The sequence below is a fragment of the Columba livia genome, chromosome 1 (genome assembly GCF_036013475.1).
Source record: "Columba livia isolate bColLiv1 breed racing homer chromosome 1, bColLiv1.pat.W.v2, whole genome shotgun sequence".
Classification (NCBI taxonomy): Eukaryota; Metazoa; Chordata; class Aves; order Columbiformes; family Columbidae; genus Columba; species Columba livia.
The window spans coordinates 67,933,327-68,055,659 of record NC_088602.1 but is presented as its reverse complement, the minus strand read 5'-3'; the positions used below and the strand labels follow the sequence as shown (position 1 = coordinate 68,055,659).

Genomic DNA, 122,333 nt, shown 5'->3' with positions numbered 1-122,333 from the left:
CGGGATTTTTCACTTCATTTTTGCACCATAATGTTTTCCAGATTTAATTAACTCCAGGCACAGTCATGTGAAATTATATATAACTGATGGGTTACTTAGCTATTAAGCATCAATTTTAGGGCATTTAAATAACACATTCTACTCTTACTGGGTATTCGCTTTACATTTGAAAATCACTTCTGCACTGGTTTATTGTCTCTGATTTGCACAAATGAAGAGATTTCTCCATGCCACCTAAAACTAATCCAGGATGTAAGTTAATCTTATCTAAACCCTGCTCAGATGCTGATTTACATGGAAATAATTTACAGTGTTTTAATTATACCTCTTCCAGTGCAACGGTGACTCTAACTTCAGAATAAATATTTCCTAATGTCAAATACTTAATACGTTATTTCCTGTTTTAGTTTTGTTTGGCCTGGTTTACTTTACTATTTTCCATTTGGAATAAAATCCAAGATAAGACTCTGCATGCCAGACTTACACAAAATAATATATACTGAAATTTAACGATGTTATTTCCATGTACAATTGTGTGTAAACTAGAGTTACTTTCCTCAATAGTTGATTACATGGGTTAAGCATCACAAATAAAGTCTACATTGCCGTCATCATAACAAAAACAAACAATTCCTTTTGTAATCCTTGGTGTTGTATTAGATCATTTGTTAAAAATCTCATGGTACTATTTATTTTCAAGTGTCTTCTATGCATCATTTTGTCAGCAATAGTTCAGATAAATATGTCAAAACTGTCAGGCAAAACTCACAGGTGGTATGAAGGTTTGTAGAAAAAGATGTTATCAGGAAAATTAAATTATACTTGTTTTTCATCAATGAATGTCTGCATCTATCTGTATCTTGATTAGGTGCTGCTTTGTCTCTGAAATGTCAGGCCCGCCTTGGGATTAAGAAACAGCCGATAGCTGTTGTCACATGGGATGTGGATAATGTCCCAGTGAGATACTTAGATTTTTCAAGATTTAATGAAAAAACTAATTTGTAAGTACATGTAACATAGAATAATCTTTCTTCTATGCAAACTGTACATAGCCCCTAAAGCAAATGGTACCAGCTCTTTCTCTCTCTATTAGTTTTGAAGGACGTGCACAAGAATACTATAGAGAAACCACTTTGCATATTAATGAAATAAAAAAGGAGGATCTGCAGGCAAATTTCACATGTGTCGCAGTGAACGAAATGCACAACACAAAAGCCACGGTGACGTTGCAGCTCAAAGCGCCACGTGAGGGTAGGATTTTTTTAGTTTTGTTTTGTTACGCTTTGCACTCAGTTTGAAATATGTTGGTAATTTTATTTTATTATTTCTTTCTGTTAGTAAGGAAGTTTCTGCTGGTAAAAAACAACAACAACAAAAAAATAGCAGCCTGCTTTCTCCCTATACATTCAAACCAGTGACAAAATTCCCATAGCTTCATTAGGTCATGAAAGTCCTTGGGGTAAATTCTACTGGGAGGTGGGGGCATTACTCAAATGGTATCAGCGAGAGATTAAATATGCAGAGCACAACTGTATCAGCCCTGTGATAAGAATATCCTGTTTCTAGGATATTTCTGCTTGGTGATAAATGCCCCTTGCCCCTAAGACAGGCAGTGCACTTGAATTTGAAGCACACTAGTGTAGCGCAGTCTGCTCTACAAAATACTCAAGCTGTAGAGGAACCTCTACAGGCGAGAGCTGGGCAAGAACTGACCTCTCCTTTGGTCGTCAGCATTACAATGCATTATGAGGAGCAGAGATTCATCTTCTTTTGGGCACCAAACTATTGTTTCTGGTGTGTAACTATGGAAGAAAACAGGCCAACTTTAAGAACAGGAGTTTCAGCTGCCGGTTGACTTGCCTCCCCTCCCATACCACATCTACTGTGACTAACTTCTGTGAGATCTGGCTTTATACTCTCCCACTCTGAGCAGCACTGTGTTCACTGTGTGCCACACAGGGGTGTAACTAACTCTTGGAAGGCTTTCCCTTGGCCTTACTTTTAAATTCATGATTCTAGTAATTTCTGCCAAAGAAGGAAAATTGAGGTCAGTAAATGGTGGGAACCAGGACAAGCTTTAGCTCCTATAGGATTATTTTTTTTTTAATAGGGATAGCCAGTTCCCTGTGAAAGCACTGTCACCAGCACCATTGAATTTTATTCTTATGGCAGAATATGTTATTGTGTCCGTGAGGCACAAGAAACTGTGCTCAATGGTTTCCTTTCTTATCCCTTCACATATGCTGAACCACCAAGGACATGGAGAAGAAATCCTAAGGTCTTTAATAGGGATTAGTTTTCTATGAGAAGAAAAAAAAGGGGAAAAAAAAAGTAAAATCAAGTGTATTGTGATCACAGGGTGTGCAGAGCTCCATGTCCTGCAGTATTCTTGACTGTTCATAACTTCCTACAAGATTATGGCTTCAAAGCATAGACCTATTTCCTTCCCACAACCCTAAGAAGGGATGTAGGTGAATTATAAGAGAGGATGGGTCGTTGCCCAGCAGGACAGCACCAACTCCCACCAGAGGAAGGTGGCAGGAGATGTTTTGGTTGGATATTACTGAATGAGTGTCAGTGTAGCGTCACTCAGGAAGCTGGAAACATTTCCGTTCTGCACTGAATTATCTGAGTGTGGGAGAGTATTTGCAATGAAAGGCAAGGAAAACTAATAACAGTTCCTGCTTGCTGTAGTTCAGGTAATATTATACAAGTCCTTTATGAGCCCCATATTACAAACTACATGAAATAAATAATGTATTTTAAATTCTGTATTCATCAAAAGATTAATTAATCTGATTTTTGTGGTAGACAACTCTTATTTTGTTTTTTCATCCATAGGTCTTCAGTAAATGTTAATGAAAGCTCTTGACTGTGACCCCCCTTTGCTGCTGCCTCTTCTGTGTGGGTGTCTGTCCCCTTCTCCTTGTTGCTGTTGTTGTCAAGATGCCTGCTTCTGCCACTCAGCGCTGTTGGTGTAAGCAATGCTACGTCCAGAAATGGTTGTGCTCTGCTTTAGTTTTCTGCACTCACTCCTTACACAGCTGAGCAATATTTATGCTAAAACAATGACAGCTTACCTTTGAGCATAATGAAAATGCTATAGGGTTTTCTTGTGTCTCACATTTTGTAAATGTGTAATAAAAATGTGTACTCTAGTTATTATTTGTGTTTTGTTTGCTTGTGTTTACAGGATTATTTTAAAAATATGTGGTTGTTCCTTAGTGTTTCCCATAGCACAAATTGTGTCTGCTAACTACTGTCCTGTTAATGTGCTTTTTACACAAGTTTCTGCTCTTTTGTCTCTTGGGGTTTTTTGAGGATGTTCAGTATTGCTCACATTATCATTATTTGTAGTACAGACCTATGATAAAAAGTAAGAAATGAATAGGTGTTGTGCCACTTGGTACTCAAATTGATCATTTTGGGAGGTGTTTAATGAACTAGATAAATAGTGTTTAGCTGCATAGGTGACAGATTAAGGGAGGAAGCAAAGATGCTTTAAGCAATTGCATTGAAGATGCTCTTCAGTCTTACAGCAATAGTCTCTGTCTTCAAAAACCTGCTGAATGAATGATTTGGCTCACCACATGGAAATTTTCAATGGGAACCAGGAATTAAATGTGTTTTTCTTAGTCATAGTCAAATACTTTAAGCCTTGTTTTGTTGTTGGCAACATCATGGCAATTAACCCTGCTTTGGTAACAATTGTAATCCACGTAAGAATTAAAAAATTGCCAGACAGGAGTTATGAGAAAAGGAAGATTTTCTTTCACAGTCAACAATGGTGAGAGCTGGTTGATTTTGTATCCATGGAAAACAAAAATACTTCCTTAATACTGCCAGGAACAGATGTCATTGGAAAGCTTGTTGACATTTCACAGGGAAAAAACTGTATTTTCCAGTTTAGGATATATGCTGTGCACCCATGTGTATCTATGTACATCTGTGAAGAAAAGCACTGTATTGTTAAAAAGTGTCTCTCTCAAGTGTCTTTTCGCTTGTATTTTTCAATGGGAAATAAATGCTGCTAAGAGAAGTTGATCAGCTCTTTAGAAATGAACTATTAATATGTGACCTGAGTACCTCAGTTATCAGGTGTGATGCAATGTAGTCAGCTCCTTTTGGTGTGATTTGATGGTTTTCAGACAGGACACACTATGTCTTTTAGACTCAGAGAAATCAGGCACTTTCTCTCTTCGTTCTAATGGGAGTGTTTAAGGAGGACTTGGCTATGAATTTTGACAGTCTCTGCAGCTGTGCTCTTGCTCCCACTAGGAGGTGCTAATGTCCCTGCAACTTATAGCTGCTGCTGCTTCATTCAGAGGTTCCTCCTGCTGCGAAAGATCTTTCTCCATTTTTTTCTCATCCACCCCTGCCTAGTCTTTGATCACTCCCAGTCAATATGGAACCCATTCTTCAACACTATTTCCCATCCTTTCTCTCTGCTTTTTGCTTGAAGTTATTTGGTATCTTCTGACTCCATCACCAACACTTGCTCATAAACACATTTTTCATGTCTCATAATACCTTTTCACAGAAAATACAGGCTGTCTTATTTCTTCCAGATCTTTCAGTCCTGTATCTCCCTTCTTAATTCCAGATGTGGTAATCACTCCACATTTTACACTCCCTCTCTACCACAAGACATGTTCTTTCATGTGCTCTGAGATCTTCTGCATAGCTTGTTCTGTGGTGTGTCTCTGGTCACTGTAAGGCTGAGGAATTTGAGGCAACTTTTAATTCCCTTTTCTTCCACCTTCCCTGATCAAGATGTAGCTCACCTTGCTGGACACCTGACAAGAAACAGTGACTCTGCCTGCCAGACTACTCCCAGTTGCCCTCCACAGCTTCTTGATATCTCTCACACTGGAAGATGCCAGCTCTCAAGAACAAGAAAACTAATTGGCTACACTGTCCATGCCAGTTCAGCTCATTGATAACTGCAGTGGATCAATGTTCACAAAAGCAGCTCTGCCAGGAGAGAAGCTGTTATTGTAGCTCCTGAGACAATGACAAGTAATCAGAGAAATGCTGGAAGTATTAACTTCTACCAGCAGAGCTGGGTCAGGACAGGAACACCCTTTCAGCATCTCCTTTAATCTGCCTGCTAGGGAACACATAGGCTGTCTGAATACCTTCCAAGTCCTTCCCTTTTTACAATATATAAATTGTCACTGGCTTTCAGTTCCTCATCTTGATTCAGGACTGGTTAAATAACTGGAGGTGGTTTTTCTTGTGTCTGACCCACAAGCATCATTTTATTTGTCCCTGAGCATTCTTCACTTCTCATTCACAAATAAGTGTAAAATGCCCAGAGGACCACAAATCTTTCTGGCATGAACCCTCTTCTTTGGAGAATGCCAGAAATTCCAGTCTTTTACAGCAGAGATAAAGTTCAGCCCATAACATCAGTTCTGTTCTTCCTCAAAATATTGAACGTCAAACCTAACCTTTTGGCTCATCTCTGCTGGACGGATGTGGACAAGAATTCCAGACTCAGACCTCTGCCTTTGGTGTCTGAAAGTGTATCTACCTTAGAAGCCAGAGAAGTTACAAAAAACTGCTGTTCTTCCAGAGTTTGTCAGGAAACCCTTAAAATGTTGTTTTCTGACTTGTTTTCTCTGGCCTGTCCAGTATTGTTTCTTGTTAGCTCATAGTATTCCCGTTGCTCTTGAATATAAATAAATAGTATTAGAAGACGGTCATGAACTCTCTGCTGCTAAATGATGCAGGAAAGTCAAACAGAACAACAGGATCTGTTCAACCTTTTTCAGGGCCTCAAGGAGTGGCTTCTGGCCCTTGCTCCCATTATGTTGAAGATAGTTGATCTGTTTCAGAGAATGAGAGGCTGAGTCAGCCTTACTGGGAGCTCAACCTGCTCTTCCAGGAAAACTCCTGTGGAGTTCTTGTCTGATGCTTTACAAGCTATATAAGCACAGGAAGTTTATCAGCCTTGGTCTAATAGTGGAAAACCAAAAGTAAACAGTGGTTTTCAGGTTCATGATTGCAAAAGTTGTTCAAATCTGTTTCTTCTCTACATGTTTTATAGATACTTACTCATTGTGTAATAACAGTATTTGTAAAGTCATGGCATGCACACTCTCAACAAATGGAACAATAGGAAATAATGGCAGTCTCTGATCCTTGGGTGACCCTCACCAGGTAACAGAAAGGGTTTTCTGATTTTGTCTCTCTGTGTGAGTGTATTGACCAGGAAAATGGACCAAATAATAAAATCTGGAGGTGTCCACAAGGACAAAGTTCCTTCATGAGCATCACATTACACTTTTAAAACTACAAAATAGCCAAAGTTCACTGTAAAAGAAATTGGTTTGCTATAAAAGAAACTGGTTGTTTTCTTACCCACTTCAATCTTATTGGAAGGTAGTTTTCCCTGACGTCCTGGTTCTGGTGGGGTGGGCTTCATCACGTGCCTGATGTTTCTTTCTCCCTTTGAATGGCAAAGAAAGACACAGGAAAATATGAAAATCATGCCAGATTTACCTTGCATCCTACCAGAGGAGACGGAAAATGTACTTGTAAACTCTTTATTTATTTAGCTTTTCAGTGGAATTTCTCAGGCACTAATATTTTTAGGTTGCCTCCATAAGTATTAAATACACTGCCTTATTCAATATTTCCTGGAGATGGGTTTAGGTTTTAGAGAAAACATGTATGGAACTTCTCTGAGTCTACATGTTAACATCAAGTGGAATAGATTTAGGTATCTTCAATTTGCTTAGGAGCAGATTTCTACTATGAGAGAGTTGTCGTTAATCTTCCCTCCAAGGAAATAACAAGGCCTTTTTGTGTAATTGTGGTATAAATTCTTTGACATTTTAATTTCAAAGTTGGCTTTGGTTTTTGGAAAAGTGCTAATCATAATCTTGCCCTAGATTGGCTGTGTGCACACAATAGCACAGAGATGGTGACTGCCACCCTTATAGAATCACAAAACCACAGGATGGTTTGGGTTGGGAAGGACCTTCAAAGGTCATCTAGTTCAAACTCCTGCAATGAGCAGGGACATCTTCAACTAGATCAAGTTGCTCAGAGCCATGTCCAGCCTAGCCTTTAATTTTTCCAGGGATGGGGCATCTACCACCTCTCTGGGGAACTTGTTCCAGTGTTTCACCATCCTCATTGTGAATTTCTTCCTTATATTTAGTCTGAATCTATGCTCAATAACTCTTCAACTCTGAGATGGTCAGATTCAGGAGCTCTTCTATGAGGGAAGATGCAACTAATGTGGGTGGCTTCTTTCTTTCCTAATTTTCTCTGCTTGTCATTGCTATTTTACACTCCTTGGACTCCTTCAAAGGCAAAGATGGGGAGGACACCATCTGCCTCCAGCATAGTTTATTTTTGTGACCAGGACATGTTCTGTTTTCTAGTTTGTTTGTGTACTTTGCTCTTATCTTGCAGATTTCATTATTTGCACATGTTTCTCTGTGCCCTGTTTGTGCAACCATGCCAGAAACCTCCACTTGTCCTTTTGTGGACACTTAGGGTTGACATGTGTGGGCTTAGATGCCCTGAACATTATTGCCGGTTGTGTTATTAACAGATTTGCAATGTCACAAAATATGTAAACATCGTTGTCAGCTGTGGTATTTAGTGTAGGTAGGACTAAATTCAACAGAAGTAAATATTAATTGTATACTGGCTAGTATGCTTCTAGCTTAGGGGTCTCTGTGTTGCCTATGCCAGCTGGGGAAAGAAAAATCTTTGTTGTGTCTGCTGTGAGCTCCTTAAATCTTCAACTGAAGCAAAGATATGAGAGGCTGAGGCTTCAGCTCATGGGTTAACTTCTCTATGGCTAACAATATATTCCTCTCCTTTGCAGTGGGTCTTCCTAACATCCTCTTGATCACAGGATCTCTAGTTCTGCTAGTTGCAATAGCAGTCTCTGTTATACTTTATCAGTCCTTCCGAGTTGATATCGTCTTATTGTATCGGGAGGTATTTCAGCCCTACTCAGTCAAGGATGGTGAGTAAAAATGGAACAAGAAAGTTTAAAAAAGGGAAAAAGGCGAATCATCTGGAAACTGATTTATTTGATAGTTTCTTACTAATTCATATGACACCTGAGCCTGATCCTTTGCTTTCTCATAGTTTCTGAAATCATTTAGATAAGGGGGGACAGACATAGCTCTGGTGGTGCTTTACATACCCTTGTTTCATGGGTTCTTTAGTAATAAAACAAGGATTCAGTCCTGGTTTCATGTATTTCTAACAAAATATTTGCCAAAATTTTGAATGACAGTGAAAGTCTGATCTATAGTGCTATTAACTGTGCTTGTTAGGTGCTCTCTAAAGCAAAGGATCCAGCCTGCTGGCTAATCTATTAACAGTCATGTGTTAGAGCAATACAGTTTTTACAAGCCAAAGAAAAAGGTACTAGTGTTGTGGAAGACAATTTTGGGTAGAGTACATCCCATCCAACTTTAGGGGTGGACTTCAGCTCAAGATTCAGACATCCAAATTAATTTGCAAACAATGAAGGTGCACATGTGCAAATTCCAGTAATTGACATGAAACCTGGAGACCTGGGGCTGGGTTCGACTGTCTATCTGCAAGCAACTAGTGCCGCTGGAGCTCCCTTGGGACTTAAGAGACAAATTAACCCCTCTGCAGTGGCAGCTGATACTGTATGGTACGTGGTTTTAGGTGTTCAAATCCAGCTTCTTCTCATCAGTGAAATCAACTGAGCTAACCAGACACTGGGACCTTGCATCAGTGGTCTAAACGTGGTCATACAGAGTCATTTGGGATGGTTGAAAAACTGGTCACGTAACACAGATCTGCCATATGTTGCAGACTTTTGAAGCAGGATCTGGAGATTAGACAGGGTGCCATAGGAAGTCTCAAATGGCACTAGATGCCTATGATTCGGCAAATCTCCTGGGCCCCTGGCATTTACATGAGAGTAGTCTGAATCACTCTAGGATTCACTAACTGCAGTGGCCAGTTCTCCACTGATTGTAGCAGGAGTTTAGACACCAAGCTTTCATGTAGACACATAAATTTACATTTTTTAAATCCAAAACTGACTTCTACCACAGACATCTGCGCAGTAGATACCTACAAGTGATCTAGTTACTTACATTCTCTTTAAAGAGGAAAAAAATATATTTTTTAGGGCAATTTCCATTTAAGTATATTTTATGATGAAATTAATCCGACTCTGGAAATGGCTCTTTCTTTTTTATTGTAAAGATGGTCTGCACAAGAACCTGAGATACCAACAAAAGAAGATATATGATCATCTCCAGTGGAAATCAACATTTGGAATTAGAAAACAAATGCCGTAAAGGAAAATATATTTGAGAGAAATGAAGAAAAGGGCAAAAGAAATATTTGACTTTGTACTTGGTTCTGACTGTAAGACTATTTCCTGAGTAACAGAGCTTTTCACTCAGAAATATGATATGTTGTGGGAGTGATGAGTAATTTCTTCAAGGAGGAAGAATTCAAGTGTCCTGAAGGATGAAGGCTGTTAACAGCCTATTGTATCACTGGAGAAAATAAATGCTGAGCTTCATCTCTATTTCATGCTAATATGCACTGATCAGTGCATATTTCTTACTCTATATGCTTTAGGATACAGCCTCCACAATACAAAGTTTGGGTTCGCCAAAGTTACAACACACAGGACACTACACTTGAGCATGGAAAACACCAAATCTGTGCAGTCTCTAATTTCCAGACATGCACCCAATGATATCCACTATTCAGACTAACAGGAACTTCTACTTAGATCTACTTCAAAGACTGATATTTTTACTTATCTTCTAGCTTTTGCACTAGACAGTTCTAATTCTTGTTACCACAATACGCATTCCTCTTTCTTTGCCTTACAGATGGGAAGATTTATGATGCATATGTAATCTACCCCAGAAACCATACCAATGAAGCTAATTTTGTGGAATATTTTGTTTATCAAATAATGCCAGATATTCTAGAAAATGAATGTGGCTATAAACTGTGTATTCATGGGAGAGACATATATCCTGGAGAAGGTAAGTTTCAGATCAGATAACGTACTGAATGACTTGTGAAGCTTGAGCAAATTGTGTTTCTAGACCCACTTAGGGGTACAGGGGTTCTCTTTATGTTCTTGAGCTTGCTGCTCATTTCCTCAGCAGCTGCTCTTTCGGTCAGGGTGACACAATGACACTCTGTGCTTGCTGGTGTGCTAAGAAGAGCAAGCTACAGGGCAGGAGTTCAGGTTGCTTATTGTCTTCTTGGGTCATACAAGAAATGTGAACCCAAGTGTGACTTTTAAATATATATCTGTTCCTTCAGTAGAGTAACTCTGCACAGGCATTATCTAGCCAAAGCCACAACCAATCTGTATGTGAGTAAGTCTACAAGACATGGAAGAGGAGAAAACCACAAAATAAGTTCATTAATTAACCTTGCTGTTATCACTTATGGTTTTTCAACCTGGTTTGGTGGTGCTAAGAGTCACAGGAATTTCAGTTTCTGTTCAGTGATGTGATGTACTTTCACTTCACATAATTTCCAGCACTAAATCGTGGGAGCTGGTATTCTTTATTACAACTTCCTTGTCTTCCAGAATGGAATCATGTTAATTTACCTGTGCTAATCTCCATATGGACACCTCTAAACTCTCTTAGAATTGCTGTCATCTAGATACTATCTGCTTTTCTCCAGAGATGACTCTTCTGTTTATCTTGTGTTCTGGTTGTTCGGTGGACCAGATCTTCTCTCCTTGTCCGTAAGCAGGCATGAAGCCAAAGCCGGCACATTTTCTGTTACACATTTCTGAAATCATCTGCATTGGGCCAGTTGTCATTCATCTGTCCAAAGCTGGGTTGAGATCTCTGATGTCCTTCTCTTCTGGAGAGTAGCATAAGTGCTGCCTGACCTTGGGAAAAGCCACTGCAACAAGCATGTAAAAGTAGCTGCAAGAGTCATTAAGCCAGACCGTTCCCAGATCCAGAACAAGCAACTTACAATAGCTTACGAAGCTGTCAATGGCCAAAACTTATGCCACTTCTTCAGGTAATTAGGGACAGTATGAGATTTTGTTATGAGACACTACTCTCAAACTGTGGTTTATGGATGGCAATCCTGGAGAAAACTGAGCATGGCATGCAACTGGAGTGATGACTGTGGGACTAACAGGGGCTGTAATGAGTTGGCTGAAAACAAAGACATTTTCACTGTACAAAGGCCCATAACACAGGAGTGACAGCCAGAAAACTCACAAAGCCAGCCTTGGACAGTGAGTAACATTGGTTTCACATGTTTAGTCTGATTTAATCAAAACTCTCAAAATGTCCCGAGCATTGACCATTATCCTTCTATTTCTCTTCCTGCCTACTTTCCCAGCCTTCTGCTTTTCTCTTCCTTGTTCACTTTCATGCCCCAAAATGTTTCCACTTGGCTGGAAAATGTATTCAGAATCTTCCTGCCACTGGGAACTCTTTAAAGTTCTTTGCTTCCAGGCAGATGGACTTTACCCATACAGTCCCCACTTTTGTTTATCTTCTGACCTTGAGCCTTTCATTAGCAGATTTCCGGATCCAAAACCTTACAATTAAAATATGCTAAGAAGAGTGAAACAGGAAATGCCACTTCAAGTTACTGTGATTCTTCCTGAACATCTATCATAACATTTAATGAATCATATTTTTCAGTGTAAAACTCCATGTATTTCCAGAAAAAAAATGCAGTGAGGATATAAAATGGAATTATTATTGCAAGGCATGCTTATGACTCTTAGTTCCAGAGCAAAGTTTTGTTACTTGAAACTTGTGTTGTTCCAGTAAAAAAGAAAGTTAAACAATGATTCAAGTGATAAACAGCACTGCATAGCTGTTGGACTCCCATTATGCTTTCTTGAACTAGCATTCTTTTTGTTTCCTGGTCTTACTGTTTAATGGCATTTTCTACAACCTAATGATTACCTGAAGAGGTGCAAATGCAAGTACTACCCAGCAAATCAAAAGCTTTCACCAACATCACCTTCTACTCCATCCTTCTCATGGTCTCATTGTCCTGCCAACTGCATTCTTTGCTGCAGAATCTAACAAAACATCTTTGGAGCTGCTGTATCTGTAATAGACAAAACCATGAAAAAACAACAAAGGAATGAACATACTTCAGTCGAGCAATGTTTTGTGTAGCCAAATGCCCTATCTTCAGTAGTGGTCATGGGTAAAGGACTTGAAAAGACTTTAAGAACAGGACAAGCTTACTCTATACTTCCACTAAGGTACTCTCCCAGCACTTTGTGGACTTCAGATGCTCTAATTTTTGTGTGTAGCATCTGTTGATGGATTTTTCTTTCGCAATGTTTTCTACCACTTTCAGAACTCACATAAACTTCTAATATTCATGAAACATGTTGCAATGAATCCCTCAGTTAAAGTATTTACAGCATGTAAACCCATCTTTCCTCAAAGTATGGCTTCAGAAACCCAAATGAAGAAGGGAATACCTCCCCAAGTCCATGGTCTTTCAGTTCTGAGCACAACCAACTGCACCTCAAAACTAATAAAGATGCTTTTTTTAAAAAAAATGGTGTTATTTTGGCAATTAAACATATGACACTAGCTGCTTACCTTATTTTTTTCACCCTCCAAAGGATTTATTCTCCTAACATAAGGAAAACTTCATTAAAAATAAGAAAATGTTTGAATTGGTGAACATCACAGAAAGGCAAACTGTTTTCATTGAATACTCTCAGAGACAAGAAACAGGGGAGAGAAGACATTGAAAAGGTTCTCTTCCTGATTCAGGAGCTGTAAAAGCTGGGCCTCTCAGAATGAGAAGACCCTCGCAAAGGGCTGGTAGTCCCCAGCAAAGGAATAGAAGATGCATATGCGGCTGGCTGATGACTTCTGCAAATCAATGTCTTTGTTAAATAGTTGATACATTGAATTTCCTTAGCTCGGCTCCTATCTCCTTTCCTTTGGCCCAGGATGACATGCTCCCACTGAAACAACTCCAGTTTTCATTCTATAAACCACAGGAAAATCTTCTAACATGGGCAAGCATTTCACCGGATGGGCATTCATCTGCAATCATCCTCCTGTAGACATCACACAGGACATTGAAAAAAAAGGAGCTCCTGGAGGCCTGATGTGGAGCTTTCCAAGCTGGCCCAGAAGTTTCTCACATAGCATGAGTTTGCGAGGTTCAACACCTCCAACATCACAGTCCCAGTTGCAGTTGATTAAGTCTCCCTAACATTGTAGTGGGAAAGAAAAACACCTTTAGTCATGCTGACACACAAATGCCCTGAAAGTATGGATCCACCCCCAAACCCATACACAGGTTAGTGTATAAATTAGCCTGCTATAGCTCAGGAGAATTAATACTCCCTCTACCAGTAAGTAAGTCTCTTAGAAGTAAGTCAACCAAAAGTTTCCAAATTTCATTGGGAAGTATTGCAGGATCAGTCTTTAAAGCACCAGACTTGATAGAACATCTTTCCTTACATGGAGACTATTGATTAAGCACAAATTTGACATGATCCAGATCTACTGAACTTGACCTTAAGGTGGTGGATTAGAAATTCCTAATAATTAAGAGCAGTGGAAATATTAATGTTTCAACCAAATAAAACATTGGAAAGGAAAGCTTTTTTGGTTGTTGTTGTTGTTGGTTTTATTTTATTTTATTTTATTTTATTTTATTTTATTTTATTTTATTTTATTTTATTTTATTTTTAAGCTCATTTTCTGCTGAATAAACAGTAACAAACTGAAGTGAGATGGAAGTTAGTTCTGGTTAAAAAACAAAGATGAAATGCCTGAACACAAAAGAGTTTATAAAAGAAATTTCAGGGTCTCATAATTTTATTGTAAATTCCTAGATACAGCCAGTGCAATTGAGAAGATGATGCAGAAGAGTAGACGGCTGATCATCCTTCTAACACAACAGCTCATTAATTGTAAAGAATCTGCTTATGATCAACACATTGCTTTATACAATGCCCTCATTCAAAATGACACAAAGGCGATTCTTCTGGAAATGGAGACAATTGGGAATTATGAGAAGCTTCAAGAATCTCTTAAATTTATTATTAAGCAGCAAGGTACCATCAAATGGAAAGAGGAACACACTGTGCATCCACAGTCATCCAATTCTAGGTTCTGGAAACAGGTGAGGTACCATATGCCACTGACACTGAAGTCCTCATACCCAGCTAATGCTGGGTGAAACATCTGTGGAAATACTGATGTACTAACAGGATGGACCACATGCCTGCAGCTCTTCTTCCTTTCCTCAGGTACACGATTTTACAGTCTGGAAGTCTGGCTGTGGTTTTGGACTTTTTTTCAGTCCTTCAATTGATAAACTGATGGAAGAGGTCTGCGGAACTGAGGGAAGCTTTTATAGGTGTGGTAGTTCTGTAAATAAAGCATTCTAGGCTGCGTGCAGGATTGTGCATGTCATGGGAAGCAAAATGTGCCCATACTCTTCCTATGTATAGTTGTACGTATAAACGAAAATTATTCTGGATAGCTAAATGTCCTGCAGGTTTGCTTTACCTTTCTAATACAGTTCATCAAACATAAATGCCTTCTGTATTATTTGACTAGAAAGCATGATGTGTATTATGTAAGTAGAAGATATGATGTTGTGCTTTTTAAATATTAATTCCACCACGTATTCTTTTTTAATTCTACAGCAACAATAATACCATGAGATTCTATATTTCCTTAGTATGGATGCTTCAGTAAAGGCTCTTCTGAGACTGATGTGAATACAGCATGTAAAAAAAAATAGCACTGTTCAGGGAAATAACACACTAATATATATGTATATGTGGGGGTTTTTTATATGTATTTTAATGAATATATTAAAATGAATCTCACACAAAGGGGAAATTTTAAATACTTAAATTACAGCAGACCCTGATATTATTAATGTTATTGTAATCTCTGGATTGAAATAACATTTTAAAATTTAGGGTGTTTTTTTGTACACTAATGACATTCTTTATGCTACTGAAAAAGAAGAGACCACATTTTTCTAACAGGTAGTATTAACTCCTTCCCCCCTACTTTGACCTTATGTACAGTTATACTTTCTTCTGATAGTGAATACCCTGAGATGCAAAGGTCAGAGCTGAATCTCCTCCTAGGTCAGGGGAGTATGAACAAAATATGTTCTAGTACAGATACCCTTGTAAACTTTAATGTTCTTAGCTTCTTACAAACAGGGATTTTTAATGTTGGAGTATGCTTGGTTTTGAGCTTCAGGCCTGCTACAGAGATGGACTTAAAAAGTGAAAATTAGATGAGAACACATAATGTTACCAAGTCCAGGCATACAGAACAGGCAAGTCCTTTCCTTGTACTGTAAGGTTTTATTGAATGTGGATCTTCAGACTTATGGCTGGCTATTTGGAATAGAAAAAATGTGTATTCAATATATGGATAGATTTTTTTCAATATGAAATTAAAAGATCAATGACAAACTAAAGAGCTTTTCATGGATGAGTTATATTTTCAAGTGTTCATCATTCAGTTCAGCACAACTACAATATATCTACTGTTGCATTTTGTTATTGCTTTGTTAGATTGTATGCATTGTTGGGCCTTGTTCCAAAAGATCCCTCTGGATAAACCTCGTTGTCTCTATGGAAGCTTCACAAAATGTATTAATGCCAATGTAAGAGAGTAACATTTCTTCTCACAGAAAAAATACTAATACTAGGGTATGTGTAGAAGTGGGAAAGACTGTTGTTTTTCACTATGAAGATTTTTCACAGCAGCTTCTGAGCAGGGCAGAATATTAACTTCCAAGATTATGACAAAATAATTTTTTAATTGAGTTTGAGTCCTGTGCACTTAACGAGGAAGAAAGGATGATAAAGGGGTGTCTTGGAAACAAAAAATCTGGGACAAATTTTGAAGCTAGAAAGGGATAAGAGGAGAAGGTATAATGATCAAGTTCATGGGGTCAGCAATGAATCAAATTAATCTGAAACATCGCGATATCTCATTGACTTCTGTCAGCCAGGCATGTAGTTATGATGGTGAAAAATAAACTCACTAAATGGGTCTTGTGGGGACAGGCCTTTTGTGTCAAGCCTCATGGTCAACCAAGAAAAAAGAAGAAAACCATTTCATGCAAAGTCAGACAACTCTTACTGTGGTTTACAAGCAGTGAACAGTATGGCTTTGGCAGAAAGAAAAGGGGCAAATTCTGAGAGTGGCAAAGAACTTTTGCAGAACCTGGGGTGAGTATGTGACTGTAATAATGACAAAAAAATGCCGTAGTTGTCACTTCTTTTTGTATTCCTTGGTGGTTAGTAAAGAAATCTGAAATATGCATTAAAATTAATGTATTTCTACAGATGTTATCACGTTCATAGTGTTGAAGAGAAAACACAAAAAGAGCTGTGGTCTACTTTTCCAACATCATTCCAACATCAGAACTGCTGAGACCACACCTGGAGTCCTGTGTCCAGTTCTGGGCTCCTCAGTAGAAGAGAGACATGGACAGAGCGGAGAGAGTCCAACGAATGGCCACAAAATTGTTGAAGAGATTGGAGCATCTCTTCTGTGAAGAAAAGCTGAAAGAGCTGGGACTCTTCATCCTGGAGAAGAGAAAGCTCCCACCTGAAGGGAGGGTGAAAAGAAGAGGGAGTGAGGCTCTTGGTGCCTGGTGACAGGAACAGAGGTGACAGGCACAACCTGAAACACAGAATGTGCCCTCTGAACACTAGGCAACATTTTTTTTTTACAGTGAGGGTGACCCAGCACTGGCACAGGTTGCCAAAGAAGTTGTGGAGTCTGCATGCTTGGAGACAGTCAAAAGCTGCCTGGACATGGTTCTGGGCAACAGGCTCTAGGTGGCCTGTCTTGAGCAGGGAGGTTGGACTAGATAACCTTCAGAGGTCACTTCCAACCTCAACCATTCTTTGATTCTGTGATATGGGACTTACAAAGGATCTAAATTTTCAAAAACATGTTTTTAAAGAAAATTGATGGTTTTTACAGTAGGCAGTCTGCCTTAGTTGGATAACAGAAGGACAATATGCCCTGTGCAAAACCTCTCTCACTATAGAAATCTCATACAAGAATCAGCTTGGATGCTTAAAATACACTGATCAAAGATAAATTTGTTGCTGAATAAGAACTTCCATGTAGAGATTTAATGCCCTTTAATTTCTGCCCTGTGTTTCCCTGGTCATGGTGTCTCGAGGGACTTAGGAAAGCAGATATACTCCCTCTTGTTAGTAGAGCAGAGTCTTTATGCCATCTAGTGGATGAACAGCCATTAAGAGATTCTGACCAGCTAGAAATCGGTCTAACAGTATTAGAATCAAACACCGTGAGATTTTCAGGGTGTGCGTACTGCTATAATCTCCCCAAACTCATACAGCGTTACTTGTAAGCAGCGTCTCAGAATCCGACATTGAGAATACAGCGCTGAGTTTCTTATAATCTGTTCTGAAGGAACAGAAGTGTCTCCTTGCTATGTAACTGCAGTCACTCAGAATTACGTCCCCAGTTGTAAAATCTTATCTCTGGATACCTCATATATGAAAAGCATATGCTGCATTGCTGACAAGAAAGAAATAACAATGAGATAGGAATAAGTGTTGACTTAACTGACACTGACATCACTGGTGAAGCTCCTGGTGACTTCCAAGGTATGAAAACCGGCTCCTACTAATATGAAGCAGGGTAACTGCAGACAGCATATAGAATATACTGTCTTCCCCACCTATGAATTTAATATACATTAGCCCTTTATGTGAACATACTTAATGGTTTGACCTTGAGGTCTCCTATATCACTGAGATTCGATGTTCCTACAGCTCAGTGAACCATGACCCCTGCTGGCTTCTACAATTAAATCACCGTCCTGAAAGGCCAGACGAGCTATAGCTCCCGCCACATGCAGGGAAAGAGTTTTACCTATATTTTCTCCACATGATTATGAAGCCCAAGAGACTGACTACCAGAAGGAAGTTAGAAATTTTTGCAGCAAGCTATTTTTTCTGGTGTATGTAACATTGATTTCTTACAGCATTGGACAAAGGTATGCTAGGAAAATATAATGTAAAATTGATAGTGTATTCTACTGAAAAATGGTATATGTACAGCTTTCAAGAGTTGAAAGGGTTGAAAAGCTACAGCCGTTGTGTTAGAAATGTGCTCATGTGTTCCATTTTCCCACATGAGCTACATGCCTGAATGAAAGATAGAATTTATTGTATAGCAATTTATTCTTTAAAACCGTTTCCAGTCTTTATAGATTTCCTGGGAAGATTACGAAGCAATCCTCCTTGAAGCCATTTCAAAGTGCACAAAGGAGAAGAAGGTGACTGGATTTACAAAAGTCACATCATGTGTATCCAGCTGTGCTGTGGACAATGGGAGAGCAATAGATGGCGCATACCTTGAGCAAGGCCCTTGACACAGTCTTTGTTGGCGAGATACAGATAAGTGGACAAAGATGAGTGGAAAAACAGTGGGACTGAAGTCCATGCAGGATCAATGTGTCGTGATCAGCATACAAACTTCAGTTCACAACAAATTACTAGTAGAATCCCTCAGGGACTGATATTGGTTGCACTACTGTTTAGCACTCTTATTAATGACCTTGATAATGGGACAGACTGCACAATCAATAGATTTTCAGACAGTAAACCAAATTGGGGAGTCATGGAGCACAGGGTGGTTGTTTTGGACAACAACAGGCTGAAGAAATTGACTGATGAGAAACTCACAGGGTTCAACCCAAGGCACACACAAAGTGCTGCATCTTGAATAGGATAAACCCATACAACAACACAACCTGGAGGTCAGCCTAACATGAAGTAGCCTTGCAGAAAGACAGGGGATATCCTGGTTGACACTAAGGTAAACATGAGTTAGCAGTGAATCCTTCCGACAAAGATGACCAGCTGCACCCTGTACCTTACTGATGAGAGTGTAGATGAGGAAAGTAATTGTTGGTCCCTCCAGTAGGAGCGAATCACTGACATACTAGATTTAGCCCAGGAGAAGACCACCAAGAGCACAGGAACAGAGAGAGAGGACAAGAGGTCCTGTTTCTGTCTACAAGAATCTAATGCAGGGGTGTCAACCTTTATACAGTCCTAAAATTACATTTGACCCTTTGAAGGCAACCGCAAGGCTGATGTGGCTCCTGGTGTAAATGAGTTTGACACCCCTGACCTAATGGAAAGATACAGAGAATGGATGGAGCCAGACTCTTCTCAAATGAGAACATGGGAAATTTATACTACTTGTTAGCAAAAAAAAATTCACCATATGCATAGTGAAACACTGCAATATGTACCCAGAGAGTCTGGGGGAATCTCCATCCTTGGCCTGAGCAGGAACCAGACCTGCTGACCTTCAGAGGTCTCTTCCAGCCTGAAGTTTTCTGTGTTTCTACAATGCAGAGGAAAAATTTAAATGTGCAACTTGCATATTTTAAAAATTCTGAGAAACATCTGAGGCTCTAATAGACATGTTACCATAGAACCCCTATTTTTGACGTCAGGGACAGATAATTTTGAAAAAAAACCTATGAAATATAACTTAGCCTCTGCTAAGAATTAATGTAACAGGCATACAGAGATGACACAAGTAGATTAAAAAGGACTATTACCAAACAGAAGCAAATAGGTTTAGACTGCGGTTACAAGAACTGAATGTGTTGTTATTTATGACGGAAAGAGTTTCACAGTTTAGCATTTCAGTTAGCATCTCTGTGTAGCGTATGTTGCATGGAAAGGAAGATGTGAAAAAACTGCGAGAAGTAACTGCTGTTCCCTAGCTGATCGATCAGGTGGTCAGAGTTTCATACAAAAATCTGTTTTTCCATATTAGTGCAGACTTTCATTTTCATCATGGCATTATCATAATGAAAATTTGAGCTGTAATTATTTTCGATTGAGTTACTTCTCTCTTATGAGGCTATTACTTCTCCGTTAAAATTGTATTAGTCTGAGGACTAAAAAGTGTAAACTTTTTTCTCCTTTCGTATGCATTCACGTATTTCAGAGCTAGCTGACACATTAATGGAAAGGACTAATTGAAACAGTACTTTCTACAACACAGATGAAAGTTCAGAAACTTGTGAGTATTTCAAAAGGGTATGGAAGTAAGTATGAATGTGAGAATAGATAATGGAAAAACTTGTTGTTTCCAAAATGTCACTGACAAGACTTAGTCTGTCAAATTCGAAAGCTAATGACATTTTACCATTTGTTGGCTGCTAAATTAGTTTTGGACTGTCATGTAAAATCATTATCCTCTTTATGAAACATTCTTTCTTTTAAGTTTTAAAATCAGTCACTGAAGCATAAAACCAAAAACCACTGCAAAGTATCTTGCACACATTTTTAATGCAGTTACACTTGGTCAGATTCCTGGTTGCACTCATTTATATTAGCGAATGGTCTGATTAATTTTATATACTTTTTTTTTTTTCAATCTGTGATGAGGAAAACGAATGAGGTGAAACAGTAAAACTCTCCAGGGTTTCTTTGTTTCATCTCAGCAGTAAATAAGCAAAGAAGCCTGCCCCGTGGAATCTCTTCCTTTTTAGTGTAACCTGCTTGTTTTACCTCCGGGAAAAAAACCCAAAAAAACCAAAAAACAAAACAAAACAAAACGCTTAATAATAAATAAATAAAAGAAAAGGGGTAGCTGTTATCAAGCAAGTTTTGAACATGAAGAGGATGAATGACATGAAAATAAAATAAATCCTGAGGAGATGGGAGGTGACTTTCCTGCCATCAAAATAACTTTGTTTAGAAGTATAGTGAATAATTGCACAGTACGTATCAAATAAACCATTCATGTGAAATAAACAGTAGCAAGCATTCATTTTGTTAGGAACAGTACTTAAATAGGAAATATGGCTGGCTGAAATCCCTAATGGAAATACAGCTCCAATATATGAAAATTTGGCTGAAATGCAGGCTCAGCTACTGGCATGAGGGTTTATTTAAAAGTGAATACATACACACCCTTTGCAGCAATGTTGCGATAAAAAGCTTCATGTCTTGAAAGCTTCCATTACTTTTTCCTCAAAGGGGATGCTATCACAGAGAAAATAGCACTGAAATCAGGATATTTCTGCTCAAAGTACCATCGGATCACTTGTTTTGCCTTTTTTTTCCCCTGTAGATCATATGTTGAGGGGTGTAGTGTGTGCTGTGTGCATTTCTTCTTCTTCTTTTTTTATTTTTTTCTTTTTTTTTGTTCCTCTTTTGAGGTCTTTGAAGGATATCAGCATTTCAGGATACAGTTTATGTCTTTGTACACATTCATTCTCAAAACGGCCAGAGATGGGGGAGGAAGCTGTAGCAGAGATAAAAGTTGCTACATTTAGCTTAATATATGAGCTCCTAAACCCCCATCCTACTTCCATCACACTTCTTGGAAAAAGTCCCGCGATGGGCATTCAGCAGAAAAGCAGAGGAAGAGGCGTTTCGGCTCTAAAGGTGACTGAAGACATCACCTACTTACGCCTCTTTTTCCTCCGCAAGGTTGTGAGAGGGAAGACCCACATCTCCTAGAAGAGTTGAGCTTCACTCCCTTTGCTCGTGGCGGGCTAATCTCTCGGTTTCACCCACGACCAGGTGACAGCACAGCACTCTTTGTCAGACCGGTAACATTTCGAGCCGCCTTCACCGCGCTGCTGCCCGGCCCCCGCTGCGGCACCGGGCAGCGCTTCTTTCCAGCGAAACTGGAAAGCGACCCCGCGGCCCCTGCGCGGGTCACCGCACCCGGGAACAGGAAGGGGCGGTGCGGCGCGGAGAGGAGCGGAGCTCCCGCCGAGCGCCCCTGCCAGGTAGGGTCCGGGCGCAGCGGGGCGGCCAGGGGAGGACAGAAGTAGGGCAGGTGGGCTGGGGAGGTGATGTCTAGGTGCAGGCAGCTCCTTCTTCCATCCCTCGGAGGACCCGAGCGCCTGTGATCAGGGTATCTCTGCGAGTGTGCGAGTGTGTGTAGGGAGTCCCTCCTTTGCCTCGCCAGCTCCATCTCTCCAGCCCCGCTCGGACAGCCTACTAGGGGGCGGCAGTCCCTGCCTGTCCCTCAGTCCTGCCTATCCCTCGGTCCTGCCTATCCCCAACCCTGCCTATCCTCAATCCTGCCTATCCCTCGCTCCTGCCTATCCCTCAGTCCTACCTGCCCCTCGGTTCTGCCTGTCCCCAACCCTGCCTGTCCCCCCAGCCTTGCCTTCCCCGCCGCGCTTCCTCTGCCCACTGCGCTGCGCCGCGCTCCCCCGAGATGCCTGTTTCGGCACCTCTCCCGATTCTCTCCCCGGCCCGTGACATACTTTTTCTTTATTAGAGAGTTACCATAAATAATTTAGCTCTGAAAAGGGCTGATTTCAACACACAGCCCCTCACTGGCACTGCAAAGTCGTCCTCCTCGGGCTGTCCCGGTACTTTCCCTCACACCTAGGTGGTTTGGGAGCACGACGGGCTCCTTAAAGCGCTATTGTACATAGTAGCAGCAAAAGAAGGTTCCTAAAACATTTGTGTGCTAGCTGTCAAATGCCTCATTTAGAAAAGTTAATACTTGCAATTTGTTATTACTTCTCCATTAACGCTTCTAAAAATTAATTTCTCACATCTACCTTTTCCATTTTCCTCCCTGCAGTCAACAGTTCATGAAATGAGAAATTCCACTCTTCTTTTTCCAGGAGGTTTTCCAGACTGAGTTTTCTATGTATTTACTCACTTATCAAGAGAGATTACTCAGTGATGAATTAGGTTCAGAAGATTTAAAAGTGCAAGGTGTAACTCTGGAGTTCAAAAGACTGCCTCTGAGTCAGCTTTCCACCTGGCAAGACTTGCATAGTGAGTAAACAACTTCAATTGTGTTGTTTGAAATGAAGATGGATTTTCATTTTAACTAATAAATAGCAGCCCCGACAGAATGGTGTTTAGACCTAGTATGGTTAAGGCAACTGTTTGCTAGACCTTATAATTTCCTTTGTGAATATTACATGAATTATTGCACTGTATGGTCATATTTGAAAAATATTTAAATTCCACTAAAAGCCATCCTTAAAGAGGCAAAATGAGTACTTTCCTCCCTTGACTCTAAAATATTTGTTCAAAAAGTCTGATGTTCAGAAGAGTCTGTTGGTTTTTAAAAAAGGAACTAACAACACTTTGGGACCAAATTCAGGTTTCCAAAAGTGTCAATCAAGCAAGTTACTTGACCAAAATTGAAGGTCACATCGATGTACCAGCCCACTTTAATTCCAAAATCTTCTGGTGATTCCAGGAAAGTGAGGAATAATTATAATGATGCAAAATAGACACAATTGTCTAGTTGGTGAGGTATCATTAATGCACTTAATAGAACTTTAACCTTTAGTTTGTTTAAAGATTTTGTTGGCCTCACAATGGCACAATGATTTTAAGAACCCCATTTTTCATTATTCAAATTCCATCTGTGGCTTTAAACAAGTAGGAAATTTGAAAAAAACATGCTTAAAGCTATTGTCACTTTGGGCCTTGTAGACAACTTTTTTTATACTTTTGTTGTTGTTGTTGTTGTTGTGGAAACTGTCATTCCTCACTATTGCCATAACATCTTGCCTATGGAGTATTTCTGTAGTCCTTTCTTAGGCAGAGAATCCTTGCCTTCATTTTACAATATCTCGCTCTTTCTGAAAATGAAAAATATTGTTTTGTTCCTTGAAGAACCTCTTTATATAATTTCCCAAAACTTTTTTTTTTTTCTTCCCCCACCCAGTACTCCTAATGTTTCATCAAAGACTATGCAAACAATTTGACTCAAATGTAAATACTGTTAGCCTGGAGTGGAACAATTTGATACAAATTGATCAGATTCAACAGCAGTGTGATAGTAAGATTAGGGACATGTGTTTTTCTTGATAATAGTAGCCACTAATCTCAAACCTGGTAATCACGAAGTATCTTGCATTATACTGTATTCTTTAATCTCTGTTAAAAAAATGAAGGGTTCTGCTCTGCATTCATTAAAACTTCCACTATATGCTGATGTGATGTGCCAACAAAGAATGTGATTTAGAATTAAAAATATGGTGATAAATGATTTTATCTTGATGTAGTGGATCATAGTTTCATAGTCTGCAACAACTGTATTTCTTCTGGATGTGGTAGGGTGAAAAATGAAAAGTAAAATCAAGAAATGAAAATAAAGAGAGAGGCCCTTCTTTCCTTATAAAGTGTAGCAGTTTGAATCTCGATATGTACAAGGGAACTGAAAGCAGGTCTGACAAGTTTACTATATGACCCTTTAAAGTTACTTGCTGCAGTACTCAGCATCCAGCTTCTTTTAGCTGCTTTCTAAATTGGGATCTGCCTACCAGTCAATCTGAAAAAGGGGATGTGAAACAGTTCTTTCATTTCTTTACAGTGATTCATGGGATGATGACATACTTGCAATGAACTAGGGAGGATGATAGGAGAGGGAGAGCAGCTACACATTTTGATGCCATTCTGGAATATTGCTGGAAATGCAGTAGCCTCCTGCTTCTGGCTGCTTTACATCATGGGAATTTTCTGACTGTAAATCTCAGAGTAGTCTCTTAAAACAGTAAGTATGTACTTTCTCAGATTGCAAGAAGTTTAGGTAATAAAACTAACCAAATAGAATGCTAAGGCAATTACTTTTGACACCTCTCTGTGAAATACGTCTCGTCTGTGTGTGTCCCATTTGTCAATGCATGTTTGGGTCAGTGACTAAGCCAGGTTGTCTGTCTTGGCTGCAGAGTTTGATCTGGGCTTACTATGCACCTAATCTGTTTATTTGTAAGCAAAACTGAGGCACAGTCTTAGGATTGGCTCTGCCTTTGGTTTCCAGTTAACCCACTGTTCTGAGGAACTCAGAGAAGATACTCCACGCTGGTATTATTTAGTGCTGTTCTCCCTTTACGTTTGAAAACACAGTGGACTGAAGATAAAGCAATTGAATATGAGCTTCTTCATCTTCTCCCCCTCAGTGGAAATGCTAGTACTCTCAGCTGCTGCTTATTGGTTCCATAGACAAAAGTGTATGACAAAATTGTAGACCTTGTTCTCCAACAGGCTCAAAATTAGCCATCGAGATATCAAATAGATCAACATTGTGCTGTTCTCATTGGAGGCAAGGGAGGTTTTTATTAGCTGTTTCTATAATGTTCAGTCTTGCAAAATTTATACTCTGTGGAGAAAAAAGCACTGTAATATCCCATGGTAGTCATTTACCGGCTTGGGATCTAAGTTGGAGAACTTCTATAAGATTGTTAGTTTAATTAGAAATGTGAAATACATCTAGTGAACAAGAAGATGAGGGAAGGAAACTCTGCAGTGCTTTCTGAATTTAAAATAAACATTTCAAGAAAAATCAAGATACATTATGTGATGTATGAAAATAGTTGTTATGATAATGTTGTCTAACTTTCCATTTGGAAAACCCTCTTCAGTGCCAGGCAATAGTTACACTGCTCACATGCTCAAAAGAATCTGTTTCACTGCACTTGTGATGAATTTTGAATCTGTTTTTCTTAAGCTTTCAGTACAAGCAAGAACTTGAAACTTCAGTTTCATTTTTTTTGGAAAAGAAGTGAGAAGTAACTCAAGAAAATGACTCTGATGATTTTTTTTTCCATCTTTATAATTCAATGTGCTACTGGTAAGTATAAATCCTCATTTCAACAGTAGAAGCTTCAAAATATTTGCTGAATATGTGACACCTTCTTGACAGTTGCTTACAGTGGGGAAATTTTGTGTTTTGCAGCTAAACAAAAACAATAATATTAAAAGTTTTGGCAATTTCAGCCCAGCTCCAGACTTGGGAAATTTGGTTCAAAATACCCAAATTATGAAGTAAAATAAGCAGAAATGCTACCTGGAAACACCTGATGATGTTGTATGGGAGCATGGCTGTATGAAGAGCCACAGCAGGGAACAGAATGAGTCTGCTGCTTTTTGTGCCATTCAGAAGTGTGGTCACAATTTTTGCTAAACAATAATAATCTCTGAGAACCTCAGGAGGAATAGAGACCAAAGGCTTATTTTATGCCTGACTATTAATGCTAGACCATGGCCACTTGTCTGTAGTTATTATGACTTCTGTAAGCAAAGGTACATTTGGGAAATTTGATTGGAAAAGCAGACTTTGAGACTAAATTTTACACAAATAATCTCATTCCAAGGCACTTTTTCTAAAGAGATCTGATTTTTTTTAAGAAATATAGCCATATAATCACTTAGTTTTAATTCAGAAGATAAGGAAATGCGGATTTTAATCCATAGTATCTCTACTTCTGTGGTAACTGGCCAGTTCTGAGGATTAGCCATATTTGACAAGTCAAACCATATGTAAAAATTTATCCTTTTCCCTTCCACTTGTGGCCACTTCTTTAATGTAAAGTGAGGCCAGATTCTGCCATTTGTGTCCATTTGATTTTGACACTCTTGGGCCCACATGAAAGAATCTTAGGGAAATGTGAGGTTTTTCACGCTCCTTTTCCTTCTGTTTTTCTTGGGTGAGGTAGAATAAAGACTTGGAAAACTGTATTCTTAGACTGAAATAAATATTACTGGAATAATACATACTGCCAAACTACTCTGCTAAAGGAAACACACTTTATAAAAGACCAGTGGCACGGCAAATCACTTTAATGCCAAGTTAATGTAATTTTCTGAAAGGAGCACTTGGTTCCCTAATGTATCTTTTTCTTGACTTTCTCTGAAGAGAAGCTGTGTCCACTTCGTACCTCCATTGATGTATTGGAAGGGGAATATTTTTTCCTTTGTTATCTTGAGTCAAGGCAAGAACATTTTCAGGAAGAAGCATACACAATAAACTGGTACAAAGAAAACACTGGAAAGCAGCAACTGATAAAGCAAACACACAGAAATGTTTCCCAAAAGAATTTTCTGGAGTTCTGGCCAGCTGAACTCACTGACTCTGGGAGTTACTCTGTCACTCACAGGTGGGTACCCAAGCGGTGGGTGAATATCTTGCCTTCACACTTGTCTCTGAAGAAGCTTATTGCTTTGTCTTGCTTTGTATTGCTAGTGGCATCCACAAAAAGAAGGTGCAGGGAACTGCATTAACTCTACTGTCATTTCCCGTATCATTTCACAATAACCATCCAGGCAGACCTACAATATTTACAAATAGCTATAGGCAGTTGCAGCTTTTAAAAAGTTCTGTAAACCTTTTGATAAGGCTGGTAGCATTTCTGCTGGCTTCTGATTAATTACCTAAGCAAAATGAATGCTGGGTAACCCTTCCGTCCACTGCCAAGTGAAAGGAAACATTTGCTTGTCTTCTCCACCAGACTTGCTCTTCCTACTGTGTTGAGTGGGTCTCATGCTAGGAGGCAGCCAAGTGGTCTAATTGTATATAAAGTAACAAACACAGAGTGGCATAGCTGAACTGGTTTCTGTGCAAACAGAATGTGTTAACATTAGATAATACCTGACATAGACTTGGTTGTTGTCATGAACCTTTACTTTTCATGTCAAGTCTGAATTAGGCTTTAAATTCTAGTCTTATTGATGGCCTTGATCAGTCGTCTACATGGTCACTTCATTAAATATAGAGCTAAAAAGCTATTACATCTAACAACTCGGTCTACTGCCAGCACCTAACCAGGGTATAAAATGCATGTGGTGAGCACACCTGAATTGCCAGGCTACTGAAGGAGGTTGTTGTAAGAAGTCTAAAATAAAGGACAAAAGAGAGGGAAGCTGTGATAACGCCACCTTAATTCACAATCCCTGCAGTTTTGTGATTATTTATTTTAAGGACTTGGAATAATGACAGTAAATCCACAGTAAATTACAACAACTCTGTAAGATGAGTATGAAAAAAATGTATACTTCAAAACTGAGGGATACAGCGTAATGTGTAGAAGAAGGAGATGACAGGAAAGGACGTTAAGTAAAACTACTAGGATGAAATTTGTTGAAATAAGTATCTGTTGGAAAACACAAAAATGTCTGAATCCTTTGTGAAATGTCTCGATTTGCTTAAGCAAGAAACTCAGATGAAAGGTTTTGTGTGCATCGAAGCATTCATTTGGAATTAAGAGTTTTGATTTTCTGCTTTTTTGTTTCATTTTCTAAGACTACATTACGCTACTACATTTTAAAACTCAGTTTTGAAAGAAAGCATTTTTATTTTGGAAAAAAAAAAGTTTTTTGACAAGTCTGAAATGACTTCTTTTTTTCCCCAAAGTATCTTTTAGGTCCATACAGATACTAATTTTTCTGTTAGGATCAGAATGAAGGCACGTAACGTAGATAGCTAAAGCATATGTATGTTTGTGTTGATGTGTTCATGTGTGTTTGTTAGTATAGTAGACTTAGGATATACATTCAGGAATAAACATCACCCTTAAGCCTGAGTGTCTCCATCTGCAGCAACATTTCTTGAAAACAAAGGCTTTCATATCCACTTGCAATGGGAGTGTTAAGCAGAAAAACCATGTCACACCTTTGGCAGGATTTCTAATTTGTGTGGTTTTTTTCTTTACTTGTATCCTGTGGTTATCAAATGAAAAACCAGATTACAAGAAAGCAGGTCATCTGGGCGCTCTGTGTTTGTTACCCTGAAACTGAGAGAACTCAAAGGTTCCTGAAGAAAATGAAAGTACAGAGATCCGTGATAAACACATGATATGTTTTAAGATGCTAATACTGCTCACTTTTCCAAAGTGTTTAGAGCAGCTGAAAGCAGTGGGAACACACACACGTTTAGAGCTCATACTGGAATTTGGAAAGCAGAGTGTCAGTTTCTTCCTGTAAATTGAAATATTGAGATACGACCGGCTTGTTGCAATGAAGTAGATAATGGATGGCTTTGAGTTGGTTATGTATCCAGTAAACTTGGTTTATATTCTTTAAGGGCTTTCACTTCCATGTAACCTCTCCACAGCCAAGCTATTTTTTTTTTCCTTCTTGGTGGGTTTGGAGCGGGGGAAGGGGGGAAATTGAAAGGCTATTAAGCCACGAGTGGTTTTGTTCCCCAAAAATTACCATTAAAAAGTCTCAGCAAATGAAAGGTAGGGTAGAAATATAACAGCTCAGACACTAGCAGTTTAAACAGTGTAATTTAATGTACCTTTTTTTTTTTCCCTGAAAATCATGTATATGGCAGGCAGCTAGAAATTATGTAAGCCAAATTCATCTTAGTTTTCACAGGTGTGGTTTTGTCACCTTCCAGGGACCTGCTCCTTTCTAGACTTTGGCTCATTAGATGGAATACCATTACCCACTTCAGGTGAAATTCTCATGTTTGTTGAAGTGATTTCACCAAATAAGATCACAAAAGAAAGCCTTTTTGGAGTGACAGTGCTGAGGAGAACATGTGGCTTTATTATTTATTATTTTCTTCCATTTGCTGAATCTAGAAAATAAAATAATATGTATTTTATGGCTAATTGTATAATTGCTTCTCCAGCAGTATTCAGACACTAGTGTGATGGTCTAAAGAAGCGCATAGAATCAGTGGAATTAATTGGATCTAATGTTTCTGTCTACATCTAAGCTACTTGTGTTAGGTACCTTTATTGCCAGGGGGAGAGAGGGCTTTCTGGGGCAGACATTACCTTGTCCTAAACTGAACACATAAAATAGGTCATGTAAACTGCATTTTAAAATGGTGACTATTGGTTGTGGTCCCACTGCTGACTGTGATTAGTAGATCTGATTCAAATGAGTAAGTATGATGTTGAAGAATAGGTGAGATGGACTCCACCCACCATGAATACCCATATGAGTACATCTCTGATGGGGAAGTTTTGATAACATTTTTCCTGTTTATGACACCACAGTTAACTGATTGTGGAACCAAACCAGTATGTTTTGATTTAGTTAGTCAATTGCAATTTATGAATAAAGAATATCTCAAGTGAGTAAGGAGAACAAGGAGCACCTGCGTGGGCTGAAAAATGGCTACAATGCAAAGAGGTTGAACAAAACACATAAATACATCTGCTTGGGGAACTTCAAATGGAAGGAAACCCCAACCTAAAACCTCGTCTAAATTCATCATATAAATGAAGTCCTAATAGTTCTTCTGAGTCTTGTAAACAGTAAAACGCATGTCAGTCATGAATAGCATTTAAGCTGATATGCTCATCAGGCTTGCTTCTCCTTTTCAACTGCTTTGTCCCCTTAGCCCTTCTCATCAAAATGAATTTTACCAGTTTCAGTTTTCCTGGGAGTGGTTTCTTTTCTGTTCTTGGAGACAGAAAGAAAGATTCAAACATATTTATGAAGATATGACTGACACAGAAGGGAAATACTCTGTGATTGCTACTTTTACTTTGTCAGACTCTACTTGCTCAGTAAAAAAAGAGGGCTTTATGCAATAACTGAGAATTTTTACCCATTAACTTATAGTAGCATATGACTTTCTCTTGAGCCCATAAAATCAGGCCACCTTTGCCAGTCTTGAGCCAGAAGTCCTCCAGCTTCTTTTCCCTTGGTAGCCATGTATTTGGATGTATCTAGCAATGAAATTACTCACACCTATAATGTGATTCTCTAGAGGAATATTATGATAGAGCATTATAGATATCTGAATAAGAATGGTCAGCTCCTAGGTATTCAAAAGAAGAATTTTTGGAGCATATTCACCTGATCTTTTATAAAGGCTGCATGGGACATGATGACTCTGCTTTAGAAGAGGTAGTACCTGGCTCTTCCAGTCAACCTGGTTTGGCCACCTACTGTGTATCTCTGATCAGAGCAGACCAAAAGACAAAGAAATGTATCCTTTCCAAAATGCCTTATTTTGCAGACATGCTTGAGTCCATAAGTGATTCTGTAGTTCATGAGACTTGCATGATTCAGAAATATTTCCAGAATATCAGTGACTGCACAGGATACAACAATGAATAATACTGTTTTGTGAACAACAGCAGAGTTGCCCATCTTTGACATATTTTACAGTTATATTTTTCACTTTCTGCTTTAAACATTAGCAATGTATAGGAGATTAAACCTGCAAAATCACTAGCTTATTGAAGGTCCTAAAACTCTTTTATACTAACTTGTATCTATACATGATGCCACAGATTGTTGCATTTTTGTTCTGGACATTATAGTATATCGTGTCATATTTTATAGATAGAACTATTGCCAACTGTTTTATGATAGATGATTCAGTTTAGATAATCTATTTTGTCATGAGAAATAACATATACTTTTGGGTGGAAAAGTAATAAAGGGGAATATAAATAATTAGGTCACTGTAGATGTACTTTTTACTTAACAGTTATGTTAGAGACTTTGTGTTTTGTTGCATGACTCACTGAGTTACATTCCTTTAAAAAGCTCCTACAACTGATTTTACTATTTTTTTTCATAGCAATGGAAAACAAAATTTCACAATTCAAAAGTGGACCTTGAATGTACTTGAAAGAAATAAAAGCAGCTGTTTCAACAGAAATCATTTAACCACAGAAACTAAAAATGCTGGAACTGGTTATTCACTGAAATGCAGTGATTTGTCTGTCAATGAAAATGACAGCATAACATGGTACAAGGTAATTAGTGAAACAGTGTCACTCAAATAATTTGCTATAGAAACTTCTTGAATCACCACTGTGCTGTATGTTCTTTAGCAGTTTCTGGGCCAAATGCGTTGTTGATGTTGTGAGTTTTCTCTGCTGCTTTATGACCCATTTTGAACTTGAACAAGAAAATTGCTTAAATTTGCTTTTTGTCTAACATAATTTTCACAGTCTAAAATAAATACAAAATAAACAGTAAGTAATAAGTTAGTAGCAAAAAAACATAAAGCGAGAAAAACGCATTAGAATGTGTGACATAACCACATTTATTTAAGAATGTATTCCAATATCAAACGGCAAATTTCAACAATGCAAAAACCGCAATTCATTTTGCACCAACCTAATAACTGTTAGGTGATGTACTCAGCCGTTGGATGAAGCACCCTGAATAGGTTTCTTCCACCCTGACCCTATACATCATCTTGACCAGTGCTCTGTATTCCTCTCAGGTGTCTTGGTTGAAGTAACAGATACTCTTGTGTTGAATCAGTTTCAGGAAAGGATTTTGACAGCTTAAGTATGGGCATCTGGATTCTGTCAGGCAGAATGAGCCCCAGTCCTGCTTCCTTGTGCTTCAGGACCTGGGAGGATGGAACTATTGATGGACAGGGCCATAGGTGGATGTGTTTCCCTTAGTAAAGGACCATACCCCAGACTGACCTCTCTCATGGCTAAGCTGAGTATACTGATGCTTAATATTTTAATGCCTAATATTGTGTGAGACAGATGAAGCAGCTGCCCCTGTGCCTAAATATCCTTCAGGGGTTGACTGGGTGAAAATTTTTGAAGTCTTCCTATCACACCTTAAGCTGAGATAAAACAGGGATAGTCACACATTCCTTTTTGTATAAGAGCCTGGTAGTAAGCATACACATCCAGTAAATGCCCATTCTCTGGATAATTTCCAGCAGTGATCACTTCTCTTCTTAATTTAAGGTAATTCAGACCAGAACCAAATATTGGTGGGTTTTCATAGGACATTTATCTTGGCATGTGCCACAAACTAAAAAAAAAAGTAACAACAAACCAGAGTTAGTTTTGGGGGATAGGGAGAGTAAGCCAATGTGAGTCCAACTCTTTTCACTCCCTGAGATGGTCACTTTCCCTGTTGTCGGGGCATCTTATTTTAACCTGAAAGTTGTCTAGACAACTTGTATCCACAAGCACTTCTAGTCTACAGACCCAACCCATTATTTTGAAAAAAAACACGATTGCCTTTAGATTCCTGATACAATATTTTTATAATCAGATACTTGGTTAGAATTGCAGTGTTCTCAACTTCTAATGCGTTAAATGTTCAAATGTTGTATTTAAGTGCCCACAACTGAAAATAGGGTCCCCACCTCTCTTGAGGCTGATAAATATCATTGAGGCGCTGAAAGAGTGATGGTGACACTTCATTTCAAAATTAATTTTTATCTTCCATAAAGTTTTAAATATATGTTTACTACAGAATAGTATTTTCTGTCTATATTGATGCAGGACTGTAAGAACTATGAAAATGAAACAGAGCGGGAACTGGATTTTAAAACCTTAACAGTACAACACTCCGGGATATATACCTGTAAGATTTTAATCCATCATGAAGGAAAGATATACCACAGCACAAGTACAATTAAGTTGGTAGTGGAAGAAGGTAAGAAAGCTTTTTATAATTTTTAAGCATGGTTTTTGGTTCTTCATACTATGGATATTTTTAATTACAGTTCTCATTTGATAAATACATACAAGGGCGATCAAATTGGGGAATCTGAAATATTTGGCAATAATTTCAAAAATTAAAAAAGCAACAGAAGAAGTTTATGTGACATATTACTAATTTTGGAAAATATATTTATTATGTTTTCCCTGCAGGTTTTTTTTGGTTTTTTTTTTTTTTTTTTTTTTTTTTAAATTAGCTGCTGTAAGTAAGTCGTACAAACTTACTAAGAGTTCGGGGAAAGAGCATTTCTAACCATTCTAAATTTTGCACAGTACATATGTACATGTGAAAAAAATTCAACAGGACATACGGTGTTTTAAACTACTCAGTAATGCCAGAGTTTCAGAAATAAAGCAAATGTGTCTTTTTTTTTTTTTTTTGTGGTAGAATGTAAGCAAACTGTTACTTCAACAGCAATACTTGTTTGTGTTTTAGATGCACCAGAGGCTGTGACTTTGGAGATAGTCGGACGCAATGAAGAAATTGAAACAGAAATAGGTATCAAATTAGTACAAGAATCTTTGTGGTAGCTACTGCATGTACATGCTTTTTGTTCTGATCACTTTATGGTTGACGGTCTGGTTAAGTGTAATCAAACTAAGAATTGTCTATGCACCCTCCTGCATCTGATGCATCTTCACACCTGGTTATGTTTCCCCTGGTGTATTCCATGATTGATATACAAGTACCCTAAATTTACCCCTTTACAGAGGCAGAAGCTGAGATTGCTGCTATGACCAACAAGAGAATGTGGTGATGATGACAAACCAGCAAACTCTGTAGACAGCAAATCCTACAGAGTGATGTGTGAAAGACATCTAGTTTGTCTGTGAACAGCAATAATGAATAATCCCCTTAATGCCTGATGCAGCTGAGGATGTTATTCTGCAGGGAAATGAGAAGTATGAGGCTGACACTCCTGGTAATGCAACAATGAAGATCAGTCACTGCTGCAAATAACTGATTATATTGTCAAAAGCCAAACGCTTGATTGCGCTTCTAGCTAGGAGTAGTAGTTAGATAACATGGCCTGCAAGCTTCATACAGTGTCAGGCGCAGGATGCAGGATTTTGTGACTAAGGCTCTGATTAATTTAAAAAACCCCAGAAATTTACCTGTTTCCCTTCCTGTACCTGAGGGTTTCTCCCATCTGGTTACCCAGTCCTTCCTTTCCAAGTCTGAAAACTCCTTTTTACCTCCTCCATTGCTCATATATGTACCTGATTTGCTCAGCCAGAACCTCCTTCCTTCCTACAAATACCGTTTGGTAGGTAGGTCCTTTTTCCAGTGGCATTACCTCAATCCAATGATGCCTCCCGTCTCCCAGCCTCCCAGTACACCTTTCTTGCACAGTTCTTCCTCCTTACTGCGCTTGCCTCAACCCTCAGAAAGTAATAGGGTTCAGCATTAAATTATTATGAATCATTTGTCTTCCATCTCTTATCTGCCTTGATGAGACAATTTCATAAGGTCATTGAACTACCTGGCGAAGTGATGAGACAGATACCATGGTGGGGACTCAAGGGAAATTTGGATGGCCTTTCAAACCTGTCATTGCTTAGATGGTGTTCTGTAGTATTTCCCTGAAAACAGCTGTCTATATTCCAGTCTGTACTACTGTGATTTGGATTTCTAAGGTCGGAATCTAAGATGAGCAGATTTTCAGCTGGATCCTGCTTTAAAGGTTCTTGAGCAGTTCCACTTGAATCATCAGTTCTAATAAACTTTGGGAAGGCAGCCTATAACATGTGCTTTTAGAGAATTCCTGGGCAGGCCTAGCTTGCTGGAAAGCATTTGTGTATGACGACCTGAACAAGAACTAACATGCAGCTTTTATGGCTTAATAAAGGGCAATATGGATGTGTTCCCTAGCGTAGCCTAGAGATGGTGTTGTAAAGTTGCAGCTAGCATCAGGTCAAGCTTCTCATGACAATGTTTAAAATAAAATGCCTTGCAAATCATAAGATCTCACACTGCAGAGCTGCAGCCTCCTGCCTTTATTCTCCCAAGCATACAGTTGTCATTTTACTTCTGCCCTTTCTTATAATTAACCAGATTCTAAGGGGTGGTTCCTGTCACTTCAAATTAGTGCTCTGAAAGGGTACAAAGTAGCTGACTGGCTAAGTGATTTATTCTCGCATTCAGGATTATGCTGATTTTCAGGGGTGAAGCTGGGATGAGAATTTATTCTGTGAGACTGCAGCAGGGGCTCTAACAGGTTTTGTTTTTCCTTTAAGGAATAGTGTACACTTCAGCTATTATAATCAATTGGTTGTAATTCCTCTTACCAGTGACTTACTTATACCTGGCCCTGGGGCACTGGTGGTACGTTGTCCTCTCCTGTTCTCTGCCTGCAGCACACAGTTTAGTTCATATAGTAGAATCATATAATGGAAACTTGGAAAGGAATCACAAAGCAGTCGAAAGGATCATCGAGTCGAACTCCTTCTAGCTCTCTAAAGCCTGAAATGCTCTGGCCTATTTAATCTCTCCTGGTTGTGACAGAGTTTATCTGAGGGAAAGCTGTGGATGATTGTCACTCTGCAACAGGGTGCATGTGAGGCCTGTGCATGGTTGCTGAAGCCACCACCAGTGCAGGTCAAACATGTATGAAACACTGTGCAGGGGCTATGAAATCCAGAAGGGAGCACAACCTGTGGGATATGTTGCCTGAAAAAATGATGTTTTACTGCACTGTGAACATGAATGCTACTTCTAACTAGATCTTCTCATGTTATGCTTTGTTTAGGTAAGGAAGAAATACTCAATTGCACAGGTTTCTTAGGTTATTATATGCAAGAAGATGCCAGCCTCTACTGGTTAATTAATCAAATGTTTCCAGAAAAATGCTTGGGTATCCCTGAGAATGAACCTTCAATATGTGAAGAAGAGTTCAAAAACTTACAGTAGGTTTCCTGAAAATATTGCACTTTTACCTGTATGTGATAATGTCCTGCACTTTGTGAACTGTGAATTCAGTAAAGAATCTGAGGTTATTTTAGAATTTTTTTATCAAAATCTGCCTCTTGGCTGGCTGTAGGTTTCTGTGCAGATAGTTCTCCTAACACCATTTCTTGTTGCAGGCTGGGAAACAAGTTCTATGTCACAAGGCTACTACGGATTAAAAAAGTAACAGATGAGGACATGCATCATAATTTCACCTGCATGTTGCAAGCTGATGATAGAACACAAATAAAAATAGTGAAACTGAAGAAAGGTACGGTATAATCTATGAATCATACTTCTCATATGTAGTTATTAATCATGCCAGCCTTCTCAATCCTGAGGGCAGGTTATTGATTTCAGAACATCTCTCCAAATCTGTGTGCTTATGAAGGCCTTGGTCCATCTAGTGATGGACCTAACAAGCCCCCTGGATGATTCCTCCTGTTCAGAGACAGGAGTACCAGGGGTTGCTGCTACATCTGCCAGAGTAGCTGTGTGAGGGCTCCAGAGTTCCACCACTGCTGCTCTGGACACAGCTGGGGAAGCCGAGCTCTGCTCTGGCTGACAGACCTCTTCATAGCACTTCTTTAGATCCCATGGCAGAGCATTCTCTGTGCTCTCCTACTCACCAGGTTGTTGGGATCAGGGGGATTACCTACCCAAAGCTTGCTGCAGCCCAGTGTCTGCTGCTTAGATCACTTTGTTTATTAGGCAACTCTTTCTAAAATTGAAAGATCAATCTTTTATATTCCTGATAATGCCTGAAATGTTCTGTTTGATGGTTTCTCTCTTGTCAGGGACTCTATCTTTCTGGCTATGGAAAGCTGACCTCTGCCCTATAGTAGTACTTAACATTTATACTCCAGTCAGCCTGGACAAATGGGTATTCCCTTCTTGTTTTGCGTCTCTCTCAGACCTTTCCTAGCTTTACTGGGAGAAAATATGTGAAAACAGACTAGTCAAAAGATGGTGCATGTAATAAATCAAATTAAATACAGACTACAATGAGCATGACTTGACAGTGCCTTCATAAAATCTTCACAAAGATTTAATGGATAAAAAACTATATTTGGCACTAAGAATACAAAAATAACAGAATAATAATGAAAAAAAAAAAAGAAAAAAGAAAAAAAAAAGCCTGAAAGAGACCAAAGACAGAAGGAAAAAAAAATCTTGGCCAAAGAAATTAAAGGAGACTTTGAGGACTTTTATGAATCAAATGAGAGAGGGGTGAAAGGTAGAGGATAACAGGAAATAATAAAGAATCTGAAAAAAACTTGTCATAAAAGTAGTTGATTACCAGTTGGGATGCTGTACCTCTCTGAGGGTCTGTAGTGTCAGTCTTGATCCCATATGCAGTTCATTTATGTGTGTGGAGGATGTATGAATGCATGCAAGATTGTTTCTCCAGTTTTTAGAGTAATCTATGTTCTGTAGTTCTTCTCCATCAGGACAAATGGCATGCATATGTGCTTGAAGTATTAGCAAGAAAGGATTCACATCAACATTGTGATTTTTTTGGAGTGATTTTAAGATGCCATCAGTATTGAATACAGTAATTTTGTCACATAATACTCTCGTTAAGGCTGTGATTTTCTGGGATTCTGTTTTACAGGGAACACCAGAGATCTGCCTGTGTACATGTTTACAACTGGAATGGTCCTTGCTGTGCTATTTCTGTGTGTTGCTGTAGCTGCAGTGTTTGTCTGTGTCATGTTTAGAGTCGACTTAGTTCTATTTTACAGGAACATATGCAAAAGAGACGACACTGCTGGAGGTATGACTTGGCTATGGCTAATGCTGACATTGAAATAAGTGTATAGATTAAAAATTAGTTTCTGGCAGGTTCTATAAAACAATCATCTCTGAGGAAGAGAGAATATAAATCCAGGAGTTTTGTGAGCAGAAACAGCAAAGAATGTGTGAAAGAACTTGATGGTCAGGTGTTAAAGTGAGTTTGTTTACACCTGGGGCAGTAAGAGCAGACAAACACAGGGGAAGAAGCTCAATGTGGTAGACCCGGCCTCTGAATTAGTCTTGGGTTTTGTCTTTGTAAATTACTGATCAAAGCATAACCAAATATGGTATAGTCTCATAATTAAAATAATAAATCGGTTTATCCTCTTTTCCCAGTACCCATTCTGCAGAACTACTTGATAGTTTTAGACAAAGAGTAAAATAAACTTGGAAATTTGCAGTATCACTTAAATAGCATTCTTATCAGGTTACAGACACATTTTTGCTTCCCTTCATTTTCTTGATCATCACAGATGTGGAACGGACTGGTTATATTAACCTGATTTTTTTTTTTAAAAAAAAGCACCTTAAGGTAGAAATAATATGTTACTTTCAAATATTTGCCAAATGCGATCAGAATCTTTTGTATCAAATTTAAACTGATTCAGGATTTCTTTTTTGTTTGAAGACTGTTCAGGGTATTAAAGGAAAGAACAAGAATTTCTAGATGTTTTGCTACTGAGACAGTAACTTTGAAACCCAGAATGGTGGATCAGATACTGTACTTCTAATGGTTTCTAACAAGAAAAAAATTGGTGATTTCTTTCCAGATGGAAAAGAATATGATGCATTTGTGTCTTACCTGAAGGACTGCATTTCTCCTAGTGAAGAAGAGAGGGAATTTGCTTTGAAGATTTTACCCACAATATTAGAAGAAAACTTTGGATACAAGTTGTGTGTATTTGAGAGGGATATATCCCCTGGAGGAGGTAAGTGTATTGAATATTCTTGTCATTAAATAGCCACATCATTTTCACACAAACGTAAAAGTCTGTTATCAGAAGGAATTCTGTCAAATGTCTTGTGCATTGAAATGCTACATTTTTCATCTGATCCAAACTACATGAATGCAAAATTCAACTGCACATTTTACATATTTTATAGATGTATTTATGAGTTTGTATACACCTACACACATATACTTATCTTTAATTACACAAAATCAAGATGAACAGATGAAAAAACTAGCATAGAGAAAGTTAAGATGACAACACAGAAGAGGTCAGATGTCTCACAAAGCTCTTATACTATTATTGCTGAGAGCAGGTGTCTGCTATGAATGAACTCACATTTACTGCACAGAGCAGCTGGTATCTTTGGTACTATTTATTCTCATGTTCTCATATTCTCTTATTCTCATATTATCTTCACTGTGGTGTTTGAAACCGTTTGGTGAGCATAATGGATGTCATAACAAAATAGAAATGAAAACATGGAATTTTGTTTCTCTAAATGACCTGTGGATAGGTAGCCTTTTGCAGATGCTTGGAAAAAAGATAATGGGGTATCCCATTTAGTTAAAAGACCTAGTTGAGTAATAGGATTTCATTGTTAAAGGCACAGAACAATAAAGTCACTCAGCCTCATTCACAACGCCAGATCTTCTCTCATTGTGTCCATTCCTGACATATTTTTCTAGTCTGAGAGATGCCGCAATTCTCCCAAGCCATGTTTTTTCCAGTTATTCTCTCTCCTTAAGGATTAAAGGAAAGGCTTTCCAATTTTTTTGGCCTGATTATTTCAAAAAATTTGGCTTATTTCCTGGCAATTGTTTTAACTTATTCCTTTTTATCTAGTCTGATTCATTGTGAATATGGAAAACAGACTATTTCCTTCTATTTACAGGAGCCTTTGGTGGGTTGCAATACCTCTGTCAAATTAATTCTTCTTTCAGTTTTCTCTTCTTTAGACTACTCTTGCAGTTTGCTCTGCCTTTCCCTGCAAGGCATGTTTTCTAGATCTCTGGTTTCTGTAGACCTTGTTGTCCCATGGTCCTAAAGCAAGCACAGGAAGTTGTATGTGAGAATTCAGTTTGGTGCATGGATGTTTGAAGTTTATCACCATTTGATTCAGGCATCATTTGTCGTGACAAAGTCATGGGTCTAAAACACTGTTGAAACTCATTCTGTCTTCACATGCTAGTCTTCTCAACCTGTTTCTGACAATAGATTTGGGTGTTTGGGTGACATAAAGATAGGACTAACCTGAGAGTTACTAAATATTTGGAAAGAGGTTGATTTTGGCGACTTTCTGGGGAATCATGCCAATGGTATCTGTTATGAAAAAGGAAAGATATGTCTCGTTGGAGGAAAAATACATTTTGCTTTTACCTTCTATCTGTGTGACTACAGACAGGGAGCTGTCTAGGATATCTGGAGATTGTATGTGGGCTTTGTCTGCTCCAGAGAACAAGCTTTGTCTATACCTGAGCTCATTTTTGCAGACTCTTTATCTGTAATGTGTATTAATTTCTTCTTAGGTACAAGATGCTAACATGCTGTCACTTTATAAGTGGAACATTTTTGGTACATTTGTGATTGTTAAAGGATAAGTCAATCCAGTGCCTATCCTTTCAATTTAGTTTAATAACACATTTATCTTTAATTTGCAGCGGTTGTTGATGATATCCATTCATTCATTGACAAAAGCAGAAGATTAATCATTATACTGAGCCAGAACTATGTTTCTGACAGAGCCATATATGAACTTGAGAGTGGACTGCATAAAGCCCTAGTTGAAAGGAAAACTAAGATCATATTAATTGAATATATGCCTATAAGTGACTACAATTTCTTGCCAGAATCACTGTCTCTTTTGCCATCAAAGACGGTTGTGAAGTGGAAAAAAGATAAATCTCTTCCTGTGAATTCCAGATTTTGGAAGAACCTTCGGTACCTGATGCCAGCGAAACCTACCAAGACAAACACCAAAGGGCACTATAATAATCTTGATCTAGGCTCAGAAGGGCCTCAAACACGGACTGAGGGCTGTGACTTTAATGCATTCGTATAACAGTTCTGGAGACAGAAGATGCAGCAAAAAACTGTGCTTTTTGCTAACTACTTGAAAACACAATCTGCACACTTATTTTGGGAAGATAGTGTTCATAAAAGGCCGAGTCTGAGATTTGAGAAGAATGTAGAAACCATTACAGTGGCTAAGACGATGTTAACCCTAATGCTAAATGCTGTCCCAGAGAGTTTCCTCAGCAATCTGCACAAGGAGCAGAAATTTGATTCTGCTTAGGACTTATAGCACAAAGCCCAATGCAAAACATTTTGATTTCACATTTTCTAATAATGTGGAATGATACTAGTTATACTTGCATACTTTTTGAGGCCCCTTCAATAAATATATCAGTACTTTCAAAGTATTATTATTGTGATGTTGTTGGTTTTGTATTTTGGTATTTCCTAAGGACCCTGCTTGGGAGTAAACCCAAACAGCCCCCGCCCCAGAGAGCCTGGTATGCAGGCTTTGGGCAGTGTCAAGTAGAAGAATCAAGTGAAAACAGAGAAAAGGGAGGTTAGAAAGAGTAAGGCAGATTTGATCAGGCTACCATTATTCACTACGGACTTGTACATGTTCTAGACAAGTCAAGTGTGAGTGATTCGGAGGAATGGTAAAAACTGTTTCCAACTTTCTGTTCCACTGAGAATACAGTAAATGATCATTTTGGCAGGGAAAAGAGGTGGACGGGATAGAGATAATAGTATTTTGCTCATGGACACCGATATCTACATTGTACCCTGAGCTACCTTCAGCTGAGGGATGTAAGGGATTTACATGAAAACAAGATCTCTGGTATGTACATATACTCTTAAGACTTTGGAACATTTGTACTTAGTATTATTTTCAAAAACAAAGTTAGAAATGCCATTCAAAGCCATGGTAAACCTTCCTTATTATTACCTGCTTGACAGAAGATACAAGTCTGACAAAAATTCCTGGATAAAATGGAATGGTATTTCCTACTAATATGAATGGGGAGAAATCAATGGAGAATCATTTTGGAAGATCTTCTGTCACTTTGCTAGGAGACCACCAAGGCTCAGCCCAGTTTCATCATCATCTTGCATTCAACTAATGCTAGTTCTGAGGAGACTTCTCTTTGACACGGATAATTAATCTGTACAGCTGTAGTGGAGGAGCTCCATTACTTCCTCAGTGCACTTGAGAACACATCTAGAATGCTGAGTATTATGGCAATGACATGTCTCAGGATTGATGAGAATGAAATACCTTGTTGTTTGTCAAATATCCCGTAATCAAGCATGGATTCTGACAGTAGTTCAGGTAAAAGTAAAGGCTAAATGTGGATTTACAAAACGGAGACAACACAGTTGCCAGGTTAACATGCAGAGGAAAAGGAACAAATAAATAAAGCACTCATCTATGGTGTCCTTCAGATCAGCTCCAAGAGGTCTCTCTCTTTCTGTCAGGCAACTAAAGAGCTATTAAAATGTGATTCTTAGGCAAAAGCCATTCTCTGGCTTAAGCTTTTACTGCAGAGATTTTCTGCTCTGTAGATATGTGTCTTTATATTTCCAAATCTTTCCCAAGGTTCTTTTCTTCTCTACCAGTGTTTCTTGTAACTTGTAATCACAGGTCACTTTTAACAGTTTTTTTGCAGGACTAATGATTGCCTCTACTTCAGAAATGCCATTGGACATACTGGGCACATCCATTTCTTGGCCAGACAGCTGACAGAAAAGTTAGTAATTTTCCTGGTTCTTAACTGAGGCTTTAAACTTCCTCCTCAGCCACATAGTCTTTCACATGCTGTCATCAATGTACTTTCTAACAATATGAGTGTCAAGTGTAGTCTGCATGTGAATACAGATGATAGTGCACATGGTTTGTTAAAAGCTCTGGACTGAGCCTATGCTCTAGGAGGATCAGCTACTATAAATTGAGGTTGAATTTGCCATGAATGCTCCCTCACTTTAGCTTGGAGAGATGATGTTACTGCATGTACCTGCTCTAACTCAGGAAGCTGTACCCTGAAGATTGAGAGACCATGGGGAATTTGACCACGACGAGATTTTACACAGTACCAGAGTACTATACATAAGGAAGGCTGAAAGCTAAACAGTATTAACTCCAAAGTTGTTTGAATACCAGAAAAATAGGCATTCAAATGTAGTATATTGAACTACTCAATATCTGTGAAAGGGCAAGTATTTTTGCACAGAGTGATATTGTGACACAGTCATTTAATCTCTATAGTGGATCATCACTGCCCATGCTGTGATAAAGGGAAACAAGGGAAATTAAGGATATGTATGCTTATATTAACACCAGATGTTGTTGTTATTGCTCTTACATACTGAATTACTGACTTCAGTAATTACTGACTTCAGTAATTCAGGCTTGGAAATGTCTGCTTTCTGTTTACCAGTGCCTATAGAAAAGGAGCTGCTAATGTGAATTTTGTAAATGGTAGTTGTGTCGATTTGCCTGATTATGCACGCGTCAACTTATAAGTGAATTCACATGATTGTTTGAGGTAATGGGACATTCCTGAGATTTATAATGCATTTTTGTTCCATTTTTGTACTTAATAAAACTTTATTTCCCCCTCTCCACATATGTGGCTTCTGTTTTTGCTGCAGTTAGAGAGCAGTAAGAGTAAAAAATCAAAATTTCAGCAAGAAGAAAAAAATGCAATAAAAAGCAAGAGTGTTGTTTGACCTGCTTTCCACAAACAATAGATGTCATATTTGTACAGTAGAAAAATTTAAACAAAGCCAAATCCAAACAGATGATTGGAATATGTAATTTCCCAGAGGAGGATGGAGATGTGATCAGTGAGAATACAGGTTTTGTAAGACAGTAGTCTCAAAGACTCATATTTTTCATGCATATGCTACAACGTGGTACTGACTGTGAGAGCACAGTGTGCCTGCATTTTTTTAGTGTTGCTGTTTAACCACTTTCTATCATACACAATTCAGTCTGGAAGAAAAAAATATCAAGAAAGTCTTCTTATCTATTGATAAGTTGAACATAAATTTTGGGAGGAGTTGGGACTATTGTATATAGTATCAGTACTACAGTTCAGTACTGTGTAAGGGCCTGGAAATGTATAAGGTTCATGAATTATAGTTGTGCCCTGTCCCGTGTGTCCACTTTCATTGTCTGCACCAAGTCTGGAGACACTTGAAGTGGTCCCTCCAAATTGTACACCATGTCTAATTCCATATCCATAATTTCTTCCTGCTATAAGTGCTTCTGTTCCTCCATTGCTATCTGCACTTTTTACAGATATATGAGTAGAGGTAGAACTTGCAAATGAGGGGTAAATGGTAAAAAATGATTAAAAATGGCAAGAAAATAAAGTAGATAAGAAACTAGACACGTGAGTCTGGCTTGTAAAGTTATTCTAGAAGTGTGGTTCCATACTAAAGCTGTCCTTTTCTACCTTTCTTTCATTGTAGAAGTCTGGCTTGCACAGAAGAGGCAACTTTTACATCATTAGATTCTATATATATTTAATAAAATGTTTGAAATATTGCCATTCCTAGTGAAATGCTTATGACGTAGCTGAAAAGTATTCAGTGTCTTGAAAAAGAAAATGTGATCACATTTTTGGAAAATAGTTTTCTGATTTAGTAGCTATAATTAGATAAATGCCTGAGTGAAACAGTAGTTACCAAGCTCTCCACAGTAGCCACAAGTTATGTAAAATACAAGGAAAAAAGGCTCCACAAGAATCTATTCCAGTTTTGACCAGCTCATGACAGCTTCCTGTGGTTCAACAATCCAAATTTCCTCAACTTCAGTGAAAGCAGCTGCAGATAGACCACACTTTTTTAGTTTCATTTTCAGCTAAAAGCATAAACAACTCATCACAGGGATTTGGCTCTTATATTGTATTGTTTTGGTCTTCCATTTGGCTTCTATTAGTGAGATATAGTATGTATATCAGCAAGATATACCATGGTTCAGTGTAATGTATTTGTTGCTTATTACATATCAAATACAAAAATAGTAGAGCTCACTATGTTGATGGCTTAAGGTATTTATGAAAGATAATCAAACAGGTTCACAGCTTATTGCTCTTGATTCTTTTGACCACTGCCATACTTAAGCCAATTTCAGTCACCTCATTTCAATGTGTGGTTACAAAGAGTTTACTATGCATTGCAGAAAAATTGCAGGTGTTTGAGGTTTTTTTTGACTATGCTGAAGGAATGTTATTCCACAAGAGGTTCCAAAACTATTTGTAATGTTGTATGAATCTGCCTTTTTAAAAACTCCTGGGCAATTTCACAAGTGACTGTATTCAGGAAGAGCTGTCAGTACATGCTAGAAATAGCCTGAACATCCCTAGAAAAGAGGGACTTCATCGTAGGGTACACCTCGTTTCTGAGTTCAGGTATCCAGACTTGAACCTAAATATTCATCTCAGCTGTGATAGCAATGTCTCCTGTGTGTATACAGTGGCTTAATAGGTAGTATATTAAGCACATTTATTTATGTAGTACTTAAGGAAGACACTGCCTCTAGGGACTAGCAGCAACAATTCTGCTACAAGGAAGGAAGTCATACTTTGGGAATGAAAACTCATGAAAACCTCAGGATTGTTGCCAGTTGACAGAATGATGAAGGAAAATCAAATGATACAGTGCAAATATCAGTGAAGTGAGACCTTGAGATCTGCAAGGCAGAGCCATGAGGATCACCAGGAGAATTGCGGGAAGGATTTCTGGAAGAGTTGAAATTGTTTAGGCTGGTAAAATGAACAGGGAAAGGAATAGGAGTGTCATCAACAAATGCATACAACAAAGGAAAAAGCACTAAAAAGAAGAGCTGTTTGGGCTAAGGAGCAGTATTCACACAGACATGTAGCCATGAATAAATTTACAAAAGACATTAATGCCATTAGAACAGTAAAGTCTCCTATGGGAGTACTGGGGGAACTATTCAGACCTATTTCTGTGTTGGAGCTCAGTAAGTTTCTGAAAGAAAACCCACGATAACGTAACGGTTGTCCTTGTCAGTTTTATGTTTCTTGGCTTGCAGTAAGCAGGCTAGACTATCAAGAAAGGTAAGAAGGGGTTGGCATGGAATTTGAGATATTAGACAGCCTTTTCTAATTTACCACTAAAGATTATGAGAGTGAAAAGATTTTAAAGGCCTGGTGGTGAGTATTTTCTTTGCTCTTTCTCTGTCCACAAGTGATCTGTTAAGCTATTAGTATCTCCAGAGTACTTCTGTGGCACTGGCCATATTACATCCTGATGCCCAGGGCAGAATGTACTGTGGTGCAGCAAATTTGTACTAAATAACACCATCTTCCCTTATTTCACAGAGGAGTAATGTGGGTGAGTTACCCTACTGGTCCATAAGCCTGTATGCCATTTCACTGACTGTGTAACTTACAAAATGTACAGAGCTCATGTTTAGATATTGTTCAGACACCTCCTGTGACAGCAGAACAAACACAAATGACTCAGTGTAGAACATAATTGGAGAGGAAAATTTCTTACCCACTCAGTGTTAACTATAGCTGGGCAGAGTAGGAGGTGATATGTAATGTGTCAAGCCAGAATAGCACCAGAAGACTAAAGAGAAGTAATCTTCTCAGTACTGTAAGACTATGCTACATACACACTGAGATGTGCATTTCCCCCCTGCTTCTAGGCTGTCAAAATGCTTGAGCAAATGTGAGATAGACAAGGTAAGATATGGACACCCACCTTGACTTTCCACAGGGGTGGGGAAACACTCCTGAGCAGGCAGGCTGGATTTTCCTGGAGCTATAGTATAAAATATGCTAAATGTGTGAGTGAGTGAGCGAGCGAGCGAGTGAGTGAGTGAGTGAGTGAGTGAGTGAGTGAGTGAACAGGGTTGGGGTGGGGGGGGAGAGAGAGGCTATTCTAGACCAGTCCTTTACCCTCTGTATCATAAACTAACTCTAGAAGCAAATGTTAGATATGAACCTGGGAAGTACAGGTGTGTGATGCTGCTTTTTTAGCATATACGTTACTTTTACAAAAGAGGAGTGGGTGAATTGGAGCAGAGGCTCAGCCAAATATTTGGTACTATTCGACAAGATTTTCATCCAGTAGTAACCAGCATGACAGTCTTCTGGAAGCATGGCTTTGCTCTGTGACTGATGCTTCTGTTGCATGGCTAAGATCTGCTCTAGCAGTTGGACTGCTTTATTTTTTTAATGTGATGGAGATTACAAAGATTAGCACTTAAAATGAATGAAGTATATTTTGGTTCTGTAAGATACATCTTTGGGAAAGAACCATCTTCTCTTTCTCATAGTCTGAACATGGGTTTGACTTTATCTGCATTGCACTCTATAATGCCTTTAAGAGAAGAGGAGAGTAAATTTTTAATGTGTGTGTTGTTGGCGTTTTTTTTTGGTTTGGTGTTATTTTATTTTATTTTATTTTATTTTATTTTATTTTATTTTATTTTATTTATTTGTTTGTTTATTTGTTTTTATTTATTTCCTGGTCAGTAAGGACAATTTCAAAAAAGCTTGTCTCTTTATACTGAAACCTACAGAGATACATTGGAACCTTTTCTAACTTACAAACCAAACATACGTTTTGTATCAAGGCAAAACAGTGAAGATATTCTAGGAGTCAAACAACAAGCTTGCTTATCAGTGGGCTCTATTCTGAAGAGAGAAGAGAGATAAATGCAAGGTAGAAGCTGAGAATCTACATCTTGCTTCTCCAAATGCTCATGACCCAGTATAACCAAGCATTAATAGTGGCCATTACCTAAAGGTATGTGTATAAACACAGGCGACATTGAAATATCCTCTTATATAGCAAAAAGCTTCTTGTAGAAATAATCAACCCAATTTTCAGTAAAGAGAGTGAACTTCACACAAGAAAAGAAGAAACAAGTCCTACTGTTCTTGAAATAAGAACAAACTGATTGACCTATATATTTACATGACCTCTACTTAAACAGGGAGAAGTGGGGTCTGAAATGATGACTAGGTGCCCTCAGATGCTTTTAGGTATTTTGAGGCACTGTGCAGCCTGTCTTTGATGGTTTTTACATACATCTAGGAACCCTAGAAGAGGAGCCGGACTGTGTGGGTCTCTGTGTTAAAGTGCTCTGCCTGCCTAGCAGGGGAAAGTCACAGAGGGCTTGTATTCATTAGTGCTTTTCTTTTCTCTTTCTGCCAATGCTGTGTTGTGGCAACCAACAAGGCTCAACTGCGAGGACACCAATAGAAAGTAATGTTGTGTCACAGCCCTCTCCCAGTGCCCAACTGTGGTGAGCATGGAAAGTAGAAAGGAGACTAAGGGCAGGAGAATTTGGCTCTTATAGTGATATAGTGAATATTGTTCAGTATTGGGCAGAAATGTGGCTCTCTTCTGGATTTCATAGCAGCATTTGGGTAAAAAAGAAATAAACTTTCACACTTCCTGCTCTTAAATGAAGTAAACTACAAAGTTCAATGTATTTTTGCACACAAAGAATTTAGAACCCAAAAGGCTTTGATCTTTTACTAGGGACAAAGTTTTTTCCACTGTTCTTTTTACAAGAAGATGACCCGGAAATTTTGAACCTAACACAACAAAACTGAGAAAGGAAGGGATGATGACAATGAGGTAGAGGAAATTCCTGTAAAGGAAACAGTCTCAATGCAGTGCACAGCTAGATCTAACCACGATTCTTATCATGTAGCGTAGGATGTGCAGGTAAGATTTTCAGATAACTTTTTAAAAATTATATCTTTTACCTTGAGAGTTTAGCCCTTCCTGCCCTATCTGCTTTTCAGGTGAGTTGGTTTCATTGTCTTTGAATGTGAATTTTAAAGTAGTTTGATTTTAGTTTCTTGGTCAGACAAAACAGTAGTGTCTTAGTAAGTAGCTTCATTAGATATTTTTTCCTTGATAGGTATGGTGAAGTTTTTTTATTCTCCTATGTAACTATTGCTAATCTTACTCTTAGAATCAGACTAAGTTTGCCTGATAGACCTGATGCTGAAGTGATTTTCATCAGAATAGTTGATTGGAAGACTGTGGCATGTCACTCTTTACTAGACTTCAGCAATATTATGAAACTTGGTGCAGCTCTCAAGATACTGATTTCATTTTCTTTTGCTTATATTTTACGTAAAGACACACAAAATGCTATTTACTGTTTCACTCAATGACCTTCAGGGTCTCTTCCAACTACAATGATTCTATGATTCTACAATTGTATGAAATACAATTTATTTTTTTTTTTGCGAGGGTGCCTTTAGAGTTGAAACAAAAGCAAAACAATACAGTTCTTCTCTCACTTCTTTATTTTTATTTTTTTTTTTTTAACCACAGGAACTTATGTTAAGACCACTTTAGTTTCCTTTGTATGTAAGTCACTTTCCGATTAAATGGCATCTTAAATCCCTAGACTAAGGATAAGATAGCATGGCTCTGTACATGGCAGAGAAAGCGGAGAGACTCTTGATAATATGTTGCCCAGAGTAGAGTGCTTTCGTTTTCCGGCAGAAAATGACTAAGATAGAATGAGTCACTGAATATATTGAGTCACTGAATCACCTTGAGTCTACCTGCAGTGCAAAAACACTGAATGGTCAGTTTAAGATTATCCTATTTTGGGTACTCCGCTCCTTTTGTCCTTGCTGCCCGCTTCTGCTGTGGATGGCTCTCTTCCTGTCAAGTACGCTTGCAAGACGACACTTCTTAATTTCACATGCTACCATACTTTTAAAGCACTATAAAAATACAAAGTTTCTGAGGATTTCTAGTAAAAGTGTTACCAGTTAGCAAAAAAATCAGCAGTGATGCATTTTCCCATGGCTAGCCAAAGACAGCAGAAAATTATACAGTTTGCTAACCAAAGCTATAACATTCATTACTTAACCCTCCCTTTCAGACTTCTTCCCCATTTGTAGCGACCTTTTTGAGCTTGCAGAGTGCATTACTATCTTGCTAATAAACTGGAGAGGAGAGAGTTAACTGGCATTATTAAATGGTCACTTAATGAGATTTTACAACATGTAGTCTGCATGTCCTCAGTTACAGACAAACTGTCAGCTGGGAAGTAAATGCATACACTGTTGATCTTGTGCCAGTTTAGACACTCCTCAGGTAGCTTCTGGTGGCTTAAGAGATTGAATTAGCCACCAGAAAGGATCAGAGCTGCGACAGGAGGGAAGCTGGACCACTTGCCTGTGATCAAGGGAGTGGAGAGTGGGCAGGATGGAGAAGTAGGTGAAACATTTCCCTTTATGAGAACAGTGACCCACTACATCAGCTCACCTGCTCAAGAGACCGCAGCACTGAATCACACACAAGACCCTTAAATCCTGCTTGCTGCTGGCGCCACTTCGCTTTGTCATGTGGGCTGATGAGTGACATAACTCAAAACATCATCCTTTGTTTTATACACTATTAATAGGGCTAGGGATGCAGCCCTAATGAATGCCTTGAGAGAGGTCTTTATGATTGTCATAAATGCAGATTGAAGAGTCAGGATCCATTGAACTTTTTGCAGTGAATAAGACAGCCTTCTTGAAGTTTAGGAGAGTTTTGCCCAGTGCTGGTAGGAAACTGTCTCTTTATTCAAACATACTTATTGGCTTGGAGTTTCAGCATGATTTTAAAAGATGTATGGGGCAATGGCAGTTGGCAGCAGCCAGTCTGTAATAAAGCACCAGGATGGGTTAAGGCAAATGAGTTGACCTACTCCACGCGACCTCTGAGTGTAAAAATAGAACTTTCCATTCACTTGCAAGGAATAGAGACATGCTGAAGAGAATGGTGACTAAAGTGCTCCTCTCTGCACAGAATAGCTGCCTGAAAAAGTGCAGAGCAGGAGTTCCTGTCACCTCTCTTGCTAGGTCATTGTGATCTGTATGCTCTCTTGCTGCCTGCCTGTGTGAGTTGTGTCTGATTTGCATGAGGTGCCAACAGACAGGGGACTAGCCTTTGCCTGACCTTTTTTCCCCTTGGACTGACTCAGTGCCTCTCTGGCAATTGTGCAAATGCAGTCACTCTGTAGCCAAATGAGCAAAGTGAAAATCTCCTTGATGTCTTAGTTGCACTGTGTGAACATCAGCAAAGTATATGGCCTTTATTCACTGAGATCCTGAATCAGGCACTCCAGATATGTCAGCCACAGGCATTGTATAGGTTCTTACTAAATACCCAAATTAAGCCATAGCTGTTTAATATGCATGCTTGATAGCCTGCCTTCCCTCTAGCCCTGTGGCCGACAGGCTGTGTGACACAGATCAAACCTCTTAATAGGAGAGGCAAAACACTTCATACAATACATGTAATGCAAGGGTTTGGGTGCAGCTAACTGCTTTTTTGACCACCTCACAAGTCCCCTGGGTGTTCCCAGTCTCAGTTGACAGATGGCACACCACAGAGTTGATACCTTATGATAGTGTGAGTGCCACCCTGTTCAACATGTCTCTGCTACGGGTCATTCAAGCAGTGCAGCACAGTACTGTGGTGCAGAAGTGAGGTCCAATGCTGCACACAGAGGTAAATCACATAGGAGAAGAAAGGTTTTTTGGGTTTCTCTGATGACCCTGATGGATGTCTTAGGGTATGTCTTTTTTAGCTGGTAATGAAGCCCGATAGGAGCATGTCTCTTGGGTGAGAGAGTTAGAACCGAAGACCTGGTGTCCACACAGTGCATGCTTTGAGGGTTTTACTTCTGCACAGTTCTACTTCAACCCCATGGACCCAATGTCATTTATAGCTGCAGGACATCTTCAGATTTGGTTTAATCCCAAAGGAATCCAGATTACACACTCTGGTCCTGTTCGCCTTCAAGATACATCAGAGCTCCGTGGACTTTGGTGCCAATTAAGCCTTTCTCAGTTTGTTGCTGATAGTCATTATTAAATAAAGGCTGATTTTGTAATTGCCTATTTATCTTATCAGAGTATTATTTACAAAAAACCCCATGAACTCTGTTTTGCTCTTTTGCAGAAAGCAAGATGGTTCATAAACAAAATGTCTCAGAATATCAATCAAAACTGATAAAGAAAATCATGCTCACTTTATGCTGGATCCTAGCAGTATTTATCAGCGGGGCAGAAGTTAGAGAGATTAACTTGCCAGGTAAGAGTTTGCTTTGGTGACTTTTAGTGTTTGTGGTGCTTTCTGACAGCTGAGAAAAGTGAATCTGCATTTTGCCGTGCCTTCATGAGTTTTTCTTGCACCTGTTCCTGCTTATGTCAGACAACCATCTGTTTCTAACCTTTCTGCAAGCTTTTTAAGTATTGGCAATGCAGTTTACCCTAAACATGATTCAAAATTCAGTTCCCCAGTTAAAAGGGCAATTGTAAAAGACAACTTCTGAGAACCAAATGGAGAAAATGAATTGCTTCTGTGACTCCTTCAAGTCTCCAACAGGTGGCCCAGGCCTGCTGGGGAGCAGAAGGAAGAGAAATGCAGGATGAGACCAATATATCAGTCTCCCTCCCACACAATTTATCTGGAGGAGCTTGATACAATTCAGTTCACAGAGAGAAACTGAAACTGCCAAGTCTCCCACATGGGCAGGAACTGAAGGATTCGTGTTCTCCCTGGCAGGAGGGGTTACGCAGCAAGTTCAGTCAGAGATCAGAGTTAGGATGGGTGACCACAACTTTCAGAATCCAAAAATTTGTCTAATTTTAGTGACGGTAACAGGAAAATGAGAGCAGGAAGATACGAAAGCAGTGAGATGATACTGCTTGTCAATCTTACCCTAAATAGTGAGTGCAGCAGGCAGGCTCTACTTCTTCAGGTTTATATCAATCTATCTCCATTAATATGAGGAGAGCTGGAAGACCTACATCTGCTCTTCTACAAGGCTCAAGTTTAACAGGTTAGCACCTATGTGAAAATCTTCAGTTCGCTAAAAATCGTAAGTTATTTTCTCATAAGACTTTTGAAAAAGCCCTAATAAGCCTTTGGAAACCTTTGAATAAATATTTGAGAACATTGGCAAATTCCATGTTTAAGGAAATAAATTATTAGCTTAGCATCTGAGCACATTAAAAAATATTTTTCGCAGTATTTCTAATTTTTTTTTTTATTAAACATGTTGGCTGTGTGTTCTTTCAGGTGGTACTGATACATTTTTGTTCCACTTGTCAGGATGTTCACATGTTGAACCTCAAATACGGTACCGTGCAATAGATGATGAGGAGTTTGTTTTACAATGCGCTATACCCGATAGAGCTGCTACCCACATTTATGACAATGCACTTCTAAATCAACATAAGGTGAAATGGTTCTGGCATCAGAAAGATAAAGAGACACTGGAGGCTATCAAGGAAAACTCTAACATTATTCTCCAAGGGGATGCACTTTGGTTTAAACCAGTAAGGGACAGTGCTTCTGGAGTATACATCTGTATGATATGGTATGTAACAGAGTAAAAGGCTTATATTTCTATACAAGAACTAATTGTTTTGGCTTTTTTTTGTTTTATGCATTCAATGTTAAACTTTTTTTCTGCATCACTCAGGGAAAAAATCCCATGTCTCAAAATGGTCTTGGAGGTTCAAACAAAGAAGGCGGCAAAATGTTCAGGTTATGAAACAAATACGCTGAGTCTTCTTGCTGGCAATGGGAATTCAATAACTTGTCCTGGGACAAAATGCTACAGCCACATGAAAAGGAGAGATGTAAAATGGTACAAGGTAAGAGTCACTGTCTTGAGCATTTGAAAAAGCTCAGTGGTAGTATAGCTTTAGGTCTAGTTAATGATCACGTGCCATATGTTCTTGCACTCTTCTTTGGAAGATAATGCAGCCTGAGAAATTCAACTCCAAAGTAGAATGTTGAATTGCTATATATCAAGTCTGTAAGTAAGAGTTTTGAAGAAATTTGCCACACTCAGTATGTTGTTGCATGAAATAGAAACCTAGAAATGCTTTCTCTTCAGCTAAGAAATTAAGTATTTCAGAATCAAAACAGATTCTTCACAAAATTGACATATTTGAAATTTAAAATTTTAATATTTGGTTTGACATTTTAAATTCTGAAAATACCAAGTATACCAAAGAAAAAGTGGTTTGGTTAGAAAAACAAAATTATTTTAAGATTAATGTTTCAAATTATTCTTTCCAAGATTGTTGTTTTTGATGAAACTCTATTACATAATTGACTTGTTCTTTTTCAAACAACCACTAAAATACTTGCAAGCTAAGACTTTTTACTATTGCGTTAATAAGCATTGTAATATGCCATTTAAAACTGAAAAAAAGAAAGTGATGTAAATTTCAATTCTGTGTTTTACTACCTGGTATTATTTACATTATTTATTCTATCAAGTAGACTTATGATCTAGCCAAAGTTACTCGTAATTTACTTTCAAACTTTAAATAAGGTATACCTTTAGTTACATCTTGGTCTGAAGCCCACTGAACTTAAGGAAAATATTTCCATTTTATGTTAGTGGATTATTTTCAGGTATTTTATTTAAGCAAAATTCTTGGTGATCTTTACGCTGAAAAATACAGGTGCTTTTAAAAAACTAGTCAGTTTTCATACTTTAAAAGTAGTGTCAGTATTGTCAATCTCAGACAATTTAAAACAATGATTTATTTGTCATAAAATAACATTAAAATGTTTTCAAAATAATTTATTTACAAAATAAAAAATACACAGTCCATCAAAAAAAGTGATCACTTTTCTTTCTCTTTAGTAATAGGTATTTAATTTACATTAGGTTCATGATTTCACAATTCTCACAGCAGCAACCACGCATTTTAAGTGATTTTTTAATAAGACAATGATTTTCACATATTATAGACTATAACTTTTTAATATAACTGACAAATGTCTTCAGACTCCTAATAAATCTTTTTTTGGGCTTCAGTGGAAAGAGTTTAGCTTAGCCCTACTGCCATGGTAATCTTATCCAAATATCTTAAAATATAATTTAATAACAGCAACAACAACTCTGAAAAGGACTTCCAATTGCTTTCCTAATTCCTCTCCTCCCCTCTCCTCTTCTTTTTTCTCTTTTCATTAGGGTGGTCATCAGATAAAAAGTCGGAAAAACAGACAAAGCCTAAAACTTAAGCATAATGAAATCTATTTGAATCCAACCTATGAAGAAGATGCTGGAACATACGTGTGTGATTACACCCTAAATGACAATACTACCAACTGGACAATGAGAACAACAGTAACAGTAGAAGTAATTGGTGAGTAATATAATAACTCAGAATAAAATATTTCTAGTAAAGTAAATTTTCTCTATACTTTCCTACCCTATTTATGTCTTTTCTTGAGGCTCTTGTTTTAGGAAAAAAACCCCCAAGCAATAGGACCATAAATTGGATTAGCTACATGTCCATTAAAGTCCCATCCCAAGTATTTTGCAGACATCTTGGGGCTTTGACTAGAACCTTCAGTGTCCAGTAAATTAATTTGAAAGGTGCCATGTACATATTTTTTCTTTCTGAATCTTGCATACATTTCTCTTCTGCAGCTTAGTTCTGTTTTTTTTTTTTCTAAAAAAAAAAAAAGAAGTGCTGTGTGGTGCCATTTCCTGCAGTATGGGACTTTCCTAGAATATCAGAGGTGTGGGTTTTAGCCTCTTCAGGCTGTTTTTCCAGAGCCTGAGTAATTGCTTAGTAGATTATATGAACTGTGGGTGTCATTATCTGTGCCCTTTGGCAGCCATTGCTTTGAAAAAAACCCACACAGTCATTTTAAACCAAGTACCTGTGCTGGTGAATGAGGTGCATGCTTTATGTGTGATTACTGGGCATGGAATGGCGTTTGGCAAGGAACTGGTATGAGGATTGCATCCTTCAGGGGGGCCTGCAAGGGGGGTGGCCCCAATTTCTGAATCCTAAATAACTTTAAGTGCAGGATAGACACTGAGCTCCTTAGCTCATGTAAGACAGTAATGCCTCAGAGTAACAGAGATAGCAGGTCTTTAAGTAGCTATAATACATAAGTTTTGTAGTCAAAACTCCTCTATCTGTGCAATTTCGGACACCTCCACATCTATAAATCATCCTTAGGTGTCTAAATTCCACCTGTCACTTGAAAAAGCAAATTCTATGAGATATTTTCTCTGGTCTTCTGCACTGATGATAGCATTATAGTTATTAACAATATTCCTGTTAATTGCAGCAAAAAACACTATCCATCCACCAAACCTCTTGTATCCCAATGGTGTGATGATACTTGAAGTGGAGCTTGGTAAGTTTTGATTTCTCATCTGAAAGGGAAAGAAAATGTTTAAATGAGGTATTGACAGATAACGATGGGTCTTGATAAAGCAAAACAGCTTTACTCTCAAGGAGTATCAGAATTAACTATAAAATGTAGCTTTTTCTTGATATATATCTTTGTGGATATTAATGGAAGCATCATGTGTTATACAGATAGCAGGCTATTTAAGAGAAAAATATTCTGGTGACCTCATGCATGGTTTTCCTGTGCTAATTTGTTCCAGGAAAGCCACTTGAATTGGAATGCCGTGTACAGTTTGGGTTTGAAAAAGATTCTACGATGAGGGTAACATGGAAAAGAAACAACAAAGAAAACATACAGGAGAAACTGATCCAGGAAACAAGGTAGAGAAAAACACCGTTCGTCTGATTACTAATACAGTCAGCAAGTGTAAAAATCCTTCTGCAACAGCTTTACTGCATACATTTTACTGAAACTCCGAAGGCTTTGTTCTTCAACATATTAACATGTATGTCCATGAGAATGTGACAAGCACATGCACTTCACATACAGAAGCACACATTGATGGCCATAAAGCCAAGAACTCCAACTTTCTGTGCAATTTTAACTCTTCCTCAATAAAGCTTATCTCACAGACAGCTTCAGCATGAATGGTGCTTGCTTGCCTGTGCCTGGATCAACTGTTTTCAAGTGTTCCCTCTGTTGCGCAACTAACACAATCTGTCTTTGGAAGCTGTCTCTGAGTGGGGGATAGACCAGATTGGTAAAACAGTACTGACATTGGCCAGGACATTGAAAGGAGTTTCGGTGCCTCAGAGGTTGGGGTGTGTTTATCGAGTCAGTCTGTGGACTTGCAGCACTGAATTTCACGACACTGAGTTTCTGGAGTCTTCCCTGGCAAGGGTAAACTGGGCCTTGCAGAGGAGCAACGTGTGTGAGAAAGGTTTCTTGTGATTTGGGGACAACCCAAAGAGTTGCCGCACTTCTCTTTTCTTCCTGTACTTCCCTGTCTGATTTGCTTATGCAGTGTCCAACTTGGGCAAGCAACATAGTGGAGGCAACGCAGGCAAGTATGTCTTTCACTACACAGCACTGAGTCATCTTTATGGGAAAACTTTTCTGTGCACTGGGGGAAGCAAAAGCTCTACTGCCGTTGCAAAAATAAAATTCTTAATAGGAGTCATATGGGAAAAAACAACAAATGATGATATTGCAAGCACACACACTCTCACTCTTTCACTCACTGACGAGGCAGATTGGAAATGGCATTTTCCTACCTTTTGAATGTTTAGCTTTGTAATGTTCTTATTAGGTTTTTAGTCTTGTTTGTTTGTTTGTTTACACACAATTTATGTTTGTTTATTTTTTGAAAACCCAAATGAATTAAAAATTCCCCAGAGACTTTTAGTACAGGTTGAATCCTTGCCCATGCTCATGCCTGTGTATCTTGAGTTACCAGAGGTAGGGCCATAGTAGATGATCATTTTGCAGTGGCATGATGTGAGGCACCTTCAGGACCACCCAGAGATGCCTCTACTTGTGGCTTTAAAAGAGAAATGCTGAGATTCAAAAACTCTGGGTGTTCTTGAGTGGTTGCAGACACAGATATGTTCCCTACAACTCACTCTCAGCCCCAAGGGGATTCCTGTTACCTCTTCATTTCTGTCTTATTCTGTTTGCCTATACTGCCCTTGGGCTTTTTACCCCAGTGCAACAGACTGTGCTGCTCAGTCTTCTTGCCCAGTTAGTCCTCTCTTAGGGCTCCTCTTGGAAGTTTCATTTCCCTGCGTTTCCCCTTAGAGATTTTTACTTCTTACAAAAATACAAATAATCTTATAGAAGTCAAAGTGGACTATATATTTAAAACCAATCAAGCGCTTAAGTATTTTGGTGATCAATGAATTAACAACAAACCTGTCAGTCTGTAGACCTTTGATGTTAGTATTTTCTTACAAAGTTAAAACCAAATGGAAGTTTCAAACCAAAATGTTACATTGCTGTTGAAAGTTTAAGCTGAATGTTGCAAGCTCCTCTTTCTTTGTATTTAAGACATTTGGGGATTGTATAATTCAGAGCAAAGGTATCATGTAAATATATATTTTTTTCTCTTTAGCTTTTATTCAAAAGGTTTAAAGGGGCACACACTTCTTCATGTTGCAAAACTGAAAGAAGTTACTGAAAGGGACTTCAGAAGCAACTTCACCTGCTTTGCTGAGAATTCAGTGGGGAATGCCACAGCTGTTATCCAGCTGAAAAGAAAGCAGAGAGGTAAAGCTGACAATGGAGGGCTATTTGCCCTTGGAGACACATTTTGATTTACTCACTGCTACAAACTCATTCCCCATTGACCTGGGATTTTTAGCCTGCTACAGAAGTTTCTTGAAACTGTCTGGGAAAAGTTTGGTATCTGGAAAAGCACATTATTCTGAGAAGTACTCAGATGAACAGGGGTATCTGGGGACTTACTGCAGGAAGGTGGATGCTGGAGGGTAACTGGGAGGAAGAGAAGGAGAGTAGCATCTCTGAACATTAATAGACAATCTAATAAACTGAAGCACAGCGGCTGCTGAAAACAATAGTACTCCTTGATTTTCATGGGACATTTCTGTTTGTTTCCCCAGTCCTTAGCATGCATGCGTCTATGAAGTCTACCATAACTGATATGAATGTGGCAGTCTTCCACGCAAAGGTCAAAACCAGAATCAGTGTAAAAATGAAACCATTGAACCAAGTTCACTGAGGAGACCCATCACTGGAGTGGCACAGGAAGTCTCCAGCAGGGCACTGGGTGCAGCTGAATGTGTTCTGATGTAATTTTTCCATCTCAAGTGATGACTGTTTTCAGCCTTGCTGAGTGTACCACAGACCATTTTCTCTGTGCCTTCCTCCTCAGATTGGTTTTTCATACCGTCAATAAGATGCCATTCAAAAAAGGTCCTTAATGGTAGATTGAAACTTTGTGTTAAGGTTTGTAGCTAAATGAATTCCTAACTTCCCTAAAGTCTGCTGGCAGGGCAAGAATGAAGATTGTGAGATGGTTTGCCCCCATTTCTGGACTGAGTTTTTCATCTAAGTGTCAACATTATTTTGGAATGCCTGAGTTATGTAGACTCTTTTCTTTTTACAGTGTTTCTCCTATATGTACTATGCAGTGCCATTTCTACTCTATTCGCACTCCTTTTGTGCACTACCTTGATTTACCAGCACTGGATTGAAATAATACTGATCTACCGAAGTTATCTGGTCCTCGGTGAAACTACAGGAGGTAAGGAATATTGTAGAATCTTAATTTTCTTCAGTTTTTCTACTGCCTTTTGTCATATGGGTTAATCTGACGTGAATTAACCATTTAATTAAACTCTCTTAATGTCCCTCTTCTCTTTGAGCTGATACAAAGGCGGTTAAATCTAGGAAGATGCTAGGGCGATTCAGATGGAAAATAGCCAGCAGTGTGGAGGAAATATCTTACACCAATAGAAATGTCACAGTTAGCCTTCTAAAAGATCCCTGATTTACCCATGGAAGATTAGAGTAAGAAGTTGAATTTTGACAGTACCTTTGCAGGGAGTAATAGAGCACCTCCAACATTTTAATCTCGTTCTTCCAAAGTGTTCAATAGAATCTGTGGACAGGAACCAAATGTCCTTGCAGAACTAAGTGAAAGACTTCAGAGTCTAATGTATTTTTCACACAAATCCAAATAATTTCTCAGATTAATTAACTAAGGAGAGAAATAAGATGATATTGGGCACCAGCTGAAAAGTTTACCTTCAGGAAATATTCCTTCCCTTTCTAAAAGTTATGCTGACCATCTTGACATTTACACCAGAGTGATGAGCTTCCAGTATTTCAAATCTCTGTAGTAGCATCACTCCATCATGTCAGCTGAAATGGGCCTCAACACTGTAGGCAATGTAAAAATGTATCTGAAAAGACAGTGCCTACTTCAAAGAATTTAACAGGTAGTTTTCTTACGTGGGTTGAAAGACAACTGGTCATATGTGCCCAAGGAAATTTTTCTAAAAATTTTTGAATCTTGATGCAGCTTGAGATACAGGTGTTTGAATCTGCTTTTGTGTTTGCATGTGTATGTGTAGATTGCGTGTGAGTGTAAAATAACTGTATCTAGATATCTATAAATACATATGCAATGAGACAATTAAGTGCCCTTTGGAAAGTATTTTTGTGAGCCCTAAGGCAACTGGCAAAGGTGATTTAGGAAATCACTCAGAATTTCCCCTCTATTTGGTAACAAATTCATTTAAGGATCTCTGGAATGTCCCCTTAGATCTCAACCCATATATCAGTAGAACAGAGACAGGCCTGCCAAGATTTGTACATTGAAGTTGAAGACACCATTAGGTTCCACTGTGGAAATCTATCCTGCTCCTTGACTCTCATGTACTGTGTATGCACAACATCATTTGCAGTGTGGGGGCATGGAGTGTGCAGATCAACTGTGACTACCCAAACAATTTTCTACTAAAATGACTGGCCATAAAATGTGTTCTCACCTGCAGGATTATGTCCTTCTCACTTCATGTGGATGCACATCAAGTCACCTGGTGTCTGAAAGGGCTTGCTTATAGAACAGCAAAGCAGCAGTTATGACTTCATTTTGTTGTTTATTCCTTTCCACCATTTCTTCTATTCCATCCCTCTTAGTGCAGAATCAGAGAATTATAGAATCCTGCAAGCTTGGAAGGGACCCCTGGGAGCCATCTGATCCCACATCTTGCTCAAAGCAGAGTCAACCTAGGCTGGGTTGCTCAGGGCCTTGTGGACAGAGAATCCACAACCTCTCTGGACAGTGGGCTCCAGTGTTTGACCACTTTTATGGTGCAAAGTTTTTTCACTGTCATGTAATAAGAATTTTCCTTGTTGCATCTTGTGTCTGTTGCTTCTTCTACTATCACTGTGCACCTCGGAGCAGAGTCTGTCTCCATCATCTCTATACTCTCCCATTTGGTAACTGAAAACGACTGTAATGTCACCTTTTTTTCTCATGCTTCTCTAACCCTCCTTAGATATATATCTTAAAAATCTTGCCTTCATCCACAAGGAGAAAGAAACAATGCAGAAGCTGTCATACTGGAATTTATAGACCACGTGTGTAGTCATTTTGCTTAACTCAGGTATTCTTCATTGCCTACCCTTTGGTGATCTTAAATGATTGTGCCAAAAGTTCCTCAGGTTGTAGCTGTCCTTCTGTACAATTCTAGGTGAAAAAAAGAAAAAGTCCTAAAGGTTCTGTGTATGTGTTTTAAACTTGCTATTGTAATAGTAATATTATAAAGGAAAATGGTGATGTATTTTTTAAGTCATTGTCTAATAAGATTAGATTGATCTCTATAGGGTGAAATGAGGAACATCTGGCAGTTTATTGTCATTTAAGAACTGTTTTCAAAGGAGCTTCAATTTAGAATGTAGTTGAACCGAAGTTCAGCTAAACCAAACCAGTGACCTACTGGACTTCAAGTCCCACACTGGTCCTGCATGCCTGCTGTTGTTGATTCACTCTTATGGGCCTAAATTGGCTGGCAGAAAAATAACTTTGTAAAAGACAGTAGACAGCAAAGTGAGTCACCTTCCTCTGTTACCACAAGAGCTTCAGCACCAGAAGAAGGAAGTGGTGGAAGTGTGTGGCCAGGAGCAGAGGGGAGGGGCAGAGATGTCATGTGTGCTGTCTCATCATATCCTTGGCCTTTAAACCTAATCTACACAACTATGTTTTGCTTTCATTGCACACTTTCTGCTATATCCTGGTTGTAGGTGTTCAACCCCAGCTCATGTATGTCATTAGTTTTCCCTTTGTATTTCCTTTGCTCTCTGGAATCCATATGGGCTCTTCTAGATCCTGTGGGAACCTGATGGATCTAGCCCAGGTTTGCGATCCTAATCTTATCTCTAGGGATAGAAATCAGGAGGTTAACACTGAGGTACGGGGTGATACTCAGCACCATTACTTAGGTGTCTGTGCCAGAGGCAAGTATCTCCGTTTCCATGCAGTGAAGATGTAGTCAGTATGGTGAAATCTAGAGAGCTTCTCAGCCCTCCCTGCAGCAGCATCCTGCAGTAGGACTCTACAGTAAATAGCTGAATTTCTTTCTGGTTTATATTAACCGTATTGACACAATACAACTCAGCTGATTGAACATAGGTGTCAGATGTCATATGTACTACCCCAGGATGCCGTGTCATTCCAAAAGGTTTGAGTCTCCAATAGTTCCCATGTCAAATTTGACAGTCCTATCCACCTTAGAACACCTTAAATGACAACAGGCAATGACAGATGGTTAACCAGACTGAGTCCACTGTGTCTTTTGCTTCCACCAGCAATTCCTTTTATTTTCCTCTCTTCTCACTCAAGTGTAGTTCAAATTATATTTAGCAAACAGATAAGATTTATTTGTAGTTTAGAATGGGCCTAACTCATATCATTGGTAGCAGGGTGTTTCAAAGCAGAGAAAAGTTCTTAATACATTTTTCATCTGTGCTTCACAAACATTCTTTTAATGAGACTGAAACACCATTCAGGAACTGGTCAGTACTCGGCATCTGAGCCAATAATTGGATCAGACTTGATCTTTGCTACTTGCACCAGTTTCTCTGAACACAAACATAACAGCGCATGAAAGTAGCACATCTTTTGCAAGCGATGGATATCTAAGAACATTTTATCCTTTAAAGTTTGCTATATTTTCAAAGCAGATTGTGCATTTATGAGTATTTTTGGAATCAGCATTGGGGCAAATGAGGAAAAAGATTGGGCATTGTTCCCTACAACATGGATTTTGCCTGGAGAGGGTCAGACCTTCCACTGGCAAAAGCTGGACCATGTTTGTGGAAATGCAGAAAAAAACCTGATTTACATTTCCTTGCACTAGTCATCTATAGCTTCCCTGTTTGCTTTGGTAGTGTTGGTCTATAAAATTTGCAATACAGTGAGAAACAAGGGTTGGCTTTGGGTAACTGGATGGCTGTACTTCATGAACAGTTGGTAATTTTATGTTTGTGTTGTGCCTACTTAAATAGACATAAATGGAAACTGAGCACTATGAAAGAAGCTGAATGCTTCAGACAGACTTGTTAACGTATACTGTGTTGTTTATCTTTTCATCTGTTTATTTATTTATTTTAGATGGCAAAGAATTTGATGCGTTTGTGTCCTATGCAAAGCTAGACTCTTGTGAAAGTGACTCTACTTTAATTAGCGAGGAAAAATTTGCCCTGGAACTTCTTCCAGACATGCTGGAAAATAAATATGGGTACAAGTTATGCATTCTTGAAAGAGATATTATTCCAGGAGGAGGTAAGGTTCCTGTGGATGGTAGAAAATCTTCAGTTCTTTATAATTTTTTTTTTTTCACTCTCCAAAAAACCTTATGCACCAGATCAGCAAATGGTATATTTTGGTATTGGAGCTTCTGCTCACATTTCATACTGTTTTGATCTGAGTGTGGTTGCTGGGTAGCTATTAGGCTGAGACAAACCTTCCTATCTAAGTATTTATTTGCAAACAAGCTTCATTCCCTGAAAAGAAGACCCCAGATATTTCATTAGCTACTTTGTGAGCAACTTTATTCAGTGCTACCTGCAATAATTAAAAAGTCCTCAGTACTTGTCCCTGGGAGAGACAAAGGCAAGTCTAAGTGTCTCTTGAGACCATCTTTAAGTAGCAACAAAGTGTGTTGAGGTCTCAGCTGTGCCCGCTGCCTCCTGAGCAGCAAGTTGTGTTCTCCAGGCTGCAAAAGAACATTTCTAGGGGTTATGTGATTGCTCAGCTTCCCTGTTTCTGGTTTTCCCTATTTCTGATTTTCCCTGTTTCTGGGGTTTAGCTGTTGATAAAGGAACTGATATGATATAAAGTCCATTACAGAATGCAGTAACAGTGGCTATTTCTTCTTCAGCATACACAGATGAAGTTGTTACAGCTATTAAACACAGCAGACGAGTCATAATTATTTTGAGCCCGGCCTACATCAGTGGACCAAGCATCTTTGAACTGCAGGCAGCAGTGAACTGTGCTTTAGAAGACAAAAATATCAAACTGGTATTAATAAGGTTCCAGGCTTTCCAAGAGCCAGAGGTTTTGCCTCCAGTAGTAAAGAAAGCTCTCCGGGTTTTACCAGTCATTACCTGGAAGTCTTCTATTTCTGCTGCTGCAAACAAGAATTTCTGGAAATATATGCATTACCACATGCCAGTGAAAACTACTAAGATGTCAGGAAATTGCAGCCTAAAGGGATTTTTCCAACGGTTATTCAGTCTGGTATATTGTAGTAGAAATTTTACAGAGGGATGACAGCAGGCCCAGGAATGGTGATGTGATTGTAAAAGACCTCTTCTACACTGACTGACCACTGTGGACTGTCACTGCGGTCAGCAATATCTCACTCCAAAACAGTGAGAAGGAAGAAGTGCAGTGTGACTGTGCTGCAGCCCATGGTAAAACTAAGTGGCACTGCACACAACTGTAAATGTGAGCTGTCTTTCATAAATTATTATTTAATTGTTATTTTTATTATATTTATTATATTATTTTTCTATTATGTTGAGACATACACGTGAATGTTTTTGTGTTCGCACTGTATTTCTTCTGGAATATTTTTATACTTGTTTTCTAGAAAAAGATTAAAAAAGGGAACTCCGGGGGAAGTCTGCAGTTTAATTTTCCTTATGCAGTCCTATGGGACAAATGCAAATTCTTTATAGCAGTTATCTCCTCCTGTGGGAGTACCAAGGAAGAAGAGCTCTGGGTGTGCCAAAGGGGTTGAGAAAAGAAAGAGCACAGTGTCAGGGCTGATTCCAGTACCTTCATCCTTCCTGCGATGGGAGAAAACATTCCTACCAGTTGTGAAACATCTCGTTCTCAGAGATACCTGCACTGCTGACCCTGCCTGGTGCCAGTCACTCACTGGTCCCACTGAACCTGTTGGTATTATGGGGTGTGTCACAGTTGTAAATCAAAGTCCTGGTTGTCACATCTAATGGACTTCCAGGGACTCTGAAGTCTTTCCCTTGCAGCCTTCTGTCTGCTGACTCTCCAGGTTCATATTGCTTACCCTTAAGGCAGCTTGCAGTCTGTGTAAGTGTGGCTGTAGCTAAGAGAAATGCAATGTTAAGAAGCTCTGAGTAGGAGAGCCACTGATCTGGTGTTCTCTGGACTTCATTTGGCCTTCAAATTAAAGAATCATTGTTTTAGAATGCTAATTGAATAGTTTGTCTACCAGATTCCTTGTTGGAAATAGACTTAAAGAAATATTGCTGTTAACAGGACAAGTATACTGAAAAAAGAACAACTTTTTGCAAGCAGGCTAGGCATTATCTACCTAATTTTATATTGGGTTCAAAGCCTTCAGTAGGACAATCTGTGGTGGTGTGGTGAGGCAGAAGAAGATATTGTCTTATGTAAAAACAGAACATCAAATGGCATCACTGGCTATACCAGAGAAAATTTTATCACTACAGTTCCACATGCGTTGGGGTTTAAGTTAAGATCATGATAAGCTTTTGAAGTAAATTTCCCTAGTGGCACCACTTGTTGCCTTTTTCTTTGCACTGCATAGCGTCTCAGAGTATACACCTCAGATCCCTAACATGGAGATAACTCAACAGTCTGTGAGACATAGCATTGCTTTTCAACACAACCAGATTTGTGGGTAATTTGAATAATCTGTCAGTAAATTAAATTTACTCACTTCTAATGTATGTAATACAGGCTTTAGCAGCTTCTAAACAACATTACTATGTCTGCACAATTTGTTGTCTTAACACAGTTTTTGTGGAGGAGAGAAGAGTCTGATCTTTTTAAAGAAAGTTTCATAATGGTGAATGTTTTCTTGGTTGTCCAATAAATTAAACATCCAGTTTTAGCCAGATCATGTGACTCAGACATTACTTCTTCTCTTTTTTATAGTGTGGTAAGCTACATACATGCCTTTTTCAGAGAGAACACATTTCTAAAAGAGAACGCAATTTGCGTGGTCTTCCACCAGATGTCCCTACTGTAAGCCTTGCAGAGTCCGTTTATTTACACATCGAGCAGTTTTGTTCCCAGGTGAGACAGGACTAGTGAGCAGTGCAAAGTGTGGTACCTGAGGTGCCAGTTGCGCTGGGGAGGTACACAGGGAGTGAGGACAGGAGAGGAAGGCATGGGGCAAGCTCTTCTGCCCGCTCAGGGTGCATCCAGCTCTCCCACCTGATGCTATTTACTCGTGCTACCCTTGTTGCCTGAATGGTATGTGCTGTGACTTTTTTTTTTTTTTTTTTTTTTTTTTTTGGGCAGTGGGAAATAAAAATAAGACTGCCTGGATAAATAATGTGGTTGGAAAGAGCTTTATTCCCTAACAGGATGATGCTGTGGCCAGGGCTTATCTGGGTCAGAGCAACCTGCAGAACCGGTATCTTCATACAAACTCCAAGTCCATCTGTAACACAAGGAACAAGACAGGCACCTTAGGGCTTTTGAAAGAAACTCTACTAGGCAAATGAAGCAGCTCTGAGGAAGAAGCGGCCGTGAGCATGAGCAATGCGAATCGACAGGAGTGAGTGTTGCGTACCTTCGTGCACCCGCTATATCTGTAATAAAACAATCACAGCCCCAGACATGGGCTCTCCCACACTTGGACGTGCAAAGCTTTTGAACTGGTTGCTGTTACTGTTGAGTCTGGTACGCTGTTCTGCTGCTGCTTATTTGGATGAGTCTGACCTTAGCAAGAGTTTCTTGCCTCACTATGAACCTGACCACGGGGATGCCGTTGGCTCCTCACAAGATATGAGACTGCATGTTTTCACACTGGACTATGACTATGTACAAATTCCCTATGAAGTTACTCTTTGGATACTTCTTGCTTCTCTTGCAAAAATAGGTAAGTAGAAAATGGGATCTTGCATCCTCCTACTTCGACAAGAAGTTAAAAATGTACCATGTAACCAAGTATCTTCTATGCATTTTAGTATCTGGGATTGATTTTACAGGTCCTATCTTCAAAAGAACAGACGTGTTAGTTATAACGACAATGATGAAATTCTACCTCTGAATGCTTCCAGCATACTTAAGTAAATCTAACCCTCATGTCTCTTTGGCTGTTCATGCTAATGAGTAGCAAATGAGCTCCCCTCCACAGTGCTGTCCATTCCTTTTCTTAGTCTTTAAACATCACAAGATATTAGCATTTACAACCTGTCACAGCTGTAGAAATCAGTAGAACCAGACTGAGACTTCAATCATATTGAATTTGGGGGAGGAAAGTGGGAAGAATTCTTCCATTGCATGAATAATAGGGAAAATTTCTCTGTTTCACATGTTTGCTGTTTAAAGTTGCTCAGAAAGTGATACCAGAGAAGAGGGACTGAGAGTCTTTAGAGGGTTTAGGTCATCAGATCTGTAGGGTAAGTGCCTTTCGAATACATATCAGCACATCGAGTTTCTATTAGAGCTCCAGGTAGGTATCTGAATGAAGACAGACAACTCATGGAGAAGCAGAGACTTAACATAGCAAAACCAGCTCACTATGTGTCTTATGCGTTTGCATGGCTGGGCTCAGATTATTTAGACCATTCAGAATAAGTGCAGTGACATCAAATAAACAAAAAGATGGTAATAATGCAAAGAGGAGCACACATACGATGTCCCAGCTTTATTGATCTTCCATGGGATTTTCAAACATTCCCATAGAATGGGCTGGTGGGTGGGACTGATGATTTTCTGGAGGTGACATGAAGATAAACATTTTTCATTTCATATTCACACAATTGTCAAAGATTGTTACTGCTGAGCATGATTTGCCAGTTTCATAATAGCTTATGTTCTCAGTCCAACTCCTATAAACAAATGTCTTCACTGCTAAATTATAATAAAAATTTTCACAAAACAAGTTTATTGTTATCATATCAGCAGAGTGTGTTAGCAGTAAGCATATTGACCAATTTCTTAATTCGTCATCCATAAGCCCACAGGACTTGCAATATGGCTTTTTCACTCTATGTTATTGTTTTGAGCAAGAAATGGATAATTCAGAAGAACTGTGTGATGCCTCCTAAGCAGACCTATGCCTTAGTTCAGAATTTTTCAATAATACTATTTTTGATTAAAAGTGTGGAGCTGCTGACTTCAAATCTGTTTGGAAGAAAGAGTAAGTCTGAATAATCTGGTTACTCAGGGAAGGAAATGGCCCAATTGTTAAAATTTTCAGTGTTTTATTCAAGTATTATCTTTTTTCTGGATTTCACAATTTCAGGATAGGAAGCATTTATGAAATCTTGAAAGGAGAAGCAGTCCTCTTATTCTGTAAAACTGACAAAAAACTTGAACATAATTGTTTTTTAATTAAAAAAATCAGTGTAGTTACAATCTTAACATGCGTGGGTTTTTTAAGAAAAAATGTATTAAATAAATTATTTTGAAACTAGTGTTTTTATTTTCCTGTATTTTTGAACATTGACAATTCAAGGGTCACAGAAATGCAGTTGTATCATTAGCTGCTAGTTATGGGATGAAGGTTGACCTAGCTTCAGGCATGGACATACAGGAATTGATTTTATAGGTTTCTTAGTCTGTCTCATTTTCATTCTTGTAAATTCTAGACATTTCCTTACATTTCTAGTTGAGGCACCTACCATTTACCGTATGATTACACAGTTCCTGGTATAGTGACTAGATAAGCCATTACTAGACATTACCTTAGTACTGGTATTCCCATCTAATGGGAAGAATTATGTAGAATCATTGTATCATTTTTGTTGGACAAGGCCCTCAAGATTGAGTCCAGTCGTTAACCTAACTCTGGCATTAAACCATGTCCCTTAGAACCTCATCTACAGATCTTTTAAACATCTCCATGGATGGTGACTCAACCACTTCCCTGGGCAGCCTGTTCCCATGCGTGACAACACTTCCTGTGAAAATTTTTTTCCTAATATCCAATCTGAACCTTCTGTGGCACAACTTGAGGTCATTTCCTCTCATCCTATCACTTCCTATTTGGGAGAAGAGACAAACCCCCTCCATGCTACAGCCTCCTTTCAGGTAGTTGCAGAGCATGATAAGGTCTCCCTCAGCCTCCTTTTCTCCAGGCTAAACAGCCCCAGTTCTCTCAGCTGCTCCTCATCAGACTTGTGCTCCAGACCCTTCACCAGCTTTGTTGCCCTTCTCTGAACTCGTCCCAGCACCTCAGTGTCTTTCTTGACATAAGAAGGTACTTGCAGTAGTAGCACATCAAGGTAGGCAGGAGAAGATTCACACCCACAACATTCATATGGTAACTGTAGACTTTTCTTGGTAAAACAGCTTGGCTACATCTGTACTTGTAAACTAAGGAGCACCCTGTCAGAAATCTGTGTGACTGTCCATACCATGTCTGTGTTGATGTGCTCCTTCTCAGCTCTGGCCCATGTCAAAAAACCTTCCCGCAGGCATTGCCTGGGCAGACTGTAGGCTAGGATCTGCTTCAACAGGCAGTTGGAGTGTGACCACTTCTTGTTGAGGTAGGGAAGAGAATTTGGCTGTATGGATGCAAGCTGAACTTTTCTGCTTGGAAAAGTCTTCAGCCTGCTTAATTTGCTACTGTAGACTCAGCCTTTAGTGAGGAAAAAAAAATCCCTTAGGACAATTACTTCCCCAGATATTTGATGGCTGCTGGTAGTTCTTTCACCTCTGCTGAAATCACTGTCTTTGTTTCAGTAAGCTAACTTGTAAGGTTATTTACAAAATGCTGTTTACCTTATGTAGGAACAACAATTTTCCCAAAAATGCAAGGTTTATCAGCTTGGGCAAAGCCTTATGTTGCTGTGGCTTAATTCCTGCTGGTATCTCAGCAGTTTTGGATATTTTGGTGTTCATGAGACTCTCAGCCTGTGGATCACCTGGAGTCAGTGCAGTGCTTCAGGGGAGGGCTGGAAATGGACAGAGATGAACAAGAGTGTGGCATAGGAACCACTCCCTGCTCCCTCGGGCTTCTCCAGGTACCTGGTTGGCCCAAATCCATTGGGATCTCTGCAGCCAGGGAGCCTCCTCAGCACTGGGTGGAGCTGCTTTCAACCTGAAGCCAGGGATGAGGGATCTCTTTGAGATGGAGGGACATACTGTGCCTTAGAAGTTTGACAGCTGTGCAGCAAGAATTCTTGAAAAGTATTTTCTTTCCAAATTATGGAGTACCTTTTCAAAGAGGTTTCTGCATTTCTAGAAGTGGAGCTCAGTCTCAGGCACACTTGCTCAGAAATTGCAAGCTGGGAAGGGGGAATAGAAGAGATTCATGACCAAACTCTCTGTTGTAGTGATACAAGTCTGTGAATGTTTTATTTTGAAGAGAACGGCACTGCTTGTATATTTACTTTCACAATCCTCAAAGCAAAACCTGGCTGAAGAGAAAGCATTCAAAGGCAGGGAAAATATCTGTCTGATGTCAGGTTAATTTAAAGTATAACAATGCCTGAATGTTTTATTCAAGGTTTCCATCTCTATCATCGATTACCAAGACTCATGCCTGAAAGCTGCATCCTGATTGCCATTGGAGCACTAGTAGGAACAATCATCTTTGCTTCTGATCACAAATCTCCACCGGTGATGAACACAAGTATTTACTTCTTGTATCTCCTTCCACCCATTGTCCTGGAGGAGGGTTATTTCATGCCAACTCGCCCATTTTTTGAAAACATTGGGTCCATCCTCTGGTGGTCTGTGCTAGGATCTCTGCTAAACTCATTTGGGATTGGCCTCTCCCTCTATGGAATCTGCCAGATTGAAGCCTTCGGCTTGACCGACATCAGCCTGCTGCAGAACCTGCTCTTTGGCAGCATGATTTCAGCTGTAGATCCTGTGGCAGCTCTGGTAGTTTTTGAAGAAGCCTCTGTTAATGAGCAGCTTTACATGATGATCTTTGGAGAGTCATTGCTAAATGATGGCATAACTGTGGTGAGTTTTTTTTCCATGCCTTGTCTTTTCCTCTTTGAGCTCTTGTGGCTTGTAGGGTTATTTGGCACAGGGCAAGAGCAGCTCTGAGGAGATCCTAGTTAAGTTATTTATTTTATGGATACTGCATTGGGAATACAAAATTTTAAGGTATGTAAAAGTTGCACCTTCTATTAACTCTTTAAAAAACATATTGGTTTAGAGCTGCTGGAAGAGGGAAGCATGCACATACAAATTAGACATCACATCTTGCTTTTGCATCCACTGAAGTGAATGGATGCTTTTGTTGGTAGGATCAGTGTAAGACCTAGGAAGCTTCTTGACATTGTGCAAGCAAATAAATAGAAAATTGTAATGCTGAAAGACCAAAAGCGGCAGGAGTAGCACATGCCTTATAAAGCCCCCTGCAAAATAAAAGAAAAAGCCAGATGTGGACAACTTCCAGCACCTCCTAGGAAGTTCCCCAGAGACCTTAGACAGGAATTCCCAAAGCCACTAATAACTTAGCGTAACTCTGTTTCTATGAGTAAAAAAATTGACATCTGCCAAATGTTCACCTTTCTTGGTTGTCTTAAGTGTTCAGAAACAATGCTCTGGAACAAGAGAGGGCTTGTTTGTTTGATTGGTTTGTGTGTTTTTTGAGTAGGAAAAGAGAGTTTTTACAGAGCTTCTTTTGCTAATATCTTGACCCTTTTCTTATTAGTTCTACTAAAACTTGGGGTAACCTGAAATTCTAGATATAAACCATAATTGGCAAAGATACTCAGAACACACATGCTTTTCAAGGAAGAAATTTCAAGCAGGAAATTCATTGCTCAGAAACCCACAGGACTGCCCATGTGCTGCAAGTTAACTGCAAGTTAAGGAGTTTTGCTAGATAAGATCTTTACAGAATTTAAATCACAGGAATCTAAAACACATAAAAACTATTCAGATACTGTCATACATGACGCTCATGCACAACTTGGACTTGTAAAATCTGTACAGAGTTCATTGCTGAAAGGCTTCACGGTAGAAGTGCAGTTTATGAGTAATGCAAAAAGATAAAGGAATGGAGTAATTTCTTGCAGCCACAGCCTATTGATCATCAATCCTTTATCTTGGTGAATCAGAGATGTAGTAGGGCTGATGTAGAACTAAGTTCTACTTAGTTACTGAATTGTTACTGAATGTTACTGAATTTTACATGCAAACTGCTTACATGTTATGGTTGCAACAAAAAAGTCCTCAATTCATCTGTCACTTCCACTTGTCTTTTTGGTTCCTTCAAGTGCAGACCTCAGAAAAGAATACCTCTCTGCCTCGCTCTAGAAGAGCTTATTTAATCCTTTTTTGACTGTCTCTCTACCACGTGTTCCCATTGCTTCCAGCTGTTATTTATGATGTGGAACAAGCTTACAATGGTATTTACATGAGCTTTCAGTCAGGATCCTGTTACAGCATAAATTTGTAGTGACAGAGAGCCTGTAAAAACAGTGGTATTTAGGCATTACTTAGCAGCACTAGATGTGTTAGCAAAAGAAATGATACGCCTGTGTGTGGGGAGTGTTGGCTACAGTGCTGTGAATTCCTTTTGCCCCATGCACCCTCATCACGTTGCAATCTGTTTGTCAACTCCTGCTGATGCATCTCTGCATCACCCACCTCTCACCATTTTCTGGGGGGTTCAAGTTTCCAAAATCTCTGTGTGGCTTCATGCTTGAGAAGATTGAACTATTTGTCAAATGGATAGAGCCTAATAAGTGGCTTTCTCCTGTCTGCTTTTAAAGTCTTTAAAACTCTTTACCTCATGGGTCCGGTCTTACCATTTCCTCCCTATTTCTCTCTTGTTTCCTTTGAGTTAACTCTCTGTGTTTAAAAAGATAATATCATCAAGATATATTAAGTATATATATTTTTCTACTGTTTAAATACAAATATCCCCCAGTTCTCTCCAGCCTGCTTATCAGCCTGAACTTTTTTTTCCCCAGCAGGAAATACTGGTATGAATTTTGCTGAAGTTATATATTATGTTTGAGACAACAATAGCCCCCTCTTCTATATCTAGTTCAATATCATGGTATAAAATATGTGCAAAATAACGGTCTGTGAAATTAGAAGGATGATTTAGTAGCTATGCCTTTGACTTAATGGACTGGAACAAAAATGGGTAACTTACACATTTTACCCTTTGTACCTTTTCCTATTCTCCTCAGTAGGGCCATGTCTATGGATCGAACAAGAAGGTTTCTTTTCCCAGTTGTTTCTGAGAGACCTGTTAGCATCAGAACAGTACACACAGCAACAGGACTGGTCCTAGCATGTATCATACATTAGTAGAGTTTCAAAGCCCTGTTCCAGAAAGGGATGTTTCTAAATCCATTATAGATTTCATTCAAACCTGAATACAGGGGGAGGACCCTGATTTTGCTGCAAACTGTTTCAGGCATGTGAAACCACATATACACAGGCCATTTTTGTTTCAGCAGGAGCTGAGCACCTGTGCGAATCAGGAAACTGAGAATTTCCCCTCATCTCTGAGGCTTGATTTTAGAAACACTGAGGACATCTATACATCATGCTGTACTCAAAATGAAGTGGCAGTGACTCTTTTCTCTAATGGTGCCCACTATTCTTGGTTTATCAGTAGCAGAGTAGTTAAAGAAATCTACAGTGTAATGGAGACCAAAGTAAAATTAATTTCTTTGAGTTTACCTCTCTGATGTCACAGAGGAAGGCTTTGACTGCTGGGATGCATGAATCCTGGGAAGGAGAATAGAGATATTCTCTGCTCCCGCTGCTGAAGCTCACCCACTGTGTTTAGAATAAAATTAAATGCATGTGGTCAGAAAGAGTTATCAGGGTGGAAAGGAAGTGCTATCAAAGCTGCCTGTGTTGGTGGTTAAAGCAGTCACTTGAAGATCTTTTTTCCAATGCTTTGATGTGGATGGTATATGCAGTTTTTCTATCATGTAGGCAGCTGGAGCAGGACCAGTCCCTGGGGAGGTCCCCTGTGGGCAGCAGTGTCACGCACTCCCTTCCTCTTCCCAGCTGTAACAGCCACCCAGTGGTACACCGCTACACGGTAATATCCCCTCCAAAAAACCCAGAGCATGACATTCTCAGCATTGTTAAATGAAGCCAACTGGCAATCTATCCCTTCTTTTTGAGTGAACAAAGGCATCCTGAGCTGATTCAGGCTTTCCTACAAGATAAAGAACTAAAATACTCTATTTACTGGCATAACCACTGCAATGTAATTTAGCCAAGCAGCAGTTACATGGAGCCTTACTTGTGCAACACAGTGCAGTATGTTGTACAGAATAGTTTACTCCCACAAAGAATTTTACAAAAAAAGTGGAAATTATGTCACAGTTCCATAATTTTCATTTTAATGCCAATTCAGTTATATCATATAGACAGTTGAACCAGAAAAAGAGAGTAAAATACTAAGTCATTTGCTGAGGATGATTTGCTTTATTCATAAGTCAGCATAGATTCATGTCTTGGTATCATTTATAAAGAATGAGAAGTCTTAGTAGGAGTTTGAGGTCTGGCAAGAAAGGGGGAACAGAGAGAAAACCACCTTTGTAATTAAAAGCTATATGGTAAGTATAGTAAGGTTTACCTGCTGTGGAGACATGAATCTTCCTTAACTGCTATTGGAGAGCCTAATTTCATACATGGTCATTAGAGAAAAGCAGCTCTGGGTATTTTGTTACATGAAACATTTTGTTGTACTTTGTCTGTCCCCCGGAAATATTAGCAATGAGCCTCCTGGGGAACTGGCTGTGTGACAGCTCAAGGTCATACGTGCCCAGCAGAAATTTAAGATTAGATACTAGCTGGGGAATAATTATTATCCTAATGAGCTTGACTCTTTTACCTGCACAGATCTACTTTAATCTTCTTAATGGCCTTCTGGAATTAGCTATATGAAGAAGAAAGACCAAAGAAAACCGGATAGGGTAAATTATTTTGGTCCCTTTAGCATTTTTGCACTAATGCTTTGGCGCAACAGCTTTGGAGAGCTGGTATCTTTAGATGTTCCCCAAATCCTCTTGAAAACTAAAAGGTGAATTTCGTGTGTTACACACTCCCTGTAAACAGATCTGACAGGATTTGTTGTTAACTGACTGTCAGTAACCTTTAAGACCCTTTTAGCACTACACCACTCATTACTGTGGAAGCTTACTGTTGCTTTCTAAAAGATAGATGAAAGTGAAATATACTGAAGATTTTTCATCACAAATTTCTCTAGAAAACAAATTATTGATAATAAAAGTATGGTAAACTTATCAGCTCTAAACTGAATGGAAATTAACTTGACAGGTCAAATTATATAATGTAGCAAATTAAATCCTTCTTCTAATCTGACATTGTTTTATTTTTTATTTGACTTTTCAAGCTTTATAATTGAAATATAAGTGTGAAGGTTCTTTAGGCAATTTAGAGTGCCAGTGGTTTTGATTCTGACTTTGAGATTGACACAAAGCTCCTGGGAAGGAGGTTGAGTGGCATCAAACCCAAAACATGTGAGGATAGAGAGGCTGTATTTATCTGGCTAGAGGCAATATGAAACTGAGGTTAACAATTTCCCCATTCCTTTCCTTCCCTTCCCTCTCCGATTTCCTTTCCCATCCCCAGTGATGTTTCCTTATTTTTATGCATTAAGTACTACTGAAAAACATTTAACATTCTGGAGTCCATCTAAGGAATTGTGTCCATTCTCATGCAGACAACCTAAACAGGATTTAAGTCAAAAGTGTGGTTCTTAATCACTGCCGTATCCCTTTCTGACTCAGAAAGAAAACATGTAGGGGAGAGTCTGGGGTTGGTAAGGTACCTAGTTGGGCATTCAACTTCTGCTACAAAGACGAATAATTAAGTTTGACTGCAGAAAAGAAACAAAAAAGAGCATTAATATTTTTCTATTACTTCAAATGCATTTGATAACTTTTTTTTTTTTTAGGATACTTAATTCTGGGACTTGTTAAGAGCCAGCTGAGGTTTCAACTGTTACTTTGCTGAGATGTCTTAGACATTTTTAGGCATATATTTATACACACACAAAATTAGTAAGTTCAGAAAGATGCCTGACTGCTGCTCTCTCCTTGTTTTCACCCATAGGTGTTATACAATATCTTCATCGCCTTCACCCAGATGCACAGGTATGAAGAGATTGAATCCATCGATGTCTTTGCTGGCTTCGCCCGCTTCTTCGTGGTCGGGCTGGGTGGTGTGCTGTTTGGCATTGTCTTTGGATTTGTTTCGGCATTCATGACTCGTTTCACTCACAACGTTTCTGCTATAGAACCCCTGCTGGTCTTCATGTTCAGCTACCTGTCGTACTTGTCCGCTGAAACCCTTTACATCTCAGGCATTTTGGCGTGAGTATCCCTTATGGCTTTTTGGATGTCCTCTAGAAGGAAATGGCATTTTGAGGAGGTGGTTTTCTTGAGGTTATTATAATACAGGCATTTTTGGTCTCTGGCCTAGACATCTGCAGTGATTGGCTTCTAAGGGGTCAGTAAAATGCCGTGGTAACTAGGAAATGTAAATCCACAGTCAGCATAGGCACAGAGGTACTAATGAGAAGTAGATATCCACTCTGAATTTTTTTTAGATTTTTGCCCATTGGAAAAAATATTGCCAAGTGTGAGTAAAATGACAAGTGCTGCCACCATCTGGCTGCTACCTGTGGTAAGATCAGCTGAATGAAAAATTTGATAATAGACCAGGTATCTGTATTTATAGGCTGTATTTATCTGTTATTTCTAAGCAGCATCACCATCAGATTGCAATGGGATAAAAAAAGTAATGAGTATAGAAAATTAAAAAAAAGTGCCTGAGTTCTTGCTTTTGTATACAGTTCTCAACATCAGCTCTATCATGATTTACTGAAATTATATTACATTTGAACAGCGTCACTGGAGCTGAAACTGGCTGAAACCCAACAAGTGAGAACATCAAGCACACATATGCACATCTTGTGTATGCATACACATATATTACCTACACTTATGCATATATTGCATATGCATACATATATACACTCATGCATATGGATACTGATGATCATATTTTGATGTAATTAGCATAGCTTGATACTGTAGTGCTGGAGACTGTTTCCTTAGAGTGCTGTGAAGCTGTGGATTCCCACTGGAGAGACAAGTGAGAATTGTGCAAAAGAAAGAGGACGGCAGCAGGAAAGGAATCGGAATAGAAAGGAAGGAATAGATGTGAGAAGGTTTATGAGGAAACTGCAAGTAGGTGAATCAAAAAGATACCACACCAAACAGCCCCTCAGCAGGGTAAAGCGTGAAGAAATGGGAACCTGATGGTGGTGAATGTTCCAGTTTGTGCTGCTGGTAGCCACAGGGTCAGTGCCCAGCTGGGGGGTGGCAGCAGCCTGCACAGCCTGCGTTGGCTCTGAGCTTGCATGCTGGTGGGTGGCCCTGGTTTTGTAGAAATGAGTTTCCTTTATTGAGGATAAACTGGTTTAAATCCAGTACATATAAATGTGTGGATACTGATGCCCCAACGGGTGTGCTTACTCACCTCTACCTGTCAAACCTTGATTTGTTTAGCTTCAGAGCAGAATCGGCTCTGTAAAAACAACCACTGCATGATGGTCTTGGGAAGCAATATATGAATATTTAACCATATTAAATAAATACTTAGGATGAGATTTTTTTCTGAGCAATTAGAAAACTTTTGTTGAGCAGGGTTAGACCTAATACGTAGTGAGCACTAGTACCATATGGACCCTTTCCTATCTGCACTGCCCCAAAATACAGCTTCTCTGCCTATTCATTACACTAAACTACATACCTCTTTATTTCTTTTACTTCCTATTTTCATCAGAGTACTGAAATTATTCATAGTAAAAGAATGTTTATACAATTGGGATGTATTATTCTTACTGTTTCATTAAGGAAATTATTGCTTGTTTTAAGGATGGGAACTTATTGTCACTTCTGAATTATTGAGGATTTCATTCTTTTTTCACTTTGATCATGAAAGTTTATTATGCATGTGTCTCTGAAAGTCAACAGTATTAAACATTAATGCCTAGTGGCCTTGTCTCAGAGTGTCCTTGGACCTACTAAATGTCTCAGCTCCACCAGAATACTCTTGAGATTTCTTCAGTGGAAATTAAATGAGCAAAAACTAGATGAAGGGTTATTTAATGAACAGTCAGTGTTCTCTGAATTCACAAGTTTGGAAAAATATAATCACAAATAGCCCCACCCAAACTAAAATAATATCAGTAGAAAATAGATAGATGATGTTACTAGCATAGCACTCAATCTAACTGTTTCCTGTGACTATGGAAAATGAAGGGAGGAGAAGGAAACCCCCTTCAGTAGGGCTGCTCAAAGACTGCTGCTCCATGTGATTGTCACCACCGTCTGTGCTGGCTGCCTGCTGATACCCCTGAAGCAGGTGCTAGACTTCAGTAACATCGAGGAGGTAGAAAACACCCCTTTGCTTTCTTAGGCACATTCCCCACACCCTGAGTAACTAAAAGTGGGGAAGGACACATCTGTAGGATAACTCAGTATCCCCTGGAGAGTTACAGCAGCTTACCCTCTCCCCATTGACCCGCCAGCTGACTGACAGGAAGCCATCTAAAACTTTGACCACAGCACAGGACTATCACTATGTTGTCCCACCACCACCTCAAGGGAGAAGGTCACTAAGAGGCAGGGTATGTGCCTCTAGCCGATCTGTCCATAGGTTGGTACAAAATCAACTTGCCCTTTGAGACTCAAATATTTTGTGCTTGGTGGCTGTATGTTAGGTGCTCAGGGTAAAATAGACTTTGAACTGGAACATGATACCCTCACTTCCTCCTCAGGAAAGCTGTCTGGTTTGCTTCCTTTTTCCTGTATGCAAAATGGATTAATAAATCTGAATAAATGCACTCTTCTGTCTAATGAAATAGCTACTGTTACTGAAGAAAATGCTTCTTGCTATTAGGAAGGTCAAAGTTTGGTCACGGGGAGTACAGGTAATGAAGGCTGGGGTTGTACTTAAATGAAAAGAAATGCAGGTTGTGGCTGATCTCTGATGTTTTGCCTGATACAGGATGACAGCATGTGCCGTGACAATGAAAAAATATGTGGAGGAGAATGTTTCCCAGAATTCCTATACCACGATAAAATATTTCATGAAGATGCTGAGCAGTGTCAGCGAGACCTTGATTTTTGTGTTCATGGGAGTGTCTACAGTTGGGAAAAACCACGAGTGGAACTGGGCCTTCATTTCCTTCACTCTGTTCTTCTGCCTCATTTGGCGGACACTGAGTAAGTCAGCTTTTGCAGGCAAACTTCTCCGCGCTTCTGAGAGAAACCCTTTGGTGCAAAGGTATGTTAGAAAAGTCTGTGCAGACTGGTATAACCGGTTTAATAATGAATTTACTAGGGTTATGTTACTGACAAGTTCATTTCACAAGTCTACAGGTGGAGAAAAAGGAGGGGAAAAAACCCAAACAAATCTGAATGCTAGTCTCCAAGCACAGACTTTATTATTAGGTGAGAATGGAATATTTTAAGCAAAATTAAAATATTACCACAATTATGCCTATATAGATGCTGATATCTTAGCTAACTATATGCCCTTCGCTAAGTGGGCTTCATAATTATTTAATTGGACACTGTAATTAACTTACTAAATAGATAATGTACAACAGCACACTTTTGGTGCTGTAATGCTAAAAGTCCTGAGCCAGGAGTGCTAGAGGCATTGAAAAAGAAGAGAAGTGAAAAATTAACACTGATGAATCTACTAGTACTGTCCTGCCAAACACTCTAGTAGACATTAGAGAAGAAATAATGACCTACGGGATCAGACCAACCATCCAGCAGTGTTTTCAACAAAGTCTGCAGGAGATGCCAATCAGGGAAGGCTTGCAAGCTTGGCCACTTTCTGAGCTCTGTTCACCTACTATTTCCTCAAGACCTACAGTCACTGTGTTAGGGTTGCAGGAAGGTACACTCCTTGCCTGTGCTATATGAGGGTCTGTTTTGGACCTGTTGACCATGAATTATGCCATTCTTTTTCTGAATGTGAATGCTCTATTCTGCATCAGGTGAAGTTACAACTGCTGCAACAGAAAGCACATTTACTCCTGGAGAAGGTGATGAATTATGGAACACATCCTACTCAGCCATTGTTATTTGTTACTTGCATTTAGTTAAAAATATGAGTGAATGATACTTTTGTAGTGAAAGATGTTTTGAAAGTAGTACGTGAGAGGACCAAAAATAAGGTTATACAGGAAACCTTACCTCTGACTTTTTGTAACTTCTGAGTGCCTGAATTTGCCATCATAACTACATTCTTTTTGAATTTCAGTAGAATGTTTCAGAGTAATCTATATCTTTTAGAGAAAATGAGAAATCCAAATATTCTATCAGGTGGCCTAAGAGGAGTACTGCAATGTAAGTACCTACCTTGGCTAAGTTAGTAGGCTAGTTCCCCATGCTTCATTTATAATCAAACAAGGCTTCTCTGGAGCACCCTGCAGGGCAGAAATCTACATTGAGCACTTGCTGCTACAACCACCTCCTACAGCATTCAGCCCTTGTCTACATTCCCCTTACATACAGAGCCCAGGCTTGAGCTCTGGGCTTTGGCCCCACACCACTTGCTACAGTATTGAGGGGGAACAAGACCTGTCAGGTGGTTCATCATGGCCAGTTGTGCCCTGAAGGTGGAGAGGACAAAGTAAGTGATAGTTGCTGGAGACTGGTTGATAAATCAGCTGGAGAATATGCCTTATCTTCTCTGCCACTCATGAAGAAGGAAGAAGTAGCTGAATATTGAGGGCAGCCTTAACTGCAGTGACCACGAGACAGTGGATGCTAAGATCCCTGAAAGGAGTGAGCACGCAAACAAACAGCAGAATTACAACCCTGGACTTAAAAGGGCAGATTTTGGCCAGTTTAAGTGGTCAATAATGTGGAAAGGGAATTGGCTGGACCACTGTGCTCAAAATACTGGTCTAGTTGGTGGGTAATGACATCCCACAGGGCTCAGTACAGGGACCAATATTGTGTCAGTGTCTTCATTGACGACCTGGAGGATTGAATGGAATACACTCCGAGCAAGTTTGTGGCTGGCACCAAGATGCAGGGACTAGTCAATATTCTGGATGGCTTCCATTCAAAGGGACCTGGACAGGCTGGAGAAATGGGCTGACAGAAAGCTCATGAAGTTTAGGAAGAGGACCTGCAAGGACTTACATGTGGATTGGAATAATCCCACGAACAAGTACAGCGTTGGATTCTAGTAAGCAACTCTGCAGAAAAAGGCCTGGCCTGGTGGACAACAGGTTGAACACAAACCAGAATTATGCCCTTGTCCAAAGGCCCTTTCCAGCCTACAGTACTGCGAGTCTAACATTTGGGATCAGCTAAGCATTGGCATTAAACCTCTGGGATTAAGGTGCTATTTCTTAAATCTCTCAGACAGTTCATCCCTCAGTCAGAAAGAACACCAAGATCAGGAAGAAGATGATGGCTTGACCCTCAAAGCCCATACACATATCAAGACCTTTGGTTTTTAACCATGGGAGCACTGGAGAAAGACTTTAACCAGAGGAAAAGGGAAATAAGTGAAGGATCAAATATGTGCATTTGAACGGCTCTACCATATAGGGATGACTGAAGTACTCAGCAGCAGAGGTGATGTGATTCATCTGGGTTGACAGCAACAAATAATTAATATTTTCTTTCTAATCCTGGATCAATCATGGGCTCTGAGTTTTTAAAAGCTTGCTTTCAGAGTCTGTATTGGAATGTCCTTCCAATCAAGACAGAAAAAGTGCCCTCCTGATACAAAAGCGAATTTGTTGCCACACATTCATACTTCTCTCAGACACCAAGGGGAGTGCTAGAGCTTTCCACAGGAAGGCTGAAACATTTTTCATTAAATTTGTTTGCTAAAATGATTACATCATTTTCTCTGAAGCTTGAGTAAAGTAAAGAGAATTGGCCTGAGGGTAATACCTTGCATACACAGTTTCGGTCTGAGTAGCTGATGCCTAGCATAGTTATAAGTAGCCAAAAAATAGGTTTTATATAAAGTGGTATCCAACAACTTACATGACAGGATACTGCTACTGTCTTTACCTATAATAATCCACTGAGTTTATCAGTATCAGTTCTGTAAAGTAACACTAGCAATTATCAGCAGTTTTCAGGTTTTAATTCAGTAATTTAACAGTTTTCACATGAAACATAGGACAGGTGTTTCTTATGGAAGATGAAGAATAAGAGTAAATCAAGCAAAGTGCTAAATGTCCTCTATAAAGAAAAGCTGCAGACCTTACACAGCTGTCTGATTAATTTTAACATTTAGTAAAATCAAAATGAAGTTTGAGAAATACAGAGAATTAGAGACACGATAAGGCAGAAGATTAAATATTAAAACACTATTACTCCTTGCCTTTCAGTGAACCTGTTCACAGGACTTGTCGGTAAAGCACTATTCAAACACTTTGGGCAGATATTGTGCAGAAATCAGGAAACATTGCAAGGGAAGTCACAGAAAAAATTCTCATCCAGCTGTCTTGACTGCAGAAAACTTCAGGGAACTGTGCAACATAAATATAAAAAGTAAATCTTTCCACCCAATCTCACTTCTAAACCACACTAGCGAATTTAAAGCCTGAAGAAGTTAGGAACCACAGTCTTTTCTAGGAGATTATTTCACACATAACAGTTGGTCAAAGAGAAGCTACAAGAACTCAAAATTTAAAAGAAAGGTCTGTCAACAGCTGCCAGAGCCAATATGTTGTTTTCCTTTAAATATTTTCCTTTTCTCCTTGCTTAATAATAGTTGTGTTTTTTTTTCCCTTCCTAGGTGTATTTGCTCTTTTCTACATCAGTAACAAGTTCCGAACATATCCCTTCACCTTCAAAGACCAACTCATCATTTCCTACAGTGGCCTTCGAGGGGCCAGCAGCTTCTCTCTTGCGTTCTTGCTTCCAGTGAATCTTTTCCCAAGAAAAAAGTTGTTCATTACTGCTACTCTTGTAGTTATATATTTCACTGTGTTCATCCAAGTAAGTGTATTTCTTAATGGATTTCATTCATGTAATAGAGGTAAGTGGAAGTTTCATACTGAAGATTGCACTGAATTCACCGTTAGATTAGAACAAGCTATGGTATTTTATGGCCAGATTTAACACTCCACTGTGTAACTACCCTTTCAGGGCATTTTAGGTATTATTAAACAACTTTTTTCAGAAAGTCCACATTGAAAACCTGTGTCTTCTAAAGTATCCAGGGAAAAGAGCATTTTTTGTCCAAAATCTCTTCCATTTACTCCACATGTGCTTCCTAATGTTTCCCAATTAAGAAGCATTTTAACTTTACACTTTGGCACAGAAACAATCTCTTCTAGTTGTGCATCTCAAATGGAACAGGAAACAATACGACTGTTTTATGAAGGATTTTTAATTTTTTAGTTTATCTTCATTCATCTGGGAGACAAAATAAAAATATTTTAAAATCATTTGCAAAAGAATATTAAAGAAAAAGAAAGTGAATAATTCAGATTTGTAAGAATAAGTGTCTGGTGCTTCTTCGTTTGGGTTATTTCTCTTTGCTTACAGTGCTGTACAGGAGGAACTGAATTTTCAGGTCTTGCACCCCATGCTCTTCATTTTCTCAAACAAATATCTCAGATATTCTAGGGTGCCAAGAGGGGGACTATGCACTCATGGTTAGGCACTTAGATTCCACCAGAATGTTTCAGAAAAAATAATTTTGTTTTTCTTAATATTTCCCCTTTTAAAGCGCTATTCTGTAGCAGGGCAATAAAGAATTTGGAACAGCTGAAAATGGTTCCTGAGTGAAACCCCCCCAAAATATTTAGTTCTGAAAATGTTGAAGTAAGAGGTTCCAAGATTGTAAGAACCTCACAAAGACAATGTTTTATTTCAAGTGAGTGCTGTTTTGAAGAAGGTTGTCAATGAGTTAGTTACTTTACATAGTTAAAATAGGTTGATAAATACAATCTCAGTTAAAAAAAAATCCTGATGAGTATTTTTTGTTTGTTTTTGAATTTTAATTCTCTTCTTTAGCTCTCCATACAAGTAATAGATCATTTTTATGCCTAAGACACAGCTTTCCTAATTGATTACAAGTAAATAATTTTGCTTACTTTCTGCTTTTTAAAAAATATTAACGTTTTAACTCATTGTTCCAAATTCAGGGAATCACAATTGGGCCATTGGTCAGATATCTTGATGTTAAAAAGACCAACAAAAAGGAGTCCATCAATGAAGAAATTCATGTCCGAGTAAGTTTTGTATATCAGTAGTAGTTTTGTATATCGATATCCTAAAAAGGAGAGAAAAGGTGTTCCAAAAGAGGTGGACAGGAGGAGGTGTTTGTTAGCACTGGCATTCAAAGGATTTGGACACTGAACAGTTTTAACAACATTTGGAGGAAATCCTAGGCATAATTTTCTACAGTATATTCTCTCACTTGCATTCGTAGCGACTGTCGCATTATAATATTGTACAACTGTGATGGTGTAGCAAGGCCCTTCTTGATGCGTGTAACCATGGCACGACAGATGCATATAGGTGGAATTTACAGAATGACTTCTCATCCTTTCCAGCTGGATTTTCCAGATAACTTTTTTGCCATCTTTTGACTGGTTCTAGACACACCGATGCCTTAAAAATCTTTAATCAAGTTTTATTGAACTAAAATGAGTTAAACCATAGATCTGCAAATTTAGTTTCAAGTTCTTCTGATAAACTGTCTTTTTGCCTCTCAAGCATTTGCTTTAGCTCTCAAATTACCATTATATAAAGCATCAGAAAGCTGCTCAAACTGACTTAACAACACTATACAGAATATACATACATGCTCTCATTTTCATAACAGGGAATAGATTTGAAATTCACATTGTTCTTTAAAATTAAGCATATACAGAGACATCAGCAAAATTACGGCATCTCAACCGATTTAAATTTGAAGCGCATTTAATTCTTATTATTTCAACCTTTACACTTAACCTTAAGAGGAATTTATGTTTAAAAGCACCACGTATGACAATACGTATGTAAGAATTGGACATATTTCTCTCTATTTCTATAATACTGGAAACACACAAAAGATGACTGAAAATCCTGATGGTTAGCAGTGATGGACTTAACAGTCTGATTGTAATTTGCAAAATCCTCCGAGGACTTGTTGGTCAAGGTAAAGTTTAAGGTGTGGAGTAGCTGGCTCTGTGCTTCTCTCAGGGAGTTCACACAGGAAGAAAAACTTGGTTGACAGAACCAAGAATTTAGTTTTTGGTCTCAGAAGACAAAGGGGATCAGGCAATTTGGATGCTCGGTATCATCTTCCATTGGATACAGTCCTTTAATTTGCTGGGTAGTGGTGAGATGATAGCAGACTGACAGACTTGTCATTTCCATCAAAATATGGGTACTGCAGCCAAGCACAGGAGTTGCCACAGTAGGATCTTTGCCTTGATTTGTAGAGGAAGTTAGACGCTTTCAGAATTAACTCACTTCTCCTCCCTCATTTAAAAAAATCTCAAAATTCTGACAACAATTCTAGAATTGTGGTGACATTGTTTTCTCATAGTAGCCCCTTAAAATTTTTCCACCTTTATTATTCTAGTTGATGGATCACTTGAAGGCTGGGTTTGAAGACATATGTGGACACTGGAGTCATTATCAGCTGAGAGATAAGTAAGCATCTCTTATTGCAGCTTACTATAACAAAATAACAAATCTACCATGTAAAATATGATAGGAAATTAATCTTGTGCTAAAATAGCTTTAAAATTTTGGGGACACATGCAATATTTCTTTTTAAAAAGTGAACTCCTCAGTAACTGCTATCTCCTGGGAGTGCAGTGCTCATATATTGCCTGCTAAATTGCTTCTGCACAAACAAGCAGAAAACAGGCCTTGTGAAAGAAAAACATAGCACATGAACTTATGCTGCATACACCAGCTTGTGCACATTGCTTTGACATAAATCTCAGACCCACGGCACTGCTCCTTTAGGTCTGGATTTAGAATGGAAGCTACGTAAGGTGTCAGTGCATCACTGACTTTTGCTGTAACCCTTCATGGCAAATACAATTCATTGCTGCTGAGTACAGATTCAACAATAATTAGTCACCTGTTCTTATAGGTCTTTGGATTCAGTCATTTAAAGTAAGAGTACTGAAGGGAATGTTTGAATTTATAATAAATATCCAGTAGCATAAACAGATTCCTTCAATCTGGTCTTCACTCAGAAACTCAGGACCGGCATTTTATCTCCTGTAAGCAGGATGAGGCGGTTCTGCAAAGCTTTATGGATCTCTGGCAGGAGACAAACTTCCCATTCTGAGCTGCCGTTCCCTTCACCTTTTCCCTAAGGGAGCCCTGTGATCCTGTTGGCCATCACCACAGCATGTGAAGGAAAGTGTGCGAAGAGACTAATCTTTCTCTCCTATAAACACTGTATTACAATGCCATGGGCTAAATGTTATCCCTTAGGCTACATTTAGACTTCTGTGCTGGAGTCCTCTGGATTGCATTAAAAGGTATTCCCTAGGCTTTTAAATGCAAATGTAAATATGTTTATCGTATGTATATCAGAATTAATTAACTAAGTGATGATGATGTTACACAGAAAAACATAGAAAACTCTAATCCCAGTAGAAACATTTATGTACCTGTGTCTGCTTTAGTGTACACAAAGTAGCTTTTGTTGAGAAAAAATGTACTAACTCTGTAGTGCTTTTCCTAGCATTGCAGAGCACATTACCTTGCTGTGGTAAACTGTTCCTTTGAAAGAAACTTATAAGAAGATCTGCTGTTGTTCTGCAAAATGTCTGCCTGAACACACATACCTGTTCCAAAGGACACACACATTCACATTCAAATTATGCCACACATTAACAATAATTCACAATCTGCAGCATGCAAGCACATAGTATTTTGCGGTCCATTCAATTTCTCTGTTATTCAGAATACAAAGAAATGTATTTTCTCTGCTCTAATTGTCAGGATTCAAAATTATCAGCAACATAATGGGCCTAAACTACTGTAACTGCTGGGCCATTTAGATCCTCATTGGTGGCTGGCTGAATAGGCCAGGATTACTGTAAGAGCAGCTGCTGCTGTAATGCCCCACCAGAATACATTTGTACAAAAGCGTGGAGAGTGGCCACATTCTTTTCTAACAAATGCGGTGGTGTTACATGCAAACACACACCCTCTCTTTTTTGCTCTGATTGCAGCTTGTTTCTCTCTTTTGTCTGGTGGGCTTTGCAATCTCTGTGGACCAGTAGACCATGCCAAATGTCTCCCTAAAGGTCTTCGTACACTGGGCCTTCAGGAGTTCACAGGTGTCTCCAATTTGGATTCAGTTTCCACTGCTGAATTATATATGTATGCATTTGAATGAAGATCAGCTTGTACCACAGAAATAAAATCATGTTTCCTTTTTTTTTTTTACATTTTGACTTAAACATCTCTTTTGCAGATTTAAAAAGTTTGACAATAAGTATTTGAAGAAAATCTTGATTCGGGAACACCAACCCAAATCCAGCATTGTGTCATTGTACAAAAAGATGGAAATAAAACTAGCCATCGAGATGGCTGAGAGTGCCATGAAAATTTCAAAAACATCCACGGCTTCTATACAGTGAGTACTGACCTCCTGACCCTCTGCAGAGTAGGGACAGGACAAAAATGAGGAAACACCAAAAGGATTTTATGTCTTCAGTAGAAAAGTAAGAAAAAAAAAGACAGATAAAAGAAGTTGCTGTTTTGTCAGTGCTCATCATATTTGCACTTTGGCTCTTTGTTCACAGAGTGAAAATTAAAACCAGTGACATTTTCTCTGTTTTTTTCAGTGGCAGGCAGTTTGGAAGAGGAATCATGAGGCAGGCACAGAGGCAGCTCCAGCTGCTTTAAATCATAGCAGTGGTTCAAGGTGGCCATACTTGTCACTTGGCTGGCCAGTGGGTTTTGCTTGTCACTGCTAGGTGCTGAGAGACCTGTGGGAGAGGCCAGAGCACAGGTCCTGACTCTGTTATCCCAATCAGAAATATTTGCTGAGAGTGGATTTCCTTGCAGGATTTGTAATTTTTGCTACTTCAGTTTGCAGTCACTCAAACCATCTTGCAGTACTGTGGTACTTCTGTACCGACTTATTCCAACTAAACAGCAATGCAACTTGTCATCAGACAGACCAGCATTAAAAAACTGGTGGGATCTCAGAGCTATCACTGAGGGAACTACCATCTGGAAGAGAAGTCTGTACAAATTGTCACACCTGCCTGCTTTACCTGCTCTGCATGTATTTATCCTCACCTTGTAACCCAATGGTGGGAGTTGCCATTCACAAACTCTTTCCTGTACTTCTGCCAGCCACTGCTGCTGCCACTGCCTGCTCCCTGCTGCTGCATCCTTCAGCCCCTCTCTGTTTTCCTCTAGACTCTGGCAGGGCTCAGCACATTTTGATTTTTCGTATTTTCCTCTCAAACCACACCAGAAAGTTCAAATACCAAGTGGACATTAAATTAAAATCTCTCTTGAAACTGTTTGGGTTAATCATGTCTACAACTACCCGAAAGGAGGTTGTAGCATGGAGGGTGTTGGTCTCTTCTCCCAAGTAACAAGCAACAGGATGAGAAGCAACAGCCTCAAGTTGCACCAGGGGAGGTTTAGATTGGATATTAGGAAACATTTCTTCACAGCAAGGGTTGTCAGGCATTGGAACAGGCTGCTCAGAGAAGTGGTGGAGTCACCATACCTGGAGGTGTTTAAAAGCTGTGTAGATGAGGTCCTTAGGGACATGATTTAGTGACAGTGTTAGGTTAATGGTTGGACTCTATGATCTTGAGGGTGACTTCCAACAAAAATGATTGAATCATTCTATGTCAGGTTTCATCTGCTTTCTCGAAACTTATGTCAGCATGCAGTATAAGTTCTTGCCCTTTTCTTTCTGAATCATTCTTTGCCAGGTGGATGATGTTAAAAAAGACTATGCATCTGTCAGGTTCCTTTCTGTCTGCTGGATTCCCTTAACTGTTGGGAGCCAAGAGAAAATGTGCAAGGCTGGCAGACAATCTATGGCAATCAAATCATACTTGTCTGCTTTTCTTGAAGGAAAGAGAAAGTAAGACAAATTGCTTTGGTGTAGTTCTCAAATTCTCTCCTGAGCCAAGAATTTAGATTGAAAAATATTTTAAAATATTTTTTGCCAGCTCTAATCCGTCTGTAATTGAATTTTACTGTGCATCAGCCTCTGATGCGCAGGTTCTCCTACTGAGACAGCCTTTTAAAAATAAAATGTAAACTTAAAAAAAAAATAAAATAAAAGTGCAGCCTGTGGCTGAGGGAAATTCTGATCCTTGAAGGCTGTGAGAATGTTCTAGGAAAATGTATGTTTTCCTGGCTCTGTTCTTCTCTGGATCTCTGCTGTTGAGCACTGGAGGAGACAGGATAGTGAACTCATTGGATCTTTGGTCTAAACCAATGCAGAGGTTATCTCTATTCCCCTGAGCAACTAAGTGACCTTGCTTAACAATAAAAGGTTTCTAAATGGAAGCATTTATAAATTGTTTTATTGTTATAACTGATATAACTCACACCTAAAGTTCCTATCCTCAGTGAGGACACAAAAATCTGGCCCTAAGCAAGTGGAGACTTGAAATCAAATTCCAGTGTATGTCATGTAAAAAAAATATTGGCAATGCCAGATTAGTGAGAAAACTCTCTCATTAGCACTTCTGATCAGTTCTGCAGCCTTCCGGCACATGAGGGAAAATGCTCTATATCAATCAAAGCAGATTTACGTCACTGTTAATTTAACATTATTTTCAGAAATTGTGTTCATGCTGGTGTGATTCTTGCAGGTGCAGTGGGTGTCCAATATGCAGTAAATATTTCCAGTGCAGACTGTAGAAATTTGTCCATGGGCTTTGCAACAAAGTATCCACACTTGAATGAACACAGAGCCTCTTCTTATGGTGGTTTGCAGAATGCAAGACTTAGAAATAAGGACTTAAAAGAAAAAAGCACAACCTAGCAGCTATTATCAAAACTGTGTTTGTACGTGTTTTTTTGGGGGGGAAATGTGACCATTAGAAGGAAATGGTTTGACTTGGATCTTACTTAATGTTGGCTCCATATTACTGCAATACTGGCTCGGGTAAGAGTAAATCTTACCATGTATCAATACAGTAGAGATCAGAATCAAGCACCGTGTTGTCACTTGTAGTGACACAGTTGTGCAAGAGCTGTGCCTGATTAATGTTACTTCCTTCATAGGATTGGTGAAGACTGGTGGAGAGTTCACAAAGTTCAAATTTTAGATATGATATATATAAATAATCTTACAATGTTTGTGAAAGCATTTTATTTCCTCTATGTATGAGCTCTCTCCATGTCTAAAGAAGAAAGAGATACTAATTTCAGAGAGACAGTCAGCTTTCATGGCATGTTATCAATTAAGTATTTTCTTTGCAAATATATGTCCTGTACTATGCTTTGTTATAACATGCTGGAAGTTTCAATAGGAACAAAAGAACACTTTCTGTAAGGATAGCTTTATGAGTTTGGTGACATATCAAACTTATTCGGGTTCTTTTGAAATTTATTTTTTAATGTACTGTATACTGCTAAATATAAAAAAGAATCTGTTCCTTATTGCCATATTTCTGCATTGTTATCAGTTGGGTAGGTTAATATCTAATCCCATGAAAAGAATACACAGTTTTTATTTGTGCTTCAGAACAATACAAACTATCTTTATGCTGTTTGTTCTCTTGTTATCCTGGCCCAGCTGAAACTCAGTGAATTTTATTTGCTTTGTTTAAGTCACTTGAAGAGCAAAATGATAAGGCTATAAATGATTTAGGACTGGCCACATCCATGCTGGCATGTGGAGGGGGTCAGGTATGCAAGTGGAAGTGGAAAAGAGATGTTCTTATGCCTTCCCAATGGAGCTCTGCTCACCACTTTCCCCTGTTTATTCCCAGCTCTAAGGTATAAAGACCCTGTAGAGACAATCGCTGAAGTACGACCAGACAGACAGTTATTCCTTACAATGGCAGCACAACATGCATCAACTATGACAGTTCAATTTGCATTACACAAATGAGCCAAACCTACATTTTATATACCAATACTAGACAGGCTAGATTGTCATTAATCCTCGGGGGCTGTGCTTTTATTTTACTGTCCCATGTGTGCCCTAGGACCTTGGTCTCTCTTTTGTCCAAAGAGAGAGCAGCTAGGGCCTGCTGACAGTATAGACACTGGTTTCCTTGATGTAGAAATTAGGGTACATAGGCTGTTCCACAGACTGGGATATTCCAGACCTAGTATGGAATAAAGGCGTATCACACCTAAGCCTGGAAAGGTGTCATCATCCCTGGATCCTCTCAGTGTTATCCCTGAGAGATGCAAGCAAGCGAAAAAACAATCAACCAAAGAAGCCAGCTGGCCTGGCACTGGGTGGTGGTGATGTCCTTTTTTCTCTACTGGTAAATACCTAGTTTTGTTGTTGTTGCTGTTCTTGAGAATCGATCAATGTCAATTAAACATTTGTTGGGAAGGATTTATCAGGGCCAGGATAAGATTTCTGGTCAAATCCAGAAAGGGAGTCCTTTTCTCTCACTCTGGCTTGCCAATAGCTGAGTGGCAAACTCATGGGTCTCTCTCTCATGCCTCAGTGAGATCCCTAAACTATTGATCATCCTAGCCCTGCCCCTAACACTACACCTAAACCTACTGTCTTTCTTTTTACTTCACAAAAAAAATGGCAGATTTCAGTTTTATTCTGATGCAGAATGAAAACACATTCCAAAACCTTGAAATACAGCAGGAATCAATTGTTATATTCCAGGAACTTTGGACAGAGCCAGGTTCACTGTCTACTTGATGGTAAGAGGCAGTAAAGGGTAGAATTCCGGCAGCTCATGGTGGATTGACATGTTAGATTATAGCATAAAACAATGGTAATATTGTTAAACTAGATGTAATTGCAAATTCCAATTTTTTTTTTCCTATGTTTATAGCATAATCTTAGTTAAGTTTGAATCCACCTTCTTTTGCTGTTAAAAGTTTTTATTTTATTTTAGTGGGAGTAAAAATACATGTACACAAACCTTTGACAATACTGTACGTTGATCATAATCCATGATTTAATCACACAATGTATATACAACACTTTAAGGACATCACTTAGCTGAGAACAAATATTGCAATTTCTTTTATTTCTTTATTTATTCTTAAAGGCAGGAAAATAAGATGGAGAAAGGAAATAAACAGGAACAACAAGATGAGCTTGGACTGACTCATCCTGGATGATCACTATCTCTGTCCCTTTCTTTTCTTGGGAATTCAGCTGAATGATGCCTCTCACACAGACTGACCGATTTAGCAAAACCAGTTAGCATTTCACGGCAGCATTCGTCCATTGTTTTGCTAGTGCAGAGGCCAGGCAGCTACAATTGACTGTGGGCATCTTGTCCCAGTTTGTTAAAAATACAAAGATGACAATCTTTTAGACAGCTCTTACATTTTAAATGGAGAAACAGGCTCAGTATCAAGGAAACCCTATAATAGTCCCCCTCACCACAGGGAAGATCTCTCGGACCCCTTTAATCAGCATATATTTTATTTCTTAATGATTTGTTGCACTTTCTCAAAGGAGTTAAAACCAGTAGGACTGCAAGGCCCAGATTGCTAGACCGTGCTGAAGAATGTGTTCAGACAGAGAAGGAAATTTGTAGTGCCTTCCTGAACATAAAACTGGTTCTTGCCCAATCTAATCCTTAAATGTGAACTTCCTTATTAAGCTTCGAGAAAGAAAAGGAGAGTTTCTGCTGTTTCTGTATGAAGGCTTAGGACCCATTCTGACTACACAGTATAATGACAAAACCCAGGAAGGAGCAAAATCTGTCATTTTTTATTCATTTTTGGAGGATTTTGTGGTGTTATTGGTCACTGAAAGGCTTTTCTGTTATAGTACTAAAAATAAATCATGCATCATTTAATGGGAATAGTATTTAATCAGCTCATTAATACCATATTTAAACTTTTATTTACAGGAGTGATAGAAATCAGCGTGTGCACAGGCTCTCCCCCACAGAGGTGAAGTCCATGAGAGATGTCCTGGCACATAATCTATACCAAGTGCGACAAAGGGTGCGTAAGTGACGTGTTATCATACACTGTTTGCAGACTGAAAGCTCTTGTTTGCCTTCCCCAGATCACAGCTATGGCAGGTGGTGGCACACTGTTGGTCTGGGACCACACCGGTGGGAAACGTGGGCCCAGAGCTCTGACCTGGGAGCTGCACAGGGAAGGGATGGAGGGGAAGGAGCCCTGGCTCGGGGCGTGCTCCTGGGTGGAAAAAATGAAAGCAGGTTGTGGTTTTCGTTTTGTTGCACTCTGACAGCAATGTGAAAAGCCAGGAAAATCTGTGACTGAGCTGTAGAGGTCAGGCTTCCCTCACTGCACAGCTACCTTGTGATTCGGAAACCACCTTCCCCAGGCTGTCAAACATCCCTGGGGCAACCCGGGGTACCAGCCCCTGTCCCTGAAGCCTGGGGCGGCTGGCCTGGGGTAACCAGAAGCTAAGGTAGATGGTGACCAGGCAGCAGGGAAGGGATGAAGGCTCCATGGGAGGCAGCGGGATGGCAGATGGCCAGCAGGAGTGAAACTCCTCTGGGAAGGTGGGTAGACCAGTGGCGGTAAACATTGCGTAGGCCAAAGTCAGCTGAGAGTCAGGCTGGTGAATCCTCTGTCTGTGCGGAAGTCACAGTTTACCCTCGGCATAGGAGGAGAAAGAAAAAAAAATAATCCACCTCCTATGCAGCCTCTCTTTACAGGCTTTTGGGTTTCTCTCTTTCTTTCTTTCTTTCATTCTTCCTTTCTTTCTTTCTTTTTTTCTTTTTTTCTTTCTTCCTTTCTTCCTTTCTTTCTTTCTTCCTTTCTTCCTTTCTTCCTTTCTTCCTTTCTTTCTTTCTTTCTTTCTTTCTTTCTTTCTTTCTTTCTTTCTTTCTTTCTTTCTTTCTTTCTTTCTTTCTTTCTTTCTTTCTTTCTTTCTTTCTTTCTTTCTTTCTTTCTTTCTTTCTTTCTTTCTTTCTTTCTTTCTCTCTTCCTTCCTTCCTTCCTTCCTTCCTTCCTTCCTTCCTTCCTTCCTTCCTTCCTTCCTTCCTTCCTTCCTTCCTTCCTTCCTTCCTTCCTTCCTTCCTTCCTTTCTGTGTCTCTCTCTCTCTCTCTCTCTCTTTCTCTACTTCTTTCTCTTTTTCTTTCCTTCTTTCCTTCTTTCTTTCCTTCCTTCTTTCTTTCTTTCTTTCTTTCCTTCTTCCCTTCCTTTCTTCCTTCCTTCCTTCCTTCCTTCCTTCCTTCCTTCCTTCCTTCCTTCCTTCCTTCCTTTCTTCTTTCCTTCTTTCTTTCCTTCTTTCTCTCTCTCTATTTCTCTCTTTCTCTCTTTTTTTTTTCCCCTCCTAAAATGAGAGCAATGATACCTCAACAGGGATTTGTTTTGCAGAAGTTTGTACTGATTCTGATGCAGCTCAGTGTACAATATCTATTTAATCCAGTCTTGGGCCCAGAATATACAACTGAGTGCTCTTCGTTAGCAATGAGTGGTAGAGGACGTATCTCATACAGCAATGAGTGGTAGAAGTTTTATTGCAATAACCTTGAAATTATGTAGATAAATGGGGCTAACTCCGGTAACACACATTTGCTAGAAAATGCTAGGCCCTGCTCATTTAGATGTGTCATTATTAATATGATATTCATTCCTAATATTGTTTGATTTGTCATGGCCAATTATCCTTATGATATTAATTTCTTATCTTACCAGCAAGAATTTGCATATACAGCTGTATCTTAGATTACTGAAATGAACTCTTTCTCTTCAAAATCAATTCCAATAATGACTATTTGCAACAGTCACTTCATATGTGGTGTTGAGAACTGTGTGCTTTTGGAAATGAAAGGTCGGAAGTAAAACAATGCCACCTCTAATGCTTCACTTTCAACTTCGAAGGCCTGGTAATGATCTGGCTCACCAGACCAACTTTACAAGGACCCTGCGAGTTAAACTGAGATAAGATTTTGCTTTGTAAGTGGTCTTATAAATTTAAGTGAATTTTTCTCTATAAGGTAGATAATTATTTTCCTCATTTCACAAGATGTATGCAATAAATTTAAAAGCACATCCTAAAAGGGTATTATAAAGGTATGGTTTGTCCAAGTATGGAAAGGAAACTCGGCTGTGCCCCTAATTCTGGAGATGTACTCTATGTAGTGTTTTGCTCCTGGACACATCTGCAACTTGCTCCTGGCTCAGTAATATTAGTACCAAGACTCAGTGATGGTTTAACCAGCAATCTGTTTCTTGCGACCTGCCTCAGATCTGTAATTCCACATTGTGTCATCAGAAGAGGACTGACAAGCCCAGAGATGTTAACAGCCTTGTGTAGTTGGGAATATTTTTATGGTACACTTTGAGCAGGCACTTGTCTATCAAAACCAGCATGAAAATGTAGCCCTTGAGGTCCAAGACTTACAGCTGGGTTCGTGCTTCCTCCTGTCTTGCTCTGCAGAAGAAAGGTTAGCACGAGGCTGCATTTTTCCATGTGATACCAAAGAGAACAGTGGTGGGTTGGTGGCAGAGCCAGGGCAGGTGTCCCTCTAGCCCCAGGATCAACCAGACTGCACAAGTTTATTAACATCATAAACGTAAAGAGAATCAACTGGGTGCATTTTCTCTTTCAGGCACCAACATACAACCGACACAACCTGCCTGCCAACACAAATGAGAAACAAGCCCAAGAAATCCTCATCCGTCGGCAGCACAGTCTGAAGCAGAGTTGCAGGAAGGGGAACAGCTTACCTTGGGGTGGACAGGTACCTGTTCTGTAAAATGCTATCCAGATGAGAAAGGCCACTGCCTCTCTGTAAATAAGGAGACATGCATTTTTATATGCATTTTGCAGTAATTAAAGTGGATACTTTACTCAACATCCTCATGAAACACCTAAGAAAAAAGAGCTCCACTTAGCATGTGGACAGCAACATTTTTATGTCCTACCTCTATACATTGGCCAGAAATCAGCTAGTATGGCTGTAAGTAGTAAAATAATGTAATTTGCATTGTTTTGGCGTGTGCAAAATGTAGTATAATCACAGCTGTGTGAATTTTTTTACTCATAAAATGTCTGATGCAAAGCCCTGACACCTTGCACTGACAGCTTGGGCTTTTGATCAGTAAGAGTAAGATTTATCTGCCCAAATGTAGGTATTGGATAGCATAGATCTTCACAGCTGACATAATCATAGTTAAGATAAATAAGTTCTTGTTTGGTATATTAATTTTATTTAAACTGAAGTATGAAAAGTGAATCTTAGAAGAACATATTCTCTCCACTGACTGTAGAGAAAACCTAAGGCTATTATATCAGGCACAAATATTTTCACTGGAGCTGATGGTGGGTTCGGTCATCCAAGTCAAGCATTGATCATATTCACACCTCTCTAAATTTGGCTATAAAGGTGCAGAGACACAGCAGAAAATGCGTATAACCACCCCTCTTTATCATCCCACCAAATAAGTGCAAATTCTCCTAATACCTCCCCTTTCCTCCACGAGCATGTAACTTACCCTGGTTGGGTGCTGCATCACTAGATGCTTATTCTTTTATTTTTTTTCTGCTGAATAAGCATGATGCCTGCAGTGGGAGTGCATCAGCTGACCAGTTGCTGTGGGACCCTGTACTGTTTTGCCTGGGTCCTGTTTCAGGATGATGCAGAGGCAATCACAGGCACTGAACATATTTCTGTCTCCACACAGGCTAGAACCACGGATGTGCGCTACCTCTCTTTGCCTCAGGGTCCCAGGCAGCCCACAAGACAAAAAACCAGGCATGTTACTTTTACAGGTAATGGAAGTTCTTTCTTTATCCCACTCCAGCAGTGAAGGAAACTTGGCCAGTTGCTCAGTGGATTTAACAGTACTAAATGAATACTTCCATGGAAGTCACTGGCCTCTTTAAATGAGCTACACCCTTCTCTCCTATCTTTTTTATCTATGTTGTTTATATGGTCATTACTGCTGCAGTTTCTATCTCATTCCAGCACCACCTAGTTTTATCTTTCCCTCTTGAACAAATATTCCTGTGATTCCTGCAGTTTGGTCTGGCCATGAGGGCATCCGTGGAAGCCCAAAAGGGCAAATTATCTGGTCCCTGCAGCCCCACAAACACAATTCCATGCAAAAGTGTCAGGAGTTGCCAAACTCGTAGTCCAGTCAAGGTGAGGCTGCTGCAGCTCTGTGCCTCCAGGTCCTGCTGGTAGTGAGGCTAAGCAGATATTCCCAGCAGGTGATCCTCATCACCCCTTAAATTCAGTGTACACCTACACACAGTTGGGCACACAGAGCAGCACAGACAGAGTACAGTGCTCACACAAATGCAGACAGCACCAATGGCCTCATCCTGGTCCTTTCTCTGGCTGATCAGGATGTTAGGCTGTTAGCGGAAAATTACATACACGTACCTGCTACCTAACTCCCCCAGAAGCTGGACTTAAACACACACTCTGTCCACTAACTGGCCCTGGACCCTCTGTCTTCCCATTTAGTGGCACTTGGGCATGTGAGCCCCTGGGGACACAGCCTTACAGAAAGTGCTGGTACTCAGACCTACACACATGGACACACACACACACACACATGCATAGATGCTCTTCCACTCCACCCCATGCACTGTAGATCCCTCCAGTAGCTGGTCTTGGACACACAGTCTTCCCCACAGTGGGATCCTGGATCCCCTGGTCTCCCCTGGCTTCACACACAGGGACACACCCATGCAAACAGGTCTTTCTGGTCCCTATTACAGATTATGTCCTTGTTAGCAGACAACCACAGACGCATGATCTCTTCAGTCCGTGGTTTGGACCTCCTGGTCCCTCCAGCAGTCAACTCACAGATCTTCTGCTCTCCTTGGTCTCAGTCCCAGATTCAAGGTTGCTCCAGTGGTTCATTCCCAAGCCTGTTATCCTACTTGACGGCTACTCTGGCTTGGTGATTGCTGGTGATTTTGCACTGACATATGCACCCACACAATATGCATGCACCCCAGTCCCTCCAGCTGCTGGCACTCAGACCTCCACACACACAGGAACACAGTACAGGGAGCTGCTCACCCAGGAAAACAGTCAGAAGTGGAATTTAAAGAGAAAACAGGACGGTGCACTGATCAGGTACAGGGCACTGCCAGACACATGTACTGACCAGTACCTGTTTATATGCAAGCAGCCCTTTTTATTTCATTTCTTCTCCATTTTCCTGCACTTGTTCCTCCTCAAAATACCTTGGTCCCTTCCTTTCCTTGTCTTTGGTTTCCGCCCTAAATATTCCACCGTAAGTCCTGTATGATCCAAAAACGCTCTCCCCAGATATCTCAAAAATGATCCCTATGCCCCAGCACATCTCGCTCTATGAGGTGCCATAAGGAGACCCTCTCCATTTGCTCATCATGGTGGGTCTCACCCTGCCCATGGAGCTGATCACCCCCATGATGGATCAGGGCAGGACCTCAGGCTCATTCCTTTGACTTGGGTACTGGGGGGTTCCTCATCTGCCCTTGTTCCTTGAGGCTCCTCTGTGTTTGTGGAGATGAGCCTTTAATCACATAACCTGACAAAAAACCCCGTCAAAATCTGTTCCCAAGCAGCCTTTCTTCTTCCATTTTCCCAGTTTGCTATATAATTATTTCTATAGTAATACTGGTATTACTGGATAAAGTTTTCAGCCTGTCTCAGGTTATCATATGTACACAGTAAAATGCAGACCCATCACCACTTACACTCTAGGGGTTAGGGATGGAGCAATGCTGAATTGGCCACAGAAGCACAGCAGGATAGTGTCAGAGAAAACATAGAATTCAGGACACTTGGATGTTCAACATTGTCTCCATCTGTAATCTCCCCAATTCCTTTCTGCCTTTATTATGTGACCTGAAATGCTTTTGGGTTCTTTAGAAAAAAAAATCTTTTAATTTCTGGCAAAATTAGCTATAGCAATTGAAACTATTTTTAGTCCTTGTCTTTCTATCAAAATTTGAATGACAAGGTTTGTTTCCTGCAGATGCAAAATCATTTTGTTGCTTCATTTTCTATTTCACTCTGAAAGAGATGAAAGCAAAAGAGGTTTGTGTAGGCAAACCATAACTTTGAGGCTGGGCACTCACATGTGATGGCCGCAGAACAGAAACCCATAGGGTCTATTCAGAGGGGAAAATCAAAGTTACTCAAGGGGATTTTTTTTTTTTTTCCTACAGCTTAGTCTTTTCTGTTCTTTTTGTCAGGATGTCATGGTGGGGGATGTATGTCTTTCTAACAGACTAAAACTGTTCTACGCAGCAGCCTCAGGCCTAAAAGCATTTCAGACACTTTAAAGGGACTGAGTTCTGCTGTAGCAGACAGGCACATTATTTCAGTGTGGATAGGAGTAAATACTGAAATAGGGGATGCAGGTACATTTTTGCTAATAGATAGACCTGAATTTGTGCCTTGCTTTGTGACCTGTCCAAACAATTAAACTTCTTGATCGAGCTTCTGGCCCTGTCTTAGGTTCATTGCATAGTTATTCACGCTACTTTAAATGTTTGCTGCAGAAGGAAGCCACCCTAAACTCCTCGCATAAACTGTATTAGGATGAGATGAATTACACTTTGAACTGAGAAGAGAAATACTCAGTATGTAGGAAATTAGAATGACAACCTCATATATGCACATGTGCATTTACAGAGATAAACACCACCTCTTCTCTCTATGCCTGCAAGCCCTCCAGCAACAAGCATCCTCTACCTCTATCAAGTTTGGTTTAGCTCTTATGTATGGCATGAGCAGAACGCTTAGTAACTAAGAGGTTAGAAGTAACTACAAATAGGTCTTAAAGCTGTCTATCAATTCTTTCCGCCATTCATAAAAATGAAAGATTTCTTTGACAGTACATATTCATACTTTGTAGCAGTGATGCCCCTAGAGGGTTAAGTACAAGCCCTTCAAATCTGAGATTACATTTCCTGTTTTATTCTTGGGCATGTAACATGCCCATATGATCTAACAGAAGCAGGTTCTGCTGCTAAAGAAATCTGTAACCCTGTTTGGTGGAGGTAAGTGCTGGTGCATACGCTCTTTGTGTTAACTGTGAAGTAAACATTAGCAAAAAATAATTTGTTATTTGGCTGCAACAGCTTTACAATTTTTGACTGTGTGATTATACAAAATACATGTGTGCTTTAACTGCAGCAAGATATAGTCTAATTTTATTAAACATGACCTTTGTGTTTATCTTCCAATATCTCCTAGCTTGTTACAAGCTGTTTCTTAATTAATTTGCTGATGCATAGTCACACTACAAGTAACTTTAATAAAAATAAAAAAAAGTATATTCTGCAAACTCAACAGAATGAGAGATCCAGTTATTAGCCAATTGCAGGTGAATTTTAATGTGTACTTGTGTCAAAGAAAGCTGGTTGGAGCAGGTTTGACACACCCAATGTAATCAAAGTGCCCTAGAGTCAAACTCCTGGTTTCAGGTGAAACTGTTTTCTTCTCAGTTGTTAATCACAGATGATTGGTACATTTTATTTTTGGTGGCACTAAGGTCTTCTCCTTGGTCTCCTTTTATCTTCTGCTGTGGGTTTCACAATGCTTTTCCACCAGGAACCAGGTGACTTGTGAAATTCATATAAAATTGAAGGCTACATGAACTAACACTGTGAAAGCATTGAGCAGCCCTGTTAGGTACTGAAAAACAACTGAATGTCCTTATTTGCTGGGATTTCAGGGTACAGACAAGATCAATAAAATCTTTTAAACATCAGCTTTGGGATGAAAATAAAAATGTAGGTTTATTTTTAGTTCTTGATTGGTCTCTTATTCTACAGAACTTATTTAAAATGCTTCAGTTCCAAGGTTTAAAACCATAATGCTGTATTGTGTTGAATATCCTTTAACCGTCCTTGTCAATACCATTGTGTTTCTCTTATCTCTTCTTCAAAATATGAATTATTTGTCTATTTTCCTTCAGATCACTGCAGAAGTGGCTCTGATGCTGACTGCCCAGTAATGTTCAGACCCCAGCCCCGACTACGGCCACTCGAAGCAAAGCACTATCGTGAAGAGCTGATTCCAATGGCACACTTGAATAGACGACCAGGCTCATCCAATCTCTCAAGTCGAAGAGGAAATTCAATCAGGCAGCATCATTTCAACAGAGCAGAAAATCTAGCTCTAATGCCAAAGTCTCGATTCACTGTGGGAGAAGTAGAGGGGTATGAGTCAGAAGAAGAGACAGAAACGATGGCACCAGCCAGGCCATTAGACATATGAGGAGCAGAGAAGAATGGTGTTTGCATCTCTAGGGCCCTTTGTGCACTGCTCCAGAGAAAATAACAAAGCTCTTATATGAACCAAACCACAATTTTCCTTTTGGGACCAGTGTACTCATTCTTGTATCACTTTCAAGCACTGTATCAAGGTACTTAGTGGTGTGGAGAAGATTCAAATACTTATATGTTTGTATCAAGCTTTCTTTCCAGCAGAACACTGCAGGAAAGAGGGGAAAATGATCTTTGTAGTGGTTTGAACATGGATTTAAACTACAGTAGATGGGCAGATGCAATGCTATGGGGGGAATGCTATGGTATTGCCTTCCTCTGTTCTGTACTATGGCCTAAATCTAGAAGAAAGAAACACTGAAAGACATGCTTGGCACATGAGTGTCGAGGTTGGTAGCTTCAACTTGCCTAGAGTTTTGGACCTCATAGTAGTTCAGATATTCCAGGGAAAAGTTAAAAAAAAGAAAGGAAGGTTTTAGGACACCTAGATGCCTCAAGGAGTACTTAAGTCAAAAGGATTTTTAGTGGACATTTTTAGCACTTGGCACTTGGAATCTCTTGACATCTCCAGTTTTGGCTCTGCAAAAGTGCCTAAAGTCAGTTTCTGTGATAGTCCATAACTCATGCTACTTCAACCAATTTCAACATGTAGGCACCTATCACCAAATCTACAGTTTTAGATGAATGAAGGAAGCATCCCGGTATGTACAAATCCAGAGAGTGCTCCTCAGGCAAGGGTGCTGTCAGGATGCCTTTTATTTGCAAATGTGGGACAGTAAGGATGCCCAGGACCTTCCAGCCCTCCTACATTTCTTCATGGAAAGGGTTGTAAAGCAGTGGAACAGGCTGCCCAGGGAAGTGGTGGAGTCACCATCCCTGGAGGTGTTTAAAAGACATATAGATGAGGCTCTCAGGGACATGGTTTAGTGCTAGATTTAGGTTATGGTTGGGCTCAGTAATCTTAAGGGTCTCTTCCAGCCAAAATGGTTCCATGATTCTACTGAGCTTCCTTCCAGCTGGCTCTGTGTGCCCATGATCCAGACCCATGATGGGTCTCCTGAGTGGTAGGGGGTGCAAGAAGCTGTGGTCTTGAGTAATTTTGAATAAAGTCTCAAATCCCAGACACCTAATTCCTCTGATGGAGCTCTTTTCTGCAAAATGGAAACATCTGTTTCATCTGTGTCTTGAAACCGTACTTGAGCTGATTTTATCCAAAGGGATGATTTGAGTCCGGAAGTCCATATACCCACCCTTGCAGCTGCACTGAACTCAAATCTGCAGCTGGTAAATGCACCAAGTCTGGTCATGTTTTTTTCAAGGTACCTTTCTCTCCTCCACTCAGAGCTTGCTTAGCTGCCCAACTCAAGGTCTGCAAATGCTACCCTAAGAATCGGAGAGGTCAGAATTAGAGATAGTGGTACCACCTGCAAGTTTCTATTTTTTATATTACTGTTAAGTGCTTCTATGTACTGGTCCAGAAAAAACTTTCAAGTGGAACTTATGACTTCATATTTCTTACAATGGATTTCTGATTCAGGACAGATAGCATCTGAACTATCAAATTTGAAAAGTGCCACCAAAAGAAAAAAATAAAAGGCCTTTTTTTTGTGTTTGTAGTTTTTATATTAGCAGGTCATAATGAATTGTAACAAAGTTGTACAAAGCTTGGTGAAACTCAAGGTCTGTTTGCATTTCCATATTGTGTCAGAGAAATTTTACAACTTCCTTTTGTGAAAGCAGTGGCACATTATTAAAAGAGGGTAGGTTCTGGCTTTTGTACTGACACAGAATAAGCAATGAAATATGGTTCTGTATCTGAAAATCAACAAATAAACCCACCTCCACCAAAAGAGGAAGTGCTACACATAGTTTTTAAACAAAAGACTTACGCCAGATCTCAATCCTATAGCAAGTTATACTGACATATAAAACTCAGTGAAAACTTTATTTTAATAAGAAGAGTTATCACACAAAATCAGGTCTTAAATTCCACTGTGAACTACCAAGTTAACATATACGATTTAACTGAGGGCAAAATTGGTGCCCATGTGATGTGGTCCTTAGGCCATAGAGTTGACACAGGTGCATGGAGAGGGGTGATGAAGATGTGGGACCTCCTTCTGCATTATGGAGTCAGGAGACAGTAGGATCTCCAAAACTGGCTGGTGGGTGGTGATGTGAAATAGAGGCAATCCTTGGGGACAGCAATGAAGAGAAAATTGACATCTGAGAGGAGGGTGAAGAAGGCATACTGTCTTGTCTTCAAAAGGAGGCTCAGGAGGGAGATTAAACAGAGCAACTACTGTAAGCTGCAAATTCAGCATTTCCTCTTTAAGAAGATTTATTCAACGTGTTCTCTGGGGGGACTGAACAGGTACAAACTGTGTGAGATACAGGTTAAGGGGATGTCTGGAGTGGCATGGTAAAGGACTAGACATACAACATGAAAAAGACAAGTCTGTTCAATTTTGTCAGTGTATGTTTGAAAGGCATATCTAAAACTGGCTCCCAAATGCTTTATTAAATATAATTAAAATTGTGGAGCATTTATATAATTACTGATTGTTAGCAGGGAGAAAAGCATTCGATTTCTAATTACTATTTATATTAGGACTAGAGAAAAATATGTCTTTCTAAAATAGAAATAAAACTAGTGCATAGCTGGAGTAAAATCTCCCACTTATGGTTCATTCCTAATATTTCCTCTGATGAAATCAGTGAGCTGGATCATCAGAGATTGTAAAGCCATCGAGCATCTAGAAGTCAACAGAGCTCTCTCAGCTTTTGCAGTCTGACCTTCAAACATGTAAAGTCTATTTTCAGTTTTCTTTCTTAGCAATTAGAAAATAGGACTGGAAGACTATTTCCTTCTGCACCATTAGTTGCTGCTAGTGGTTTTGCTGGCTATTAGCCAAGTAACGATGCTGCAGATGCCTGTATAAAATATGTTCTAATATATAAAGTTGCACTGTTTATTTGTTCTCATGGGTATTTCACACTTGTGGAAGAAAGACTTCTCCTTGAAGAAGCACAATGCTCGGGTTTTAAATCATGATAATTAAAGCAATATTTCATCACAAGTAACTTACTCTGTGTCTATAGGCTCTCAGACCTGGTCCATAAAGAAAACTGAAGTGGTTTAGGGCATGAATTGAAATCCCCTGTGTGTGGGCATCCTTAAACTCTTTAACCTGGGCCACATTCAGGAAACTTGTGCTGATAATTTGCAAAGGTGAGTTAATTCAAGATCTCCTTTTTCAGGCTGGTACAGCACTATTTACTCAGAAATTTAAATTGTACTCAGATTTAAGGTGAACTAGCAGAGGAAACTCAGGCCCAAAAGGTGGGGAATCCAGAGAGGAAACAGGAACTCAGGGAATTAAGACTATTTCCTTGAGGCGGGAGGATAGTCAAAGACAGGTGAGTTTCAGGAAGTAATAATAATGAATAACCTGTACCTTCAACAGTAGAGAAAACAGGAGATACACTTGAACAGTACTTGCTAACCAATGAGTGAAGTAAGACAATAATGAGAACAGTCATGATGAGAAAATATTTTAATAGTAAAAGCAACAATGGACAAATGGAATATTGCAGAAAAAGGGAGGGAGTTATCAAGGTCACTAGTACATTGTAAGCCACTGGCAATACTTTCATACTTACTGCATGGTGTGATTAACTGTTAGATCCTGTTGTTCTTTCTGCAGCTATTATTCTTCAAATACTGTTCCAGACAAGTAGGAACATGTAGTGAAAGGAGAATCTTTTCCTCAGATTGCTTAGAGAATCTCTTCCTCAGAGAGCTTACCACCAAGGATGCAGCCAGCATGGGGAGCGCCCAAGCTGTGACCTTCAGAAATACCATTTGACAGAGTGCACAGAAAGAAGGCATCACTGTGGCCCTTCTTCCAGGGAAGGTGGTGCCCACTGGGAACATCTGCAACGGTGTGGTCGGAGCTGCTGCTGCCATCTGTATGGCACCTGGGGAAACAATACGTTGGCTACGTAGTGACACCATCAAGCAGGACTGGGAAGGGTGCTGTGAAGGACAGAAAAGCTGTTTGTGTGTTGCACAGGGGGAGGAGAGAGGCAGGGGGATAATTCACCTAATAATGTGGCTCAAAAGTACAGTGCGTGAAGCAGGTGTCTGTCCATCAAAGCCTGAGAGGAGAAGCTATAATACCTGGGAAAAGAAAGAACACCCTGGTAGGAGGTCTAGATGGACCGGTTATTCACTGTGTATGTGAGCCAAAAGAGCAGACCAAATTAAAAGAAAAAAGTTACTTCAGATGCATTTAGGGCAATTAAGAAAGTTTATATGAGATCAGAAAAGTTGGCAAGGTTTTTAGACTGCAGGGACTGGTAGAGAAGAACCAACTGTGAATATCTTCAGCAGGAGTAGGACAGCTTATGAGCAAGCTAGTCAGAGAAAGACGACCAGTGATATCTGCAGGGGAAATCATCAAATTGCTATGGATGAAAAACCTGACTTTTATGTAAATAGAACACAAAAATAATTGTGAAGTGATTCTTACTTTCTTGCTGGTATGTACATTTTGAGAACTGACACAGTGATTTTTCTGCACCCGTTAGACCCTGAAAACTCATGTTTTACTGTCTTATATAACTAGTAGCTATTATTTAAAAGCCTATGTGAGACTCTGGAAAACATAACAAATATTTCTAAGCTTCCTTTCTTCATAGGCACTCTTTCTAATTTTCTATCTACATAAATGGTAGAACACAAACAGAGTGGAAAAACAGATAACCTTATCTTTATATTTTATTTGCTTTTTAGGTAGGACAATTACATTTATTGTTTTGCCAAACTCACTGTACTTAAGAACCTTAAAATCAGAGCTCTGAGGTAACATGAGTAATATTCTGAACCAGTTAAGAGGACTTATTGAGCTAAGTTGCCTAATTTATTTCCTTTTGAGACTGTCTCAATGTTAATCACAAGTGAAACTCCTTTTTCTTTCCTGCTTTGGTTTCACGGGTGTGAAATTTCAAAAGTTAATATCAGTTCTTAGTTTTTTTCTAGTCTGCGCTTCCTCCTGGAAAAAAATGAGTTTCTACTGCCTTTCATACATAAGAAACGAGATACGGACTGAAGAAAATAATGTCAAGCTCTGATTTTCAGAGTTTTCTTTCTTTGTCATGGTAGACTGCAGTCACATCAACAGTGAAGCGGAGCAGACAACCAAACTGGACATCATCGCTGACTCTTTTTTCCACTGTCCCTGTGAGACCAAGCTAGGAGAAAAGAAGTATCTGTCAAGAATAGCCACAGTGAACTGTGGGCATAGGTATTCGTCATCTGCAACATCTCTTTTACACACGCAAACACAGGTCAGATCATTAGACATCTGCTCAGTGCTTTCTCATCAACAACTTATTTCACTAAATACAAAATTATCATGAAAGAAACCTGAAATTAAACTGCTTCTTTTGCTGGTATGTACGTCAGGTATTAATTTAGGCTCATTAGTTCGTACTGGGCCTAATGCCATTTGCTCCTTGCTCTACTGTATTATCAGCAGTGATAAGGGGTGAAAATAATGAGCTATGCACAAATGCCAAAATAAAAGAGGTCTTTTTTTTTTTTTAAGATATCTTGGAATAAAACCTATAGCCCTCTGGCTAGCTTTATTCATGCCTTTTTTAAAGGGCAGATTTCCCATCACAGAAGCCACCTGCCCACATACATTCATCTTCGCTATTCCATGATGATTAATATTGATAATACTTGCAGGGGTGCACAATGTCTTTCAGGTGCTGTGTGAACACAAGGCACAGAGAGTTCAGACACAGGACACCCTGAGAATTATGCCAATGTTAAAACACAACGTGAAAGGTGGGGAAACTTGCACAAAGCAAATGAGCCGTGTGTACACGTAATGAAGGAACAGTGCCAGGAACCAAACACGAGACCCTGGTCCCTTGACCCTGTGTCTACCTTTACTTCCCTTAGGCTTTCAGATGACTGAAACCTACAGAAAGGAACAAAAGAACAGGCTGAAACTGTTCCTCTGGCTCTCACCACAAAAAGGGAACAATCTGCACAAAAATTACATTGTTTGTGCACTGCTTCTAGCCAGGCATCAGGACCTGCTGCTTACAAACACTCACTGTCTTGAAAGATACCATTAAATTTTGCCATATTTAATATACATATATAAAATACATGTAATGTAAAAAAGATGTAATTCTTCACTCATTCCCTCCTAGTACATTCACTGTTACTACTTCCAAAAAACTACATAGGTACTACATGTTCTGCATAGTTATAAAAACTTGGTAACATTGAAGAGTCTTGTGAATATACCATGGTAAATACAACTTTTCATTAGAATGTGGATCAGAAACTCTTTGAACTTACTTACTCCTCATTTTGTTCCAGTGAGGGAAGCTGTAGGTGTTCCAGGAGGGAAGCACAGGTGTTAGACCAAGGACAAATCTCTTCAGCTTTCTATGCCCCCATTTTCTCACATATACAAAAAGAATAAAGACACTCAGGGCTAAGTTATACAAAGGTGCCACAAGCCATTTGGGTGGCACAAGGAGCCCCAAGAGCCCTTTGCTCCCTGGATCAGCAGCTGGAGGACAGGGAGGTCCCTTGGGGCACTTTTATGGCAGCTGGACTGCACCCCTGGGACTGGAGTCAGTGGGGATCTGCACAGACCAGACAATGGCACAAACCTGTTGAATGGATGTGAACAGCTACTTTGTGGTGATCTGAATAAGAGCTGCGATTCCACTAGCTCCTCTGGGAACTCAGTCACCTGCCCCACATGTAGACACCTTTGTGGTGAACATCTTAAGGTGCTTGACTGAGTCTCAAGTGGAATTCTGCTGTCCTCATCCTTTAAGTGATTTTGGCACCTGTGAATGAGAAGCAACTTTTCAAATCTAGGCATTAGGATTGCTTTAGCTTTGAGATGAATCTTGCTTTCCTCGTCAATAAACTAAGCTATTTCTGCATGTACACATAAAAGCATTTTTTAACAGTGTCTCACTGTGTACAACTCCTGTATTCTGTTTATTTCTAAAGGGCTCTCTGTCTGTAAGCATATTTGGCTCAATCTGCTGTAACGGGTTTATCAACAGAAAATTGCAAGGCTCACATTACTGCTGGCTTAAATGGACTCTTTGGCTTGAATTCCTCTTAATGATAAATATCCCCAAATCTTTCACCATCACTTTCACAAGTATGCAAACATAGATTCAAATGAAAATGATGACTGCTGAAAAATTTGTTAATCAAGTCTTAGCAACTTGAAGGAGCTCTTTCAGGAGCTCTTTCTTTTTATTCCCTAATGCAAAAATGCCTGATACTGATTTACCATGCACTGCAGAGGAGATATAACAGCTCGTGCCAAGACCAGATTTAGAGGTCTTGTTCCTAGGTAATGAGAAGAAAGGCAGATGTAGTGACAAGACTCAAAACATCGCTGTAAACAAGATTGCATAAATTAGGTTAAGTACCAAAGCTCAAAAGAACTGTCTTTACTACTATTATGATATTTGTTTATTTATTGTTTGTTTGTGGGTTTTCCTCTTAGACTCCCACTATGCGTAAATTTTCCTGCATCAGTCTCTAATGGATAAACTAACACTATGCTAGATGAGAGCATTAATTCTGCTTTATCTGCTGGAAAAGGCATGCTTTCACCAAAGACGAAAAGAGCTGCAGTGACCTCTGTTGATGGAATTAAGCAATATATTTATAGAGCCAAAAAGGAGAGGTGGTACATTCACACATTCAAGTCCTTCGCTAGGACTAAATAGGACCAAAAATAAACTGTGCAAATAGAGAGTGGTTTTGAGGTTGCATATGAAAATGACTATTTCCCAACACCCACTAAAGTCACAATCCTCATAAGGATAGTTGTCTTTTAAAAATTATTTTTGGAAAATTTTTTCCTTTTTAATGTGGAATTAGAAACTATTGGTGTGAAGACAGAGGACAGAACACACTGGGGGAGATATGTTTTTTTTTCAAGTGCTATACTGCATTCCAGGAGTTCAGATCACCACAGGAAAACATCATGCCTGTATATATTGCGTGGTCTGAATTTAGTGACCGGTTCCCTGTGCCAGCCTGACACACGGTACTGAAGTTTTGAAGCAAAGAAGCTTTCCAGTTGGTGAGCTGCCTGCGGCGAGGAGAAGTATCTAGGAACTGTCATGCCTTTATGACCAGGAATTTGGAACATGTCTTTATGGGCAAGTTCTGATCCAGGAAAATAATTAAACACATAAATACCCACAAGGATCCGGACCTTAACGCTTAACTTCAAGGTTGGGAGTAGTGTTAGTAAAGCCAAGCATTTAAGGATTTATCCTGTATGATTAAAGTTAATGAAATCAATAAGGAATCTTCCATTAACTGCTAAGTGGAAATGCTTGTGGAAATCAGGCTATTATGTCCTTGTTTTTTCAGACCGGAGCTTTTGCTAAGGACTACTTGGTGTTAAACAGAGGCATCAATGAGAATCAGGGTTTCTTACTGTTAGAGTTATTTAATGCTTCTGTGCTGTTCAGTACCCACACCACTTTTCTTTTCTAGGACTCACAGCAATACAGATTGGTGTCTTTTTCCCTCTATGGCTAGTGTTATGTCAGGTCTAACCATGAACACAAAGCTGGAGGTTTTCCCAGTTTAGGTATTTTAATTTGTTAATGCCTCTACTAGAGCCTGAGAAGATTTATTTTTAGTATACTTTCTAGAACCAGTGCAGTCCTTCTGATTCTAAAACATCCTTCTCACAAGAGGAAAATCGATTTTGGTAATGACACTTAACTAGTATCTACTATAATATCCTTGTTCAGGCTTTGTAGAGAATACTTTCTGCAAGTGTAAGGAGGAAAAAAAACCCCACAAGTTTTTTTAAATTAAAAAAACAAGTATTTTTAATAAAAATTATAAAAAACTGCACACAAAGCAATATCTTACTTTGATACAGATAAAATCAGAAAAATAAATCATATATCAGCACATTATGATAACACTAACTGTATATTAGAGGTGTACTTGCTCTGCCAGTCTAAGAACAAGATGACACACAAAATATGAAGTAATAAAATCAATCCTAGTTTGCATATGTTACAGATGTCATAAATGTTATGGCATCTTATACAAATTTCACAGTAAAGCCAAATATTACAGCTACTGGTTTGAGAATTTCATGCTTTCAGGCATGAAAGAAATATTGATGCATCTGCCATACATAATTAATGATCCTGACAAGGATCTTCATTGACTTCTGGGAAATTCTGTCTGTTCTTTTTTCACTCTGCATAAGTCTGACAAATTTTTTGTGGAGAGTGGTCAGATTGTGAAGTACAGCTGGGTGGTAAGTTGGATCAAATATTTCTTTGCCTCAACCTCTGCATGTTAAAGGACTCCAGTTACCCACTCACTCTTCTAAAGAGACCTCGAAGAAAAGCTTCTATTCCTGGGAGAATGTATACATTAAGTAAATTAATTTTATGATAGAATAGCACATACAAGCATTCTATATGAATTCTATATGTTTACATTCTATATATGAATTCTACATGTTTACATTCTATATATTTACAATGAGGGTGGTGAAACACTGGCCCAGGTTGCCCACAGAGGTGGTAGATGTCCCATCCCTGGAGACATTCCAGGCCAGGCTGGACAAGGCTCTGAGCAACCTGATCTAGTTGCAGATGTCCCTGCTCATTGCAGGGGGGTTGGACTAGGATGACCTTTGAAGGTGCCTTCCAACCCAAACTATTCTATGATTCTATGTAAAGAAAAATTTTTTTCTGCCAAGCTAACCTAGTGACAGAACATTATTTTTTTTTAGGTTGCTTGACATAATTCTAGAATGAACATTTGTAATATTGCATATAGCTACAGCTTTTGCACTGAAGGCTGAAATAATCCATACTCTGATATATGTACTAAAGCTGAGCCCCAGGTCCATATATATTAGCTTTGCTACCTCAAGTATAGTTTAGGAAGCAGGTTGTGACTCAAAAGGAAACAAAATATCTTATTGCCATTTTTCTACTCTGAATTCTTATTACCCAGCATTCAAGCTTTATAATTTAGTTCTTTTCCCATTTAATCTCACAGTGCATTTATGAACAAGTTCCTGAGTGCTTATTTATGTGCCAGTCTTCAGAGGTCAGCTTCTTTGGCTTATCTTACAGAAGAGAAAGGAAAAAGTCAGCAGTTATCTTTTTTTTTTTTTTTTTTTTCATCTGGAAAAGTATCTTTTTTCATACAATTATAACTGTTTGACAGGAATTTGCTCAAAGTTAAAGAATATCTTTGGATGGAGATTAAAAATGGAAAATTACATCTTCAGAGATGTACTTTTCTTTAAATTACTAGTATGTGAAAACTGTTTTGGAACTTTAATTGCTGCTACAGACTTACTACAAAATAAACTTTGCAATAAACTCTGGCTGATCCTTATCTATAACCAAAAATCTCCACACTGGCAAGAGTACAATATAGGGTGAAATCACATTTGGATTCGGATTTTTTTGCAACTGAGTTCAACAAGGCAGGATTTCCTCTTTCGAAGAGCCCCAAAATTCTCCTCCTCTGTGTATGTGGAGATTATCTGGATTCTGCAATAATTGCTGGTTGGGTCAATTGCTTGATTTCTTACAGTGAGGAAAGTTACATACTTTCTGGTTTTGGCCTCACACAGAAGCATTTGGGCATGATTTCTCAGGGTAAACTGGACAGCCAAAGCCCAGAGTTTGAGTGACCTCCTGAGTTAGAAGCCAACTTCTCTGCTCAGTGCCAGCTCTGAACCCTAACAATTATGCCTGTTTCCAAAAACTGCATCTGAAGCTGCCATTCTTTTAACCACTGTGATTTGGGCAATCTGCATCTCTCTGCTCATCTTGTTTTAGTGTGCTGCAGGTGGGACAAACCTGAGCCTCAACCCAAGGAGAGAAGGCTTCTTCGGAAGTTCCCAGAATACCAACAACTGCAAAGTTGATAGGTAAAATCCCTTCTCATCACAGAATCACAAAATGGTTTAGAATGCATCTCTGGAGGTCATCTAGGCCAACCCTTCATCCGTGGCTCCTTTCCCCTCTTGTGAGTAGTCACTTGGAGATGACCTGGACAATGCGCACAGCTGCAATTCTCTTAGCAATGGCTAACACTCATATTCCACCTCAACACTGTAAGAAAAAAGTCATGAAAAGAGGTACATGCAGTGAACAGTGAGGTAGAAGGCACCTTATTCAGCTTGGCCTGTGACTTCAGTAGCAGCAGAAGGACAAATGAGGGGTTGAAATCCACTACATCTGGCTTCAGACATGCGTGCCAGGCTGTCATCCCTGGGCTCCTTTCGTGCTCAGCTCTAAGAGTCAGCATCTACAGGCAGTGATTGATGGGCCCTTTTGAAGTGCCTGCTGCTTTCCAGGAGCCATAAATAGAGCCCTGGGTGACAAGCTGGGACACAGATGCCATTGCTAAAGGACAGATGAGCCACACCAAAAATAAAATTAAGACTACCTTTTACTGATGGGTTGAAGGGGTTTTAATAGATTTTGGTCTTTCTATAAGCAGCATCTGTACACATTTTGTTGGATGCTAGGCCTGAACTTGTGATGAGTTGTTAAAGGCAGATACTTGCATTAGCTCTAAAAAATCAGTTTCCAGAACCAGAATAGCTTCATCAACATCTGTATAATGAGCCTTGTGTCCATGTTCATCTGAGAAGCCCAGCTATTTTGCCCTAAGGACATATCTGCCCACATGTGTACTGTCCTGAGCCAGCCTGGGACTACTTGTAGGATCAAAACTTTGTTAGTTCATTGCTGGACTTCATGTAGCTTCAAGTTCTAAGACTTTCGACTTCTACAAAAGAAAATACAGTTTAGACTGACTCTTCTTTCCTCTCTGAGGTTTTTCAGATAACTAGCTGCTCTGTTTTATTTCAAACACTGTGGGATGGTTTTTGCTGCCATTACAGGACTGGCACCAACGTGCTCATCTAGCGGAAATGGGAACCAAACTGCTTATGTGACAAAGTTACTTCACCACAAGAAAGCAGAGGTTGATTGCACAGGACAGATATGCAGCCTCTGTTTCTCTCCTCAGGACCGGCATTGTTATTTTCCTGGTGTTTTCCAAGGTATTTGCAAATGGAAAAGAGGATTTATTTATCTCTGTGTATCAACAGAAGATAACTTATTTTGCCAATTCTGTTAGAAATTTTGCAAATTCAATTTTTTTGGCAGCACACTCCTTCCTCAAGAAGTATAGATGGAATGTCACAAAGGAGGAGTTAAAAAAGATACCGGTAGTTAATGGCTATAAACATAATAGCTTCACTTTTTTTTTCCATGATGTAACATTCCAAGAAAGACTGTTGCACAAGAAAGCAATCAGAGACAAGTTAAAATACAAAGAAATGAATATAATCTTCTCAATAAAGTAATACTGTCCTGACATGGCTTGTGTGAGTAGATTGCTTGTTGTAGGCGTCAGAAGGCACTTTACCATTCCTCTGCAGTTTCCTGCTATACTCATTAAAATGGTCTTCTTGAGTTTGTTGTTGTTTGTTTTTTGTTTGTTTGTTTTTTTTTCCCCGTGCAAACTTTTTTATGATTAGAAGGTATGCTTACATTTTGATCCCCATAAGTAATTGAGAGAACAAATTTGATTGCTTTTTTTATAACTTGTAAATGCTTGGAATTAAGTTGGAAGCCCTAACATTTAAGTATCCATGCCTAGCTGAAATGATTTAAAAACACATAAGTAGATTCCAGTCACAATATCTGCATTTGTGAAGAAAGGGAGAAACAATTTAAAATGTAGGACTGTTGATCAGAGCTAATTGCATGGAGGGTATATAAACAAGATGATACACATATATATATGTGTGTGTTTGTGTGTAAACATGTATGAAATATGAAAGGAGAAGGTGTTGGCTGTTAGACCATAGAGAAGGAGTAAATTTGTCCTCTGCTGAATTATTAGTGTTGCAGTATAATCAAACCCAAAATACAGGTAGATACAGAGGGTATGGGAGTCAGAGTAATACTGATGCTCACCAAAGGACTGTGGCCACTGAAAAGGTTAGTCAGATTTTTCTGGTGGTATAAGTTACAGATATCTTGCATTTTAAAAGTTTATCAAATGCTGTTAACTGAAGTTATTTCGCTGTCTTCCTTAAGACATCAATGGGCCTAGTTTGTTTTATAGCAGCAAGCAACCATTAGTTTGTTAACAAAAGTTTCCACTCATCTGGAAGCTTTCCAAAGAGGTGTCCACATTTTTCACTCCTGAGAGCTCTTATATCCATCTCCCCAACTTAAAATGCTATTAAAATTATTTGAAAAGTTTTATAATATTAGTAATTCTACCTAGTACTTTTTATTTGGATGTCTCTGCTAATGACAATATTGCACATTTTTCTTTATACTATTTTGGAAAGCTAAATGAGGCACGGGGTTCAGCCATATAATCTCTGAGATCAAGAGAAAGCTCTTTCTAGAAAACAAAGGATTTTGATGCTTGTCTGCCACTTACTCTAACCACTGCAACATCAAATATTTCAGGCTGAAGCTCTGTTAACTCCATGTACTGATTCTGTTCCATTTAGGAAGTGCTAAAACCGGGCTGTAGGTTAGGGAGGGTTTTGGGTGCAGCTGAATACCATGCCCTTTATTCTCCAGAGTAGAGACAGAGTTTAACAGCCATAGTCCTTTTGACTGTATGGTGCCTACAGGGGACTTCAAAGGTTTTCTTCTAACACTCACAGCCTCACTGACTATATTGTCCCAAACACACTTTATATTTATGCAGCAATGTGGAGGGTGGACTTTCCCATGATATTTCTTCTTGAATGAATGAATGTTTTTCATTTCTTACTGATTTCTTACTGATGGTTCTATGCTAACTTTCCCAAGGACAAGATTATGTGAAGAGGTAAGGAATGTTTATTTCTACCCATGCCTTTGGAACAACAATGAACTGTACTACTTTTTATTAGAAACAAGCTACATATAACGTTCCATGTAAAATTTAAAGCGAAACTCCCACAAAGTCAAGTGGAAAACCAATGTTCACACCGACTGTCTTTTGTTCATAAAGCCAAGCAGCTGAGATCAACAGTTAAAGACTCTGCAAGGGTTTATTAACCTCCTGCAATAAAAATATGGTGACATAAGACATGCGAGCAATGGCTAATTCATTTCATTGAGTAGGCTGGATAAAGAGAAATACGAAATAAGGAAAACTGGGGAGAGATAAGCAAAGCATATACTCAATCCACTGAAAAGAAGCAAGAGTTCATCAACTCCTGAAGCGTGTATTTCTGAACCCTAACATAAAGTTATATATATAGTGTATAGAAAACATCACTTACTCTAGGTCTCTTTCTAGATAACATATACACACTATTTAACCCCTGCATACACAGTATTAGTATACAAGCAGTTAATTCTTTGGCTCACCACTGCAGCAATTTACAAACTACCTTTTAGTGCAAATCAAACTGCAAAATGCCTTCTTTTGTATTGGAGCTGCTTCTTCTTCAGCCATCAGGAATGCTTCCCTGGCTTCAGTGGGATACAGGTAGCATCACCCAAGACAAAGAGTCAGCTCTGAGGATTATGGAGGGCTCAAGGTAGTTTCAACATGCATTGCTAAAGGATGGTTCCACTTGTCTCAGTGATGATCAGCGCTGGTCAGGTCTGACTGAGCAAGCACAGGGTATATGTATTTCTATTTTGCAGGTGGGTTCTTGGTGTAAAGGGGAGAGACAAGAGGGTGTCAGAAACAAAGGGGCAAGTGAGAAAGGGGCCACGGCGTGAACAGCTCCCTATACTTCCCTCATACACAAAGCAATTCCAGCAACTGGTTATAAACTGACCTGCATCACTGACTACAGGATGATGCTCTGTGAGGCACCCGATAGACTCTTCCTGAAGATCTAAGACTTCTTAGAAAAGTCCTATCAAGGACCTTAATCTAACCTGCTATGCCTATACCAACCAGCTTGTGTTGGTCAAGGGGAAAGTAAACTTTGGTTCTCTTTATGAGCTGAGTGCAAATACAGAGGAAAAACGGTCCTGGACCAGAGGAGAGTCTGAGAATAAGATGGCAGCTGATCTGGTTCAAGAGGGAGCACAGCCTGGACACATTTTTTGCTTGCTTCAGAACTGCTTGAAAAACATTGTAACATTAATTTTAAAATGAAATTTTCTTCAGGAAAAAAATCCAACCCGTCAGCATATTTGAAAGCAACATTTGTTCAACACACTTGTGCCACTAATCTACTGAAAAAGCACAAGTAAGAAATGTAGCTTAGCAGAAGGCCTCCCAGGACTCTAGGACTGGATCAGCCTTTACCTTGCCCTTTGCAAACAAAGGTTACGCCTCTATGCTTTAAAGGTTGCCAGAGCTGTAAATATAGGCTATAGCACTAAAGGAATCACTTCAGTCACCAACTCCAACACTTGAACTCATGGGAGAGCAATTAAAAACATGTTTATAAACCTACCAAACTCTGCTTTAAAAGGAAAATTCTTGTTGTCAGTTATGATGCCATAGTAAGGCTGAAACTGGAGGCATTCTTTTAGTCATTAACTATTTTCCCCAACAAGTTAAACATTGAAATAAGTATTTCTGTATTCACGGCAGTGACAGGTGCTAGTCTTAGAGAAAAGTGGCTATTTTTGACAGCCAGCGTGGGGACACAGCCTCAGAAATTGTCCAACGACTAAGCGTCCTGGTGCAGAATGAGCTAAAGAGGGAATTTACAGTTTAAACATTAAACATGTTGCTTAGCTATTAAACAATTAGATTGCTCTAATCCTTGAGAGAAGGAGACTAGTCTGTCATCTCTGGTTCTGGGTTTCCAGCAAATGTGCTCAACAATGTCATTTTCCACTAATGCTCAGATCACCCAGGACAAAAGTAATGAAAGAATGGAAAAACAGAACAAGCCCCCTCTGGGCAGCTCCTCTCGATTTTGCCTGTCTTATGAACAGAAGAAGTGCACTTTACTTTCAAGTAATGGCAAAAATTAACTTCATGGGTTATTAGTGTTCTTGGGTTTTAAATGTCTCTCTGGAGCCAGAAACATCACTTAGCCCTCCTACAGTGGCTGAAAGCAGGTCCCTTTTTTGTTCTTGAGGATGATATTTAATGCTGATGTCCTGCAGCACTGCAAAAACCTCTCTGTTATTTGGTATGAGGTACAAAATGCTCCCCCAGAGCTTCCTGGCTGAACGTGCTGGAGATGCTTACTCATGGTGAGCAGAAGTGCCTGTGTACACACCAGCGGCTGGGGAAGGCCTTAGGAGAAGTCTTTAGGAGGGCGTTCACAGGGGTGCAATTACTCTGATACCCAGATTAGCTCTGGCTCTGGGGAGGTGGTTGCCCATAATCCTCAGAAGCACCAGCACGTTGCTCCCTCAGGGCTTCACTTTGCAATAACTGCGCCCGATGATGCGGCGCGGCGGCTCCTTCCTGCGTGAGGCCTCCAGGGACCCCAAAAAAGCAGAGTTCATCACTCTGAATTCAGCACTGGCCATCTCCACTCTGCACCACAACCTCACGCTCAGCTGCTGCTTTGTTCATGGGGCTGCTTTTGAAGTTTAAAAAAATAGCTCTGCTCCTTCCTTCATGCTTCATGCTTGTAGTCGTGTGGCCTTCTGCTCCTGCCATTCCTCAAGTTCTGGAAAGTTAGGTGGCTGCCAGTACCTGTGCCCTTTCTCAACCCTTTCCAATTTAAAAACTGAGTTGTGTAGACACAACAGTTAATGCCGTAAGGGCCTTAAAACGGCTTATCAAAGTCCAGACCTGTGCAAGTAAATTGCTGCCATTAAAGTGCCCATATTAGGAAGGTATTACGCCTCTGGTTTATGGGGACGGTTGCTAAGCAGCCCTGGAAAAGGCTGTGGAAAAACACATCCTCAATGGACTATTGATTTTACGTAATAAATCACTCAATAGTTGAGATATTCTTTCACTAATGAATGGATTTAGAAACAGAGTTACACCGTCAAGGCCCTCATGACATAGCCCTCATAAAAAGGATCCAGCCTTTAATGGAAGAGAGACTTTGAGAAATGTTTGCTAGCATGATGCACACAGGTGAGCACCCAGCTCCCCACCCAAAGAAAAGAACTCTCGGTCAAGCACGTTTGTATTTTATAATCCTTAAATCTCTACTGAAGCTATTTCTGAATAAGTAAAAAAGTTCTATGTCATCTCTTTGGTGTCTGTTCTCCCTTAGTTCTTTGAACATCCTCATTGCAGGTACCATGGGCACAGGTTTTTCCCACGTGACTCTGATTCCCGTGCAGCTGCAGATGTCAAACTTCCTCCTTTTTTCTAATGGAAATACTCAAATTAAAAAAAACCCACCAAAATTAGTAACACACTGATGTATTTCAGCAAGTTGGTCTGGTTTTATGTCTTCATTACTATACTTTTGGGAAAAATTGGAGAAAACCATTTTCTGTTTTAGAGAAGTGGCTAGGAAGAAGGGTGAAATTTCTACTTTTCTTCTGAACTGGGAACACAGATTTTTACAATACATCTACGTAGACTGTGTAAGAGAAAATTTTAAAAGTATGGAACGTAAAAGCTCCTCTACACAGATTTAATTTGCATCAAAATAAAATAACATCAGTTGAATATAATGAATTTTTTAATCTTCTGAAACTGTCTGTCAAACTAAAATAGCAATGAAAATATCTGGGATTTTTCCCCCAACCATTTTGGTTGTTTGATCATATTTATTTACTAGAGAACACCTACAACAGAGCTCATAGAAGATCCAGTTATTGAAATAGTCACAATAACATTTTCCAGAAAGGCTTCTTTGATATCAAAGAGAGATCAGAAAATAAGGTATGAAAATATGATCTCATAAGTTTTAGGGAATGCCTAAAAATGGAGCTACATTTATAATACCATGAAAATTCTAATTTGTTCAAATTGTTTGTTTGTTTGTTTGTTAGTTTTTTATTGTGTGAGTTTTTATAACAGCAGTAATGATAGATCTTTTCCTACAATATAGGTAAAGCTGGATGAATAGTAACAGATGAATTACAACCCTGTAACTCAAAGCCATGCCTACAGCAAAAAAGTCTCAATGCCTACTACAGCAAAAGCAAAACTAAACTGTCGTAACACCTGTATGAACCACCTATAGCGAACCTGCATGGTATGTCTACAAAAGCCTTTCCCAAACGGTACACTGTGGGCAGCCTGAGCAGCTCCTTGCTCTGGTAGTAATTTCCAGTAGTAATCAATAAATGGATTTAAAAGGTAAAAAAACTGAATTATGTGAGTTATCGTCTGGATGTATAAAATAGCATGCACTCCGTCATGTGAAATGCTGTTAGCACTGTATCTGGGAAAACAGATAATGCCTGTGAGCAGAATTACAGAGATGAAAGTACGCCCGGCTGCAGATGGCACAGCACAGTATGGGCAGCAAGGCAGCGGTGGGGGCATGGCAGGAAGGTCCTCTATGGATCAGTTGCAACCAGGCAAGTGTGGCGTACGTGCTTTCTGTTTGTGCTATCATTTAAATGGTGCGGAGCGACCCGACAGAAAATTGTTTGTAAGCAGGAGCAGATGCATTGAGCTGTCAGGGGCAGAGCCATGACGAGACACCGTGGCGCCAGGGACACACCTTCACGTCTCCTCTATCACCCTCCCTGGCTGAGGGGACCCCCCTTCTTCCCCTTCCCCGGGCAGCTTTGAAACTCAGGACTATTTTTCTCCAAATGGTGATGTCCCTGACCATGCCCTCAGGAGGAGCTGCTTATTGTGCAGATAAGAGCAGGGTTGGGCACAAGGTGAGTGATGGTGAAGAGCAGTGAAGCTATTGCTGCTGTTTCATGTAGCCTGGGTGAAGCAGAGATAATAAAAATATCATATCCCACTCTGTTGTCCCAGGCAAAGCTCTGCCTGGATTTAAAGACCTTCCACTGATGGTGAAACCCTTCGGCATCTGTGGGACCAGCTGCACAGGGATGGTAGCAATGAAAAGCAGCACGTGCTGCAAATACTGAAACTCCACAAGACCTTCAGCATCGTACACTGTACTGAGCTTCACTGAGTCTATTTCAACAAGCTCCAAAGTCAAATATGGTCCATTTCCCTGCTGTATCATGCTATCGTGTAAAGGCAATTCCTATTCAAATGTTGGATATTCTCATCTATACACTCCATACATAAAACAGATTATTTTTGTGTAACAATAAACATTATCAACTCAAGTAACTAATCTCAACTCTTTGCTTTCCCAGTTTTTTTTCTTATTTTCCCATTTACATCTCATTTTCATAACATTATTGAAAAACAAAAAAATACAAAATAAAGAAAGAAAACCAAAACCAACCAACCAAAACCCACCAGAAACCCCTAGTAACCAGACCCCCAGCAGTGCCTAAGTTAAAAGGATTTCTGTCATGTATGCCCTTTCATTTTTGGAGAGGAGGAAAGTAAGAGGACAAATAATGGCAAATATGTGGATGGTGCCCCAAGGAAGGGTCCATATTCGTGTGTATGGGAGAAACTTTGTGGCTGTAAAGGCATGACTTGCATGCCAAAGCATTGCTCTCTCTCTCTGCTTGTCCACAGCAGCCAGGCTCTGTCATCCCTCAGTGCCTGTAATGAAAAGGGCTGCAATGAAGCACGTTTTCCATGAGAAGGGACCTTCCTTGACTTTCTCATGCCTCCACACCTTCCCATCCAAGATCTTCCTTCCTTTCCTGTGGCAAACTGAAAATCCTCTGCCAGCTGTTCATGATTTCCAAACACCCATGGGGCTATTGTATAGTGGTCTGGTTCCCTGCTCTACAGCATGTTTCTGCTGTGACTATTGAATGAGGATATGAACTCCAGCATAAAGGTTATTAGGTGATATTAGAGAAAAGAGACAATCAGGCAGTATATAAACTATACTGTCAATAACCTTGGCCAGCTGCCTCTTCCCAGTGCTTTTTCATTGACATTATTGAAGATAACTCTCAGTCCTATGCAATGTCCTGAAGGCACAGGTCAGGTAATTAGGGAGAATTTGTAACATTGCTCTTAGGAGTGCAGGTATTGACAGTTTCATAACTGTATATTTCAGAAAGGCTTTCTTCATCTGCAGAAGACGTCATAAAATGAGACATACAAGTACAATTACAGGTCTTTCAATTTTAGACTGAATCAAATTTATGATTTTCAGGCTGATTTACATGTGAGAGATAACACCCTCTTTCACCTGAGGGTTAGACTTCTCTTCTTATGAATCATCTTTTGACAGGGATCAGGAGAGTCAGGAGCGATGGAACATTTTCTTTTTGTATTTTTTTCCCTATAAAGGAAATGTCCTCAGAATTGGCAATATTTAGCTGTTTCTCTTATTTCAGAGAATCTTATATAACAAAGAAAAGGACCTATGAAGATATGATATGGAGATAGAGGGTTAGATGGTGTATACACTGGTTAGGTATTCAAGACAGTTCTTCTGGCTGAATTTTAGATAAAAGAATGAAAAAACTTTTGCTAGTGTCATGGTTTTAAATTTATCATTAAAACCGTAGCCTTAGTGCCCTATTTTCAGCTTGTGGGAGTAAACGACAAATACGGATACTCAGCTAATTGATTCTAACATTTAACTGCCTACGGTTAAAAGAAACGGTAGCAACTGCTTCCTTTTTGCCATTTGGGGAAAAAAAGAAGAGCTCTTACTACCTGCTTTAGTTTAATCTGAAGTCAGGAAAGAGATGCTTTGCTATAAAGGCAGGGCGAATGGTGTGCTATGAAGATTTTATGAGTTTGAGCTTTGGCGTACTGTCTTACTCACAAGTGGTGAAGTCATAAGCAAATCATGGCAGAGATTCCAT

General features: G+C 39.3%; 4 protein-coding genes across 11 annotated transcripts in view; all 4 read left to right on the top strand.

Moving 5' to 3' along the window:
- Positions 1–15,488, top strand: part of IL1RL1 (interleukin 1 receptor like 1) — a 48,936-nt gene extending 33,448 nt beyond the window's left edge. For 2 of the 5 annotated variants that reach the window (XM_065060956.1, XM_021290586.2), the window contains 5 exons: positions 869–1,001; positions 1,094–1,251; positions 7,850–7,993; positions 9,867–10,025; positions 13,856–15,488. In XM_065060956.1, the coding sequence (XP_064917028.1) occupies positions 869–1,001; positions 1,094–1,251; positions 7,850–7,993; positions 9,867–10,025; positions 13,856–14,202 (941 nt within the window). In that variant the 3' untranslated portion in view covers positions 14,203–15,488. Of the gene's footprint in view, positions 1–868; positions 1,002–1,093; positions 1,252–2,841; positions 3,166–7,849; positions 7,994–9,866; positions 10,026–13,855 lie in introns of those variants that run through there. The other 3 variants (XM_065060948.1, XM_065060963.1, XM_021290587.2) reach the window with 3 other exon arrangements.
- Positions 15,489–21,338: 5,850 nt separating this feature from the next.
- IL18R1 (interleukin 18 receptor 1) lies at positions 21,339–43,575 on the top strand. 3 transcript variants are annotated; one of them, XM_065060918.1, is made up of 13 exons: positions 21,339–21,816; positions 22,672–22,828; positions 24,384–24,563; positions 25,518–25,640; positions 26,706–26,946; positions 31,338–31,515; positions 33,025–33,178; positions 33,680–33,742; positions 35,994–36,150; positions 36,328–36,461; positions 37,806–37,967; positions 38,758–38,916; positions 40,861–43,575. In XM_065060918.1, exons 4-13 carry the CDS (start codon positions 25,592–25,594, stop codon positions 40,884–40,886), a joined length of 1,323 nt encoding a protein of 440 aa, XP_064916990.1. In that variant the 5' UTR covers positions 21,339–21,816; positions 22,672–22,828; positions 24,384–24,563; positions 25,518–25,591; the 3' UTR covers positions 40,887–43,575. The 3 variants fall into 3 exon arrangements, with proteins under 3 accessions (XP_064916990.1, XP_064916980.1, XP_005504718.2); XM_065060908.1 differs by having other exon boundaries at positions 21,341–21,604; positions 40,599–43,575; XM_005504661.3 differs by having other exon boundaries at positions 21,341–21,816; positions 40,599–43,575.
- Positions 43,576–48,608: 5,033 nt separating this feature from the next.
- Positions 48,609–64,660, top strand: IL18RAP (interleukin 18 receptor accessory protein). Of its 2 annotated transcripts, XM_065060763.1 has the most exons (11): positions 48,609–48,672; positions 51,928–52,059; positions 53,083–53,350; positions 53,456–53,630; positions 54,968–55,142; positions 56,083–56,151; positions 56,408–56,528; positions 58,259–58,413; positions 59,273–59,410; positions 63,287–63,457; positions 64,056–64,660. In XM_065060763.1, exons 2-11 carry the CDS (start codon positions 51,936–51,938, stop codon positions 64,448–64,450), a joined length of 1,791 nt encoding a protein of 596 aa, XP_064916835.1. In that variant the 5' UTR covers positions 48,609–48,672; positions 51,928–51,935; the 3' UTR covers positions 64,451–64,660. The 2 variants fall into 2 exon arrangements, with proteins under 2 accessions (XP_064916835.1, XP_021146269.2); XM_021290594.2 differs by lacking the exon at positions 48,609–48,672 and having other exon boundaries at positions 51,857–52,059; positions 64,056–64,648.
- A 1,841-nt stretch (positions 64,661–66,501) lies between these two features.
- SLC9A4 (solute carrier family 9 member A4) lies at positions 66,502–103,306 on the top strand. The gene is made up of 12 exons (XM_005504659.4): positions 66,502–67,016; positions 70,596–71,059; positions 76,166–76,425; positions 79,130–79,347; positions 82,910–83,112; positions 84,267–84,353; positions 85,697–85,767; positions 87,560–87,721; positions 93,141–93,237; positions 95,827–95,958; positions 96,902–96,989; positions 101,147–103,306. The coding sequence occupies exons 1-12, from the start codon at positions 66,677–66,679 to the stop codon at positions 101,446–101,448; spliced, it is 2,424 nt and encodes an 807-aa protein (XP_005504716.3). The 5' UTR covers positions 66,502–66,676; the 3' UTR covers positions 101,449–103,306.
- The last annotated feature ends 19,027 nt before the right edge of the window (positions 103,307–122,333 follow it).

Bases quoted from the DNA above. Each gene is read 5' to 3' on its own strand.
- SLC9A4 (XM_005504659.4), top strand. From the start codon at position 66,677: ATGCGAATCGACAGGAGTGAGTGTTGCGTACCTTCGTGCACCCGCTAT. The intron at 84,354-85,696 runs GTAAGTTTTGTA...TTATTATTCTAG, and splicing joins ATGAAGAAATTCATGTCCGA to TTGATGGATCACTTGAAGGC. The intron at 87,722-93,140 runs GTGAGTACTGAC...TTTTATTTACAG, and splicing joins ACATCCACGGCTTCTATACA to GAGTGATAGAAATCAGCGTG.
- IL18RAP (XM_065060763.1), top strand. From the start codon at position 51,936: ATGGTTCATAAACAAAATGTCTCAGAATATCAATCAAAACTGATAAAG. The intron at 53,631-54,967 runs GTAAGAGTCACT...TCTTTTCATTAG, and splicing joins GAGATGTAAAATGGTACAAG to GGTGGTCATCAGATAAAAAG. The intron at 55,143-56,082 runs GTGAGTAATATA...TGTTAATTGCAG, and splicing joins AGTAACAGTAGAAGTAATTG to CAAAAAACACTATCCATCCA.
- IL18R1 (XM_065060908.1), top strand. From the start codon at position 25,592: ATGACTCTGATGATTTTTTTTTCCATCTTTATAATTCAATGTGCTACT. The intron at 33,179-33,679 runs GTAAGAAAGCTT...TTTGTGTTTTAG, and splicing joins TAAGTTGGTAGTGGAAGAAG to ATGCACCAGAGGCTGTGACT. The intron at 38,917-40,598 runs GTAAGTGTATTG...TTTAATTTGCAG, and splicing joins GGATATATCCCCTGGAGGAG to CGGTTGTTGATGATATCCAT.